The sequence below is a fragment of the Sminthopsis crassicaudata genome, chromosome 3 (assembly GCF_048593235.1).
Source record: "Sminthopsis crassicaudata isolate SCR6 chromosome 3, ASM4859323v1, whole genome shotgun sequence".
Taxonomy (NCBI): Eukaryota; Metazoa; Chordata; class Mammalia; order Dasyuromorphia; family Dasyuridae; genus Sminthopsis; species Sminthopsis crassicaudata.
The window spans coordinates 622424309-622536155 of record NC_133619.1 but is presented as its reverse complement, the minus strand read 5'-3'; the positions used below and the strand labels follow the sequence as shown (position 1 = coordinate 622536155).

At 43.7% G+C, this 111847-nt stretch overlaps 1 protein-coding gene across 1 annotated transcript; it reads left to right on the top strand.

Moving 5' to 3' along the window:
• The first annotated feature begins 61680 nt into the window (after positions 1–61680).
• On the top strand, positions 61681–105187 carry H6PD (hexose-6-phosphate dehydrogenase/glucose 1-dehydrogenase). Its single transcript, XM_074306349.1, has 6 exons — positions 61681–61787; positions 71691–71792; positions 81114–81750; positions 83438–83555; positions 100879–101148; positions 103578–105187. The coding sequence occupies exons 3-6, from the start codon at positions 81130–81132 to the stop codon at positions 104939–104941; spliced, it is 2373 nt and encodes a 790-aa protein (XP_074162450.1). The 5' UTR covers positions 61681–61787; positions 71691–71792; positions 81114–81129; the 3' UTR covers positions 104942–105187.
• Positions 105188–111847: the final 6660 nt, after the last annotated feature.

The following is a 111847-nucleotide window of genomic DNA, read 5'->3' as shown; positions in this document are numbered from 1 at the left end:
GAGCGAGCATCTGCTAAGTCATGTCCTTATGAAAGGAATTAGGGATACAGACAGAACAGGCCCTGCCCTCAGTGGACTTCAATTCTACTGAGGAAAAGTCCAATATGTATAAAAAGAATTAAATGCAAAGTATATAGAAAGAAATCCAGTCATGTCGAGAGGAAGAGTGTTTGTAACTGGGCGAAATAAGAAAAGCTTTCTGTTGGAAATGGTTCCTAGAGGAAGGGAATTGGGGGAGAGGAGAGTATGAGGGGGCTTCAAGGAGGAAGTAACATTTCCTGGAGGGAGAGGAATTCATCAGCAATTCCATCTTCTCTATAAGGAGGCCCCTCTTCATCAACCAGAAGCTAATGGCATCCCAATATTCGATGTTTATTTCATACTTATTTATGTGTGTTTATACTGTCTCTGCCAACAGAATGTATGCTTATTGAGGACAGAGATTGTTTCATTTTTGCCTTTGTAGGCCCAGGGAGGTGCAAATAAATATGTAACAACTAATTAGTTTAATATACATTTTCCTCATCACTTTCTTGAGGCAGCTAGGGGATCTGCGTAGAGTGTGGGCCTGGAGTCAGGAAGACTCCATTTCTTGCATTCAAATCTAGTCTCAGACATTTACTCGTTTTGCCTCAGTTTCCTTATATGTAAAACGAGTTAAATGACAAACTACTCCAGTATCCTTGCTAGGAAAACTCCAAAATGGCATCCCAATGAATCAGGCCTGCCTGAACAACAACCATCATCCCTTTCTTTAGTCTAGATTAGGGGTTCTCAAACTAGGGCCTGAGGGCCACATGCCACCTGCTGAGGACATTTATGCTGCCAGCTGGGTTATAGCAAATGGTCTGAGGGGCGGAGACAGTGTGAGCTTTTGTTTTTACTATAGTCCAGCCCTCCAACTGTCTGAGGGACAGTGAACTGGCCCCCTAGTTAAAAAGTTTCAGGACCACTGGTAATCAACAATCAATCAAGCCCTGATTTTGTATCCCATGTGGATTTCCAAAGATTTGCTCACACCCAAAATTGAAGTTTGCCCAGCTAGAACTATTTAGCACATCCCTCATTTAACCCGTCCATCCAAACCTCATTTGTACACCTTGCAACTGGAAAGGTATCTGGTACATGGCAAGTATTTTAGAAATTTTTCTTGGCTAATTAAGCAAGCAAGATCAGAAAGGAAGGAGAATGAAACTCTAGTTTTATTTTATTTGGAAATATCTAAGTGTGGTGTTGAGTATTTGTCCCTGACCCTAAATATGGGTGGACTGGATGGGCACACTCATAGGACAGAAATAACAGACTCCCTAGGGTCAGCTGATAGGGGAGGAAAGATGGGTCTCACCTCATTTAACCAGTCCATCCCAACTTCAACCATGTATGTGGAATATCTCAGGCACCCTACTCTAACATGTGGATACCCAGAACCACCCTAGATTCCAGGCCCTCTGTAGGTCTATTTCCACTGAAAGCAAGAGCTCATGAGCCCCCACCCACTGTGTTCTAGTCAGCTAGAGAACTCAATTCATTCAAAGGAAAGGCATTTCATGAAATAGCACAGTTAAGATTTTCAATAAAATATTTCTTCCACCCACATAAACCTCAGGCAAATATGTCATTGACAATCTTGACTTGAAATTTATCATACAAGCTAAAGCTCAGAAGAGGTAATTTGGCCTGAATGTTATTTTTAAAGGATTGTTCACACACACACACACATACGTACCTGCAGATATAATATATATGAACAAGTATAGGTAGAATGTGTGTATATAGAAATATATACATACATATGTAATTATAAAGTACTTAGCACAGTGCCTAGCACATAACACATGTTATATAAATGTTATAATATATAGATGTTAATTGATATGTTTAGAAAAATGGAAGCTCAGAGAGGCCAAATAATGCACCCACAGCCACAAAGGAGCAGTCACGTAGTAGAGTTTGAATGTGAATTCTGTTCTAACTCCAAATCCTCCCCTCTTTCTCTTATAATTCCCTACTTTTCTACATCAACTGATAGGGACTCCCTAATCTAAATGACTGAATGGCCATCCCAACATGGAAGTCACAATGTACCTTTTAACTAGAACAACAGCCTCTACTCATCATCTTCCCCTTTCTCTTTGGCACAAAGAGGCCTGAAATAAACTTTTGCTGCCTCCTCCTCTTCATTTTCCTCCTCCTCCTCTTTCTCCCACTCATTTTCCTCTCCTTTCTCTCCTCTTCCCCTTTTTGATGCAGTTTTATCTCTTCTTCCTTATCTAATTCTCTCTCCTCTCTTCTTTCTTCCACTCACTCTTTCTTTTTTTAATTAATTAATTAATTTTTACAAAAAAATTTATGCATAGGTAATTTTCCAGCATTGACAATTGCAAAACCTTCTGTTCCAACTTTTCCACTCCTTCCCCCCACCCCCTCCCCCAGATGGCAGGTTGATCAATACATATTAAATATGTTAAAGTATAAGTTAAATACAATATATGTATACATGTCCAAACAGTTATTTTGCTGTACAAAAAGAATCGGACTTTGAAACCCAATCACTCTTTCTTATCTTCTTCCTCCTTTATTCCCTCCTTTTCTTCTTCCTCATTCCTTTCTTCTTTCTTTACCTCCTTCTCCCTCTCTCCACCCTAAACTTATTTTTTCTCCAAGCATTCTTGCAAAATAAACTTTTTTTTTTTTTTCACTAAAAGCCAACCCTGTCTCCTTCCCCTAAGAATGCCAAGAAAAGGAAAAGAAAAGACAAAGAAAACCGCACACGTGACTATGGAAGACCATGGAAGCTTTGGTTATTTGACTTAGTCCCTTGGCATAACTGGATAGAGGTCCAGGCTACAGACAAGACGAATTCCCTCCCTAGACTAATTGCAATCCCAGATCCATAGGAAAGGCCCAGAAAAGGAAAGAGATTTAAGGGAAACAGAGGCAAGATAATAGGAAAAAGGCAGATAAGTGGAGGAAGAGTAGGGCAAGGAGATTCTCTGAAGACAGCACCTCAAGACTAAATGGGACCTCCAACCCAGACTCAAAACAAGTAAAGACTCTTTCCCAGTCTCAGAAGACAATGGAATAAGTGACCATTTGGTCCAACCCTCTTCCTTTAAAGTGGGAAAGACTGCAGTTTGATACAAAAAAGGATAAAATTTGTTGTCAGGAAGTCTAGGATAAAGCTTTGGCTCCCAGAGGCAATGGTACAGTGAAAGCCACGCTGGGAGTCAGAGGACCGAATTCAAAATCTGCCTTTAGAACTTCCTACCTGGATGTCCTTGAAAAAGTCACTGTATCTCTCCCTCTCTGTAAAAGGATGCAATATGATAGTAATAGCATCTAAAAGTGCTTTGTAGAGATTATTTCAATGTCCTCATAAAGATCCTAAGAGACATCAAATGACTTGCCTAGAGTTACCCAGTTAGAAGGGTCTGGGGTCAGATTTGAACTCAGATCCTCCCCAGCTCTGTGCTATCTAGATATTATTATTAATTAATAATAACAATAATGATATTGTTGTTCAACCACCCCCCTGCCTCTCAATATCTCTGATCATTTTACAACAATCTGGGGGGAGACAGGACAGGTATGATCATCCCTATCTGATAAAGGAAAAAACTGAGTCATGGAAGGCTAAAATTGTTTGTAAATGGTAGCACCCCAGCTTCCTGACTCCTAGACCAACTCCCTTTCCACCAGACAATGTTTTCAGAAAAATCATGAATCGAAGATTGAGAGCTAAATGATATCTCCAAGCTGTCGTTTAACTTCTCTTTACAAATGAGAAATCTCTATGCAGGGTAAAGTGACTTGCCCAGGGTCACACAGCTACTAAGTGTCTGAGGCAGGATTTGAACTCAGGAAGATGAGTCTTCCTGACTCTAGGCCAATTACTCTATCCACCGTGCCCATCTCTGCCCCTAAGGAGCTCACATTCTAATGGATGAAACAAGTAAATAAATATGTGCATCCAGGGCATATAGTAAGCACTTAATAAATATTCATTGATTGATGAGATGGCAGCAGGTTTAGATCCTCATAAGAAAAACAAGTTAAGGAACAGAAGGGTAGCCGATCAAGACAGGGCATCTTTGGGCATGAGGAGAGACCACCCTTGGGACCACCCTTGGCTGCTGGAACCCTCGGCCTTCCCCAGATGGGGTTGGTTCTTGCAGTTGGGTGGCAGGTTTCCTTTTGAGAGCCCTCAACACCTGGCTGCCATTAACATCTGACTCATCACAATGCTGGGGAAACACAGAATGATAGGAAATCTATTTGCAGACCTCCAATTTTGACCCATTTCTTATCAAGAGAGGCCAATGTTGTGTTGTTGTTGTTGTTGTTGTTGTTTTTAATATATTTTATTGATGCTTTTTGGCTTTTCAGCACAGGCATTCTGGGAACATTTTCCTCCACCCCCTTCTAAATAAATACAATTAAGCCCAAACCCCTGATCTAGTGACAGGGAGTGTGCTATTTTGCTCTCCAACAGACTCAGCTTTCCTGCCATGAGGAAGGAGTTAGGCTTGATTATCCTCTCTCCCAAATCATCATTTGCTTCCATAGTTACCCAGGGGTCATCTGACTTTTAGACATCATTTCCTTTCTATCTTTGTACTCATCGTGAACATAATTCCCCTATTTTGGCTTGTTTATTTCTGTATCAGTTCACACAAAGCTTCCCATATTCTTCTGAATTCCCCCATTGGTCATTTTTCACTGAACAGTGACTATTCTGTGACCTCCACATACTAGAGTTTGTTCAGTCATTTCTTAATTGAAAGCACCCACGTCGTTTTCTAGTCTTTGCTCTCAGAGTGCTGGGATTTATTTGGTGAGCAAATCATTCTATGAACTTTCTCTATCATTTAATGAGCCAGAAACTGTGCTGGGGATTGGCGATAGGAAGAGAAAAATAAATTTTTTCCCCCTCAAGGAGCATACAGTCTACTGGGGGGACGTCCAAGGTGACACTGAAAACAGCTCCCTTTTAAAAAGGTCAGTCGTGCATTTTAAATGAAGCCTGTGTGAAATGTGCTCAGTTTCTCATCTCCTCCCTTTTCCCTTTTCCCTTTCTCCCCCTTCCCCTTAAAAGTTTTTGTGATGAGTCATTGACTATGAAGCCACATGAGGACACCTTCCCTTTGCTTTTGGACATCTGGGCTCCACCTCAGGTTTTTCCTCTGTAAAATTTATTCAATAATTTTGAAGGTCCCTCCCCTCTCTGACATCCTGGGTTCTAAGGGCCTTCCCAGCTTTGCCATCCTGGGTTCTAAGGGCCCTTCCAGCTCTGTCATGTTGTGTTCTCAGGGCCCTCCCAGCTCTGACATCCTGGGTTCTAAGGGCCCTCCCAGCTCTGACATCCTGGGTTCTAAGAACCCTCCCAGCTCTGGTATTCTGTGTTCTAAGAACCCTCCCAACTCTGGTATTCTGTGTTCTAAGGGCCCTCTTAGCTCTGATGTTTTATATTCTTAAGGCTCTCTCAGCTCTGACATTCTGTGTTCTAAGAGCCCTCCCAGCTCTGACCTCCTGGGTTCTAAGGCCTCTCTCAGCTCTGACATTCTGTGTTCTAAGGACCCTCCCAGATCTGACATCAGGGTTCTAAGGGCCTTCTCAGCTCTGACATCTTTGAATTCTATGGTCTTTCATTTCCAGCCTACACTAACATGTCCTGTGCCTCTAACTTATCTTCTGCTTGCCAGGTTAGTCTCTGCTCCGCTGCTGTCAGGCTTTTCAGCTAGCAAGACCTCCATGAGCTTCCTGTCCTCCCTCCTTAAATGTCTTGTGCTTCTTCCTCTAGCCCCCCTGACAACCCCCGACACCCACAGAGATGCTGAGGGCCTGGTGAGCTCACAGCTGGCACTCGTCCATTTGGGAGCCCAGGAAGTCTGGGGTTTAAACCACCAGAATCCAAGGAGTAGCAGGGTTATTGGCAGCTCCCATGAGTGAGTTCTCAGAATGTGTTGCAAATGTTCTTCATTATGCCTCACCCCTGAAGGGCGAGGGAAATTATCTTTGGGTTACAGATGAGAAAACTTAGAGGTAGTCTGGGAAAGGACTGAGAAGTCCTGACCTCTCCGCCTGTGTGAAGATCCAGCTATTCTAAAACAAGGCATTTGGTGCAGCTTTAATAAAAATTATTGTTGTTGCTAAGAAGAAGCAGATCTCCAACCCTCAGAGTCTTAAACAAACAAAAAAAAAAAAAAAAAAAAAAAAAAAAGTGAAAATGCTCTTCAAAAGGCGGATCAATTCAGCAATAACTCAGTCACCATTTGTGAAGGAAAAGCATGGAATAGTAGAATGTGCCAATGCTCAGTGTCATCGAAAGCTCTCTCCACTTACCCCTTGTGTGACTTTGGAAAACACTTGCTTTCTCTTTCCTCTGTGAAAACAGGTCTTTGGATCATTAGATGATTGCCAAGGTATTTTCTGGCATTAAATCCTACACAATCATTTCTGTACAGAGATGGAACTTCAGGTGAAAGGCTCTAGATCCTCCCTAAGCTTGAGGGAGAGAAAGATGAAGCAAAAGAGTCTGGCGCCAAGGAGAAAGAATGCTGGGTTTGGAGTCAGAGGCCGTGAGTTCAAAACTCAACTCTATCACTCTCAGGATAACATCAGCCAAGTCCCATGACCTGTGTCAGCCTCAGTTTTCTCATCTGTAAAATCAAGTTGGGCTTTGTAATCACTTCTGTCTCTATACTGGGAATCCTACCACCCCTACCCATTCGATGAGGGGAAGGAATAGGCCGTGAGCGCTGAGCATCATGGGAAGCAACATAGTAGAACAGAGAATCAAGTCAAAGAAGGGGAAATCTCCATTTCAAGCCTCAGCTCTGTTCCTTATATACTACAGACATTAGTGAAGCCAGGAAATTAACTGCCCTGCTTCCTTGTCTCCCCACGTGTAAAATGAAGGGGTCCTTGAGGTCTCATCCAGCTCTAAAGCTCCATTCATTTCTTCAGACTCAGTTTCCTCATTTGAAAGAATCCAGAGGTTGGGGATGATCACCGAAAACCTTTGCAGTTACGGTGCCAAAATGGGCAATTTTGAAAATGTATGCTGGGGTATGTAATTATTATTATTATTATTTGTTAACAGCTTTTGTTTTTATATTTTCATTTCCAAATATATCCCTCTTCCCTTCCTTATGCTATAACAAAGACTAAAAAAAGAAAGGAAAAAAAAGAAAGAAATCCAAGCAGTATGAGTATAAGAATAAAGTTTGCCTTCTTCCCCATAGAGAAAAGAAAACATACCTCCTTCTTTTCTTGGCAGAGGTGGGGGCCTATGGATATGGATCATTACATACATTATTAGGCCCAATTGGTTATTTTTCTGAACTGTTTTATCCTCCTTTCTCTTTCTTATTTTTCCTTATCTAATCAACCAAATGAAATAATATTTATTAATAAATATTGTTATTGAAGCTTTTTATTTTCAAAGCAAATGCAAGGATAATTTTTCACCTAAACCTTGTATTTTTCCTTCCCCTTTCCCTCCAGCCCCTCCCCTGATATATGTTAAACATAGTAAAATATATATGTAAAATCAATATAGACATACATAGTTATAGTTGCATAGTTGCAGTACAAGAAAAATCAGATCAAAAAGGAAAAAAATGAAAAAGAAAATAAAGAAATAATATTTATTAAACAAAGCACTTAGCCCAGGGACTGGCACATAGTAAGTGCTCTAGAGAAAAATCTTAGTCTTTCTTATTCTTTGTTATCTAAACAAACAAATGAGATAATACTTTAAAGCCCTTAGCACAGTGCTTGGCACATAGTAAGTGCTACAAAAATGCTCATTTCTTTTCCTTCCTTGACTTATTATAAAAAGCAACTCTCTGAGTAGGAGAATGAGAAAGAAACACTCCAAAATGAAGATGATGTAAAAAACCAAAGCAATCATTAAAAAGGAAAAAGAAAAAAATCCTTTGTTGAATTAAACCCAATCAAACTGAGCTTTGTGATAAAAGATCCAAATCAAATAAGGGCAAAGGGAAAGATCTAGACAGAAACTCTTTAAGGAAATCCAAGCGAGGTGAGATTTTGTTTATCAGAAACCTCCAGTCTCTCTTTACAAACTCCTATTTACACAGTTTGGGGTATCTGAAACTTGAGATTAGGTTGGAGGAGGCTGCACCAAGATCAGGCATTTTCACCATTCAAGCCTGTTCCCTGCAGGGAGACCTGGCTCATAGCCATCAAGGAGGGCGGCCATCCCTGGGGAACTTGACTCTGGGCCAAGAAACAGACAGGTAATGCCCCCTCTGAGGCTGTCCAGGCAGGAAAGTTGGAAGCTCCATCTCCCTGGGAGCACGGGGCCCAGATGGAGGCCTACAGGAGAAAGGCGAGCTCTCGGAATATTTTAAAGCTAGTGATTTTGTGGTTCAAATGTTTTGGGGTTTTCTTGGAGTGATTTGCCATTTTCTTCCCCAGCTCATTTTATAGATGGGGAAACTGACACAAACAGGGTTAAGTGACTTGCCCAGGATCACACAGTTAGCTGAAATCGGATTTGAACTCTAGTTTTCTTGATTCCAAGCATAGTACTCTACCTATTGCGCCACCTAGGGGCCCGGAAGACATTTTAGAGGTCATTTAGTCCCCATTACCTCTGTTTATAGTTGAGGATTTATTTTATTTTATTTTATTTTTTATGCTTTTTTAAAATTAAATTTTATTATATTTTGTCTAGCTACAAAATACATCTCAACAAATACATTTTAACAAAGTATATTATACAACAAATACCAGATATTACTGATTATTAACAGAAAAGAGGAATATGTTTTTAAAATTTAATAGCATGTTACTAAAGCTATCAACTTTTAGACAAAAAGGCCTCTCAGTGGTGAATTGATATAGTTGCTCTCATTGTTATTACTTTTTCTTTTCTTTTTTTTTTTTTTTATAAATGCAACCTTTATAATAATTATTAGTTGAGGCATATAGATGAGGATTTAGGGGGCCTTCAGAGGTGGCTGAAGTTAGCAGAGAGAGGAAGAACCCATCTCCACATCCCAAATCTCTGAAGATTCTCTCCCAGCCTGCCTCTGCCTTTTCTACTTCAGCTCAATTCAACAAGCATCTAATTAAGCACCTGCTGGTGTAAGAAAGAGAAAAATCAATAAATATGATTTTTTAAAATTAAGCACGTACACAATGGACCCCATCAGGGATTTGTTTTATTCACTACTGAGGGCCTCTTTGCCCTAGGCGCCTGGCACTGTGCCCTGTGCTGCAAGGCCAAGGCTAACCTGAAACAGTGCCAGACCTCAGGGAACGTACATCCCTATGGTACACACAGACAAGAAACACAAATAGGAAGAGGGTCCGGGCCTGGGATTTCTTTCTCTTAGGAAAATCCCTACACTAATACTGGTTGGCTCCTTCACTTAGAGAGCTGCCTAGAAGCCTGAGATATTTATGAGCTGCCCAATGTCAAAGGAAGGCTTGAACCATGAAGTACAAGGTCCAGGGCTCAGTGCTGGGAAATAGGCTCTTGGGAGATTTATACTATAACTTTTTTGCTATAACAGGGAACCAGACATCCATTTATCAACCAGACTTTCTGAAATAGGCATCTCAAGGGGCAGCTAGATGGCGCAGTGGAGAGAGCACCAGCCCTGAATTAAACTCAGGAGGACCTGAGTTCAAAACTCAGATTCTTAACACCTCCTAGCTGTGTGACCCTGGGCAAGTCACTTAACCCCAATTGCCTCAGAAAAGAAAAGAAATAAACATTTCTGTGCCAGTCATCATACCAGGAATGGAGGAAATGGAGACTAAATTTTAAAAGTACTTGTCTTCAAGGAGGTTGCATTCTAATAGGAAATAAATAAATACATAAATGAACGAATGAGTGACAGCAGCTTACATTTCTTTCTTTCTTTTTTTTTTCTGAGGCAATTGGGGTTAAGTGACTTGCCCAGGGTCACACAGCTAGGAAGGGTTAAGTGTCTGAGGTCAGCTTTGAACTTGCAACCTCCTGACTTCAAGGTTGGTTCTCTATCCACTATACCAACTAGCTGCCCCAGTTGCTCACATTTCTAAAAAGATTTAAGGTTAATTCATTTGATCCTCACAGTAATCCTAGGAGATAGATACTGTTATTATCCCCATTTTGCAGATGAAGAAACAGGCAGATAAAAGTTAAATGGCTTATCCAGGATAACATAAGTTTCTGAAACTGGATTTGGACTCAGATTTTCCTGACTCCATGGACAGCTACATGGCAGAGTGAATAGATTGCTGGGTTTGGAATAAAAGATTCATCTTTTGGCCTCAAAGACTTAGCTGTGTGTCCCTGGGAAAGATACTTAACTTTATGTGCTTCAGTTTCCTCATATGTCAAATGAATTAGAGAAGGAAATGGCAAACTGCTCCAATATCCTGGATGAGTCATTTTACCCTGTTTGCCTCAGTTTCCTTATCTGTAAAATGATCTGGACAAGGAAGTGGCAAATCATTTTAGTATCTATGTTAAAAAACAAACAATCCAAATGGGGTTGCAAAGAGCCAGATACGACTGAATAACAACAAATGTATTTCATACTGCTTGTCCTGGGGATAAAAAGTTCTAGTGCCAGCCCTGGGAACACACAGTACCTCAGTTTGCTGGCACACAGGGTGCCTAAGGGAGAAAGAGGTGAAACAAAGATAGAAAGGGAGGAGGGAGGGTCTTAAGTATCATTTTTGTGTTTTATTTCATGGACTACTCACTGGTTGATTCTTTGACCCCCACTTCTGCGTGCAGAACTTCTTGTTATTGTCCTTCATTTTCAAAGAGGGTCAAAGTGACATCACTGTGTTAGAACTGAGGTACAGTGTGTCCGACTGTGGCTAATCAGACCCAGCTTGAAATGCTCTGTCACAGGTTGGACACAAATAGTCCATATAAACATTCGGGGCAGCTTCTCTACTTTGGGGTATTTTGTGTTTCCTTTGGGCTAATTCATTCTGTTTTTGCTCATAGAGAACAGCACCTTCTCTGACTAGGGCACCCTGTGCCGGGCAATGCCGTGCCCGCGTCTCCCAAGTCATATAACTGACTCTAAAGCTCCTAAGAGAGACCTTGAGAATGTCCTTGTATCACTTCTTGTGACCACCTGGTGAGCATTTGCCCAGTGTGAGTTCTTCGTAAAGTAATGTTTTTGGCGAGCATACATTTGAACAATGTGGCCAAGCCAATGGAGTTACAGCCTCTATAGTAGAGTCTGAATGTGCGGCAGTTTAGTCCAGGAAAGGACCTCAGGGTCTGGTACCTGATCCTGCCAGGTGATCTTCAGAATCTCCCTAAGACAATTCAGATGGAAGCCATTTGGTTTCCTGCCATGGTGCTGGTACACTGTCCAAGGCTCACAGGTATATAATGAGGTCAGCACAATGGCTGCGTAGGCCTTCAGTTTGGTAGTCAGTCTAATCCCTCTCCTCTCCCACACTTTCCCTCAGAGCCTCCCAAACCCTGAGCTAGCTCTGACAGTGCATGCATCGAGCTCATTATCAATGTTGACATCCTGGAAAGTGTACTGCCAAGGTAAGAGAACTTCTCCACAGCATCCAGAACGTCACCATTCACTATGACTGATGGTTCCACATGTGGACGGTGTGGTTCTGGCTGATGGTGGACCTGTGCTTTCTTGGTGTTAACTGTTAGGCCAGAATTAGCACAAGCAGCGGAGAATCAATCTCTCCTTTGTTGCATCCCACAATCATCTGCAAACAAAAAAATCATGTACCAATACTGCCTCCACTTTAGTTTTGGCTTGTAGCCTTGTCAAGTTAAAGAATTTACCATCAAAAGGCAGCTAGGTGGCGCAGTGGATAGAGCACCAGCCCTGCAGTCAGGAGCACCTGAGGTCAAATGTGACCTCAGACACTTCACAAGTCCTAGCTGTGTGACCCTGGTCAGGTCACTTAATCCCAACTGTCTCAGGGGGAAAAAAAAGGATTTACCAAGAGTGTGGTAGCTGATTTTTGACTCCATGTTTGTTCTGCAGAACTAAGACCAGAGGAAGAGATATATAGATGGGGCTTGTGGGAGAAGGGAGCCCCTGAAGGTTTTTGAGCAGGAGAGGGATATGGTCAGAGCATAATGTGCTGAAGGAAAACTTTGAGGTCATCCAGCCCTGACCACCTTCACTTACAGAAAAGGAAGAGGAGGCTCCCGGAGTGACTAGTCATCCAGTATCTTCTCCCTGTAGACCCACTAGCCTTCCCATCATGATGATGTCCATCGGGCATTTAGAAATGAAGCACGATAGACAGTGGAACAAATGGGAGAAGTTGAAATAAACTCATAAATTTAATGCATTGTCCATGGCATAAGTGACGATGCCAAGAGAGGTCTCTAAACTGAGAGATAGGCTACATAGACCAAACCATTCATTTTACAGCTGAGGAAACTGATTCCCAATTACAGCTCATAAGGACCCAAGGTGGGATTTGAACCCAGTTCTTCTTTTTTGGAAATAACTGTTAGTAAGTGTCTGAAGCTAAGTTTGAGCTCAGGTCCTCCTGACTCCAGGATGCTGCTTTATTCACTGAGCCGCCTAGCTGCCCCCAACTCAGTCCTTCTTAACCAGCACCACAGGACACCATTGCCTCTCATTAGAACAGATTTCTCTTTGAACAGAATAATGAGGGCCAACTCAGACTAGTGACTGACTGTCCCAAAAGAAAGATTTCATATAACATACCTGCAGGGAACCATACACTTCAACGACTAATCTCTGACTGGCCAAATGTCAAAAAGGGGGGCTGAAACTGTCACTTGCCTTGGCATCTACTTGGGGATGTGCAGTAGGAGAAGATTAAGGCCTCAATGGCCCTGGTTTTATATTTTCTTCCTTTTTTTCTTTTTCTTTCTTTCTTTCTTTCTTTCTTTCTTTCTTTCTTTCTTTCTTTCTTTCTTTCTTTCTTTCTTTCTTTCTTTTTTTTTTTTTAATTTTTTTGACAAAGCAAATGCGGATAAGTGACTTGCCCAGGGTCACACAGCTAGGACGTGTTAAGTGTCTTAGGCTGGATTTAACAGGTCCTCCTGACTCCAGGGCCAGTGCTCTATCCACTGTACCACCTAGCTGCCCCAGTGGCCTTGGTTTTAAATCCCTTCTCTGGCACCAGTTCTAGGACCATGAGGTCCTTTCCTCATTTGAAACTCGATTTTCTCATCTGTCAAATGAGAATAGACAGACTCATTCACTCTGCCTGCCTCTAAGGATACTAGAAAGGTAGAGCACTTCAAAGCTCTAACATGCTACTGAAATGTGAATTCTCTTGACTCTGGCCAGCCACTGCTTTCTGATTACTCAAAGGGCTCTTCACATATCTATAGCATGGTGAAGGGGGAAGTAAGAAGGGGTAGCCATGGACTGCTCAATTGGAGAATGTGTAGAGGAGACCCATCAAGATCGTTAGCAGACGTTTATGATGACCTACTGTGTGCCAGGAATCATGCTAAGTGCTGGAAATCCAAAGAAAGGCAAAACAAATAAAAACAAAAACAAAAATCTTAGCCTCTGTTCTTGAGCTCATATTCTAATGGAAGAAAAAAACAAGAAAATAAGCATATATTGAGCACCTACTGTATGCTAGACATTGTGCTAAGTGCTGAAAATACAAAGAAAGGCAAAGCAAAAAACACAAATCAAAAAACCCCAGCCCCTCTTCTTAAGATTAAGCACCTACTATGTGCAAGGCTAAATGCTACGAATGAAAAAAAAAATTTTTTAAAAAGTCTCTGTTCGAGGTTTTTCAGTCTAGTCAAGGAGATATTTGTGTATGTTCGAGGGGATGGTGAAGGGGTGTCCCATGAGGAACAGCCGTGGGTGTTTGCCTGATGGAAAGAAAGCTCAGATGTAGACAAGGCCCTAAATTTCACATCTGAAAAATGGTGGCAGGGGTTTGATTGGGTGATCTCGGAGATGCAGGAGGACTGAGTCATCTAGCTGCCCCCCCCCCCAGGACAAAGTTAAGGGACACAGAAAAAATAGAGGAAATATATATCTAGTATCCCTAGCCAGTCAAAATTAGTCTTGAGGGCAGGGCCTGGTATTTTATGTTTCCCCTCACACTGTGAGCAATCTAAAAATTAAGGATCCCAAGCTGAAAGTCCCTCAGAGACCAGTGAGCCTAATCCCCCTCATTTTGCAAATTTGGAAACTGAGGCACAGAGATATTTAGAATGCCATTCAAGGTCACACGGTAGTAAGATTATCCCATCTTCTTCAGTTATCTCATCTATAAAATTTACAGGCAAAGGAGCTGGATTAGAACCCTAGCTTTGTTCTTTACTTTTTGTAGGACATAGAGTTATCACTTCTCCTTCTTGGGGCCCATATCCCTTCTCTCTACGAAGAGGTAGTTGAACTGGGCCCACTAACCTTTATAAAAGTACCTACAAGGTAGTGGAAGGAACTCTGGGCTTGGGAGCTAGAAGGCTTGGGTTCAAATCAAAGTTCTATCACTAATCATGTCATTTAATTTCTCTGGGCCTCAATTTCCTGTTTTGTAAAATGAGATTAAACATAAATTCAAAGTTCCTTTTAAATCCTAAACCCTATAAATTTGTCTGAAATTAAATCTCCTTCCTTTCAGACCAACCACAGGCCATAGCTACAATTGACTTTTGTACTTTGTAAATCACTTTACAGTAGTGACTCAGTTTCTTCTTCTGTGAAATAGAGATAATAATAACCTCTCCTGGCTAGGGGGTTATGAAGCTTGAATGAGATAACACATGAATGATACTTTACAAGCATTAAAGTACTTATTATTTAAAACTAATAATAATTATTAAATGCTAGCTGTTATTATTATCTCATTCCAGCAATCTGGGGAGGGAGGTGCTGTAATTATACCCATTTTACAGCTGGGGAAATTGAGACTCAGAAACTCTCAGAAAAAGATGCCGAGAATCACATAACTAGTAAATCTCTAGGAGTGACATTCAATCCTCAGACCAGGGACAAGTTCTTTTAATGCTCTATTTCTTGCTTTCTTTTTCTGGAAAAGGGGGTTTTGATTAAATGGCCTCAAAGATCCCTAGCAATTCAGGATGCAATGATTTTATTGGTTCTGAGTCCAGTTCTCTATTTACTATCCCACCTTTTCAGCATCAACTTATACTGATGATGTAATAACTATCCATAATAATAATTATATATATTGTAATATATATTATATATAAATAATTATAGCTAACCCTTATATAAAATTACTAAATGCTAGGTACTCTCATTTTATAATTGTTATCTCATTTGATTCTTACAATTTTACAAATAGGTGCCATTATTATCTCCATTTCACAGATGAGGTAACTGAGGCAAACAGAACTTAAGTGACTTGCCCAGGATCACACATATTTGAATTCAGGCCTTCCTGACTCCATGTCCAGGAGCTCTATCCACTGTGGGCTTTGCACAAATGAAATACCAGCCAATCAATACTAAAAAGCATTTATTAAGCACTTACTGTATAGAGTACAAAGAACCAGAACAATCTAAATAGAGGGAGATAACATACAAATAAACACGCAAGATGGAGTGCAATGGAAGATAATCTGAAAAGGGAAGGGTCAATCACATCTTCAGTCATGTTCACACCCTAGTCTCTACTAAAGCTTCCTAACCAGGAGGGAAACAAAATTCTAGCTAAATGAGGATGTAAATATAGCATGAGGTCTGCAAACCATATTTGACCATCATGCAGAGAGAAGATCCTCTGAGCTCACATGGAAATGGCCAAGCTCCTCTAATTACAGTAATTTATTCCCATTCACGGAGGAGTAATTAAAGCTCATTAATATGCAAATGCTCATCTTCCAAGCTATTCAGATTGGGCCTCAAGGACTTCCTCATTAGGAAAGGGGACACCTCTGGGATGCACAAGTTGGTTGGTGATATTCTTGGGAAGGGAGGGAGGTTGGGGAGAGGCAGTCCCCAATGGCCAAGGCCTGATGGTCTCTGTTTTCTTAGCAGCACATAGGAGGGAAACTCAGATTGCACCTAGGGTGCTAGCAAAGGCATCAAAATGACCACCAAAAAAAGACCTTTGGTTCTCAACTCTGAGGGACAATTTCTCTGGGTTTTCTACTGGGGACAAGTCATAGGCAACATGGTGCAATGGCTGGTGAGACAGCTAGGAGTCAGGGGGAACTGTCATGTGTGACCCTGGACAAGTCACTTAGACCTCTCAGTGTCCTCCAGTTGCAAGAATATGTTGGTGGAGCTTCCTCAGTAGGAGCTCCCTAGATGAGGAATATGAGTTTATTAAGCATTTACTATGATACTGTTCTAAGCACCTTGCAAATATTATCTCATTTGATCTTTACAACAACTCTGGGAGGTGGATGCTAATCATCCCTATTTTACAAATGAGGAAACTGAGGTAAACAGGTTAAGTGACTTATCCAAAGTCATACAGCTAATGTCTAAGGCTAGATTCGAACTCTGGTCTCCTTGATTCTGGGGTAGTTAGATGGCTCAGTAGATAGAGGAATTCAAGTCCAGCCTCAGATACTTCCTGAGCAAGCCGCCTAATCTCTGCCTTAAAACAGTGACAAACCACTCCAGTATCATTGCCAAAAAGACTCCCACGGATGGTGTTTGCATCCAGTGGTCTATGGGAATCACAGTCAGAAATGATTGGAAGACTAAACAGTTTCCTGATACTGGTGCTCGCTTTGCAGCGCCATCTAGCTGTCTGATGGAATCACAAGGCTGGGCTCCTAAAAAAAACGTTGCCTTTGAAATGTAGGGGGGGGGGGGAGAGAAGGGAGGCGGGAGGCAGCTAGATGGATAGAGCAGTGGTCCTGGAGTAAGGAGGACCTGAGTTCAAATCCATCCTTGGACATTTAACACTAACTGTGTGATCCTGGATAAGTCGCTTAACCCCAACTGCCTCACCCAAAAAAAGAAAGAGAGAAAGGAAGGAAGGAAGGAAGGAAGGAAGGAAGGAAGGAAGGAAGGAAGGAAGGAAGGAAGGAAGGAAGGAAGGAAGGAAGGAAGGAAGGAAGGAAGGAAGGAAGGAAGGAAGGAAGGAAGGAAGGAAGGAAGGAAGGAAGGAAGGAAGGAAGGAAGGAAGGAAGGGAGGGAGGGAGAAAGGAAGGGAGGGAGGAAGGGAGGGAGGGAGGGAGGAAGGAAGGAAGGAAGGAAGGAAGGAAAGGAGAGAGAGAGAAAGAATTAGAGTTAGAGAGAAAGAAAGAAAGGGAGGGAGAGAGGGAAGGAAGAAAGGAAAGAACGAAGAAAGAAAAGAAAAGAAAAGGTAGAAAGAAGGAAAGAAATGCAGCCTGGAGTAGTACATGAAGTCTGGACATGGATTCAAATGCTTCTTTAAACTCTCACTAATTAAATAACTCTGAAGCCTATACCATGGAAAGAGGCCTGAAGCTGGACTCAGAGATCCTGCATTTAAATCCCAGCTTTGTCACTTACTCCTTGCACAAACTTGGGTAAGTCATAGTCCCCCTGTGCCTCTGTTTCCTCATGCAAAAAAAGAGGGCCCTTCTCTTTGTAAGTCTATGAACCTGAGGTATAGATTGTATATTTTTGTTTATTGCTTCTGAGCATCCAGAAATGCATTTGATCTTACTTAGATCAAAGAGGAAGCAATTAATTGATGCAGTGGGGTTTGGGGAAAAAAAAAAAAAAAGACATCTTCCTGAGGTCAAATCCAGCTGGGTGAGCCTAAATAAGTTACTTAATCCTGATTACCTCAGTTTCCTCATCTGTAAAGTAGACTGGAGAAAGACAAATGACTCTAGTATCTCTGCCAAGAAAACCTCAAATGGGGTCATGAATAGTTGGACATGAATGAAACAACTTAAAGATCACAGAAGACAAGTGGAAAGATCAGTGTTCCTCACTGACTTTCATTTCTTCTTCCCAAGGGATCATTTCCTAGAGGACAGAGCTGGACCTGGAGAAAGGAAAGTTTGGATTCGAGTATAGTAACTTGGACTTATTAACAATGTGACTTCAGGCAAGCTGATTGCCCTCGCCGTTTCTATTTTTCCTTGTGTAGGCATCCTATACCATGCATCCCCTACCAGGAAGCTGGGTTCCCAGGCAGGGGTGAGTCGGGGTCTTCCTCAGGGGTTCGAAGGTAATTCTGAGAAATTAGGAGGAGCTTGGTAATAACATAGCTGATCCATCAGTCAATTTGCTTTTTAGAAATGGTCAGTGTCAATATGGAAATATGTTTAGAAGAACTGTTTAACCTATATCAGACTGCTTGTTGCCTTGAAGAGAGAGAGAGAGAGAGAGAGAGAGAGAGAGAGAGAGAGAGAGAGAGAGAGAGAGAGAGAGAGAGAGAGAGGAGAGAGAAAAAAAGTGGAACATAAAGTTTTGCAAAAATGGATGTTGAAAACTATTTTTGCACACATTGGGGAAAATAAAATACTATTAAAAAATAAATGGTGATGCAATTGGGTACAGCACCAGCCCTGAAGTCAGAGGATCTGAGTTCAAATTTGGCTTCAGACACTTAACACTGCTTAGCTATGTGACCCTGGGCAAGTCACTTAACCCCAATTGCCTCAGCAAAAAAAAAAAAAAAAAAAAAAAAGAGTCAGTATTTAGCAAGGTGATGCAGTTTATACTAAATCTACCCTAGAGTCTGGGGGTGCTTTCCCACTGGCATGTATAGAGTCAAGGGAAATTGATCTCAAGCTTCAGGCACCCATGTAGTGAAGAGGTAACACATCTGGGCAGCCTGGAGGCCTTTCTCCTCCTTTGTGAGATGCTCGTGTAGTTCTCCTTGGGTACACATGGGGGCTAAGTTTCCTGGCTTGCCACTTAATCAGGTCTCCAGCCTTAATTAGCTCCCAGAGGCCTTTGACCAAGCCCCTTGTGTGGTCTGTACAGAAAGATCCAGATCACACCTGGTAAACACTTCAAAGGTGCACCCCTTTTCTCACTGACTTAAGTTAAGATGGGGTAATTTAGCTGCTTACCTACTCAATCAACCCTTCCCACCCTTACTTGTAAAAGGGATACAATAGTCTGAAACAGCTACTTAAAGGGTTGTCTGAGATTTTAAGGGGATCCTGAACATCAAGTCCTTTGTAAACCAAAAGGGCCATGTAAATGTCAGCTCTGGTTATTTAGAAGATAAAAGGAAAATTCCAAGAGGAATCCCTCATTCTGGGGATAAGAAGATCCACATACATGATGAGCCCAACCTAGTACAGTTCAGGAGGACTAGAAAACAGGATTCGAATCCAAGTTCTCAGATTATAACTCCATGAAAACCATTAACATCCCCAATCTCCAGCACCATATAAAATATATAGTATGAGCTTAATAAATTATCATTAAAAGCAATTCCCCATCAATAAAATGAAGGGGTTGGGCTAGTTGAACTACAAGGCCTCTTCTAACTGGATTCTGAGGCTCAAAATCAAGAGATCTTCCCATGTTATGACACAACCTTTCTCTTCCAGAATCAACTACTTATCAGCTAAACCTGCCCTAGTGGAGTGAGCATGAGACCTTGGATCCTGGTTCTGGCATAGCTGGGTGATCAGGGATGTGTGTCCCTTTGATATCTGAGTATCAGTTTTCCCATCCCAGAGAAGAATATTGGTGATACTTTCCCTTTGGGATTAAGAAAGATGCTTTGTCAACTGTTTGGACATGTATACATATATTGTATTTAATTTATACTCTAACATATTTAACATGTATTGGTCAACCTGCCATCTGGGGGGGGGGGAGGAGGGGAAAAGTTGGAAAAAAAGGTTTGGCAATTGTCAATGCTGTAAAATTACCCATGCATATATCTGGTAAATAAAAACTATTAAAAAAAGAAAGAAAGAAAGAAAGATGCTTTGTAAATTGAAAAGTGCTATATCAATATGAGCTATGCTGAAAAAATGCCGTATTTGTAGTCAATGGACCTAGGTCCAAAGCCTGGGATGCATTACCTTGTGACAAGTGATCGAGTCAATTTTTTGGATCACAATTGCTTCTTCCATAAAATGAGTCACCTCTCAGACTTTAAGGTACTAGTCACTTTAGCAAAGGGAGTTTTTACAATCAAGTAATCTTGGAACTGCCAAACTGGAAGGAATCCCAGGGACTACTGGATTCAAGCCATGCCCCCCCAAAGAATCACCTCAATGATGTCCCCACAGGTGGTCACCCAGTTGCCTGTACTTGAAATGCTCCAGGGAGAGGGACTCACAGCATCTTGAGGCAGCTTTGGAATAGCTTCAAATGTTGGGAAAGTTTTCCTGACCCTAAACCTAAATGAGCTTTCTCTGTATCTTTGTGCTCTGGGGCCAATCGAGAAGAATGAAGCACATCTCTCCTTCAGGAGTCACTCTGCTTTCTCTTCTCTAGGAAGAGGACCTTGGAGCCCCCTATCTATATAATCTAGCTGAGCCTTAGTTTCTTCTTCTGTAAAATGACAATGCTGGAGAGGTATAAAGAGCTACCAGTGGTCCTCAAACTTTACATAGGGGCCAGTTCACTGTCCCTCAGACTGTTGGAGGGCCAGACTATGATAAAAACAAAAGCTCACACTCTGTCTCCTTCCCTCAGCCCATTTGTCATAACCCGGCGGACCGCATAAACATCCTCAGTGGGCCGCAGTTTGAGAACCCCTGCACTAGATTATGGTACTCTGAGAAAGCCATTTAATCCCTAACCTCAAAAAGCAACTTAGATTATATATTACAGAAAAGGTGTCCATCTGCACTGGAAAGCCCTTACCCAGAACTTCCTACACTGATAATATCATAGAACTGGTCTAAATTAAAATCAAAGGACTGAAAAGGATGGTTTGTAAAGTCCCTACAGCTGGAAGACACTGGTAATATCGTAGAATTGGTCTAAGTTAAAATAAAAGGGCCGAAAAGGATGGCCTGTGAAGTCCCTTCCAGTTGTAGGTTACATGGAGAAAGATTTGGGGTCAGAAAAGATGGGAAAGGTCATCAACTGCAACCTTCTCAGGTAAGGAAACTGAAACCCAGAGGAGTTAAGTGGTTCCCAAAGGTCACACAGCCAGTAACTGTGTGAGGCAGGTGGTTAACCAAAGACTTTCTCTCTTCATACCACAGCTCTTGTTGCTATATGATACTGCCTCCCATGATCCTGGTCGCCCTCCTGCCACATAGGATGGAACCACCAAGCTCTTCCTCCCTCCAAACCATCATGTCAATATCAGTTATCATCATCCTACCTGGGTGTTAAGAGCACAGGATGTTTGTTCTGAGCCTGGAAGACTTTACAAAGCAAGAAAGTGAGCTGTGGGGACAGCTCAATAGATGGTTTGGACCCTGACCTCCCAGGAGAACCCTAATCTATTGTCAGGAAAGGCAGATGACTATAATTTTGCCCTCTTAGGATCTTAGAAGAAAGCAGAAAAGCCATTTCTACACAGGCCTTCCTGGGGATAGATGCTATTGCCCGTTTCTAATTCTGCATCCTGGGGAGACCTCTGCTGGATGAAGTCTAAACTGCATCCATGCTTCAACTGGCCTTTGCTACCTGGAGTTCTGCTCAGTGAGAGCCTTTGCTCCCATGGCAGACAATATCTGATATCCCGCATCTGACATCTGTCCTCTTTGTCTGTTTACGCCGGGGTCAGTCAGGAGGTGGGACAGGGCCAGACAGTGTGGTTCGTTTATTGAGGGTGCTGGCTTTATAGCCACAGAGCACTTACCGCATGTGACCTTGACCATGGAACAAGCCTGGCTCTGGAAGCTGAGGACCTGGCTTCCAGCCTCTGAGGCTTATTGCCTGTGTGACCTTGGGAAAGTATCTGATCCTCAGTTTTCTTATCTGCAAAATGAGGCAGTTGGATTTGATGACTTTGGATGTCCTTTCCCAGTCCAAACTACATCTAAGGTCCTAAAGGTATAAGGCATCTCTGAGGCCTTCTACTTCAGCTCTCTTATTTTATTACAGTTTAGGGTCTTTATGGAGTTGCCCAGAGCAATGAGATATTAAGTCAGTGGTCCTCAAACTTTTTAAACAGGGGGCCAGTTCACTGTCCCTCAGACTGTGGAGGGCCGGGCTATAGTAAAAACAAAAACTCACACTCTGTCTCTGCCCCTCAGCCCATTTGCCATAACCTGGCGGGCGCATAAATGTCCTCAGCAGCCGCATCTGGCTGGTGGGCCTTAGTCTGAGAACCCCTGTATTAAGTGATGTGGCCAAAAATCACACAGCCAGGATGGGTCAGAGATAGGATCTCAGTTCTGGCTTCAAAGCTCATCCTCTACCCACTACTTCATAATCTCATTAATGCTCTCATATAAGGAGCATAATTAATTAACCAACTGATTAATCAAGGAACAGTGGGAAAAGTGCCAGACCTGGAGTTCGATCACCTGAGTTTGAAATTTGTGTGTTGTTAGGGACCATGTGTAAGTGTGGAGGGGCAGGTCCACTCTCCAAAAGCCCCCACAGATGTGAATCATAACCCCCCTGAAGGAATGGCAAATCAGCCTTTCCTGACTCAGCTGTTGCTTGTGAATTGGGAATGAAATAAATCGGAGGCAAGGGGGAAGAGGAGAGAAGTCAGAGAATGCACCTGCCCCAGTCTCCTTGTTTCCTTATCCTTTCACATGAAGGGCTCTGTTCTTTTGGTCAGAATTAGATTCCCCGTAGCCACTAGCAGATTGCGCCCATAACAGTGTATCTCTAGGTAAGTCACAGAATCTCAGAGTGAGCAGAAATTCAGCCTGCTTTTTAATCTCTCTGGGCCTCAGTTTACTGATCTAGAAAATGAGAAGCTCCAACTAGGTGATCTTGAAGGTCATTTCCAGCTCTCACTCCTCCTATGTGATGTGAGGGACTTTAAAGGGGACGGGAGCTCAGCCCTGAGTGTGAGTGTTCTAAATTTTGCTGTCTGATCCTAGAATTGGAATCGATTAATCATTCAATCAATTGGGAATATATTAGGCGCCTCCATCATGCCAGGGTTCAGAATCAGAAAAAGTAGGTTTAAATTCAAGCTCTGCTATTTGAGTGACCTTAGGCAAATCCTCTGTCCAGTCTGGTCTTAGTTTCCTTATCTGTTAAATGAGGAAATTGTCCTAGCAGGCCTCTGGGGTTCCTTCCAGATTCCTGGGCCTAAGTTACATCAGCTCTCTAGGTCTATAAAATGAGGGGGTTAAGTTAGGGGATCTCTAAGGTCTCCTTTAGGGTCTAAATCTTTGATTCCTGCTCCCATGTATCCTCAGATGTGAACAGCAGTGTCCCTGACTGATCTCTTTCCCTATTTAACTGTGCTTCCACATACTCATCTTCCTGAAACTTGTCCCCTTGGGAAGGCTCATGATTCATTAGCCTTACACAGCCTTGATCCAATGAGGGGGTTGCTGCCGGCATGGGCAGGAGGAGGGAGTGAGGCTTGGGGGAGCTGGCTCTTCCCCTGGGTCCCAAGAGCTCTTTTGTGAAGCTAGGCTCCCTCTCCCCTCAGCCTTAACTCCCTGGAGAAGCTGCAGTCTGGGAAGGTGTGGGGACCATTCCCCGGAGGGTAGACAGTCTCCCTCTGGTCCAAGCTCAGAAGGAGCCCTCCTGCTTCCAGCCTGCCTGGGGCAGCCACAATCCTAAGCATATTACAGGAGCTGATGACATCAGCAAGGAGCAGGGGCTACAGACTCTATTTCCCCCTGGCATTTCTTCCTCCTCCCTTTCTCCTCCTCCTTCCCTCTTCTCCTCCCCATCCCTCCCCCTTCCCCCAGCGCAATGCAGGACTCCAAGGGCAGGCTCCAAGGTGGAGAACACTCAGCTAAAAAGACAGGAAGGGGGCAGAGCTAAGCAGAGGACAGGGATGGGACCCACCAGGCCTCAGAACCCTGAAGCCAGAGTGCTAGGGCACAGATGGACATTAGTCTCTGGTGCCAGAATGCAGTGTGACATCATTGTCCCATCTTTCTCAGAGATAGGGCTTTTCGCCAAGGAGGCCCATGGAGACAGGTTAGTCTTGCTGGCCAAAAGGCCCTTTAGAAGCTATTTTAAGGGGAGCTACCCCCCATCTCCCCAGTCCCCTTAGGGCCAATTTAAAGTCATTGCTAGGGTTCCCCTTCTCTCCAGGCTCTGAAACCTTCACTCTCCATCCCAGCAAGGGACACACTGGATCCTTGCTGATTCATCAACTCCTCTGGGCTCCTCATTTTTCCTCTGTGGGGGAACAACTTCTCCCCCATGAACCCCTTCCTGCTGTTCCACCTCAGGAAGAAATTCCTAATTTGTTTCTCCCACAGCCCTTGACTTCAAACTGTCTCCTTGGAAGACCCCAGATAATGAGGATAAAAGTCTCAAGAGTATCACCTCTTCCATATGCCCCCAAAAACAGTCCTTCTGAACTGGTCCAGAGATAACCCCTCACCTCCTGATAGACTCACAACCAATAAAAGATGATTTTCATTTCCAACCGCCTTCACTCTGGTCAGTGGAGGAAATTCAATGACAATAATACTGGGATAAGATTTCCCCTGGCTGATCTCAAAGTACTTTGAGAATTCGAACTCTTCTGGCTTTATATGATTGGGGCAAACATTACTCTTTTAGGAGATCTAAATTTAAGGCAGAAGAGGGAGGCACCATGAAAGAGGTGGTGTAGTAAGGTTATCAGAGGACCAGATTTAGAGGGCCAGAAAATCTGACTTGTACTCATTTGCTATCAAGTGTGACCTTGAGTAAGCCATTTAGTGAGTATCAGAACCTCAGTTTCCTCCTCTGCAAAATGAGGGTGTCCATAGGATCACAGATTGAGATGCCAACTAGAATAATCATTCCCTCTTGTTTCAAAAGTGGAAAACTGAGGCCCAGAACTTGCATACCCCAAGGTCACACAGCTTCTGCAGATTTCAAATCTAACACTTTCTCCCACAACACCAATCTAGAGCATCTTCTAGCTTTAAATGTATGAGCCCATGAAATATTGACGAAAATGATGGTGAACAGGAAGCCACATCCAAGGTCACATGCGATGAGAAGGGCCTGGAACACAATTTCCTGTCTTACCGCTCTCCCCACCACCTTGTCCCTAGTTTACCGCCAGAACACCCTGGGCTGGCAAAGGAAGAAACGAAAACCAAAAAACTTCAACTCAACTCTACACCAATCCAGGGCACTTGCCTCCTTCTTCAGCATCAGGCTGCATGAAGCCCCTGGGGATGGAACCAATGGGACTAGAGTAGCAGCTGGCAGCAGAAACGCCAAGGGGAGCATTGGTGCAGGGCCTCTGCATTACTAGCTTACTGCTGCAGTCCAGAGGCTGGCGGCGCCCACTGCTGAGCCTGTCAGAGATGGCAGTTAGGGGTCCAAGCTGAGCCCAGAGAGCCCGAAGCAGGGGGAAAGAGATCTGAGACATACTGGAACGAAGAGAAGGGTGGAGAGGAAAACAGAGAAAATGGCACCTATAATCTCCATTAGCAATGACAGCCAGGCCCATTATCTAGTTCCTACCAGGACCCCAAAGTCAAACACATATACCCTTTTCCTCAATTCCCATTAATGATACTTATACAGGTTCCCAGAGACCTTCTATTTTTATAGAAGCCCAAATATTTTGTGCACACACTTATTATGTGCCAAACACTATGACAACACTAGAGGGATTTCTAGGGAGGCAAAGACATTAATTATGGGGGGTTTATATTCTGTAACAAAAAAAATCATAATTTACTCTAAAATTTGTGCAACCGTTGAATATGATGATCTTTTCATAGTGCCTTAAAGTTTGCAAAATGCTAGCCAGACATTATTTCCTTTAACTTCCCTAAGCCTAATTTTGTGATTATCATAATCTCCATTTTTCCAAAAAGGAAACTAGAATTCAGAGTCATGGTCACAAAGCTAGTAAATGTGGGATGCAGAAGTCAAGGCCGTACTACCGATGTGTCCACTGCCATGCTATCAGCTTAAAAAGTTATTTTCTCATAGGAGCAAGGTCAGGAGGGCAAATATTAGAATAACAATATTTTACTTTAAAATTTATTAACAATGCCATTTGCCAACAGTAGCCCTTTTATCAAGTTTTATTATTAATATTTTGTCAACACACTAATTTTAACATCAGAAAATGTTATTTTTTATATTAGAAAAATCAAAATAGGGAAAACAGATATTTACACAATGTGAACAACAGATGGAGGATTATATATTAAGCCCAGGTCCTATGGTCTCTAGATATTAAGGAACACATTTTTTGTGTATCAAGGTTTGCAGACATTTTACAAATCTTAATCTTATTTAATCTCACAGCTACCCTGATGCTATCAAAGCCATTCTTCAACACTATCCTTTTATCATCAATAGTTTTATTAACAATATTTTGTCAACACACTAGTTTTAACCTTAGAAAATATTATTTTTAACATTAGAGAAATCAAGGAAACGAAATCTCTATTTTAAAAGTGAGGAAACTGAGGCAGGAAGAGATGAAATGACCTCTCTACTATACCACAAATGGAGTATTATGTTTTAAATCCAGCCTAGGCGCTATGGTCTCTAGATATTAGGAACCACATTTTTAATGTATTAAGGTTTGCAATCATTTTATAAATCTTAATCTTGTTTTATCCTCACAACGACTCTGATGCTGTTATTATTCCCATTTTAGAGATACGGAAACAAAGCATTGGCATTCGAACTCTGGTCTTTCTGATTCTAAGGGCCTGTGGTCTCTCCACTGAGCCACCCAGCTGTCTTGGATTATATCTCCACTAAACAATTACCAGGCAGTATTGTGGAGGAAGGAAGGGACATTAATAGAGGAGAGGACTGAATCTAACTTAAACTATTCCCTCTACTGTGGAGCAGGGTTGGAGGACTTAGGATGGACAGCTACCTTAGCGATCACCTGGTGAAATGTCCTCAGTCCAGAGAAGGACCAGAAAAATGGCGGATTTGTCCAAGGTCACCCAACTAGTAATGTCAGAGGCAGAATGTGGTTCTCCGAAAACCAAATAACAGAGATCTTTACACCTCTGCTTCTTTCCCGTGTGTGAGATTCTTGGAACTTTGTGTCCAAGGGGGGGAAATGGCTTTCATAATTTCCAGTCTAGTTACACTGGTGATTTGTTTCTCAACTCATCTTTGTGATGTGGAAGGGCTGGGCCTCCTCTCCTGGAAGGGTAGCCCCCCTGCTTAATTCTGCAGTGGCTGGCACTCCTCCCTCCAGAACCACTTTGTCTTCAGGAATGCAGTTATTTGAGCTCCCTGGCAGGAAGAATGGAGCCCCTTCTAAATTATGGAGGAATCGAGCAAAGGGAGCCCAGAGACAAGCCCACTGCTTCATGCTCTGCACAGCCAGGTGTAATCACTCATTTCACCAGCTTTCAGTCCTCCCAAGTGCGGGAGCCTGAGCTCAGGAATCACTTCTCCCATCAACACACTAGCATAAGCTTTGCATCCCCTGCAGAAGGGAGAGTGGTTGCAGAGCCAAGGGGAGCCCTCTCTAGGGGCACTCCTAGACCATTTGCTCTGCACTGTTTTAGCCAGAGAACACTGGCTGATGACAGAAATGAGGAGTGCTACACTTCCATGCTAGCCAGGTAGACACTGAACATCCTTTGTCCCCAGCAGGACAGCAGCTAGTTGGGACCCCAGATTGGATCAGCTCCTAACACAGATTTGGGCACATCTGATGGAGGAGCCTGCCTCTACTTCTCAGTTCAGATTTTTCTCTCCCTCCCAAGGATTTCTCCAGTAGTGGATTAAGACTTGGAATTCTCAAGTGAAAAAGGGGTCTGGGGAAATATACTCCAGGCAATGCCAGAAGAGACACCCCCCTTTCACAAATTTGTCCTCAGAGGACATTTGGGGGCTTAGACATCCCCCCAATGATATGCCTGGGAGCCCTCGATTCATAAACTGAGCAGATCCAGAAAAAGTCTGGAAAAATGCAAGGCAAGTCGCATGTTAATCAGGTAGAGCTAGAGTTCTGCACCATAGATTTATGAGCATGGTGTAGAGTAAAAAGAGCTCTGCATTGGCAATCAGATGTCTGTGACCTGAGCCAAGCTATCTTTTTTCTCTGGGCCACAGTTTTCTCTTTAAAAAAAAAAAAAATGAGGTGAGGGCTTAGTCTCTGCCTCTAAATCTATGGTCTTCTGGCTAGATACAAGGGTCTTCAAGATATGATTAAAAGTGGGAACAATCGAGGGAAAATGTTAGGAATATGGCGGGAGAGCTGCTGACTGCAAACTTGGGATATGACCTCTATCAGGTCATCCTCTCCTTACTCTGTGTTGTTATTCTGAAAGATGGGCAAAAATGGGCTCCTGTCACTTCCTTTAGTGCCCACAGAGTAGGGATGTGAATTTACTTTTGCTTACCAAGGGACCCATTACCAGGGTGTATGGCTATTTCCCTAAGGGTGGGCAGCTGAGATCTGCCCTTATGTACAAGGCCACAGTCTAATATAGGAAACTAAGAAGGCAACTCATGCCATCAGCCCTGGAGGATCTGGGCATTTTACTAGCCAGTTGCAGATTCAGTTGATTTGTGACCTTGAGGCTCATTACTTGTCTTTTTTTTTTTTTTTTTTTAAACCTGATTCATGGAGACCCCTAAATAACTTCTTTTAAAAAAATAGAGATTTCCCCCTCCCATCCCCCCAGAGTACAGTTGTTCCTTTGGAAGAACCATCAGAAGTCTGAGAATTCCAGTTGGCCCTAGGACCACATGACATCACTCACAGTGCAGACCCCAGACTGGGCATTCTGTCCCCCAAATTGCTTGTCCAGAGATCTCAGACAGCAAGCACCCCTAGCCAGACGTGGCAAGACAATCCAATTTCTGGCTCTGGGGCAGCCCTTTGCCCTGCTAGGAATGGGGCTTACAGAACATGAAATATGGAGCCAGGGAGGCCAAGGAGCTGACTTTTAGTTGCTAGCCTTTCACCAGGGTGAATGCGGGCTCCGAGTCAACCCCCCCTTCCCCCTTTTCTTGTGAAAGTCCCACAGAGACAGATCTTTCTCACAGTGAGCCCTCAGAACCCAAAATGGGCACACCATGGGCCACTGGTCAGGATCACTGCTGCAGCAGCACGAGCTGATGGCAGAAACAGTTTCCCGAAACGCAAACTGTTCTCATTCTCTCAGCCACTGCAGGCTACAAATCACTCCATTAAAACGTTCCCTTCCCCAGTCCCCGTCAGGGGGATCTCTCTGTAAGACCCCCTAGAACCAAGATTATGTAAAGTGAGGGCCCTTGAAGACCTTGCGGGAGCCCCCTTAATGCCGGGCTCGAGAGATCCCATTAGAAATCAAGCTTCCTTATCTCCCTCCTCTCTGCATCTCCAGTGTCTGGCGCATAGTAGGCCTTCAGAAATGCCTGTTGATTGATAGACTGACTGATTAGAAGCACGTGTTCCCCTTTTAAACCAGCTTCAAACAGTTGGTAAAATGCTGGCTACGAAGAAACCTAAACCGGCCATTTGGTGAAACTGACAAAGGCGACCAAGGCAGAGTGGCTGCAACTGACCCTGAAACTGACCCTGAAACTGACCCGAAAGCCCACCCCGGAGGCCCGCGCGGGGCTGCAAACTTCTCCATCTCCCGATTGAGTTCCCAGCAGCCAGGGAGTCTGGGGAAGGGGGGACCCGCAGGGTGAGACTGCCGAGTGCTAACTCGGCGTAGCCCTGCCATTCTGCAGCTATGTCCCCGCTCTGAAGAGCCGCCGGGAAAAGCGGGGATTCCCCTAATCTCATTAGCTCTCTCCCGGGTTACTGTTTCTGTTTGCGCTGTTACTGTTACCGTTGCCGCCGCCGCCGCCGCCGCCGCTGCTTTTGCTGCTGCTGTTGCTGCTGCTGCTGCGGCCGCCGCCGCTGTTACTGTTGCTGCTGCTGCTGCTGCTGCTGCTGCTGCTGCTCTGCAGATCACTTGAAGGAGAAAGATTTCGCAGTACGGCACTCTTAAAGCTGCAGTGTCCATTTTCTCCTTCAGCCCCCCTAGCCTCCCCTGCCAAGGAGCCCACCTGCTCGGGCAAGCTTCTCTGGGTGGGTGGGTGAGGGAGAAGGCCGAAGAGAAGGGGGGAGGAGAGGAAGGAAAGAGGAGAACGGAGGGCTCGTTCTGCCAAAGGGAGAGAGAAGCTTAACTACACCGTGGCCGCCTCTGCAGTTAGAAAGCAAGGGAGCCAGGACGACTGCAGAGCTGCCATTAGCTGCATTTTTCCAACGAGCCCCCGGCCCCCCGCCCCAGAATCCCCCAGCAAAGTTACTGCTCCTCGGGCATCTTCAGCGAGGGACACGGCATAAACCCGAGGCCCACAGAGCAATCACGTTAATTTTTTAAGGTAATAGACCGTAGCTGAGTATATAAATATAATATTCACAGTACCCAGATATGTACACACACACACACACACACACACACACACACACACACACACACACACACACACACAAACTCCGGAGAGAAACGGACTCAGATTTCCAGGTGGAGACCACAGCAGACAGAAATGGAGAAACGGAGCCGGGCTGAGTGGATTACAAGATTGAATGCCGAGTTTAAATGACAAACTTCAAAATAGATTAATTTGACAAATGACAGGAGAGGCTTCGGGTCTTTAGCAGACTTAATTTTTTTTTTTTTTTTTTTTGAGAGACAGAAAGAAATCTCTTGAAATTCTTTCCCAGAAAAGTATCAGAAAAAGAATCTCCCTGAATGATTTCTCAGAAAAGTAGCCATCCATCCGTTTCCCTGATAAGAAGCAATTCATTTATTCGAGAAGCCTTCCTTTCTCCCCCCCCCCCAAGCTTCCCCTCTCCCCAGAAAGTTACCTCTGTCCTTGGGCTCTGCTCAGTGTGGCTGCTGGGTCCCAGACTCTTCTCTGGAGCTGGCCAACTTGCAGACTGCTGCTGAGGAGGCAGGCGCTGAAATGAGAAATGTCAGCTGGGTCCCTGCACTGAGATGTTGCCAGGGGAGTCCAGAGCCGCAGGCAGCCAGAACTGTCTGCCTTTTTTTTTTTTTTTTTTTTTTCTTCTTTTAATTGAAAGCCCTGACATTGCAAGATCACTCCTCCTATAGAAATGCACCTTAAGAGCAGCAATTTGGCCTCCCCCCACTTTCCCTCTCACCCCAGCTAGTGAGAACTTCAAGTGCCCAAACCCCATCCCCTGAAGGGGGTTATCCACTTGAGGGGGGGAAAGTAGGGGTGCAAAGGTGGGGGAATAAATGGGGCTCCTGCAGAGTTCTGGAGAGCTTTTTATTTCCTCTTTCTTGGGGCCACTTTTTGGGGCAAGTTGGAACTTGTTCTGGGGTTTAGAATTGCAGAGGATAGGCCAGGATGGGGGGGGTGCGGTTAATGCAAAAAGAATCTGCTTTGTTTTAGAGGCATGAAGACAATAATAACAATAATTTAAAAAAATAAGAGGTAGACAGAGGATATGAAGAATAGGAAAATGCTACTCAGTCTTCTGGCAAATTGTCAACAGCCCTATGAATCATGATTTTTTTTTTTTTTTTGCCCCTCTGAGAACATTACATGGGAGAAGGAGGGAACCCACACATATGAATGCAAAGGACGCCTGCAAAGGATAACTGTGACATGCCTTCCTTCGATGTGGCAAGTTTGGGGTCCCACTGCCAAGTACCATGATGCAAACTGAGGCAGAAAGTCAATGGAGGAAAATTGTGGGTGGAAGGGCTAGGGAAAGGCCGAATCTAAGGTCTTGAAAATGACTTGGAATATTCATTCTAACTAAGGGTCATGGAGGAAGATGGGGAAGGAAAGACAGGCGTTCCCTAGTTTGACAGAACCAGGGATAGGACAATGTCTAGGGCAAAGGGAGGGAAGAGAAGGTTGACCATGTCTCCCTCTATAAATAAATCATGTGGGGAGGTCCCCTTGTATGGTTTCCATTTATATGTCATAAATGAAATGGGATTTGATTTATCTGCCTTCCTGTTAAAATAAGTTAGGAGAAAAGGCTCCATCTGTAAAGTGAATTTCATTCAGACTGGATGTGCCCCCTAGGACGTTGGTGCCCTGGGGGAAAGTTCTTATCACCCTTGCCTAGTGATGGCTCAGTCTTGTTGTGGAAAATGCCATATAAAGAAATGGGGGCAGTGTGTTATCCCGTTTAACCCAAGTGCTTGAAATTATAGCAAAGCTATGTGGTGCAATAAATAGACAGAACACCAGCCCTGGAGCCTGAGTTCAAATCCAGCCTCAGACATTAAGTAACTATATGACTCTGGACAGATTATCATTTTGCCTAACTTTCTTCATCTATAAAATGGCGATAATAACAGCACCTGTAAGTGGGATGAAGTGGATAAAGACCTGGGCCTTGAGTCAGGAAAACCTGAGTTCAAGTCCAGCCTCGGACACCTCTAGCCATGAGACCCTGAAGTCAACTTCTGTTTATCTTTATCTACTACAGAAGGAAATGGCAAACCACTCCAGTATCTTTGCCAAGAAAACCCCGTGGCCAGTTTGGTTTATAATCATGAAGAGTTAGACTCGATTGAACAACAGAATCTCTCTCCCAGAGTTGTTGTGAGGGTCAGATGATATCATAATTATAAAGCATTTAGCACAGAGCCTGGCACATACTGAGAACTATAGAAATGTTTGCTGTTATCCTGGGACCTGGATTTGAATGAAATCTCTTCTGTTGGTGTAAATTTAGGCAAATCATTTTCCTTCCCCAGGCCTCAGTTTCCTTCTCTATAGAATAAAAAGGTTATTAAATACTCTTCCAGCTCCCTTCCAGCTGTGTGTCCCTTTTAAAATGCATTGCCCTGATGACAATTACTATGAATTCTGGGAACCCCAAAAGGGAGAGAACAGGGCTCTAATGCAGAGGCCCGTTCAATGTAACCTTGGATAAAATTGCTTCTCAGCTCCACCCCAGAGTTTGCTCTTCTATAAAGTTGATTTAAAAACATGCCTGATCTCTGCAGAGGTGGGGACGATGAAGGTGGAAACCGGTCTATATTGCCAGACAGAGTTCTGCTGAACTGTGATTTCTTTTTTCTTGTTCCTATAAATTCTTAGTACAAGAGATGGCTCTCTGGTTACAGGAGGGAAAGGAATCAATTTGGAAATGGTGATGCACTAATCAAAAATATTAACAGATTTTTTTTTAAATCACTCACCCGATGAGTTCATATATTTTTGCCAAGGAAGAAGGAGAACAAATGTTTTTCTTAGGATCATAATGAAGATCTTATCCAAGACCCAGAGAGAATCAGCAGTATCATCATGGCGGGGACCCAGCTGTGGCTCTGGGCTCAGGGGATCTGGATTCTAATCTAGACTCGGCCATTACCACTGGGGAAAACTAAGCATTTATATTTCTTTGCCCCTTGGTTTCATCATCTGTAAAATGGTATGTTTTGAAGAGGTAAAAAAGTGATCTTTTCTAAGGTTTCTTCCAGCTTTAAATCTTATGATTTTGTGAAATCTTTTCATTGCCCCCATTTTTGTTGTTGTTGCTGTTGTTTTGTTTGTTTTTTGAAAATTACTATTATAATCACAGATTTAGAATAGTCCATCCAGTTAGGGGTTCCCATTTTACAGATGAGAAAACTGAGGCAAAGTGATATATCCAATATTACACAAGAAGAAAGGGGCGGAGCCAGGATTGGAACTCTGACCATTTGCTTTTAAACCAGTGCCCTTTTCAGGAGGTCACACTTAATGAACCTTTCAGTGGAGGGTTTTTTATTTTATTTTATTATTATTATTATCATTTTTTTTTTACCATCCAAGAGTTGTTTTCTATCAAACAGCTTTCTAATTCTGTTCATCCCATCTCTATCTCTGCAGACGTTATGATGTGAATTTCCCGACTTGGAAAGACAGCCTTGCTTGGCTATAAGATCCGAGTTCAAATGACCATCTCAGACTTTATTAGCTGTGTCTTTGTCTTGGGAACCTGCTGGACTCTGGCCATGATATATTCTCTATGCCTTGCTTCCTGGTACAAAGCAGAATGACAGGCAGCTAATAAATTTCATTCACGGGAACCTTCTTGAGGGTGCTGAAGAATGCTCCTTAGGCAGAACAAGGGGTCTCCGTGTCCCACATTTTACCCACAGAGGCAGCTTGGTTGAATACCTATTGCCGGAGGCAGGCACACTGCAGATTCTAATTGTGGCTCACATTTACATTTGGCCTTAAAGTTTCCAAAGCTTTGTGCACATTACTTTATTTGATCCTCATAACTACCCTACAGGGTGGATGATATTATTGTCCTATTTCACAGATGAGCAAACTGTGACCCAGTAAGAGTTGAGTGGCTCAAAGTCCCATAGCCAGTAGATGGATTCATTCCCAGGCCTTCCAGCACTCTCTCTACAGCACCACACTCCCTCACTCATTATGTGTGGTATAATGGGCAGAATGCTGAACGCCCTGGTTTAAATCTTCCTTATGATTGTCACGCCATGGACAGGTAACATCCCCTCTCCCCAGCCTCAATTTGCTTATCTGTAAAATGAGGGAATCATACCTCTGGGCTTTACTGTCACAGGTCATCCTAAAATTCAAACGAATTAATGGATGTAAGGATAGGATGGAACCTGTGATTTTAGTGGCCAAAGAAATTCTCAGAGAAGGAAACTCCCTCTATTCAAATAGATGGGCACTTTTTGGTTTTAGAGGATTTCCTTGGTCCCTCAGAAGTTACTTGGTTTGCCCGGAGTCATACATCTATCATCTAAGGGAAACTTGAACTTAGGTTTTCCTGGCTCTAAGGTTAACCTTCTATGAACCTGACTCCAAGGCGCTCTCTCTCTCTCTCTCTCTCTCTCTCTCTCTCTCTCTCTCTCTCTCTCTCTCTCTGGCAATTGGGGTTAAGTGACTTGCCCAGAGTCACACAGCTAAGAAGTGTTAAATGTCTGAAGGCCAAATTTGAACTCAGGTCCTCCTGACTTCAGGGCTGGTATTCTATCCACTGCGCCACCTAGCTGCCCCAGCTAGCTCTCTGTGGACCTGACTCTGAGGCTAGCTTTCTATGAACCACATGCCAATTCCTCTCTGTGAATATATCTGAAAATCTAGATAAGTGCCAGCTATTCTGACCACTATTATGATCAGAAAACATTCATTCCCCCACTAAAAATCAATGAACAGGGAGGAATCTGGGGATAAAGATGGCTCATGTTCATAGGGTCATAAAGCTGGAAGCTGGGGTGTGCTGGTCCCTGATTAATAACCATCTTTGAGGAGGAGAGAGGGAGATATATTCATGGCACACTTTTAAGTTTAATCAGCATCATAAACATTTTCTCCATCACTTTTTTAAAGTCTAGATAATCAATAGAACAATAAATGAAGTTATTTGTAGCACTTGCTGATTTCTAAGACATAAAGGCTCACACTGAAATTTTAATGATCAGCTGGCTTCCACATCCTCCTGACTGAGAGGGAAGTTAAAAAGCATCAGGGTGGGGTAGTAGTTATAGCACTGGGCCTCGGAGACTGGAAAATCTGGAAAACCTAACTCAGATCCTGATTAGCTGTATAAATCAGCTCATGCCATTTAACCTCTGATGCATTTCTGCAACTGAAAATGGGGGAAATAATGATCCCTACCTCTCAGAGTTATTGTGAGGATGAAATGAGATAATATTAGTAGTAAATACAATATATATATATATATATGTATATGATTATCTCTGTCCTTATTATATCCACTTGAAGAATGAAAGTTCCTAGAGAAAACTTCCCTATAAACTTCACTTTTATGTTCATCTATATTTGTTATATTTATATTTATTATTTTGTTATATTTTATATTCTTCTATTTGTTATATTCCAACAAAGTGCCTGATGCATAGAAGGTATCATTAATAAGAGGCATGTTAATAAATATTGGTTGATGGGGTTCCTCTAGCCCACAGTTCTTCATCTTCCCTTACTGATAGTTTGAGGAAGTCTATGGCTTCCTTCTTAGAATCAGGTTTTTAAATGCATAAAATAAAATGCATCAGAGTGCAAAGGAGACCCATGATGCTGAAATAAAGGCGGAATTTTCCCCCTTCAAGTTGAGGGAGCTCTTAAAAGCTAAGAAGTTATTGATCTAATTGGCAGCCCCTCAACTCCAGGATAAGAACTACCAATTGAGCTAATGGGACAGCTATCCTTAGTTCTCACTCATCGGAAATACAACAGCAAAAGAGAGGGTGGGGTGGGGTTTAATTGCCTAAAAATGACTGTGATATAAAAACAAAGTTTGCAATAAAACAATTTTTTTTTTTGAGAAAAAGAAATCATAAGTGATTTTTTTTTTTTTTTTTTTTTTTTAGCTCCCAAATTTGCCTTGGTTCTGACATGCCTTGTACAGCTCTGACAAACCTTACCCAGACATATGTGGGCGGGCTGGCTCCCAAATCTCCATCCCAAAGCTGGCCTATAAGCAAGGCAGATGTGAATCAGACATTTTCCTCTGTTAGCTTCTGATGGTAAGTCAGTCGGAAAGTAAACATTTATTAGGCACCTACTATGTGCCAGGCACTGGGAATACAAGGAAAAGCAAAAGATAGCCTCTCTCCTGAAAGAGTTCATAATCTAAATGGGTGAAAATAACACAGAAGAAAAAACTGGAAAGGGGGTGGGTGGGTGCTGGATGGGTTCCAAACCACACAGTCATCCCTTTCTACCCTTCTCCTCCCATTCCCTCCTCTTTCATTGAAAGTTGTTGGAAAAATCTCAATTAATCCAAAAGAAAATGTCCTAACCAAAGGTTTGTTAAATATCGCCAGTTACCCTCCTTTTGGTTCCGGACTCTCATCACCACTTAAAAGCAGGGCCGACACCTTTTGGATGACAAGGCCCAGACCTTCCTGGAGCCAGAGGGATGGCCTAAATAATTTCTAGTAAACCCTCTTAGCTATGAAATTTCATGTCTCTTTCACACACACACACACACACACGTGTTTATGTATGTGAGTGTGTATTTGAAAATCTTTAAAAAGCAAAACATCTGGATTATTAACCCTCTCTCCTTCTCCCCCCACCCCCCTCCCCCATTCACAAAGGATTGTAGAAAGTTATAGACATCATGGGTGGCTTTTCTCTCAAGATGAGTAAAGCAGCCTGTGATGACCAAACCCTTTTCTCCACCCACAGAAAACCACAGACACCCAGGAGAGGGGCAGAGGCCTGCAGGCTCCAGCCTTGAATAGATCTCAACCACAAAGGCTCCCCCCAAAAGTCTTGGTTTACCCCAGTTTCGGCTCTGGGCCCCTCAGGCTGTTCTTCTCTGCTAATTAGGGATGTAGTGATCCTGGTACCCATGACTTCACAGCTGGTTCATCAGATACCATTGGAAGATGGGGCGCTAAATGACTTAGATATCACTTGTATAATTGAAAAAAAACCCCTGGATTCACAGCATTTGCAACGCTTCTCCTGCCTAGCCTGAAAGCCTGCCTCTATTGCCTTGCACTCTCCAAAGCAGACTTTTTCCATTTGGAAAATAGTTTATCTGCCGTGAGATCTGCCAGCTACCTATTTATGTGACTCCTCCATCCGTTTATTTACTCGCTGAATCTATTTACTTCTGTACTGCTAACACATTCCACTTCTCTTGCTTCTTCCTTCTCCCTCACTTCTCACGTTTGATCAATTACCAGATTCTGTCGATTTCATTTCTTGAATTTCAATCGGATCGTTCCCTAATTCCATTGTTACTCCCTTATTAATAGGCTGGAATTGCCACCCACATGAGCCAGTTCAGCAACCAGGCTGACATGATGGGAAGAACATTGATTCTGACAGCAGAGATCTTGAGCTCAATCCCATCTCTGCATGGCACTGGGCAGGCCATTTCATCTCTAGGGGCCTCGGTTTCCTCATCTATAGCATGGAAGTTGGATAAGATGGCTTCTGAGGTCCCTTTCTGCTCCAGCTCTACAACTGTTCTAATGCATCTTCTTGTGTGCTTTAGTTTCCTGAGATAATATTTGTAATGGGCTTGCACAGTGTCTGGCACATTGTTGCTGTTCAATCAATTTGATCATGTCTAACTTTTTGTGATTCTACTTTTGTTGTTGGTGTTTATTTGTTTGTTTGCTTGTTTGTGTTTTTTTTGGGGTTTTTTTTTTGTTGTTGTTTGTTTGTTTTTTGCTGAGACAATTGGAGTTAAGTGACTTGCCCAGAGTCACACAGCTAAGTGTATCTGAATCCAAATTTGAACTCAGGAAGAGGAATCTTTCTTATTTAAGGTACTATAGCGCCATCTAGCTGTCTGACACATAGTAGGCACTTAATAAATGTCTCCTTTTCTGTCCTTTCCAAAATCCATCTATCTTGGGCTACCAGACACCATAGATTAGAGGCCTTTAATTCCACCTCTCTCATTTTGTGGATTAGGCTTGCCCAGGGTCACACAGTAGGGGTCTAAGGTAAGATTCGAATTTTTTTCTGACTCTAAAGTCGATACATATTTAGTCACTGGATGATACTGCTATTTCTTTCTTCTTTGGTGAGGGTCAGAGAATGGCAGAATCAAACTCCCCCATTATAATATATTTCATCCAAACCTTAAGGGAAAGATTCAAAATGGGACTGCCAATCTCTCGGAGGCTTTCAGAGAGCTGGCTACCTCTACTTGACCATTTTGTGCCCTGAAAGTCTCTCCTTCTGATTGGCTTTTTCTCCCTTCATTTTTTTTTTTTTTGGGGGGGGTGGAGTCCCAGGTCAACTATTCCTCTCCAGGTTAAACAGTAGACTTTCTTTATTATGTCCTCAGTTTCATTTCCCTGTCTCCCCACCCCCTACTTTTCAATTTTCTTTTATGTACTCTCTTTTCCCATTAGGAAAGGATACTTCCAAGTGAGAAGTCTATGAGTAAATTGAGTTTAAATGATTTACTCACTGTCACATAATATTTAGAGGTGTTGGGATTCAATCTTGGTTCTTCTTAAGTCTAAGTCCTGTAGTTTATCACTTATATTAGAGATTCTTAAATTTGTTGATCCCAGGACCCTTTCATACTCTTAAAAATTACTGAGGACCTTCTCCCCAAAGAGCTTTTGTTTATGTAGAATAATCGACATTTACCATATTAGAAATGAAAACATCTTAGTATTATTATAAACATATTTTTGATCTCCTGGACCCTTTTCCCCTCTTCCTCCATGCCCACCTGGAAAGAGTATTGGGATTACTTCAAAGCTTCAGCACATTTGTGAGAATCCATATCCTCTACTCTCTACCCCCTCTAAATCAAAATTATAACTAAGGAAATTGGTTTTGTTTTTGTTTTATCTGAAAACATAATCAACAGAACTATTATGTTCATAGGATTGGAAGAAAAATTAGAAGCCATTTGGTCCAGCCTCCTCACTTTATAAAGCAGGAAACTTACCCGGAAGGGTTAAGTCACTTTGTCCAAAATCATATAGATAATAAATGGTATGGGTAGAATTTGAACTGAGATCCTCAGAGGCCAATTCCAATTAGCATTGCACTGAGTGTTTCTCTTCTCTCAATCTTTTAGATAAAAACAAATTGAATCCTTAGCACTGATTGTAGAGGAGGAAAAAAGAAAAGTCCAATTTGTATATTTGTGATGAATCTAACAAGTAAAAGGACAGGTATGAGTGAGATTCTTTCTTTGTTTTATTTTTCCCCCTTAAAAAAGAGGGCATGCTAGATGGTACAATGGATAGAACACCAATCCTGAAGTCAGGAGAATCTGAGTTAAAATCAGACCTCAGACAGTTAATACTTCCTAGCTGTGTGACCCTGGGCAAGTCACTTAACCCAAATTACTCCAGCAGAAAAAAAGAAAGCACAGACATTTTTCAATGATTCTGTCATCCTGCCATAAAATCCTCCCTTGTAACAATAAATGCCATACCAAAAATATCAACACATTAATCATGACTGAAAATGTATGTCTGATTCTGGTTAATATTGGCGAATATTTAACAATCAGCTCTCGAGGGGAAAATGTAGACAGGATACACTTCTAAGTTCAATTTGTGTCATTAACATTTTTTTCTTCCACTTTATTAAATTTAGACAATCAACAAAAGAATCAATCAATCCCTGGTTTGCTGATTTCTGAATTGTAAAAATTGACAATCCAATTGTCAGCTCTCCTCAGTCTAACTTTTCTGCTGAAAGGTAGGATGGATGCCTCTAAAAATCACAAGTGGTCACTGAATTGGAAAGGGGTCTGAGGTCCTTCAGTACTGAACTCAGATTTCTCAGTCATGCAGTGCTCAGCGACTATGCTTCTTATCTAGCCCCTGTGTTACTCAGTAGTTCCCTGGGACTCCCCCATGAGTCTGTTGTGCCACAGTTCTCTTTAATTGTCCTGACTCAGTTTCCCTAAATTGCTCTGCCTCAGTTTCCTTAATTGTTTTGCCTCAATCCCTTTAGTTGCAAAACTTTCCTGTAGTTCATTAAGACTGAGGACCATTTGCTCTAAGGTTATAAATGGTCAATGTGAAACTCAAGATAAGGGGGAGTTCAGACTTCCTGGCTCCTAACTCCTTCTGTCATCAAGAATTTATGGTCCTACCCCCTATCCTGTCATTGTAATTCTTTATCCCAATTTATCAAAATGTCTGGTGTCTCCCACCACCCTGTCAGAACCAGATTGATAGTCCGTTCCCACTCTCAATGTTCTGACTCCACCCCTGCCTTGGTTTACCCCTGTAGTTGAGCCATGTGTGTATATATGTCATTGAGAATTCATATTCGCCACTGGATACTTTGAGATGAGAGTCCTGTCCATTCAATCAATTAAACTCTCCAATTAATAAAATATTAAAAACTCTCTAATCTCTATCTTGCTTCAGTTTCTCCAGCATTACAAATCATCTATTTCATTTTCCTCTGGACTTAAACTCTTTGAGCCCCAGGAACCTTGTCATTCTGCAAGATCCCATCAGCCCCTGACCTCCTCGGTAGCCTGTGCTCCTGGAGTCCTTCTTCCTTCTAAGAGGAGGGCAGAGAGCTCTCCTTACAGAATCTCCCTAAGGAGGAAGTCCAGGTCAGCCATCTCTACATGTGCAGCCATCCTTAGCTGCATCTCTGGATTTCTCCAACATGGCTCTCCTTTTCTGTACCATATTCCCTCATTAGATTGGAAACTTCTGGAGGGCAGAGATTGCCTCTTGCGTTTCTTTGTATCTCAGTACTTAGTACAATGCCTGGCACATAGTAGGTTTTTAATTTTGACTGACTGAGCAGGACCTCCTGTATTCTGCTGGATAATTCCAGCTGTTCCAGGAGCCAAGTGAGATACAATCAATACTGCTTTCCTCCTCCCCCCTCTCCACACTTTGAATCACCTTTAACAATTAACCTATAGAAGGAGCCCTTTAAAAAAGTCTGAATGCAGGGAGAACAATTAGCACATTCTTTAATTAGGACCTTGTTTACACTTTCTTGTCACCTCGAAATGCATCTTTATTTGAATCTAGCTCCAGGCTTTTTTGCAGTCTTTAGGGCCTGATTAGAAAGAATGAATTTCCACAATGGCACATCGGAAGAAAGACTAGATTTGGGAGATAAGGGGGAGGGTCTAAGGACCTGAGTTCTGATCCTGACTTATTTCTGTAGACAAATTACTTTTCTCTGAAGGTCTCTAAAAAATGTGCTGATGACTACTAAGTTCATTTCCAATTCCAAATCTATGATCCTTTAATAAATGTCAGAGGCAGGATTATAACTCATTTTTCCTTGGGTCCCAAGTCTAGAACTTGAACTAGACAATCACCATGGGTGTTCTGGAGGCAGCTTCAAGGGGAGCTGCTAGTTAAATGCACTGTGGAAATCAGTAATGGGCAGAAATAAGAGTCATTATTTTGTTGATTGTTTGGACTTAAGAAAGTGATGGATAAACTGTAAACAACTCGAATTAAACTTAAAATCGTGTCAGGTTTTTTGGGGAGTGGGGGAAGGTGGACTCTATTGTTAAACTAGTTGTTTATCTCAGGGATCTATGATCCTCTAAGATCCCATATGCTGATAACAGCTTATGTACACTGAATAATATTATTAGTACATTGGGACATCCATTGCCCAGCCCAGTGAAATTGAATATGTATATACAGGTCCTTGTTGGATTCCCTCCAATTGGGAAATGAAGGAGGAAGAAGAAAAGGTCACTCATGACTAAGGGATTAGAAAAGGTTTCTTTTGGATGTGACACAGGAGCTGAGCCTTAAGGGAAGGTAGGGCTTCCAAGAGGCAGAAGGGAAGGGAGAGTGCATTCTAGGCATCTGCAAAGGCACAGGGATGAGGACGCTGAGGCTGGAAATGGGAAATTATCTACCCAAAGCTACCCAAATGGAACCAACAGGGATTCCAAATCCAGTTACTTGCCATGGTTTTTTGCCTGACATTTGCATTTTGGTATAGTGACAGCATGTTGGGGCTGATTGTAGGAAGAAACCGTGACTATTTCTGATATTGTCTAGCTGAAGCTGAAGATTCTTTGAACCTCAGATGACTGACCATCTACAGCTAAGAGTTATGGATACTTTACCATCTGCCTGTGGTCTTTGAAAAGCATGAGAAACAATCTTGCAATGAGATTTGGAACTTCTTTGGGTCTTCCCTCCCCACTTAAGCAAAGCCAGCGTTTGGTTTCTAAACCAAATCTAAAGTTTAAATCAAAATTTAAAATAATAAATTAAATACATTAAAATTTAAAAATAAATTCAATAAATAAACAAAAACAAAAATTAATAAATGAAAACAAATAATAAAAAACAAGATTAATAAAATTAAATTTAAAAGTTTCAAATAAAATTTAAAGATTAAATAAGAAATAAATTAATAAAATAAATTAAATTTTTAAATTCTTTTAAGAGAATTAAACCCACACCTTTCTCATGCTTCCAAGACTTAAAAGCGGGTCACTGACCCGTATAGGTTAGGCTCCCTGCAAGACACTGAGGGCAGTTGGATAGCAGGGGGGTGCCCACAAGAGTAATCCTTTGTATCCTAATGTTGCCCATTCCACTCTGACACAGCTCTAGTTTCCTTAAATCAGTTAATTGGCTTAATGCCTTATACATGTACATATTGTTTCTCCAGCTAGATTGTAAGCTTCTTGAGGGCTGGTATACTTTGCAACTTTGTTTCTATCTCCCTGATATGGTGGAGAGTACCAAGCAAAGAGGAGGCTTTTAAATGATTGTTGAATGATCTAGGGACATCAGAGGATACCTGAATGAGAATTACCTCTACAACACATCCAGCCAATGGTTATTCAGCCTCTGCTTAAAGACTTCTAGTGAGGGGGAGCTCACTACCTCCTGATAGAGCTATCAATAGAAACATTTTTAGCCAGGAAAAAACAGTTGAGTGAAGGTAAGGGCAGCTGGAGTGAGCTTGTTAAATTTTCAGTGTGAGAATTTACACCTCAGAAATTGGCACAAATAGGATTTGACTTTTTGTTTTGTTGAGGGTTTAGAGTTAAAGTGAGGGAGAAGAAAGCTAATAATTCAGAGTAAATTTAAAAAGTATATGTGTGTATGTGTATATATATATATATATATATATATATATATATATATATATGCACGAATGTATATCTTTATGTACATTTGTACATGTGTAGACACAAATAGATATATAGGAATATAAAGGGCTGAAGTACACTGAGTACTTAAGGCTAATTACTGATTGGACAATACTCTATTAGCATATGCTTGGAGAATGGCTCTGCCCACTATACTGTGCTGGCTTGATCTGTTGGTGTATGCAGAGAATTGTAAGAGAATTGGAGGGGGGAGTAACCTTTGGGTGGTGGGGAGAGAGAAGGAAGGGGTGGAGATTCCTGTGTCCATTCTCCTGACTTCTACCGCAAAAGACCAAGAATAAAGATCAAGGACTTTTGCTTATCCTGACTCTGGCTGATTCTAAGGTATCCAGAGTGCTAACTCGGTCTTCACATTTTGGCGCCCAACGTGGGGCTGGGAATGGGGGAGAATCTTTTCCTAATATTGGAATATAACATATATATACCACACACCAGCACACACACATGTGAATATGTTACTAGGGGGTCGTTAGAATGTATGGGCCCAGTGGGGCTAGAGAAGAGGTTTGCCTCTCACTGCCTACAGATTGGGGAAATGAGAAAGAGGTGATAGGACCCTGGGTCAGCCGTCCCTGGGAAGGCAGTCTCTACAAGAACAATGGATGCCCTAGGATAGGATTAATTCTGAGGAATCCACACATTCCATGAAACACACACTTTTCATGGTAGAACACAGCTAAGAAGTATTAAGAGTCTGAGGTCAGATTTGAATTCAGAACCCCTGACTTCAGAGCTGGTACTCTATCCACTACACCAACTAGCTGTCCTCTTCTTGCCCTTTTCTAGTTAAAGTTTTGAATCCTAAGGTTGAACATTCCACTCTGACACATCTCTAATAGGAAGTTTCCTTAGATCAAGCCTCATTTTCCCTTCTGTAACTTCTGCCTACTGCTCAACTGGATGCCATCTTGTTTCCTACTACTCTAGTTGCAGATGCAAATTCTTCTATATAAGTACAAAGTGAATAGATAAAAGCACTGAGGGACAAGAGAGAAGACCAAAAACAGTGAGCAGGTAGAGTGAGCCAGGGGAGACCATGACATCCACACTCAACACCTCAAAGGCCAGAATTCTTTCCCTCCCCTCATACTTCACATTTTATTGGTAAAAATAAGAGTTCCAATATCCTCTTTCCCCAGTGCTGGCTGGAATCCTATTCTTTAGCCACTTCTTTCTATGTTCACCAAACAAAAGAAGTTCATTTTCTTTTTTCTTTTTTTAGCTTTTTATTTTCAAAATACATGCACAAATAATTTCCAATATTCATCCATGTAAAACCTTGTGTTCCAAATTTTTTCCCTCCATTTTTCCACCCCTTCCTTAGACAGCAAATAATCTAATACATGTTAAACATATGCAATTCATTTATACAGATTTCAATAACTATTATGCTGTATTAAAACAATCAATCAAAAAGGGAGAAATGAGAAAGAAAACAAAATGCAAACAACAATAACAAAAAGGTGAAAATGCTATGTTGTGGTCCACACTCAGTTCCCACAGTCCTCTCTCTCTGGGTACAAGACCATTGGAACTGGTCTGAATTGTCTCATTGTTGAAAGAGCCACATCCATCAGAGCTGATCATCACATAACTTTCTTGTTGTTCTATACAATGATTTCCTGGTTCTGCTCATTTCACTCAGCATCAGTTTCTGTAAGTCTCTCCAGGCCTCTCTGATATCATCCTGCCTATTGTTTCTTACAGAAGAATATTTCATAACATTTCATATATCATGATTTATTCAGCCATTCTCCAATTGATGGACATCCATTAAGTTTCCAGTTTCTTGCCACTACAAAAAGGTCTGCCACAAACATTTTGCACACGTGAATCCTTTTCCCTCTTTTATAATCTCTTTGGGATACAGGCCCAGTATCCATCACTTCTGGATGGAAGGGTATACAAAATTTGATAGCCCTTTGGGCATAATTCCAAATTGCTCTGTAGAATGGTTCCTTCTGTTCACAACTCCAGCAACAATGTATTAGTGTCCTGATTTTCCCATATTCCCTCCAACATTCATCACTATCTTTTCCTGTCATCTTAGCCAATCTCAGAGGTGTGTAGTAGTACCTCAGAGTTGTCTTAATTTGTATTTCTCTGATGTAGAACATTTTTTCATATGACTAGAAATGGTTGTAATTTTTTCATCTAAAAATTCTCTGTTCATATCCTTTGATCATTTATCAACTGGGGAATGACTTTAAGGAAATTCATTTTCCTGGTTCATCTAATGACATGGAGCAAACAAAGAAGGCTTGAGATATCACTGGAAAAGTATATACTTCTTAAGTCATGTAAAAGAGTGAACATGAAGCATTCTCTCATTTTCAAATTATTTTCCATATGGAAGGGGAGGCACAATGCATATTGATATCACTGTTCAATAGTATTATCATCTTAGGGCAGATTTGCACTGGGAAGTACCAGAGAGCTGCCAGCCACTGGATTAAATTTATAGATAGCCGTTTGTGGAATTTGTAAATGACAAGGCTGGGAGGGAGAGATGCTTCCCTCAATTCAGTGCTCTTTTAAGAACCAGAATTCTTGCCATCAGTCAATCCTGAGCATGTGTAATAAGTGTCTCCTGAAATCTAAATGAGGGACCACAGGTGTTATTGCCTGAACTTTCCCCGTTTGTAGTACTCGGTTCTAGGGAGAAATACAGAGACATTTCACTATCCTGAATCTCAATTTCCTCATTTGTAAAATGCAGGTCCCCAATGGTTGCATGAGTGTGAAATTGGGGGCCAAATCACATGAGACTTAATTGGAAGCATTGGAGAAGAGATAACTTGGGAGTGGGGGGGGAAGATGGGGGACATGGTAATGTCTTCGAATATTTCAAGGACTATGATATGGAGGAGGGATTACTTTGTTCTGCCTGACTCTACAAGGCAGAACCAAGAGCCAAGGATGAAAGTCACAAAAGGTGTGAATGAAATGAGCATCTGGTAAGCACCTACTTTGTGCCAAGCAATGTGTCAAGCTCTTTATTTTTGATTCTCACAACAACCCTATGAGGTAAGTGCTATTATTATCTCAATTATTTACAATTGGGGAAACTAAGGCTGAGAAAGGGTAAGTCATTTACCCAAGGTCACACAGCTATTTGATGTTTGAGGCAAGGTTTGAAAGATCTTCTTGACTCAACTGTGCCATTTAGCTATCTCAAATATTTCAACTTGATATCAAGAAAAGTCTCCTAACAATTAGAATCATCCCAATGTGTAATGAGATGCTTTCTGAAGGATCAAAATTTATATTATCTATCATACCTGGAACAAGTGGCATAAAACACTGTAGGGGCTGAAAATGGGCGCAAATGAAGAAGATCACTTAAGGCATGGCCTGTCCTATAGCTTTCTGTTTTGATGAATTATTGTTGCCAATTGGATGTTAAGCTCAGTTGCTTCCACACTGTTGAAGACATGAAAGCTCTATCAAAACCCTTTAAATTTCACTGCCCTGGAGAAAAGCCTCAGTTGCCTTACCCCAGTTGTAGCTCTGGGAAGTAGAAGGTTCCCCAACATTGGAGTTTTTTAAACAGATTTTGTGAAGTTTTCTTCCAGTCCTAAATTGAATCTTTTGACCTTATAAAGAGTCAAAATGGACTGGGGACACCAGAGTACAGTGAAAGAAGGGAGACATCAGGGTGGATGTTTTAGAATAGATCGTTAGCTGGAGAGTGGTCAGAGATTGAATTGTGAATACCCACGCCAGGATCTAGGTACTAGATGGAGTAGTAGATAGTCCCTTCATGTCCATGATTTATCTCCTGTGATATCATTATAGCTCTGCAGAGAGGACAAGTCTGTTCTTCCCTGCAGGCTACACAGTCAAGAAAGAATAGACCCAAATTAAGTTTAAAAATCTACCAAATGCCAACTGTGTGGGAGTTTTCAGTCTACCAAGTGACATCATTTTCTTAACCCTGATAATATAGAATTACAACTTCAGAAATGAAAGGGTCCCAGAAATCTCCTGATTTGTCATTTTTACAGATGAAGAAACTGAGGCCCCAAAGGGTAAAGGTCATCCAGCTCCTCTGGCTCTAAATTATATCATTGGGGAAAAGTGCAGGACTTGAAGAGCCAGATTTAATATCCTGGAAGCTGAATTCAAATTCAGATTTTGCCACTTACTATCTATGTAATCTTGGCACTTAATCCCTCCTTAGGACTCAAGAAAACACAGTTCACAATGATAGACATTCTTTAAGAACAATAATAATGTCAATCAGTTAATCAACCAACAAAATAAGTATTTATTATATAAGGCACAATGCTAAATACTAAAGATACAGAGAAATAAATTAAATAATCTCTGAACTCAAGGATCTTGCTGTCTACTGGGGGAAGAGAAGGCATTAATATTTAAATATGTGCATGATATGAATAAATAAATGAAAAAATATTGCAAAAATACATATTCAGAATATAAAAACAAAAAAAGTTAAATACAAGGTACTTTGGGAAGGATGGTACTGGCCGTTGAAAGGAACAGGAAAACTAGAAGTATGTGTTGAAGAAAGAGAGGGAGGAAGTATATGAGTCAAAGGGAGTATTTTAGGCAGGGGATACAGCCAAGGCAAAGGTTTGGCTGTGGGAGATGAATTCTGATACATAAGGAATAGTAAATAGAATTCCAGGGCTAGATTGTTCACTTTGGGGTAAGGACTAATATAAAAGAAAACTAGAGCTGGAGGAAGGATCCTGGCTGTGAAGAGTTTTAAATTTCCAATAGAGATATTTATATTAGATGCTAGAGGTACTAGAGAGCTCCTGGAGTATTTAGGAATTCACTTGGTCAAACCTGCATTTTAAGAAAATCCCCTGGGCAGCATTGTAGAGAATGGACTGGGAAGACCCGAGGCATTCTGGGAAATTGTTCCTAGACCATAATCAGTGAGAGCCTGAACTAGTCCCATATGGCTAATCAGAAATTAGGGGAAGATACTACTCCAGATAATATGTAACTCATCTGAAAGTCTAGAATTTTTAATAAACTAATGAGTTAATGATAATGAGCATCAGGAAATTTGCTTTTCTCTTCTTTCTTTCTTTCTTTTTTTTTTTTCCCTGAGGCTGGGGTTAAGTGACTTGCCCAGGGTCACACAGCTAGGAAGTGTTAAGTGTCTGAGACAGATTTGAACTCGGGTCCTCCTGAATTCAGGGCTGGTGCTCTATCCACTGCACCAACTAGCTGCCCCCCGAAATCTGCTTTTCAGTAGCCCTTTTCAAGAACACATCCAGTTTGTAAAGTAAAGTGCAGTAATAACACCCCTGCCTCACATATATAGCACCCCTCTGCTACCACTCCCCTAGCCAGACACAGATTTGCATCCCTAGAGCAGAGGTTGACTACTGATCACAAGCTGATTCTAGGAGACTGTGGTTTTTGTACTTTTATTAACAAGTCCCCAGTGGTGTGCTCTCCATCAACAATCAGCCAGCTATCCTCAGTAGCTTCTAGAAAAGGGCTTTAATGGCTAATACAGAAATAGTTTTTGCATGACTGCACATGTATAATCTAAATTTCCAGATGATTTACATATACCTTATCCTAATTTTTGATTGAGCATATGAGTCTAGTTCAGGCTCGCATTGATTTTCTAGAAACTCAAGTTTCTCCAATCTATCCTGCCAAGGTGATTTTCCTAAAAATGCAGCTTTGACCACGTGAATCCCTTTGCATTACTCCAGGTGCTCTTAATGAACTCTGGGATCCAATATGAATGCTTCTATTGAACATTTAAAAGTCTTCATGACCAAGCCCCTCTAATCTTTTTCTAAATGTTCTTTAAATCTTGCTTTCTCAAGGAAGGGATGAGGGCAGAAGGAAGGGAGAAAATATGAACTTAGATTAAAAAAAGTTATAAATTTTTGTTTATATGTAATTGAGAATAATGATAATTAAATATAAAAAACAAAGGTACTATAACATTTCAAAAAGGAAAGGGATTTACTGGGAATCTCACTGGGAAAGCGATAACAGTTTTTACAAGACATTGCCCCCAAACCTGGAGTACGGTTGCCCTTATTACACACACATACACACACACACACACACACACACACACACACACACACACACACACACACACTGTCCCTGGGGAGAGTGGACTCAAGCTTAAAGTCCAAACATGATGAGCTACATAAGTAGTGAAGATGTGGGTCAGAGAGTTACCTTACAGCTCCAGTCTCCTTCCAGGGAATACTTTTTAAAAATTTATTTGTATTTTTAATTATAGCTTTTTATTTACAAGATATATGCATGAGTAATTTTTCAGCATTGACAATTGCAAAACCTTTTGTTCCAATTTTTCCCCTCCTTCTCCCCACCATTATAGACCAATACATGCTAAATATATTAAATGAATACTTTTTAAAATAACTTTTTATTTACAAAGCATATGCATGGGTAATTTTTCCAACACTGACCCTTGCAAAACCTTGTGTTCCAACTTTTCCCCTCTTCGCCACCCCTTCCCCTAGATGGCAAGGAGTCCAATACATGTTAAATATGTTAAAATATATGTTAAATTAAATATATGTACACATGTTTATACAGTTATCTTGCTGTGCAAAAAAAATCGGATCTAGAAAGAAAAAACCCTGAGAACGAAAACAAAAAGGCAAGCAAGCAATAGCAGAAAGAGTGGAAATGCGATGCTGTGTTCCACCTTCTGTTCCCATGGTTCTCTCTCTGGGTGTAGATGGCTCTTTTCATCATTGAACAAGTGGAACTGGTTTGAATCATCTCATTGCTGAAGAGAGCCACTTCCGGGAATATTAACTAGTTCCCCTTTTGGGTGGACAGCTCCTATGGACTCTGACAGTCATTGCCTGGGTTGAGTCCATAGCCAGTACCTCTCCAAGGATCACTGGATGTCCCTGAAGCTGCCTCTGTCCTCGATGTCTCCCTCTAAGTGAGACCCCTTTGGATAGCTTCCTGCCATTTGGCCAGTGACTGCCATGTCACCATTTAGCTCTGGTTACCTCTGGGATCTAGGGCCTCAGGGATTTCTGATGGGACCATTGGGTTCTCTGCCTCAACAAGGTCAACTGACACTTTCCTCTTCAAATACTCACCCTCCTAATATCAGGGGGAAAATAGACTCAAAGAAATGCAAGCTGCTGTGCGCTCATAGCCGTTAGGTCCAGGTAGGAGAAGGGCAGGTGCCCTTCCCCCTAGCCTGGTCTCAGGGGGACAGTCCTGCCTCCTCCTGGAAACTGCCAAGGAAAAAGACAAAAGACAAAGGACGGGTCTTCCATCCTGTATGCTTACTCAGCAAGCTCTGAGTCATCATTTTTCTGGCTCAGAGGCCAATTAGAAGACGTTTCTTTATCCTATAATACCAACCCCTGAGTCATCCGTTTGGTTGTTTGGACCGAAACCAGGCAGGGAATATTCTGCATGCTGCAAGGACTGGCCTTCAGAGGCTATTCCACCCAAGGTGCAGATTACAAATGAACTTTTGACATATGTACACTCCATCTTATCTTCCCGGATCCTGGAGTACAACTTCTTAGGGACAGAGATTATATCTTATTTGCCTTCGCATCCCCTAGATACCTATATATCTACAATAGTGCCAGAGCAGTGGAAACAGATAATGTTCCCCAAATCATAGATCTAGAACCGGAAAATACCTCAGGTTCTCAAATGTGGGGATGATTCTTTTATCACTACTATGGCTCAAGGAAGGCTGCAGCTTCCCTCAGGGATCTAGGCGTGACCCTGGAGAGGTAGGGGAATCTCTTCAGTGTTTTTGACTTGACCTCCCATTCTGGCACGTTCCTACCCATAGTACCAGTGTGTGATGCCAGTGATTAATGCCTTAATTCAGTTTAACCAATTAACATCCATTAGCTTTTCCAAAGGAATATTTAATTCCAAGATATGGCAAAAAGGGCAAACATTTCTTCCCATCACATGAGTGTGGGGGGCGCATTCTCCCTTAGGGTGCCTCATTCTCTAGGGAAAATGGGCTCATTTTTCCTGTACAAAAATACAGAAAAGGAAACTGAGACCCGGAGGAATGAGTCAATTTGGAAATCTTTGGCTTTTCCACCATGTTTCCAATAACCTCATCACTGGGAAATCATCATTTTGCAAAAGCCAATCAGCCTTGGTCTGTACAGTTCATCAGTGCCCTCTGCCCCTCCAGTTAGAGGTGGGTGGAACTATAAAATCCTCAATCTCCTTTTAAGGAGGGGAACCAAGAAAGAAGTCTCCTCATTTCCCTCTGAGATGCATTCATTTTTGGATTCTTTTTCTACTTCTCTACCAAGTCCCCAATCCTTCCACACCCCAACAACCCACCTCCCACCCCTTTTCAGCTTTCTTTAACATTAAAGAAAATTATAAGCTCCTTGAGGGTAATTCCTGTCTTTCTTTTTCATGTTTATATCCCCAATGCTTAGCACAATGCCTGGTACATTGTAAATGCTAAATAAATGATTATCAGCTACTGAATTGACTTAATCAAGAACAAATGGACAGCTAGAGAGTGCAGTGGATAGAGTGCACCAGGCTTGGAATCAGGAAAACCTCAGTTCAAATCCAATCTCATATACTGAGTGGCTGTATGACTCTGGACAAGTCACTTAATGAAGTTTGCCTCAGTTTCCTCATCTGTAAAATGAGCTGGAGAAGAAAATGGCAAAGCTCAGAAAGCTCCAAATGGGAGTCAGACACAACTGAGTTACAACAAAATTTCACGCTGGCAGAAGGTAGATGTGAGATACAAACCCAGACCTCTGACCCCTATATCTGAGGTCATTCTACTCCCTTGATATTGCTTGGACAAGAACAGGGGAGCCCCAGAGAGGAAAGTGGGGAGAAGTTGAAGCAGCTGATGTAAGCCATGTAGCCTGTCCTTCCCGGCCCGGGGATGGCGCTGGTTGGGGAGAGGTCCCTTGCACTGAGGTCTTGGCTCCTAACCAGGGGACTGCAGTTTTCCTGCTCTGAATAATCCCATGGAGTTTGGGAGAGGGGAAGAACTCTGCCCTCTATCTTCAGCCGAGAGGAGAGGGGCGCAGAGGCGGGTGTGCTGCCCCCCAGATGCTCTGCCAGGCTTGCTGCGCCCACTTCTCCAAACGCCCCGTCCTTGCTGCTGACTCTGCATCACCTGCCCTGGGTGCTGTGAGGCCATCCCTCTCCCTCTCAGGCTGCATGTGCCTCCTCCATTTGGCCTGAAGGAGAGAATGCGGCTTTTTCTTTTGCCAGTGCAGGGATTTCTGGGGTGACTGCCAATGCTTTTATCTGCTTGTTTCATCTGCAAGCCAAGAGCTTTTGCTAGCTCCTTCAGCTTGAAACTTAAGGCAAGGGATGTAGGGTCCAGGTGCATCTGCCGGGGTTAGCTGGTGGGCCCTTCCCCGTGTTCCGCTCCCCATTCCTCCTCACCCCACCAACCAGCTCGGGCCCCCTTTCAGCTTTCTTATATTATATATATTATAAGCTCCTTGAGGGTAAGTGGCCTTTCATATTTATATCCCCATTGCATAGCATGATGTAAGTACATAGTAAGTGCTTAATAAATGATTATCAACTATTGAATTGACTTACTCAAGAACAAATGGACAACTAGGTGGTGCAATGGATAGCATGCTCCATATTGATGATATTCTTCCTTCTCACATTGGTGATAATCTTCCCTCTCCTTCCCCTCTCATTCCCCAAGCACATTCATTGTCACTTCCTGAGCAACACTTCCTCTAGTACCGATGAGACCTTTGCCTCCTTTATCTGAGGGTGTCAAAGTACCCCCCATCCACCGCCTCTCAAAACTGAGGGGATGCTGTGATCGCTCCATCCAATGTAGGAAATTGATGGACCCATCTACTCCGAGCCCCCAAGTGAGCAATATAGCCCAGTTCTAATCATGACAGTCCCTTACTTAAGGGAGGTGCTTTTTTTTTTTTTTATCACTGTTAATATAAAATACAGACTTCTTAGCCTGGCATTTAAAGCTTTTCAGAGCCTGATATCAGCCCATCTTTGTAGGTTCTTTCTTTTAATGCACTCTATATTCTGGTCAGTGACTCTCAAACTCACTATTCCATTTCCTTAAAGTTTAAAGCACTAAATAAATGCTATTGATGATTGATGATGATGATGTCTGGGTGGAAGGACACCAGCATCTGGCAGTTCAGGAAAGAATTGGTCAGACAATAGTGTCTAAACTGCCTCTCATAGAAAGAAATGAGGTAAGGCAAGCAGGGAAGGCACTTCAGGCATGAGGCACAGCCAGTGCAAAAGCCTAGAGGTAGAACTGTAATGTTTTTGGAGAAGGACAATTCTGCTTGATTGAAGAGTTTGGGAGGCAGAGAAGAGAGGGGAGCAGGCCTGAAAAAACTTTAAAAGCTAAACAGGTTTGTGTTTTAGTCTTAAGGCAGCAGAACATTAATTGAGTTGGGGAGTTAGATGGTCAGATTTGTGGTTAAGGAAAATCACTTCAGCAGAGGGACTGAAGGGGACAGAGACTTGAGGAAGAGAAGGCTACTTAGGAGATGGTTAGAACAGCCTTGTTGTGTGGTCCACCTTGTGTTCTCAAAAAGACTAATGGCATCACAGGCTAATGTCTTGATATTTTAGTGGATTCTATTTAAGTGAGGGAAAGTCATTAGTTTCCCTCTCTCCTCCAGGGACATTGGAATGGCAGGACAATGTCAAGATGACTAAATTAAGGCCTCTCATAGGCCTCGTTTTGTCGGAGGCAATACCCATTCAATGACTAAGGGTGAGGTAAGAATAATCTAGGTAAGAAGGGAAAAAGGCCTGTGGGAGCCAAGTGAGTGGAAGAAGGAGGTGGGGTAAGAGAACTGTGGAGGTAGAAATGGCAAGATTTGGCAACTGAGGAGATGTGTGAGCTGAGGGAAGGGGAAAATTCAGTCCAAGAAAATATCAAGATCAGGGGCCCAAGACACCGGAAGGATGGTGAGACTCTGACAGAAACAGGGAAGTCTGGAAGAGGGGAGGCTTTAGGGGGGAAAATGGTGACGTCAGTTTTAGAGCTATTGAGTGAAATCATTTCTGGGGCATCCAGTTTAAAATGTCCTATAGGCAACTTTCCCTATGGGAAAGGAGCCAGGACTGAAACTTGGGGCAGTGTGTGTGTGTGTGTGTGTGTGTGTGTGTGTGTGTGTGTGTGTGAGATATCTGCATAGAGATGATAGTTAACCTCATGGGAACTAATGAAGTTACAGAGACACAGAAAAGAGAGGCAGAGAGAAGCAGAGGAAGATAGAAGGAGAGAGAGAAGAAACATATACACAAAGAGAAAGAGAGAGAAAAGAGAAAGGAGAAGAGAAACAGAGGAGAGACAGACAAGAACAGAGAGAGAAGAGAGAGAAAGAGAGGAAAAGAAAGAAAGGAAAGAAAGGAAGGAAGAAAGAAACAAAGAAAGAAAGAAGGAAGGAAGGAAATGAGGAAAGAAAGAATGAAGGAAAGAAAAGAAAAATGAAAGGAGAGAGGGACATAGAGAAGGAGAAAGAAAGAAAAGAGAAAGGAGAGGACTGAGATTGAGAGAGAGGAAGAGAAGGAGGAGAAGAAGAAAAAAGAATAGGAAGAAGAAGAAGAAGAAGAAGAAGAAGAAGAAGAAGAAGAAGAAGAAGAAGAAGAAGAAGAAGAAGAAGAAGAAGAAGAAGAAGAAGAAGAAGAAAAATATGAACAAGAAGAAAGGAAAGAAAGAAACAAGAAAGAAAGAAAGAAAGAAAGGAGGGAAGAAAGAAAGAAAAAAGAAAAACAAAGGAAGAAAAAGAAAAGAAAAAAAAGAAAAGAAAGGAGAGGAAAGGGAAAAGAGGAGGTGGGGGAAGAGTGGGGCAAGAGAGAGAGAGTAAAAAAGAGATAAAGAGAAATGAGATGACCTGTGCTAGAACTTTGGGAAATCCTCACAGCCAGGGAGCATAATGCTAATTCAATTAGTGTCTTAGCCAAGTTCATTCAGGTAAATAGGGGCAGATTGGGGATTTCTGTGGCTCCTCATACAGACTGATCTCAGGGCAGTCTGAATCCCCTGGTTTCCTCAATGGCAGTGTCACATTCAAATTTCAGATGGAACCAGGAAAGGAAATCGGAGCTAGTCCAGAAGTCAGCCATGAGTCTGAGATGAGCACAGAGATAAGGAGGAAATCCTAGTTGAACAGGAGGAAGAAAGAGATTCAGTGAGATAAAAACAGAACCTGGGCCAAGCTGCCATGTTGGGGGAATCAGGATGCTAGGCTTCCATTGGAACTTTGGGATTTACAGAGTCTGAACCCTAAGGGCTTTGTCTAAAAGCACACAAATAGTGGCAAAGGTAGAATTTGAACTCAGATCCTCTGACTCCATAACCAGCTCTTTCCAGTGCCTCCAAACTATTTTAAGCACTATGTAGATTATTTTAAGAAGAAGACCTAGTTTCATTTCATGGGACTTCCTTACTCCTGAAAAAAACTGTTGAGGCATGAGTTTCTTTTATTTATCTTTCAATGATGAGTAATTTCATCAATGTGGGTGGGTATTTCCTGCCCTGATGCAAATGATGACTCTCTCCATGACTGAGCAGAGGGTCCTCACGAATTGCTGTGGTTGAAAATTTCATTGCCCTCGGATGAACTTGATAATGTGCCTTTTCAGACTAGAACTGGGCTGGGGTAACTGAGGCTCTGACCCAGATTTCCAAAATTTAGAGGGGGCATTTTTTATTTCCAAGGGGTTTTCCAGTTTGCCATCCTCATACCTCATGGCCCTCCCCCAATCCTGTGGCATGGTCTGTCATATTCAAAAGACAACTTCCCAGGATCCCTATGTGAGCCCACCCCTTCTCCCACCCAGAACCCAATGGACCAGACGCCACCATTGCTTTTTCACAGAATCCCAGAATGTTGACTTAAAAGGACCTTCAGGAGCTCTTTCATTTAATGGATGCTGGAAAAGGAATCCCCATGATAACATACTTTATGAATATGCACCGGATCTTTCTTTGAAGACCTCCCATAAGGGGGAAGCCATCCATCACTTCCTGGGGCAGCCCATTCTAGTTGAGACAGTGGTCATTTGGAAGTTTTTCCTGAAGTGAAACCTCAATTTCCCTCTTTGAGCATCCTCCATTGCTCCTAGTTCCACCCTCTGGAACCCAATGGAGCAATGTCTTCTTTATGATGGCCCTTCGGAGTCTTCTATTCTCCAGGGAAAACCTTCTCAGTTCCTTCAGATCCTCATGCCTGAAAGAACCCAATCTAAGAGACTGATTAGGAGAAATGGTCCCTGGAGGGGATGATGGTCAGAGGTTGCCCCGAGATTTAAATGCCAAATGGAGGAGTTTCCAAGCTCTGCTTTGGTAGAACTAATTAAAGCTTAGTTTCCTCCCACAGAACCTTTAGGACCCTCGGGTCTTCTTCATTCTACAGCATTAATGCTGGCTGTCTTTTGGCTAAGAGAATTTCCTTTATTTATTTTTAATCATAGCCAATTAAGGCTCTAATGAAAGTAGCCCTGGGTTCTGCTGAGCCCTGCAGAGAGAGAGAAGAGAGGGCTTATGACCTCTGCCAGCCAGGACTGACATTCAGCTTGGCATCCAGGAACACTCAGGCTGGCCTGCCCCATCCACCTGACCCCTGCTCCAGGCCCTCCCTTGGCTGTGGCTGCAGGAGCTGTGTGTGGACAGAAAGACCTCCTGGGGGGCGGTGTTAGGAAATCCGAGAAGGCTCCCAGAATTCAGAGTCCTTGGCTGCCCGTAGCCTGACTCTCCTCCCCCCCTTTCAATCTCCTACCAGCTCTCCTGCTCCAATCTGAGGGTGCGGCTGGCAAATGAGTCCCATGACATATTTGTCCAGTTATGGGGCACCTGCTCAACTCGGTCCTGAGTAATTTCTCAGAAGGGAACATCCCATGTGGGAGACCCCTCTGCCGTCCCTGTTGCCTCTGTGTGTGTGTTTGTGTGAGAGTGTGTGTGTGTGTTATGTGTGATTGTGTGTGTGTGTGTGTGTGTGTGTGTGTGTGTGTGTGTGTGTGTGTAGGGGGCAAATCAGCCTGGTACCAGCAGCTCCAGGGATCAGAGCCTTCCTGGAAACCCCTTGCTTAATCTCCTGGCTGGTAACAGCCCTTGGTGAGAGAAGCAGGCAGGAGGTGAGCACAGGGAAGGGAGCAAGCGTGGAAGAGGTGACTTCATCCCCCCCTCTTGGCTAAAACTGCTGATTTTCTTGGACTCCTAACCCCCACCTTCTGTTCCCTTCCCTTTTGCCTCCTTCAAGTGGGGAGGGCAGGGAAAGCCTCCAGCTATCCCATCTTCACTCAGGACTTGTGGGAAGGCCATGGGAGGAGGCCAGAATTTTAAGGCAAGGGTAGATTCTCATTGGCTTCAAGTAGTAGTCTCAGAGCTGGGGTGAATCTGAAGGCCATGTTATTGAACTTGAACCTGGGAAAGTTCATCGTCCCGAGCAAATGGACAGTACAGCTTCTACTTGTATACATCTGGTAATGGGGAGCTCACTATCTCTTGGGGCAGCCCATTCTACTCTTCAGCAAATTTAAATGTTAGGGAATTTTTCTCTACGTGGACCATATAAAGGACATCATGGAACCAGGGAAAGAACTTTTCATCATCTGAAATCAGAGGACCCAGGTTCGGATTCTGACAAAGCATTTGAGCAAATTTCAACCCCCTACACCTGAGTTTACTTGGAAATTAGACTCAATGACCTCTTAGGATTTTTTTGTTTTGTTGTGTTTTTTGGCTCTAACAATTTTAAATACAAAAAAAAGGCCTAGTTTGAGGTTAGTATCTGGCACTTTAGGGAAAAGCCTATAAATGAATCTCATTAATTCAGAATATACTTTATTGATTGATTAATTGATTTTATGAATATGCACTGGATCTTTCTTTGTTTATTTTTCAGGCAATGGAGTTAAGTGACTTGCCCAGGATCACACAATAAGCCTCCGAGGTTGGATTTACACTCAGATTTTCCCCACTCCAGGGCCATTGGTTCACCTAGGTGTCCATGACTTCATTTATTTATTAAATAAAACTTTATTCCCAAATAATTTCATTTTTCAGGAAATGGGCCCAGAGGAGACCTATGCCCTGGCCAGTCACATAGTGAGTTAGTAGCAGAGGCAGGGATTAAACCCAAGTCTCCTGACCTGCAGTCCAATGTGCTTTCCTCTATATCACGCATCTGACTCCCTTTTGCCAACTTTGAAGTCACTAAGTCCAAGCAGAGAAAAGAGTGGGTACTTGACCTCTCTGGAAAATGGTCCTTTCTTTCCACTATTTCACACCCTTATCTTTTATCCTGCCAATTGCAAATCTCCTAATTATTTTCTCTCCTTCAAGTTTCTACTTTCTCCAAGCCACCTTCCACACAGCTAATAAAATGATCCTCAAAGATACAGTACCACTTAGTTTCCTCTTATTTAATATTTTTTAAAAAATATTTTATTCCTCCCCCCAATTAAATGTGGAAATAATTTGAAGGCTTTTTTTTTTTTTTTTAAATTTTGAAGTCCAAATTCTGTCCTTATTCTCCTTCCCTCCCTATTCCCTAAGCCAGTAAACAATCATATGGTTATACATGTACAATAGAACATATTTACATATTAGTCATTTTGTAGAAGAAAACTCAAACTAAAAAAAAAAAAAAGAAAGAAGGAAAGTGAAAAATAGTATGACTTGTTCTGTATTTAAATATCATCAGATCTTTCTCTGGAGGCGGATAGCATTTTTTATCATGAATCCTTTGGGATAGTCTTGAATCACTGTGTGGCTGAGAATAGCTAAGTCATTCACCGTTCCTCATATACATTATTGCTATTATTGTACAATGTTCTCCTGGTCCTGCTCATTTCACTCTGCATCAGTTCATGAAAGTCTTTCCAGGCTTTTCTGAAATCAGCCTGCTCGTCATTTCTTATGGCACAGTAGTATGCTATAAAAATCATATACCATAACTTGTTCAATCATTCCCCAACTGATAGAATTCCCTCAATATCCAATTCTTAGTTGCCACACAAAGAGATGCTATACAAGATTATGGTATAACTATGTATGTATATATTGGATTTGACATATTTTAACATGTTTAACATATATTGCATTACTTGCCATCTAGGGGAGGAGGGGAGGAGGAAGGGGGGGAAATTTGGAACACAAAATTTGAAAATAAAAGGCTTTAATAAAAATTTTTAAAAAGAGAGAGATGCTATAAATAGTTTTGTACATATAGGTCTCCCCCTCTTTTTTGGTAATTTCTTGGGGATACAGTTATGGTCTTGCTATGCAGAGTTCACTTGCCCTTTGAATATAGCTCCCAAGTACTCTTCAAAATGGTTGGGTCACTTCATGACTTCACCAACAAATACATTAGCATCCCAGTTTTCTACATCCCCTCCCAGAAATTATTGGTTTTTTTTTCTGGCACAGTTGGCCCCATTCCTTCACATTTTTTTGATTAATTCCTTTGATAGTTTTGACCTTTTGTTCTTCCAGGTGTTTTATTTTTAGCTCTATAAAATAATTTCTTTTGGTAATTTGATTGGCATAGCATTGAATAAGTAGATTAATTTAAGTAGAATTGTAATTTTTAGTAAATTGGTTCAGCCCATCCATGAACAATTAATTTTTCCCGTTGTTTAGATTTGACTTTATTTGTGTGAGAAATATTTTATCATAGGTCCTGGTTTATCTTGGCAAATAGACTCCGAAGTATTTTAAACCATCTACAATTCTTTCGACTGGAATTTCTTTTTCTATCTATTGTCTCCGGGCTTTGTTGGTAATATACAGAAATGCTGATGATTATTGTGCGTTTACTTTATATCCTACAACTTTGTTAAGCTTGTTAATTATTTCAAATAGCTTTTTGGTGGATTCTCTAAGTATGCCATCATCTCACATCTCTAGAGAGTGATAGTTTTGTCTCCTCATTGCCTATTCTAATTCCTTCAATTTCTTTTTCTTCTCTTGTTGCTACAGCTAGCAATTCTAGTACGATATTAAAAAATAGTGGGGATAATGGGCATCTGTGTTTCACTCTGATCTTATAATTGGGAAGGCTTCTAGCTGATTTTCACTGCAGGAAATCTTTATTGATGAGTCCTTATTGATGATTTTAAATAGATACTGCTATTATGTTAAGGAAAATGCTATTGATTCCTCCGCTCTCCAGTGTTTTTAATAGGAATGGGAGCCGTACTTTGTCAAAAGCTTTTTCTACATCTATTGAGATAATCAGATTACTGATGGTTTTGTTACTGATGTGGCCGATTATGCTGATAGTGTTCCTACTATTGAAGCAGTCCTGCATTCCTGGCATAAACCCCACGTAGTCATAGTGCGTAATCCTGGTGATATTTTATTGTAATCTCCTCGCTAGTATTTAATTTTGATTTTTGCAATAATATTCATTAGGGAAATTGCTTTACAATTTTTTCCCTCTCTATTTTGGCTCTTTCTGGTTTAGGGATCAGCTCCATATTTGTGTCATAAAAGGCATTTGGTAAGACTCCTTCACCTATTTTTCCATACAGTTTATATAGTATGGCATTAATTGTTCTTTAAATGTTTGGTACACAATTAGGAATATATATATATATATATATATATATATATATATATATATATATATATATATATATATATATATATATATAAACATCATACCTCTACAAGGGATGGGTTACTGGATAGGGGGGAGAAGTAATTCTATTTGGAAACGATTTAGGGCATCTTTTCATGTGACTACAGATAGCGTAGATTTCTTTATCTTCAAACTGCGTGTTCATCTCCTTGGCCCGTTTGTCATTTGGGGAATGATTCCCATTCTCCTGCATTTGACAAAGCTCTCCATCCCCTCCCCCACGGGCCTGGACACACAGAAGGCCGTGACCTTAGAGGGCCCTCGCGGGTAGAGATGTCACCTAGAGAACAGTGCGACTTGTCCAGCTGGGAGAGCCGATCAATCACTGCAGAGATGAGGCGCCACAAAGTTGTCCGAGGCGAGGCTCAGACCCACGTTCCTCCGGCTTGGAGGCCTGCTCGCCTTTTCGCTCCACGGCAGGGGGTGGGGCCGGGGGTGGGAGAGTTCTCGGCCTCTCCCGGCTCCTGCCCGCCCGCCCGCGCGGACTAGGAGAGGTAAGGGAGCCCCAAACCAGAGATTTTCCTCGCAGGGCCCGCCCCCTTCTCCGGGGCCGCCCGCGAATGGGCGGGGACAGCCCTCCCGGCTGCGGCGGCCGCCTCCGGCCCGGGCCCCCCAGTGCGCGCCTTGGCCCGGGTTCCCCGGTGCTTCCGCACCCCCAGGGTGAGTACGGTCCGGGCTGAGCGCTGCCTCCTCCTGCGCGGCGGAGCCCGAAGACGAGCGCATCCTGTGGGGGGAGAGGCGCCTGGAGCGGTGTGGGGGGAGGCAGGAAGTGGGGGGGGAGCCCTGCGCTGACTTGTGGCCCTCCCGATTTCCCTCCTCCCCGCGCGTTTGCAGAACGAAATTGCGCCGGGAGACTCTGCACCTGTTGTGCCCAGGAGCTGGCGCACTGCGCCACAGGCGTGCGGGCGTCCTCGGACCGACCTCGCCCCGGGGCGGGCTCAGAGCCCGGGGGGGGGGAGTAGCCCCCCCCAGGCACGGCGGGAGTGAGGGCGGGGCGCGTTTCCAGAGCTGCCCGGGGCCCAGCCTCCGCACCGCGAGTCCCGTTATCCTGGAAATGGAAGCGCCGGGCTCCCCTCTCCGGGACATCCCGGCCGTTCTCTGATGCCTTCCGTGAAATTCGCGTCAGTCAGTGCGCCCAGGCTGGGGTCGGAGACCCTCCGCGAGAGGCTCTCAGCTCTGAACTGAAGGGGGGAGGGGAGCAGGGGGCAGTCACGTGGAGAGGGGGGCGGCGGGGACAGTGCTCTCCATTCGTGCCCCCGTCCCTTTCCCCCGGGGCCCGGGACTGAAGAAACCTCTCCCCTCCCCCACCGCACTGAATCAGCAGAATCTTCGCTTTAAGCTTTGAAATTTCCCGAAACCCGCCGGGCCTGGCACCGGGCTGACGGTCCTCGCCGCAGGGCTGCAGTCTGCCGCGTCCCGCTGTCCCCTCGCCCGCTCCCCCGCCGAAGGCTTTATTTATGGGCTGACTGCTCGGGTGGGCGGGGGCGGCTCCCAGTGGCACGCGAGCCTCCGCACTCCCGGGATTAAAACGCTCCCGGCAGGTCTGGAGACCCGGCCTGTCCTGCCCCCCGGCTGCCTCCTGCCAACCGGCTTCGCTTCCTTCCTGTGGCGCGAACCTGGGCCGCAGAGTAGCGCGCTTCGGTGGAGGTGAAACGGGCCTCCCATTGGCGGGGACCGAGGGGCCGCCCCGGGGCTTCTGCCAATCCAATCGCATCTACATTTATTGACCGCCTACTGTATACCGACACACACAAAAACCACCTTGATGCCACAGAGGAACTCACGTTTTGTGGAGCCAAATTCAAATCGTTGCCAAGCCGTTTAGTGCTAGCTTGACCTTGGAGCCACTCGCTTAACCTCCAAGCAGCTCAGTTTCCTCATGGGCAAAATGAAGGTTCTGGAACAGACGACCTTCAAAGTCCCTTCCCGCTGGAAATCTGTGATCCTGAGGGATCTAAAGGATTTACTGGCTTCCCCAAGGTTGTAGAGTGTTCAAAGTCAGGCCCTTCCCTCCAAAAAGCACTTCCCAGGCTGTGAGGAATCGGAGCGGCCATAAAGTCCAGTCTCTTCGTCATAGAGATCGTTTTGTCTTTCGTTCTACAAGGACCATGACGTCAGGGACGTGACGCCATGACGTGTAGATGAGGCCGGAGGCTCAGGGGTCACCTAGCTGCCTGTGGTAGAATTTGAACCCAGGTCCTCAGTCTCAGTCAACCAACTTTCCAAGACTTTAGATACCAGAGCTTCCCTTTGGCCCCGCCCTCTGAATTCAGGGTTCTCCCCCTCCCCCATGGCTAGCATCTCCCTGGTGTTGTCTATTTCTGTAATTCTTGCACCCAGCATGGATAGCCACGCGCCCATCTGTCCGTGCATGTGTGAGTATGCAGCCTGGGGTTCTCTGGTCCGCGGAACTCCATCAGTGCAGACCTTTGGATCATCGACCTCGGGGGCCAGTGGTGATCTAGAGCAGCCTTTCCTTTTTGTGATGGAGGAAACCGAGTACCCGGCAGGGCCTTTTTCAAGGCCCCACGGGCGTCAGTAGCAGGTTTTTGAACCCAGGTCTTCTGATAACAGAACCCTTCCTCCTTTACCTGTACCAAGCTGCCTCCATGAGCAACTGCTATTTTTTAAAATTCTAATTAATTATTTTATAATATTCATTTTAAAATGTTAAGTTCCAAATTCTCCCTCACCCATAGAGAAGACAGACAATATGATATCCACTACACAGATAATGGCGACGATTCTGCAACTCTCTGTCTCTCTGTCTCTCTCTGTCTCCCTCTGTCTCTCTCTCTCTGTCTCTCTGTGTATCTTTGTCTCTGTCTCTTTCTCTCTGTCTCTCTCTGTCTCTGTCTCCCTCTGTCTCTCTCTCTTTAACATGGTAGGAGTTTAACATCCATTGCTTTAATTGAATTGAATGCCTGGCAGGGCTCGTATAATTTTCTGCTTTGCTGTTGGCAGCTGAAGCTCCATTTTCCACCATTTTAAGTGCCCCCCTGGCAGTCAGCCGGGGGTGAAGTGTCCTCTACCAGGGTAAAGGCTGCTGCGGCTTCGAGAGCCCCATCAGTCACTGAATGGGTGCCCAGATGCCTCTGCAGAGTTGGGGGGGGGGGAGGAGAGCTGCAGTGTTAGCACATGGAAGGATGCCACCTTGTGGCTCGGGGCCTTCTCAGGTCCTAGAACTAGTTAGGGCTTAAGGTCTCCTCCTGAGTGTGTGGAGGAGGGGAAGGTGATGGGTCTGGTGGACCACCCCAGAGCATCATCTGTAATAGTTGCCCATGAAGACATATTCTAGCCATCCCAGAAACTATTATTGGCACTCTCTCTTTTTGTCTTTCAATTTCCAGGGCCTAGAATGTGCACATTGAATTAAATTTAAAATCTTAAGGTGTAGGTCAGGACACCGTGATTCATTTACGGTCACACATTTTAACGTGTTTGTCCAGGCTGGGACAGGATTTGAACTCTAACCATGAACCCAAGGCCGACATTCTAGTGTTTCCGATTTTTTGGTTGCACGATTTTTTTCAATAACAACAACAACAACAAAGCCCCCCCTCAGAGATTTGTTCAGGCATTTCCCTCACGTCTAATTCTTTGTGACCCCATTTGGGGTTTTCCTGGCAGAGATCCTGGGTTGGTTTGTCATTTCCTTCTGCAGCTCATTTTATAGATGAGAAAACTGAGACAAAGAGGGTTAAGGTCACACCACTAGTGTCTGAATTCGGATTTGTTCTCAGGAAAATGCCTTTCTGGTGCTCTCTGCACTATGGCACCCCCTAGCTGCCATACTATTCCTAATATTCTGTAATTACTCTTTAAAGTTCTACTGAATTTTTATTTTTTATATTTCTTTTTTAAAATGAAAACTTTGTATTTTCAAAATCTATGCATGGATAAATTTCATTTATTTATTAAAGCTTTTTATTTTTCAAAACAGTGGCAGTAGGTGGCGTCGTGGATAGAGCACGTAGGTTCAAATCTGGCCTCAGACACTTCGCACTTCCTAGCTATGTGACCTTGGGCAAGTCCCTTAACTCCAACTGCCTCAGCAAAAAACAAAACAAAAACAAAAAACAGTGGACAATTCTTCCACATTAGCCCTTGCAAAACTCTGTGTTCCAATCTCCCTCCTTACCCCATGCCCTCCCCTAGTTGGCAAGTAGTCCAATATATGTTAATACAATGGTAGAACTATTGCATGGATAATTTTCAACATTCACCCTTACAGAATCTTGTGTTCTAAATTTTTCCCCTCCCTCTTCCCTAGATGGCACATAATCCAATATATGTTAAACACATGCTTTTTTTCCCCTCTCTCTTTCTCTCTCTCTATATTTATATCTATATCTATATATACATATATATCTATATTTCTATATATATTTCCACAAATATCACAAGTAAAGAGAGAAAGAAAACAATTCCACTGAATTTTTAGCAGGAGTTTGGGAACCGCCAGTTGGGGACCACCATGTTGCTTCTTGTTGGAATCTCTTAGGGTAGATTTAAATCTGAAAGGGGTTTTTGAGCTCATGTAGTCTTCCCCTCATTGTATAGATGACTAAATCAAGAATCCTGAGGGAGGGAAGGAAAGGACTAACATCAGTAGTTAGAAGCTCACTTCTTACATCTTCCACCTCCAAACTCGCAACTTATTCCACAGATTCAGGCTTGTTATATTTCTAATTCAATGGAGCAAACATTTGTTAGTTCAGCACCTGTTCTGTGCTGAGAGAGACACATCGGGACATATGTTATAGACTCAAATCCTGCTTCTCAGCACCACGGGGGAATTATTTAACTTGTCTCTGCCTGAGCCACTCCCTAGGACTTGAAACCTAGAACTGATGCTTCTCTGCTTGGGGAGAGGGAGCTCCTGATACAGCCCCCTGCCAAAAGTCCAAGGTGCTGTGAGGGTCGGGGTATATAGAGACAAAGAGGCCTTGGTCCTCGGGTGTCTACTGGGGCCAGATGTGCATAGATACAAAGTATTTTTAGAGCTTCTGTACAGACAAAAATAATGCACCTAAGAGAAGAAAGTTGATAGGGAAAATTCTTTTATATCATATTTCTTTGATGACAGTTTGGTTTCCAAGAGATAGAAAAATAAATACACACACGTGTGTGTATTTATTTTTTAAGAAGTATTTTAAGGAGAGATAGTGAGAGCTGATAACTGAGGGGAAGAGGAGAAAGGAGGGAATCTGAAAGAGATCATTTTGGGAGGGGGCCAGTTGAGCTTTTAAAAGGAAGCTGAGGGGAGGAGAAGAGTGGGATGGAAGAGGGCATTCTAGGCTTGGGAAAGCTAGTTTACTAAAGCTTGAAGGTGGGGTTGGGAGGACCGAGTTTGCAGAACAAACAGGCTAGTTTATGGTTGTTTGTGTTTGACATTCAATATCTATTATCCTTTAAAGACCAAGATCACTTCCTGAAGATTTCTAATTCTCCCCACCCCTCCAAATTGAACCTAATCTTGTAAGGAGCAAGTGGAGTTTAAGCAAAGCATTGATCGAGGTGTACGTGGCTTTCTATACCTGTGGTCCACCCTCCATCTGCTGGACTCTGAGACAGGCCAGTTGGACTAGACTGGGGAACAGGGAAGGGGAGGAATGGGAAATAATGGAAAGGCAAATGGGAGCCAGTGACTGAGGACTTTAAATGCCAGCCTGGTGACTGTGTCATTCACAAGGAAATAGGGAGCTGCTGATGATATGGATCAAAGGAGGGACATGTCAGTCATATGTTTTAGGAATATCACTTTGGCAGCTGAGTAGAGAATTGGATTAGGGAGACTGGGATGGTAAAAGCTGGAAATTATGATGGTAAGGCAAGAAAAAGGTAAGGAACCAACCTGGTTCAGGTGTGTAAGTTTGTGGAGAGAGACAGAGACATACATAGAGAGAGAGACAGAATCAGAGACAGATAGACATACCCAGAGAGACAGAGACACTCAGAGACAGATATATCCAGAGAGACAGAGACAGACAGACATACACAGAGAGACAGAGACAGACTCAGAGACAGATAGATATACCCAGAGAAACAGAGACAGACTCAGAGACAGATAGACATACCCAGAGAGACAGAGACACTCAGAGACAGATATACCCAGAGAGACAGAGACAGACAGACATACACAGAGAGACAGAGACAGACTCAGAGACAGATAGATATACCCAGAGAAACAGAGACAGACTCAGAGACAGATAGACATACCCAGAGAGACAGAGACACTCAGAGACAGATATACCCAGAGAGACAGAGACAGACAGACATACACAGAGAGACAGAGACAGACTCAGAGACAGATAGATATACGCAGAGAAACAGAGACAGACTCAGAGACAGATAGACATACCCAGAGAGACAGAGACAGACAGACATACCCAGAGAGACAGAGACAGACAGTCATACACAGAGAGACAAAGACAGACTCAGAGACAGACATATCCACAGAGACAGACTGACACACAGAGAGACAGAGACAGAACTTAGAGACAGATAGATATGCCTAGAGAGACAAAGACAGACAGACATACACAGAGAGACAGAGAGAAAGGCAAGAATTTGTAGTGGTGGGGCAACTAGGTGGCCCAGTGGATAGAGCACAGCCCTGAAGTCAGGAGGACCTGAGTTCAAATCCGGTCTCAGACCATATTTCCTACCTAGGCAGGAATCACCTCAATTAAAAAAAAAAAAAAAAGAATTTGTAGTGGCAGGTTTGACAAAATCCCTATTTTCTATATATGTGAGTGCTTATACTTAATAAGCACTTACTATATGCCAAACACTGTGCTAAATGCTAGGTCTACAAAAAAGGGGCAGAAGCCAGCCCCTGCCTCAAGAAGCATGCCATCTGACAGAGGAGACAGCATGCAAACAAATGTGCAACACAAGCTAGAGACAGGATAAATGAGATAAGAGAGGAAAGTCACTGAAATGGAGAAGCTTTGGAAAAGGCTTTCTGGAGAAGGTGGCATTTTAGTTGGGATTTAAAGGAAGTCAAGGAGATCAGTAGGTGGAGAAGGGGAGGGTGGGAAGTGTTCCAAGCAACTGTTTGGAAATGGGAGTTTAAGGAAAGGAAAGAGGCAAAGATGGGTGACCCTAATGTGACGAACTTGGGTGACTGGAAGGATGAGAGTCCCTCAACAGGGATGTAGGATATGGGGATTTGGGGGGGGGGTATACTCTGTATGCTGATAATGGCACAAATATAACCCATATCAAAGTTCTTGCCTTCTCAAGGAGAGAGGAGGAGGGAGAGAATTTGGAACTCAAAATTAAAAAAAAAAAAAAAGAATGTTCAGAGTTTTTGTTTACATAAACTTGAGAACAAGTAAGATACTAAATATAAAAAAATAAAATGCATACTTTGCAGAATATGCTTAGAATATTCCCCTTTGAGTATGTGTAAGGGGAAGGGGAGAAGTCTGTAGGCATGGGGATGATCCAGGGTTTGGCTCCTGTTCAGATCCGGCCTGAGCAGCCGGGACAGCTTTGGGAAGATGATGAGCTGGGAGAAGGCATTCAGGCCGGCCGTTCTGAGGACATGATGTACCAGGGTGGGGCTGACAACAAGGAGGGAGACCTGGTGCTAGGACTTTTTTAATAGATGGGTTATATTTAACATCAGAAAATTCCCCTCTCCATGGTCGAGGAGTGTTTGTTTGGGGGTAAGCTGAGTCCTGGGTATTTTAGGGAGCTTTGGGTCACACATTTTTCAGTGGAAGGGAGCTGTCCCTGCTTTCAGATGTTGCCCAGTGCCTCTGGGTAAATGACCCTTTGGACAAAGGATCTCACTCGAACAGACTCCGTCTAAGGCAATTTGGCCAAGTCCTGCATCATCACTACCCAAATAGAAATGGCTGACAACTCTCCTCCCCCACTACCCCCTTCCCTCTTACTCCTGTTTGTAGGTCACCATGGGAGGAAGCACACAGGCCTGGGATTCTTGGGCCTGGTCCTCTTTAGCTTCCTCATGAGCCTCCCCTGAGGATCTGATAGGCTGTCATCAAGTGAGAATGGGAAGGGACTTTGGGTAATAACCAATCCCAATCTTTTATTTAACTAACTCCAAGCCAGGCTTGGTCATTTACCAGATGGGATACCTTGGTCAGACAAGCATTTATTAAGTGCCTTCTGATACACAGTAGAGACCATGTGACTTGCTCAGAGTCACAGGAGATTATAAGAATCAGAGTTAGATTTGAATCCATAACCTACGATTCCATCTCTGTCTTTCCCCCGTACCAGTCTGATTGACTCCCTTTTTTGATGTAGGTGTACTGGAGAAAAAGCCCTGGACCTCTAGTCAGCTAAGGCCTGGTTTTGAATTCTGTCTCTGATACTTATTGACAGATCAGGAAATTGAGACTCAGAGGCATAAAGTTAGTAAGTGGCCCAGGGTGACTTGCAAACGGACAGGTGTTGTTGTCCAGGTGTTTGGTGACCCCATTTGAGTTTCCACTGATGTGGTTTACCATTTCCTTGTCCAGATTAATTTTACAAATGAGGAAACTGAGGTAGACAGGGTTAAGTGACTTGTCCAGAGTCACACAGCTACTGGATTTGAACTCAGGAGGATGAATCTTCCTGACTTCTGTCCACTATGGACCATCAAGCTGCCTAATGGTCACATAGTCATACTCTACACTGTCAAAGACAAGAAAAGTAGCTGGTAGCCATGGTGGCAAGGACTATAAATGGCAGGCAGAGGACTTTTATATTTGATCCTTGCAGCTATAAGGAACCATTGATCATTTTCAAGTAGAATGACATGGTCAGATTAATTTGGCAGCTGAGCGGATGATAGAAATGAAATGAAAGGCTGATCCTACTTTAGACCTCACTGAGCAAGAGCTTCAGTTTCCTTATCTGTAAAATTACCTGGACACTCGATCTCCCTCCATTTCAGTTCATTTGAAGAGAGCAAATCACTGAATCATCAAGAGATTATTAATCACCTATTGTGTGGCAAGCATCCAGAATGTGAAGTTAAAATGCTGAAGAAATGGGAATTATCCCCATTCTCAACCTGCAAAACTACATCTTCATTGCTCTTTGTACAGTGTGTCCTTGGGGGCCTTCAGAGCCATGGTTTGGGCTTTCTCCGCTGACGCAGACTGGAACCTTTCGATGCTTCAGCAGAGTTTTTGAAGCCAAAAGCTCCATCAGGCCACATCCAATCTCCCGGTGACCAGTGTCTCCAGACAGAGCTTTGCTGCTCCTTGCCAGGCCTTTGCCCAAAGCCTTTCTGGTCTGCGGGACTTGGCTAGAACTAGGGCTCTGCTGGCATAGTGTTGGAGAGTCCAGGTTCACTTCCACTGCTGGGGCATGGTCAGGCAGGAAGACCCTTTGGGAGAGGAGTACAGGGCAAGGTCTGGGTTCTAATCCAGGCTCTGCCACTTGTCAAACATGGTACCCCGGACTGTCATTCGATAAGCATTTATTAAGTGCCTACTGACACAGTAAGTGTTTAATAAATGTTGGTGACTAAGTGCTATTCTCACTTGTGTTCAGTTTCTCCATTCGAAAAAGGAGAGTTAACTGGGCCTGTACCCCCAAAAAGAAGGGAAAGGGACCCACATGTGCAAGAACGTTTGTGGCAGCTCTTTTTGGAGTGGCCAGAAACTGGACACTGAGTGGATGCCCATCAGCTGGAGAATGGCTGAATAAGTCCTGGTATATGAATGTTATTGTTCTATATTATTGTTCTATAAGAAATGACCAGCAGGATGAATACAGAAAGGCCTGGAGAGACTTACAGGAACTGATGCTGAGTGAAATGAGCAGGACCAGGAGAACATTGTACACAGCAACAATAAGATTATGCCATGATAAGTTCTAACAATGTGTCTCTCTCTCTTTTTTTTCTTTGCTGAGGCAATTGGGGTTAAGTAACTTGTCCAGAGAACAAGGAGAGACCTCTTGTCTGTATTTGAGATCAGATTTCCTGACTTCAGGGCTGGTGCCCTACTCACTGAGCCACCTCGCTGCCCTACATCATAGGCTGTTAATAAAGCTCTTGTTGACAGAGAGAACTTCCTCTTCTGAGAGCAACTTGGACCAGAGACATCACTGGTTTAGAAGTCCTGTCTCCTATTGTTATAGATGAGAAACTGAGGCTCCAGCAATTCTTGTCAGAGGCAGGACCTTAGCCCACATGCCCATGCTGCTCTCTCAAAGTTTATCTTTTTTCTCCCCCAAAGGAAGAAAACACTTGGTATTTCATTCCTGTGCACACTTTTAAAAGTTCCAGGGCAGATGAGGATTCAACAGAAAACGGCCCTCCCTCCCTTCTACTCCCAGCATCCTCCCTGCTTGGGCAGGGTACAAGGAGCAGTGAGGGAGAGTTGGGAGGAGGGTCAGGTGGGACCCTCCCCCTTTTGGCCCCTCCCATGCTGGGAATGGAGTCAGAGATCTGTTTCCTCCTCCAAGTTTACCAGAAACCACCCTGTTAACTAACTGGGCTGAGCCCCAGGCTTCTGTTTGGTCAGTAAGGCTGATCAAAAAAACTTTCACTTCTGGTAACCTTTTGCCCTCTGCTTTTCTCACTAGGGAGAGCTGAGGAGAGGAGAGCCGGACCCCACCGGGAGCTTCTGGAGGGGCCAGCACCCCCACAGATCCTTCGGGAGCCTGGCAGTCCTCATTTTTGCAAAGGTGAGTCTGATTGCCAAAAATTTGGATGGGTTTTCTCAAGCCCAAGGTAGAGCGGCAGAGGAAACTTCCCAGGATCCTCTGGAGAAACAGGAATCAACTGTATTATTAACTGTATTATTACTACAATGAATCATTGTATTAGAGAGATAAGGATTCTGAGACCTGGGTTCAAATGCCACTGTGTTTATAACCTCAGTGAGCTTTGGTGTTCTTACCTGAAAAGTAAGGGGGTTGAGCTTGTTCCAGATCTTGGCCAATGATTTTATGATTTAGAGATGAAAAGGCTCAGATATCCTCTTCTTCAGTTGCTTTACAATGGCTTGTCCAAGGTCACATAGCGAGTGCAGAATCCTCCCCTAGTCCAGCATTCTCATATATAACTCCTTTTATGACTTTGGGCAATAATAATTAATAATAATACTAGCTAATATTTTTTGTTGCTGTTGTTGGGCTTTTTGTGTCTGGGGATATTTGTTGTTCAGTCATAACTCCATTTGGACAAAGATACTGGAATGATTTCCTTTTTTAGTTTATTTTACAGATGAGGAAATTGAGGCAAACAGAAGTGAAATGACTTGCCCAGGATCATCCAGTTAGAAAGTGTCTGAGGTCACATTTGAACTTGGGTTTCTGGACTCTAGACTTAGTCCTATTTGGGCTTCAGTTTCCTCATCTGTTAATTGAGGAATAATGGCTATTTTCCATCCCTTTTCACCTTTACCTCCAGAATCCCCAGTTTCAGTAAAAACTGAGCTTAAATTCTATCATTTCCTGAGGGCTTTCCTGTTTCCTTTCCTTCCCCACCCAAGTTCTTAGTGTCTCTCTGTAGAGGGCTGAAGAGAGTGGGGGAATTCTGGGTAAGGTATAAGCCCCTTCAGCCCAGAGGGAACCTGCTGACAAGGTCTGGTTCGGCTCCCCATGTTCCCTTTGGTGTTCCCATCTTTCCTGAGAAGTCATGGAGGACGGGACCACTTGTGTTCTACTTGAAACAAGGATACTTACAACAAGGTGTTAACTCAGTGTGATTGATGAGATGATGGCTCTCTAGTTTATGTATACTTAGTACTTAGCATGGGGATGTAATCCTTTTCTAGTTCAGTCTATTCAGTATGCTGTAATGATGTAATTATAATAGGGTATTTAAACTGGGGACAGACAGAAGTCAGTCTCAACCAGTCTCAGTTTCCTCTGGGCTGAAGGGTCTTATACCTTCCCCAGCGTTCCCCCACTATCTGCAGCCCCCTACATCTCTCCCCTTAAATATGTTTTTATCTTTTATCTATATTATATCGATATTATCTTTTATCTATCCATATTATATAAACATTTATATATATATATATATATATATATATATAATATATCTATATTATCTTTTACCTATATCTATCTAGTTATCTGTGTTTGTGTCATTTTCCCCTATGTGATATAAGTTCTCTGAGGGCAGGAATTATTTTATTTATGTCATTATATCCTGAGAGCAAAGCTTCTTAACCACTGTTTTGTGCCCTGGGTTCCCTATGGATCTCTTTTTAGAATCTAGTTTTTAAATGTATAAAGGAAAATATAGAGTATATAAAATAGAGAGCCGCTAGGTGGCCCATAGTGGATAGAGTATTGAGCTTAGACTCCTGAGTTCAAATCCAGCCTCAGACACTTTCTAGCTGAGTGACCCTCAGCAAGTCACTTAACCCGGTTTGCCTCAGTTTCTTCATCTGTAAAATGAACTGGGCAAGGAAATGGCAAACCGCTCCAGAGTTTTTGCCAAGAAAACCCCAAACGAGGGCATGGAGAGTGAGAGACAAGTGAAACAACTCAACAATAACCACAACCCCAAAATATATACAGTTGTAAAGGAAATATAAACCAACTATATATAAATAATGAAATAACCTTTTCCCTATCCAAGCCCTTAGACCCCCTGAACTCTATCTATCCATGTTCTTCTCCATTAGATTGTAAGCTCCCTAAGGGAAGGCAATCTTTTGCCTTTTTTGGCCAGTGCAGCACATTGCACCTAGTTATCAGTAGTAAGTGATTAACAAACTCTTAGTGATTGATTGATTGGCTTGTTAATTGATTAATCCCCTCTGAGTCCTTTTCAGCCTTAAATCTGTAGTGTTCTGTTGCTCCTTGAAAGTGATACTCAGAAATGGGAAGTATCTTGTCCAGGGTCCCTTCTTCATAGCAGAACGAGATGCCCCAATAATTCCTCTTGGATGAGTTGTCTCCACTGACCTGCAGGCTTTCTGGCAGAGAAGCTTCTGTAAAGTGAGCCACGACTATGTCATGATTTCTGGTGCACCTACAGCATCCCTTTGGTATAATCTTTTATTTCCAGCCTCTTTTCCCAGATTTTATTTAGATTTTTTTTTTTTTTTCACCATTGGGTAGGTAATGAGGGGGATTAAATACTCCTTTTACTAGGGGAATTTTTAAAGGGATTTTTGGACAGGGAAAGTTCTTCTGAAATATGAATAGTGAAAGCTTTATCATAGAAATCATGGGACCTCAGAGCTGGGAGGGTCCTTAGAGCACAGGATGTTGGAGATGGGAGGGTCCTTAGAACATAGGATGTCAGAGCTGGGAGGGTCCTTAGAACCCAGGTTGTCAGGGCTGGGAGGGCCCTTAGAACACAGGATGTCAGGGCTGGGAGGGCCCTTAGAACCCAGGAGGTCAGAGCTGGGAGGGCCCTTAGAACACAGGATGTCAGGGCTGGGAGGGCCCTTAGAACCCAGGAGGTCAGAGCTGGGAGGGCCCTTAGAACACAGGATGTCAGGGCTGGGAGGGCCCTTAGAACCCAGGAGGTCAGAGCTGGGAGGGCCCTTAGAACCCAGGAGGTCAGAGCTGGGAGGGCCCTTAGAACCCAGGAGGTCAGAGCTGGGAGGGCCCTTAGAACACAGGAGATCAGAGCTGGGAGACCTTGCCAAAGAGATCATCATTATGTCTAGCCCCCTTCATTCTGGATAGAAGGACACCAAAACCCAAATCAAGACATTGATTTTGCCCATGGTCCCTCTGGTCACTGGCAGACCTCACAGTACCTGGGCACTGCTTTGTTGCATTTCCCTTGGCAGACTTTGAAAAGGTTTTTGTATGTGGGTATGAGGGATGATTTCTCTTTTAGGGTGAGTACAAGGCCTGGAAATTCAGAGATTTAGCTGTAGCCCGAAGCATGCCTCCCGCTTCACCTATCCAGTAGTTGTCCAGGTGGGGCCAGAAGGGTGGGGAAGTCTGTGCTTCAGAAAGGGAACCTGGGAGCTTGACTGTGTCAGGGGATTAGACCAGAGATCTGAGTGACAGAGAGCTTGTAAATGTCCTAAACACTTGCCCATTAGCTCTCTCCCTTCCGGTTTCCCTGGCTTAGTACTCACCCTAGAGCTCACTTCTCTGCCTTCTTTTCCTGATTCTGCCTTAATCTTGCTATATGACTTCATGCAAATCTTAGTGCCTCAGTTTATTTTCCCTATACTAAATAATACTAAATATACTAAATTAATAAATGCTTGTTAATTTACCAACTTATTATAGTTGGAGGACCTCATGATTCTTCCATTTGCTTGGCTTCCCTTTTGTCGGTTAAAAATAAAGCTTTAAGAGCAGCTAGGTGGTACAACAGATAGAGCAGTCCTGAAGTCCAAAGGATATGAGTTCAAACTCAGTCTCAGACATTCATTAGTAATGGACAAATCATTTAACCCTGATTGCCTGGAGAAAAAAAACAACACAACTTATTGCTATATTTTGTTTTGAGCTCATCAACAATGTCCAATGTGTCTCCCCTGATCTCTCCATCTTCGGTCTCGCAGAGAGTCATCTCTTAAAACAAAGGGGGAAAAAAGAAGGGAAAAAACTAGTTCATCAAAGCTAACCTACATTTGTAAAATTCTGATATCATCTTCAGTGTTCCATAACACAGCCCCCCCACTTGTACAAAGCACTGAGGGGTAGGCAGGTGGGCAGGGAAGGGAGGTGTGTGGCTCTGTCTATACCAGTGGTCCTCAGACTTTTTAACTAGGAGGCCAGTTTACTGTCCCTCAGACTGTTGGAGGGCCAGACTATAGTAAAAACAAAAGCTCACACTCTGTCTCGGCCCCTCAGCCCATTTGCCATAACCTGGTGGGCCGCATAAACGTCCTCAGCAGGTGGCATCTGGCCCATGGGCTGTAGTTTGAGAACCCCTGGTCTATACCATCTTCTAGGACTGTGAAACGTTATTTGCAGACCAAAAGGCCTTTCCCCTTATAAAATAATTTATTGATCTCAGAAAAATGATAACATTTAGACTTGAAAGACTTGGATAGATTTTAGGGGATTTCTGAACTTGGGTAGGGAAAAAGTAATTTTCAGTAATGTCTGGCATTTGGAATTTCCTTTAATTATTTCTAAACATTATTCTGAGAGCCCCACATATAGCATATTAGCCAAACTGTCAAAGGGTTCCATGACACAAAGATGGTTAAGAACTGCTTTAGAGGTCGCCAAGTTAATTTAATTCCAACTGATGTGCATTTATTAGGTGTCTACTGTGGGCTAGGATCTTTTTGTTAAATACTATTACTCAAGGGTTGAGCTCCTCTCTGTATTTCAGAAGGTTTAAGCCCTCTCTTTTCTTCTTTCATCTTTGGCTAGTGTTCAAGAAACAAGGGAAAGGAGAGTGTGGGGGATCAGAGGGGACAATGTGACAGTGCCCTTCCAGCCTCTTCCTCTATCCCCTTCTCTTTTCTTTCCACCACTTCAGTAGACGAATGGGGTTGCCAGGTCTGCCTGCATCCCATTCCTTGGTCCTCTGCAGCTTTCTCCCCTAGAGATCTCTCTGTCTTGGAGAGAAGGAAAAACCTGCAAGGTCAGTGAGGAGAGAAGCAGAGAGGGGAAAGGAAAAAAAAAAAAAAACCCAACCACTCTCAGAATAGCCAGGAGAAACAACAGCAGCAGCTCTGCCAGATGGCAGACGCAGGGTACACTTCACTGCACATTCCCTAGGCTGCTTGGTCACTGGGGGCTGCAGGGACCTGGTTCTTGGCCAGGACTCCAGTACCTTGGAGAGAGGAAATTGGGTGCTACAGTTTCAGGGCTATGGGGTCCCCAGAGGCTCATCAGCAATGGAGCTGTCCAGCCAAAGCTGGTCCTGCTTGGGTTTTCCTTTCATTGATGTATCTTTATTGTTAATAATCACCTGCATTTTAAATTTTAGTCTTTGGCATCCTCCAGCATCTCTTATGGGCTAGGGATTGGATTTGTGATTTCATTGATGTCAGGGACTCCTGGAGAAAAATCACTCTACCAAGGAAGGTAGCATCTTCTAGGGCAGGGGTCCTCAAACTTTTTAAATAGGGGCAAGTTCACTGTCCCTCAGACTGTGGGAGGGCCGGACTACAGTAAAAACAAAAGCTCACTGTAAGGGGCCTTTAAATGGGTGCCACAGTGCATCGGGAGATTGAGGCCCGGAAGTAATTTCTGTGGATATTAGGACTGCCCCTGGGCGGGATCCTGGCCATAATGGGTAACTCTCTCGCTGATTGGCTGTGTGTGTGTGACCTCACAGGCCCTATATAAGCCCACTGCAGGCAGCAAGCGCTCTCTTTAACCTCGTGCTCTTCACCCTGGCTCCCCAGCCTGGGTGGCCAAGCCAAGATGGATAGCCAAAAGAGGTAAGGGTTTTGGTAGTGAACACATGGGTCTTCTGACCAGGTGTTCACTAGGGAACCAACAAGTCAGGGCATCAGTTAGGGCATTATGTGAGTAGGTATAATAAAGGCTTTTAAGATTACACGTGGCTGTTCTTGAGTGCGCTACCGGTTACTAAGCTATAGATTCAAGAGATTGTGGCCAGAGACCTTTGAAGGCCTCAGAGGAGGCGAGCCGGGTAGAGTTCACACTGCAGAGAACAGTGGTCAAAGGTACTCTGGTGGGTCTAGGACAGAGTAGTAATTGTAACTGCCAGGAGAGCACGTTACAGCTCACACTCTGTCTCCGTCCCTCAGCCCATTTGCCATAACCCGGCAGGCCGCATAAACGTCCTCAGCGGTGGCATCTGGCCCATGGGCCGTAGTTTGAGAACCTCTGTTCTAGGGCAACTTATCATCTCAGAGAGAGTTGCCTAAAAGGATTGAGAACTTAGTGATTTTCCCAGGATTATTTAGGTGACAGAATTTGAACTCAAGTCAAGGTTTCAAGATCACATCACATATTAAAGAATAACTCAGGAATAAAAAGAAAAAGAATAATTCAGAGACAGCTAGGTGGTTTCAATGAATAAAGCACCAGGAGGACCTGAATTCAGATCTGGCTTCAGATACTTACTAACAGTGTGATCATGGGTAAGTCACTTAAATCTAATTATCTTTAAAAAAAAAAAAGGTAACTCAGCAAAATTAACACTCCCCCCCACATACTCTTCAATACAGTAACATGGGCCTTCTTAATGTTCCTAGAACAAGATAGTCCGTGGGACCTTCTGTCTCCAACTCTGGCTGCCCCCCCCCCCCCCATCTCCCATCCCTGTGTCTTTGCACCCACAGTCCCCCATGCCTGGAATACTTTTCTTCCCCATTTCCAGCTAAAATTCCAGCTTCTACAGGAAGTTTTTCCCAGTCCCCCTTAATGTTAGTGCCTTCCCTTTCTTGAATATCTCTCATTAATTTTGTATATATCTTTTTTATACACAGTTGTTTCCATTAGCCCATGAACTCCTTGCATGCTGGGACTACTTTTTGCCTTTCTCTTTATCCCCTACACTTAGTACAGTGCCTGGCACATAGTAGGTACTTCATAAATGTTGAATGACCAGAATTAGACAATATATGCATCATTTCACATCCAGAGCCCACAGCCTCCTGAAAGAAAGAAAGGAGGTCCTATATTTCGAGGCCCCATTTTAAAATTTCATTTCCAATGACTTCTCAAGGATATTGCAGGAAGAATCCTTGCTCAGGAGACGGAAGAGTACAGTAGAGAGTGGGAGGAATTTGGAGTTAGTGGATGTGGACTTAAGTCCCAACTTTGCTGTTTATTTAGTATGACTCTGATAAGTCATTTCTCGAGACCTCAGTTTCCTTCTTTGTAAAAGTGAGATGGTGGGTAAATGACCTCTAAAATTCCTACTAGTTTAAGATCTGTGTGAAATAGGCAACGGTCCCAGCTTTGAGAAGCTGCAATGTCCCTTCCTGGTCTGGTACAGCTCTGGACCCCTGAACCTGGCCATCCACTCACCTCAGTTATTGAGGTCTTTCCCTTACCCTCCTTGTCCTATCCGTAACCTTCTTCTCTGCATCGCACAAAATGAAGATGGATAACAAATCAAAGAGATTTGAAAAGGGTAAAGTTATCATGAGGTCACTAAGAATGAGATATACCTTGAGAAGCTTAATTTGGAGTCAATCAAGAAGCATTTATTAAGCACCAACTAGAGGCCAGGCACGCGATAAGTGTTGGGGATGCCTTTCATGTTTTCCTTTGACAAGCATTTATTAAGCATCTACTAGATGTCAGTTTCTTTGTTGTGTTGGGGATCCCATTCATGCATTTCTTTAACAAGCATTTATTGAACACTTACTAGATGCCAGGCAGTGTGCCAAGTATTAGGAGCACCTTTCATGCATTTCTTTGAACAAACATTTATTAGGCACCTACCAAAGGCAGGTACTGTGCTAAGTGTTGGGGATATTTTTTCATTCATTTCTTTAACAAGGATTTATTAGTTATCTACCCTATGGCAGGACACTTACTGTATGCTAAGTACTAGAGATACTTTCATTCCTTTGTTGAAGCATTTATTAAGCATTTATTGTATACCACTTGTTCTTATGGATCCAGGAAGAGAAATTAGAACCCAGGAGATCAGAACTGGGAGGGCCCTTAGAACCCAGGAGATCAGAGCTGGGAGGGCCCTTAGAACCCAGGAGGTCAGAGCTGGGAGGGCCCTTAGAACCCAGGAGGTCAGAGCTGGGAGGCCCTTAGAACCCAGGATGTCAGAGCTGGGAGGACCCTTAGAACCCTGGATGTCAGAGCTGGGAGGGCCCTCAGAACCCAGGAGATCAGAGCTGGGAGGGCCCTTAGAACCCAGGAGGTCAGAGCTGGGAGGGCCCTTAGAACCCAGGAGGGCCCTTAGAACCCAGGAGGTCACAGCTGGGAGGGCCCTTAGAACCCAGGAGGTCAGAGCTGGGAGGACCCTTAGAACCCTGGATGTCAGAGCTGGGAGGGCCCTCAGAACCCAGGAGATCAGAGCTGGGAGGGCCCTTAGAACCGAGGAGGTCAGAGCTGGGAGGGCCCTTAGAACCCAGGAGGTCAGAGCTGGGAGGGCCCTTAGAACCCAGGAGGGCCCTTAGAACCCAGGAGGTCAGAGCTGGGAGGGCCCTTAGAACCCAGGAGGTCAGAGCTGGGAGGGCCCTTAGAACCCAGGAAGTCAGAGCTGGGAGGGGCCTTAGAACCCAGGAGGTCAGAGCTGGGAGGGCCCTTAGAACCGAGGAGGTCAGAGCTGGGAGGGCCCTTAGAACCCAGGAGGTCAGAGCTGGGAGGGCCCTTAGAACCCAGGAGGTCAGAGCTGGGAGGGCCCTTAGAACCGAGGAGGTCAGAGCTGGGAGGGCCCTTAGAACCCAGGAGGTCAGAGCTGGGAGGGCCCTTAGAACCGAGGAGGTCAGAGCTGGGAGGTCCCTTAGAACCGAGGAGGTCAGAGCTGGGAGGGCCCTTAGAACCCAGGAGGTCAGGGCTGGGAAGTGTCTGGAAGGTCAGAACTAGAAGGGTTCTCAGAACCGGAACTCTCCAAGTTGTGAGTCCTTTCCTCTGGATGATGCTTGGTCTCAGCAGCCCGTTTTCCCTGCCCTGATTCCTCTCTTTTTGCCTTGGCGTCTGGGTTGGTGCATTGTGTCCTGATACAGGTCACTGTGTAGCTGGGCAGAGCCGAGCCCTGACTTTGGAGCTGGGATTTGGATGGATTCTGTCTCTCCTTTTACCTACCAGGAACCCCTGAATGAATAACTGCACCCCTGGGATTCTGTCCCATGTGCACCGACGGGTCGGGCCCTGTGGTGGTGGCTGCTGGCCTGCCTCTTCCTCTTGCCTGGCACAGCCTCTGCCAGGGGCAGCACCCAGCCTGAGGCCCCTGAAAGGTTCCCTTCTCTGCCTTCTGCAAACATGGGCTTGGCCCCAGGCTGAGCCAGAGCCACGCTTTCTGAGAAAGGACAAAATCTAGAGGGATTTCCCAGGTAAAAAAGTGCTTATAAAAGATACCTGGAAGTTCCTCACCAGGCAGGAAAGGCTTGGACGGCTTTCACTCACCACTCTCCAGCCCCTGACCTTCTCTCGTGTCCCCTTGCTCCCTAGGGCTCTGGGTCTCGCCATGCTGAGGGTCATCATCTGCGCCGCCTCCATCCTGGGGTCTGTCTTAGCACAGGAGCCCCAGGGCCACGTCTCCATCATCCTCCTGGGAGCCACGGGGGACCTGGCCAAGAAGTACCTGTGGCAGGGGCTGTTCCAGCTCTACCTGGATGAGGCGGGCAACGGCCACAGCTTTAGCTTCCACGGGGCGGCCCTGACTCGGCCCGAGCAGGGCCAGCGGCTCATGGCCCAGGCTCTGGAGACTCTCTCCTGCCCCTCAGACGTGCAGCCCGAGCGCTGCGCCCAGCTCAGGGAGCAGTTCCTGCAGCTGAGCCGCTACTGGCAGCTGAAAACAGCGGAGGATTACGTGGCCCTAAATGAGGACATCAAGACCCGACTGCAGCAGGAAGGGCTTCGAGAGGCCGGGAGGATCTTCTACTTTTCCGTACCTGCCTTTGCCTACGCGGAAATCGCCCAGCATATCAACAGCAGCTGCCGGCCGGGCCCGGGAGCCTGGCTGCGCGTGGTCCTCGAGAAGCCCTTTGGACACGACCGCCGCTCGGCCCAGGAGCTCTCCAAGGAGCTAGGGACCTTCTTCCGAGAGGAGGAGATGTATCGCGTGGACCACTACCTCGGCAAGCAGGTAAGGGCCGGAACGGCGACCTCCCCTCTGTAGTCTCTCTGTACCCACTCAGGTTGTGTGTGACTTTGAACAAATTTCTTCACCCTTCCAGGCCTCCAACCTTTAAAATTATGTGATACCCGCTGTTTGCCTCCTGCATGAGTGGAGAGAGGGCAGCAGGGAGAGAATTAGGTGCTCAAAATTTTTAGAAAGTTACTGTATAAATATGTAAATATTTGTATTTATTTATAATATAGATACAATATATCATACATGTCTGGGGCCATGTATAAGAGTGATATTTATCATATGTATATAACAATTTATCATTTAATATTTGTATTTTATTAATATTTATTATTTATGTGGTTTATCATATGTATATAACATATTACTTATGTTGAATACATAGTATATATATTATAACATATGTGCATTACATTATAATATAATACTTATGTATATTATATATTTGTGTGTATATATATATGTGTGTGTGTGTGTGTGTGTGTGTGTGTGTGTGTGTGTGTGTATATATATATGTATATACATATTATGCATTATATGGACAGCCAGGTGGTGTGGTGGATAGAGCACCCAGCCTGGAGAGTGGGGAGTTCAAATATGACCTCAGACACTTACCAGCTGTGTGATTCTGGGCAAGTTACCTCACCCTGCTCGCCTCAGTTTCCTCATATGTAAAATGAGCTGGACTAGGAAATGATAAACCATCCTGATAGCTTTGCCAGAAAACCTGAAATGGGATCATGAATAGTTGGACACAACTGAAGAAGAAAATGTATTATATCTATAATATAATAAATTAATATAATATAATATAATATAATATAATATAATATAATATAATATAATATAATATAATACAGTATAATATAATATAATACAGTATAATATAATATAATACAGTATAATATAATATAATACAGTATAATATAATATAATACAGTATAATAAGTGTGTGTGAAAAAAAAGGAGAAATCTCAAAGGGAGATTGTAACAGAGAGGAAGGGCTAGCCTGGGGAAGGTATGTGGTACCAAGGAGAAAGGCTGACTGGAGGCAGAGGAGCGGGTTCAGATTCCATCTCAGCTCTTTGCTACCTGGGCCATCTTGGATCCATCCCTTGATTTCCCGGGGTCTCATCTTTCTGTTTGTTCAGTGAGGAGCTCAGTTTGGCTGCACTCGGGCTCTTCCAAACTTTGAGGTGCTGGTACAAAGGAAAGAGCAGATTTGGGAATCTGAGGCCTTGGATTGTGTCCTGCCTCTGACACTATCTGGGTCCATCTGACATCTGGGAAAGGGAGGGGTTGGATAGATGACCCCTGAGGTTCCTTTGAAGTGTTAATTTGGGGCCCATGTCCCTAAGAAGCAGAGTCTTACAGTTTAACACTGGCTGTGTGAGCTCTTAATTTGTCAGCCCCATTCTTTGTACCTCAAGGATCTATAAATGTCAAATGGCTAATCTGTATTGGTAAAGGGAATTTCCATGGGAGTTCCCTCAACCAAGTCCATCATCGGACCAGACCAAAAGAACAAGGTAGCATTATTAGTGAGGGGTTAGTCCTGCCCTTCTCCCAATGCCAGTGACCAGTGATCATCCCCAGATGGGAATCGGGAGCATTTGGGGGCTTTCCCTTGGTTTCCTCCTCATGGGTGCGGCGAGCTCAAGCCCCTCTTCTTTCCTGACAGACAGTGGCGCAGATCCTGCCCTTCCGAGAACGGAACGGGAAAGCCCTGGATCGACTGTGGAGCCGGCACCACGTGGACAGGGTGGAGATTGTCATGAAGGAGACGGTGGATGCCGAGGGTGAGTGAGGGATGGAAGGAGAGAAGGAAGGAGGAGGGAGAGGCCTTCCCTGGGTCTTCCCTGTTTCTGGCCCTCCTCCTTAATCCGAGTCTCCCACTGTGGGGGGGTGTAGGTGCCAGGAGCCTGGAGAGCTGACTTTGCTAAGAGCACCACAGGCTGGGAAGATCCTTCCAGTCTTCTCTTGTATTTTCAATCTGTCAACAATCAGAAGCTGGCATCCGTGGTTGTCTGAAGGTCTAGAAGGAGGCCTCCCAGAGAGTTGGAGGGCAAAGCAGGTCTCTCCCAGTGCTTTATGGGAAGATCTCAAGTATAGGGAGAAAGCTGCGTGGATTTGGAGTCAAATAGGTTGAATCTCCTCTCCTCTCTTTGCTAGTTTGAACCAAAGAACCACTGAATTAGATGTTGTCGGGGGTTCAGCAGTCATCCATATGCTTTAATCCTCCCCAGCGATGCAGGAGCCCCCATCGCCCCACACAGACTGTTCTGTTTTGGGACAGCTGGAACTGTTAGGAAGTCTGTCCTGACGCCAAGCCTACACTGGCAGCTTTGCCACTGCCCCTCGTCTTTCTCCTGGGGTTAGCAAAAGAACAAGGCTGCTCCCTCTTCTGTAGTCCTGCCTTTCAATTCAGTTCAATCATTTATCACCACTTTCTATGTGTCAGGCACTGTGCTAAGTGCTGGGGAAACAGTTCAATAGACATTTATTAAATGCCTACTATGTGCCAGGCAGAGTGCCAAGAATTATAGAAGCAAATAATTCAATTCAATATACTTTAAATGCTTACTATGTGCCAGGCAGAGTGCCAGGAACTATAGAGGCAAATAATTCAATTCAATATACATTAAATGCCTACTATGTACTATGCTAAGAGCTCGATACAAATAAGAAAAAGAGATAGCCCCTTACTTCAAGGAGCTTGCCATCTAATGGGGAAGACAGTATACCAGAATAACCCCAAAAAACCCCAAACCCCCCAAAAACAAAAAACAAAAACATCAAACAAATCTAAAAAGGGTGAGGGAAACGGACCCCTATTTATTGGAAAATGAAGCTACCAGGAAGGCTGGAAGCCCTCTCCTCCAGCCCTCCCATCAGAAGGGAGAATGCATTGGTCCATCTGGGTGGTGATGAGATCGGAGGTGATGCACCAAGGGTGGAGACACAGAGATGGGGAATGGTGTTCTTGGAGTCTAAGTCAAGCTAAGGACACCTAACAAATCTCTGAGCTTTTTTGTCACTTCTCAGAATCCTCAGTTCCTTTCAACCAAAGCTCATGCGGTCTGGACTCATGGTATCCGCCCCCCTCCTTGTGCCTCTGTTTCCCCAGCTGTCCTAAGCTCAGCTCAGGTCCCACCTTCTGTAGGAGGCCTGTTCTCTGCTCCCCAGGGCCTAATTCCCCCCGTGCATTTACCTTCATCTACTTTCCCTTCTCCCTGTACCTACTCATTAACATGCTGTCTCTTGTATTAGACTGTTCATTCTTAAAAGTGGGAGTCACTTTTGGTTTTCCTCAGTATCCTCAGCACTTAGTATAACGTCAGGAACATTTGTTATTTAGTCTGTCTGATTTTTCGGTGACCCCGTGGGCTGTTCTATCCATTTTCTTGGCAAAGATACTGGAGTGTTTTACCATTTCCTTCCAGTGCATTAAAGCCAACAAGGCGACGTGACTTTTCCAGGATCATACAGCTAGTTTGTTTCTGAGGTCACATTTGAACTCAGGGCTTCCCAACTTCAAGTCCAATATTCTATCCACTATTCTGTCCGCTGCCTCTGACTGACACTTAGTAAGTACTTAACAGATTCATGTTGATTGATCAATGCTATCTAACCTGTCGTGCCCCATCCTCCCCTTGGGAAATTGAATTTTTGAACCTAAATGTGAGACTTTACATTTATTTCTCTTGAATTTCATCTCAGTAGACATATCCCAGAGCCTTAGAAAGTTCCTAGATTTGAGCAGAGAAATCACCAAGGTCACTAAGTTCCTTAGTTAGCCCTCTATGGACTTGTGTTATTTCTTGATTTCTGGAAAGTCCCTGCTGTTCCTAGCTCCTCACCCTGTCTCTTGCCATAGCCTTAGCCGGTCTAGTTCTTGCTCACCATTTCCAAAGTCTGGTTGCCCATAAAAGGCCCGGGTGTGGGAGCTGGGAACTGCCATCCCCTTCCTTCCACCAAGAGCAGGGACGAGTGAGCAAGTGCCAGGAGTGTGGGCGCTGCTGCTGCTGCTGCTGCTGCTGCGGAATGGTAAGCATGGCTGCTCCCCCTGCAGTGATGCTGCAGATTTAGTCTGCAGTGCTCAGCAGACAGTGAGGTATTCCTGGCCCGCATGCTAAGGAAGCCCTCTTGGCTCAGCCTCCCTCCCTGGGTGTGTGCTGGAGGGGAGGAGCAGGGGTCCCGGGCGCTGCCCTCCATCAGGAGCCGGCTTTGCATTCTCCATCCTCTGTCTGGCTCCCTCCTTCTCCTCCCCCTCCTCTTCCTTCTCTTCCTCCTCCTCTCTCTTCTCTTCCCCTGCTTTCCTCCTTCTCTCTCTCACTTTTGTAATCTTTCATTAAGGGTCTCTGTACAGGACCCCTGGGAGCCCTTGTCTGCAGAGACCGTTTGTAAATATGCTTTGGGATCATGGGAAAAGAGGAAGAGAGCCAGGAGACCTAGTTTGGGGACTCTGGGATCAGAATAACAATTCATGTCTTTCAATAGTTCTTGAAGGTTTTATAACACTGTTTTATATTTTATTTATATTTTTATAACTATGACAATTTTTGAGTGTTTTCTGGCTTACAAAAAGTTTTTTCCTCCCTTTTTTTTCCTCCTAATTTCCTTTTTTTTCTCTCCTAAACTCTTACTGCATTAAGGACCATGTGGCAGAGTAAAAGTCAGTGGACATGTGTGTATCTGTGTATGTGTGTGTGTGTGTATTTTTGTGTGTCTGTGTGTACACACACAAATATATATATATATGTTTGGTCATTCATTCATCTAATTATTTTGTTACTTGCTCATTAATCTATTTATCTGTTTGTCTATCAGTGTATTTATTTATTAGTTAAGCCAGTGTTTTCAGCAGTGTGGGGCTCCATCAGTAAGTACAGCTGATCAATCCCTTCTCGGTAACTTAGAGAGATGCTTGGGGACCTGAGACATAAGGTAGTTAGTCCAAGGTCACACAGCCATGTGTTAGAAATGAAACTTGAACTCCAGTCTTTTTGCCTCCAAGATTCACCCTATATTCATTACTCCATGTGCCTGTTACAGCACAAAAGGCATGATGATCAATGAGGATGATTGTGAGATTTGTCCATTGTGGTGAGACCTTGAGACTGGGAGCAGATGTCAGTCAGTCAGTCAGCAAGCATTTATTAAATGCTTACTTTGTGCCAGGAACTGGCTCTGAAGAAAGGCAGAGATACCCAAAAGGTCCCTGAACAGCTCACGCAATAGTGGGGGGACAGTAGGGAGCCATAGGCAGTTATTGAAATCAGGAGATCATTTTGGCAGCTGATCGATGATGAGTGGACATCATTTTCAAGCTTTTTATTTGAAAAGCTGATGGAACTGAGATGCAGGGAATGATGGGGCCAGAAGAGGCTGCTGCACAAAGTGCTTCTGTAGGCTTAGAAGGCAACTAGGAGCCAGGAGTTTGAGGCAAGCAGAAGAAAAACTGCCCAATTCGGGAGGGAAGGAAACTGGCAGCTTGGCCCATGTATGCGGTAGGTAGTTAAGTGTTGCATTAAGCTTAGAGGCAATAAAGACTGGAAGTCAAATACTACCTCTGACACTCGCTATTGGGTAAGTTATGTAATTTCCCTAAGATTCCTCATTTGTTGGACTTTTATTTTGTTGTTCAGTCACATCTGATTCATCATGACCCCGTTTTGGGTTTTTGTGGCAAAGATTCTGCAGTGACTTGCCAGTTTCTTCTCCAGCTCATTTTATGGATGAGGAAACTGAGGCAGGCCGAGACTTGCCTAGGAAGCATCTGGGACCAGACTAGATGACCTCCAAGCATTCTTCTAGCTCTTGACTTGGATCCTGTGGACCAAATGAATCATCCTCGTTACTGTGCTCCCTCTGCCTAATTATGTCTCTTGGCTGTTCTGCACCCTAGCAAACTCTCAAGCTCTCTGGAGAGGAGCTGGGCTTTCCCTGGCACCTGGTGTCTCCTGAGAACTTGCCTGAGGGAGAGCATGGGGGGTGATGCTATGCAGGAGCTCCTGCAGGGAGGTATCTGGGAAAGGTGGAGGCTGCTCCCCTTCACATCCCTCTGCCGAAGTCTGTAGTAGGCTGAAATGCACAGAGGAAGCATTGTGGCTCAGGGGAAGGAACGGAGAACCTGAAAACTAGCCCCTGGATTCGAATCCCTGTGGAACTCTGGGTGACCTTGTGCAAGTTCTTGCCCCCATCTATCATTTATAGAAAAATGGGGTTGGACCAAAGATGTCTGTGGTCTACAAATGAGAGAATATTTGGGGAGCGCTCTGCAAACCTTAACTCTCTGTATTGGTGATAGCACTGAGAATGGGGGTGAGGATGAGGATGCTGGTTCTGGGAGCCATGAGGTGCGGAGGAGACATCCCTGCACTAAGACATCCCACTTCTGATACTTTATGGCTATGTGACCAGGGACAAGCCTCCATTTCCTTGTGTAAAAATGGGGATGGTAATATATATCACTCAAGGTGGAGGGCTATTGGCCATAGAATCAGGAAGTTCCAGGTTCCAGGCCTGCCTCCCACGTAATTTGACCGTGTAGTCCTGGACAAGTCACTTAACTTCCCAATGCCCTGGGCAGCTCTCGAAGACTATAACCAGTTGGTACAGGAAATTTTCATACAGGAAGCTCCCTTGACTTAGAAAATCATTGATCCAGACTAGAAAAACAAACATAGATCTATCCCGGCACTTAGCCCCATGGCTGCTCATACTAAGCTTAATAAATGTTGACTGACTGCCCAATGAGACTGCAAACTTGCATGCGCTGTTTTGTCACATTGTAGGTGTGGGCTGTTCCATTTCTGACTTCAGGTATTTTCATCAACTATTCCCCGGACTTGGAATTCCTCCCTCCCCACCTCTACCTCCTGGCTCCACATCTCTGTCTTCCTAGACAAAACCTTACATTCTGCAGGAAGCTTTTTCCCATCTCCCTCCATTCTAGTGGTTTCCTTTTGTGTTGATTACTTCCCATTTCTCCTATTTCTTATTTGAATACACTTGTTTGTCTGTATTCCTCCATTAGATTGCAGTCAGAAAGACCTGATTCCGAATTCTCAAACTCTTACTAGTTATATGACAATGAGCAATTCACTTAACCTGTGTTTGCCTCAGTTTCCTCATCTATAAAATGGGAAAAGGACCCACTTTCCCAGGTTGTTGTGAGGATCAAATAAAATAAGATAAACTTTAAAATGCTATATAAATCTCAATATTAACATTACTATAGATCCAGAGCTAGAAGGTCATCTGAGTTCCCTAAACTTTTTACTGGGCCCTGACCTCATGTCGCCTCTATCGATGCAGTTGGCACTTTCTCCAAAACTCAGAAGGCTTCATGGTTCTAGTATTGCCAAAAGCGTAATGAGGGGCGATGGTCCAGAGTCACACAGCCAGTTGGCGGCAGAAATGGGATTTGAATTCATGACTTCGTAACTTCAAGTTTGACTTTTTTTTTCTTTTTATGCTATACTTTGCCTATAATTATTGTTATTTTTCATTAAGAGATGGGTTTTACTTTGATAGCCACAGGTGGGCCCCATTCAGGTCAGCATGTTTCCTATTGACCTCAGAGCTGGCTGCCATTGGGAAAAGTCCTGAATCACAGATCCTTCCTTAGCAGATGCTCCCTAAGGGCCATCCTCCCTCCTAGAGTTCAGCCTTGTGCCTTAAGCTGGCCTTACAATGGCCCCAGGCAGTGCTTCTGGGACATAGCAGTCTTAGTGACTTAAGTACTGGCTTGAAATCAGGAGACCTGGATTATTTTTTATCAAAAAGTCTCATCATTTATCTATTTATTTTTTTGTTTATTATGCCTTTTGTTTCTATAGCATAGTCATCTCTGGATATATGTGATCAATTATCACCCTGACCAAATGAACTCTCTCTTGTAACAAAGAGCGATTAACAAAACTTAACAGAGGACTCTCCACCATTCCTCTCCCCAACTCCCTATGGGAAGGAAGGAGGTGCCCTTTCATGCCTTCTCAGGGACTCAGACTGAGCTCCACAGTTAACTCTTCATTTGGCTTTGATTTTGAGTTTTCTTTGTTTACATTGTAGTAGTTATTGCATGGGAATAATTTAACAGATTCTGCTCACTTCTCTTTGCATCAGCTCATACAGGTCTTCTCATGCTTCTCTGAATTCCTTGTATTTGTTATTTCATCACATTATACATCTGATTTAACTCCCTCATTTTATAAATGGATGGAAGGAAAGAAGAAAGAATTGAGGAAGGGAGGAGAAAAGGAAGGAAGGAAAACAGAAAGGAAGAAAGGAATAAGGAAAGAAAGAAGGATTGGGGGAGAGAGAATAAAAGGAAGGAAAGGAGGGGAAGAAGGAAATAAAGAAGGAAAAGAGGGAGGAAGGAAAGAAGGAAATGAGATAAGGAATGTAGAAAGGAAGGTAGAAAAAAAAGAAAAAAGGGAGGAAAAAAAGAAGGAAGGGAGAGAGGGAAGAAGGAAGGAAAAATAAGTATCTATTATGTTCTAGGTACGATACACTTTACAGATAATATCTTAGTTGATTTTAATTGCTTTTTGTAACAACTCTGGGAAGTAGGTGCTAGTATTATCCCCATTTTAGGAAACTGAGGCAGATAGAAGCAAAGCAATTTGCTCAAGATTGCAAAGCTATTAAATATCTGAGAGTGGATGTGAATATAAGAGGAGGAAAATAAGACCCCCAATTTGTTGAAGGCCCCATAGTTGCTTGAACTCAAATCCTTTGATTCAAAATTGGCTCTTTTTTTCATTGATCCATCTTTCCGATGAGATAATAATATTCCATTATATTTACATATCACACTTTGTTCAGCTGTTGTTCAATCAATAGATTCCCAGTTTGTTTCCAGAGCTTAGTTAGCACAAAAAGTGCTGCAGAATATTTTGGCAAATATAGGGTCTGGCTTTGCTCTCTCTGGGCATATGCCCAGTGGTAGAATTTCTGGGTAACAAACTTCTTTTTTTTTTCTCTCTCCCTGCTGCTCTGTGACCGCCAGTGCCCTATTGTGCCTGTTTGAAAAGTAGAGATGGCAAGAGTTAGTTCCTGCCTTTCTGAGCCAAGATGGCGGAATACCTCCATACTTCTATGAAGTTAAACAACCTGGGTATTCCTTCCACTGGTACGGATTGAAACCCAATCATGTCTCTTCTATCTTGGATGGGTCTTGTCTATTTTCTCCCATAAATCCTTTCTAGGGATCCTTCCCACATGCTCACAGCCTTCTCACTCTCTTGTCCTTACGTGGGTGCACAATTATTGATCCTTAATTTATCCCTCATTCTTCCTGTGGGATTAGACTACTTCCTTTCCTGAACTGACATTTTGTCTTCTGGTTTTATTTATAGCACACTCACCCACCTAATCACCAGGACTGATAGGATTGAGGTCATTAGATTCTGGAGCTGAGAGTGATCTTGAAGACTGACCCTTTCAATTTACAAATTGAGACCCAGAGAGGAAGCCTCATTTGCTACAGGTCACACTAGTTAGTATGTAGCAGAACTGGAATTTCAACCTAGGGGACTCCAAATTCAATGTTCTTTCCATTTCCTGACCATTACCAAACCTTCCTCTTTCTAATATTTTCTTTGTATTTTTTCTTTCCCTATTAGAGTGAACTCTCCTTGAGGGCAGGGGCCGTCTTGTTTGCTTGTTTTTGTAAACCTAGTTGTTTTCATTCTTGTGCAATGCTCTGTGATTCCATACTGAGATACTGAATGGTTTGGCAAACAGGGTAAAATGACTTGCCCAGTTTCTTATAACTAGTATGTGTCTGAGGTCAGATTGACTCAGGAAGATGAGTCTTCCTGACTCTTATCTTGTCACCGTGTTGGTCAAAGGACAATGATCTCACATTTCCAGTTCTGTTAGTTAAATTCTTGCTTATAGATGATCTTAAAAAAAAATTATATAAAATGACCCCTCTCCTGAGTGATTCCCTTCCATTCCTGCAGTGATGATAACCAACTTACAGGTAAAGGAGCTAAGGGCAAATGCCAAAAATCATGCAGCTTTTAGACCATCTGTAAGCAAGAACTTAACTCTTTAAGGGATTGCTTTTAATCAGTGTTTTTTCTTTCCAATTACATGAAAAGATATCTATAATATTGATTTTTAAAAAAAATTTGAACGCCAAATTTTATCCTTCTCTGTCTCTTTTCCCTCCTTCCTAAGATATTTGATATGCCTTATATATGTGCAATCCATATAAAACATATTTCATATTAGTCATATTTTAAAAGAAGATACAGATTAAGAAAAAAAGTGAAAATAATCTGCTTAAATCTACATTTAGACTCCATCAGTTCTTTCTCTGAAGGTGGATAACACTTTTCATCATGGGTCCTTTGAAATTGTCTTCAGTCATTGTATTTCTGAGAAGAGCTAAGTCTGTCATAGTTGATCATTGCACAGCATTGCTGTTACTGTGCACAATGTTCTGTTGGTTCAGTTTGCATCAGTTCGTGCAAGTCTTTCCAGGCTTTTCTGAAAACATCCTACTCATCATTTCTTGTAGCATAATAGTATTCCATTATATTGATATAATACAACTTGTTCAGCCATTCTCCAATTAACGAATATATAAGGAATTTTCTTAAAACACAATTTGACCAAGTCCCCTCATGCCCGCAAAGAACTCCAGTGACTTCCTCTTCAACCTAGGATCCATCCTCAATTTGGCATTTAAAATGCTTCCTGGCTTCTTTTAAGTCCTAACAAAACTTTCATTTTCTACAGGAAGCTTCATGCAACCCATCTCAATTCTGGTGCCTTCCCCCTCCTAACTCCTATTTATCTTGTATTTAGCTTATTTGCACATATTTGTTTGTTTGTAATGTCTCTCATTAAACTATAAACTTTTTGAGGTCAGGGACTGTGGTTTTATTTTTTTATTTTTAGTTTTCAATATTCATTTTTTGTAAAACTAGGGTTCCCTCCCTCCGTTACCTCCTCCTTCCCCAAGACAGCAAGCCATCTGGTATAGATTAAATATATGCCATTCTTTTAAACGTATTCCCATATTTGTCATGCTGTGCAAGAAAAATCAGATCAAAAAGGGGAAAAAAAGCACAAGAAAGAAAAAACATATAAGCAAGCAAATAAAAAAAAGGTGAAAATACTCTGCTTTGATCCACATTTAGGCTCCATGATTCTCTCTCTGGATGTAGATGATATTTTCCATCCCAAATATGTTAGAATTTCCTTGTGTCGCTACATTGTTAAGAAGAGAAATACATCAAGTTGCTTCTTGTAACTGTGTATAATCCCTTGGTTCTGCTTATTTTACCTAGCATTAGTTCATGTAATTCTTTCCAGTTTTTCTGAAATCAACCTGCTCATAATTTCTTATAAAACAATAATCCATTAGACTCATATGGCATAACTTATTCCTCTACTGATGGGCACCTACCCAATTTCCAATTCCTTGCTATTGCAAAGAGGGCTGCTACAAACATTTTTGCACATGTGGATCTTTTTTTCCTCTTTTATGATCTCTTTGAGATACAGACCCAGTAGTGAGACTGCTGGATTAAAGGGTATGCACAATTTAATAGTCAAGGGACAGTTCCAAATTGCTCTTCAGAATGGTTGGATCATTTCACAACTTCACCAACAATGTATTAGTGTCCCATTTTTCCCACATCCCCTCCAACACTCGTCATTATCTTTTCCTGTCATCCTAGTCAATCTGAGAAGTGTATAGTGGTACCCCAGAGTTGTCTTAATTTGCATTTCTCTAATCAATAGTGATTTAGAGTATTTTTTCATATGACTAGAAATAATTGTAATTTATCAATCTGAAAATTGTTCATATCATTTGACCATTTATTAATTGAGGAATGGCTTTGTGTGTAGTTCTCTATGTATTTTAGAAATGAGACCTTTATCAGAAATACTGTTTCCCAGCTTTCTGCTTCCCTTCTAATGTTGGCTGCATTGGTTTTGTTTGTGCAAAACCTTTTTAAATTTAATGTAATCAAATACAATACAATAATGTAATCAAAATATATAATGTTCTCCAGTTCTTCTTTGGTCATAACTTTCTCCCTTCTCTGGCATGTAGACTATCCCTTTGCTCTCCTAATTTGCTTATATCACCCTTTATGTCTAAATCTTGAACCCATTTCTACCTTATCTTGATATTGAGTGTTAGATGTTGGTCAATGGTGTTAGATGTTGGTCAGTGCCCAGTTTCTATGACACTATTTTCCAATTTTCTCAGAATTTTTTGTCAAATAGTTCTTATCCCTTCAAAGCTGGAGTTTTGGGATATATCAAACACTAGGTTACCGTAATCACTGACTATTTTATTTTGTGAACCAAAACTATTCCACTAATCTACTATTTTATTTCTTAGCAAATACCAGATTGTTTTGATGACTGACAGGAACTCTCTTTTGCCTCTTTCTGTATCCCTAAAGTGCACAATAGCACATAGTAGATGTGTAATAAAAATTTATCAATCGACTCTTCACCACCTGACTTCATTCTTCCTTTCTAGCTTTATTAGGCTTTATTCTCTTACATGTTCTCTCTGGTCCAATCCAAATAGCCTTCTTGAAATTCTTCATCTCCCACCTCCCTGCCTTTGCATTGGGTGTCCCCAATGCTTGGTTGTTCCCTCATCATCTCTGCCTCTTCGAGTCATTGGTTTCCTTTAAGACCCAGCTTAAGCACAACCTTCTGCATGAGGTTATTACTGGTTTCCTAGACCTTTTTCTCCTCTCCAAAAACTCCCTACCTCTTATCTGCTTTGTATGTTTTATAAATATTGAGTTAAGTATGTGAGGCACCTGGGGGCACCATAGTGAACAGAGCATTTGGTCTGAAGATCAAGAAGACTCATCTCCCTGAGTTCACTCCAGCCTCAGATACTTCCTGGCTGTGTGACCCTAGGCAAGTCACTTTACCCCGTTTGCCTCCATTTTCTCATCTGTAAAATGAGCTGAAGGGAGAAATGGCAAACCCCCTCAGTACCTTTGCCAAGAATACTTCAAATAGGGCCACAAAGAGTCAGACATGGCTGAAATGACTAAACAATTTAGGTGCATGTTGTCTTCCTTATTAAAATGTAAGCTTCTGGAGGGCAGGGACGTGTTTTACTTTTGTCTTTGTATCTTCCGGACCTAGCACCTAGTGAGTGAATATTTAATAATTGTTTACTTATTGAGCAATGAATTGGTGACCACTAGAAACCCCTTTATGATGCACCCAACAAATGGCCATCCAGCCTTTACTTTAGGCTCTCTGCTGAGGAGGAGCTCACTCCCCAAGCCAGCTCCTTCCAATTTGGGGCAGTTCAAGTTGGAACATTTTTCCTTGCATCATGCTTAAATTTGCCTTTTTGCAGCTTCTTGTCCCTTTGCTCTGGCAACTTTGTCTTCTGGGACCAAACAGAATAACACTCCGCCCTCAACTTTCAGACACATGATGACAGCTTGGCTCAATCTTCTCCTCTTTGGGCTGAATCTCCCCACTTCCATCCTCATATGGCATGGATTTGAGGCCCTTCCACATTCTGGTTGCTCTCCCTCCTCCCAAGCTTATCATTGTTCTTCCTAAAATGTCATACCCAGACCTGACTGAACTATTCCAGCTGTCATCTGAGCAGAGTGGATGACAGAGGCTCGGTCACTTCTTTATTCCTGGAAATTGTGCTTCTCTGTCTCAATCCTGATTCTGGCACTTGTGGCCATGGATAAGTTCATTATCCTCATCAGCTTTCAATTTCTTCATCCATAAAATGGGGATAAGAAATACACATGGGATAATGCATACTTCACAGGATCATTGTGAGGGTCTCATGACCCTCCATTAGTGTGAAGTACTTTGCAGAGCGTGGTACAATGACTAGCATGCCACATTGGAAAGCCAAGGTCCTGGGTTTGACACTCACTGGCTTCACTTTAGACAAATCACTCAAAGCTCTCTTAGTCGATGAGGATGTTGGGCTGGGATTCTGAGACCTCATTTCCATGGGCCTCAGTTTCCTCATCTATGAAATGAGCATAATGATATTTCAGATGCCTCATGATTAGGGTCATTCTGAAATCTAGCTCTTCAGGTACTCTAGAATCCTTAAGGCACTCTAGAAATGTGAGTTTTTGTTATTATTGCCAGCGTGCCTAAAGAACTGGCATCTCTTATCAGGGAAGTGTATGTGGAGACTAATGTTACTTTTGCCCTTGTCTCCCCTTTTGGAGGGCTTCCTTTGGTAAGGAAGGGGAGGGAGGAAGAATTTCCTAGAATGGAGGAGGTCTGCACTGTCCATACAGGAAGGTCACTGGTTCGAGGGCCTGGTGCTGAATGATGTCAGCATCCCAGATGTGGAGCAGCTGTGCCATCTGCTCTCAGCATGGCTTTGTGAATAGGGTGGTATCAGAGTGGGAAGGGTCAGGAGATCTAGCTCCCCCCACCCTCACCCCCATCTGCTCTGCCTCCTGCAGGTGAGGGAGCATCAGTCAGCCAAGACCAGCTGCCAGATCTGAATGGCTGGTGGGGCAGTAGGAGAGCCCAGCCCCTTCCTGCAGGAGGGATTTTCTCCTTTCTGCCTGGCTTTTCTCTATTTTTAAAGATCCCAGTAGGTGACTGACTGCAGGGAGAGCAGATGGAACTTGTTTTGAAACCTCTTCCCGATGCAAGACCAGACGTGTCTGAGGCAGAAAAGGAGGGAAAGTGACAGAATTATCAATCTAGACCTGAAAGGGACTTAAAAGGCCATGGGGGCCAATCCACTTATTTGATAGACAGCTACAGAGACTAAGCAACTTGCCAAAGTCACCAAGACAGCAGATTGTAGAAATGGGGTTTGAACATACATTCCCTGGCTACAGAACAGGTGGTTTCCTGCTGTGAGGTCCTAGATTAGAATGATGGATAATCAACAAATCAATCAACAAACATTTATGAAGTACCATTATACAAACCCCAGGGCAGCTAGGGGGTGCTATAGTGCATCAAGACTCATCTTCGTGAGTTCAAATCCTGCCTCAGACACTTATTAGCTGTGTGATTCTGGACAAAGCCTCTTAATCCCATTTGCCTCAATTTCCTAATCTGTAAAATTAGCTAGAGAGGGACATGGCCAACCACTCTAGTATCTTTGTCAAAAAACAAAACCAAACCCAAAATGGGGTCACAAACTAAACCCCTAAACAAAAAAATTAAAAATACTAAAACAAAAAAACCCTAAATTAAACAGCTATAAAAACTAAACTAAAAAAAAAACAAAACAAAAAAAAAAACCCAACATGAAACTAAACTAAACTAAAAAAATAAAACTAAAAACAACCTGAAAAACAACACAATAAAAATACACTCTTGATCTCTTAGCTCTTGGCATTTTCTCTGCTGAAGGTTAGCACAGTGCCTGCATTGTAGGAGGCACTTAATAAATGCTTATTCATTGATGTCCCCAGTGCCTAGAATGCTCTTCCTCCTCATCTCTGACTACTGACTTCCCAAAAGATACTCTTAAATGCTGCTTTTTTTTCCTTCTGGATTGCTGAACCCTTCCCCAAGATGCTATGGGGTTTTAGGGCAAGATTTATTTTTAAGGACCATGACTTAAACCAAAACCATTCTGATTCTCATTGATTGGCCACTATTAGGTTCTAGGCCAAGCCTCATTTGGTCATTGCTTGGGTCTCGATGATTCAGATTGAGTGTAAATATTAATCATTTCTGCTTTGGCCAGAAACCCTGAGGGTCTTCCCCTCCTAGGTTTACTTGAACTTTTTATTTTGGACTAAGTGAAAGAGGAGATTCTTTCCTTTCATTGCTACCTGAATGGGTGCAGCCTCAGTCAAATTGAGACCTTGAGACTTAATAGAGACTTAAATTGAGACTTAAGACTTTGGCTTAAAAAGGTCAAGGTCTCATCCAGAAACTCTGAGGTTTACTGGTTCTCTACCTGGAGGTAAGCGGCACGTTTTATGATGAATCCTTTGGAATCACAGTTGGTCATTGTATTGACCAGAATTTCTTGGTCTTTTAAAGTTGATTCTGTTTTCTTATGGTTCTATGATATAAATTGTTCCCTGGTTCTTCCCATTTCACTTTGCATCAGTTCATATAAGGCTTCTCAGGTTTTTGAAAACCATTTATTTCATCATTTCTTATGGTATAATAATATTACTTTCATATTACCACAACTTGTTCAGTTGTTACTCCATTGATCGGTTTTATAACTGCTATAAATACTGTAATGCCAGAGAAACTGAGGCAAGACAGAGATTATGTTTTAATCTTTTAATTGTGGAGATTTTAGCTAGCTGACTGGGATGGGACTCATGTCCGAAAATCATTCCGGCCCTGAGCTTCTGAAGCTGGGAACCTTTAGGGTTTGCAAACAGCTTATAGGGGAAACAAAGGCAGATAAAGGGGGTGAGGACATTGGGTGAATGGACAAGCCATAATTCCAGAAAAGGATCATCATTTAGTCCTGATAGGATTAGGGTCAAGATAAGAAGGTCCAAAGCTGGAGACAGCCCAGCCAGGGGCAATACTCAAAGGGAGGGGGAATTATCCTAGCAAAGATCCAGATAATTCACCTGTATTTTATGATACAGGGGAATGTAAAGTAGACAAAGCTTAAGGGCTTTTCCTGACGTAATTCTCCCGGTCTTACTGACAAGGAAAAAAATGAGGAGCTATAATAACTTTACTCAGGGTATAGCAATTCAGGGCATAACAATACTTTTGTACATATGGATCCTTTTCCTTTTTCTCTGATCATTTAGGGGTATAAACCTAGCTGGGTCAAAGGATAAGCAATGTTTTAATATCTTACTTTCTAGAAGGTTTGGACTAGTTCACAATACGATGGAATTATTTTTGTCATTTCCATTTTCTGTCCTCTTCACTAATCTGATTGACATGAGATGGTACCTCAGGGTTGTTTTTAATAGGACTGCTTATATTCAATCCAGAAAATTAACCTCAAAGGTATTTCTTAATCATCTACTATGTTCCAGGCAGAAGACTAGGAAGGGGAGCGAAAGACAAAGGAGGAAACAAACAGTGACCGCTCTCAAAGAGCTTATGGTCTACGTGGGAAATAACATATACAGTCACGGATACAATGTATAGACTAAGAAATTTTAATAGGGAAAGATGCAATCGTGAGAAGCCCTGGGTAAGAGGGAGCCAGGAAACCCTACACGGTGAATGTGAAGAGTGCCTTGGTCCAGCAGACCAGTTTTGGGGGGATGGAAAGTGGGATAATAGGAACTGAGGTTAGAAGGGCAGGTGGGAGCCAGAATGCAGAGGGATTTCAATGCCAGGCTGAGGATTTTGTATTCCATTCTGTAAGTCATAGGCAAGCAGTGAAGATTTTTGATTAGAGATGGGGGGGGGGGGGGCGTACTAGAACACACCTGTGTTTTAGGAATGGTGGATGGATTAGAGAGGGGAGGAACAAGACCAGTTGGGACCAATTAGGAGGCTATTATAGCAATCCTGGTAAACCAGGATGAATCCCTGACTCAGCTTCCAGGCTCTGGGAATGGAGAGGAGGGGACCACTGGGAGAGTGGTCCGCTGGTGAGTAGAGCTTCTTAACTTTTTGATATCATGGACTTTTGGTATCTGGTGAGCCAGAACTGTGTTTTTATAGCAGTGGTCTTCAAACTTATTAAATAGGGGCCAGGTCACTGTCCCTCAGACCGTGGGAGGCCGGACTATAGTAAAAACAAAAGCTCCCACTCTGTCTCTGCCCCTCAGCCCAGTTGCCATAACCCGGCGGGCCCATAAACGTCCTCAGCGGGCGCATCCGGCCCAAGGCCGTAGTTTGAGAACCCCTGTTTTGTGGCATTGAAGGACATGCCCAATTTAGAGAACAGTGAAAATATAGATGGAATATATTTATCCCTCCAAGTTCAAGGACTTCTGAACTCCACCATGGATCCAGATTAAGATCTCTGCTAGAAAGACTACCCGATTTAGGAGATGATTGGATTGGCTGTTAAAGGAGAGGATGATTCCAGTATGGGTCTGACAGGAAGAAAATGCCCTTGAGAAAAATGGGAGCGTTTGCAGTTGATTTCCAGATGCCTCTAATAGAAGGGAGGGCCTTGGAGGGTGGATGGACAAGGTGAGGTTACTCTTACCAAAAGCTCTTCACTCATTAGCCAGTGGGCACCAGGATCCTTTACAGCACAATGAATCAACCTCTGGGGCTGCTAGGAGACACCTTAGTGCACAGAGTGGCAGACCTAGAATGGGGTCTGCTCATCTTCCCGAATTCAGATGTGCCCTCAGACCCTTCTAGCTGCGTGACCCAAGTCACTTACCCCTGTTTGCCTCAGTTTCCCGAAGTGAGCTGGAGAAGGAAAGGGCCAATTACTCCAACATCTTTGCCCAGAAGACCCCAAATTGCAGTCGTGGAGAGAAGTTCCTTGTAGTGACATTCACCTGTTGCCTGTAACACTTCGTATCTCTCATCATCTGACTTCATCTTCCCATTGCACTCTTTGCGACTCTCTGACTCAGTGTGTCTATAGAAAGAAGTACAGGGTCCCGAGCCTGGCATTCGCGGTCCTTTGTACTGAACCTCATGGCTCTGTACCCCCGCCCATTCACTCCTTCCTCCCTCCCCGCTATCCCCTGGGCTTCTCATGCTCACCGGTACCTCCGGGACTCGGCTTCAGCCTTTCTCCCATCTTCAGTAACAATAATGATAACAGTTCTATCTATAACAGTAGTTTCTATATAGTTTTGAGGCACTTTTGTTTATATGATTTCATCTGAGCCTCATGAAAACTCTGTGAGGATAGTTATGCCCACTTTACAGATGTGGAGACTGAGGCTCCTCCACCTGGAGGAGCTGTATGTGTTGGAAGAGTTTCAGATCAGGTCTCTCCTGATTCCGGATCTTACTCGTTTCTACTATTGTACATTAGCCCCGGGCCAGCACTAGTGGTTGTTGTTCAGTTATTTTCAGTCGAGCCCAGCTCTTTGGGGCCCCATTTGGGAAGCAGATTTAGGAGTTGGAACTTGGCTGCGTGGGGGCTGTTGAGAGGCCCTGGAGGCTTGACCAGCTCCCTCCCCATCCTTGCCCGGCCCAGTCTGACTCCCTCTCCATCCCCTTTGCTTCTCCCAGGCCGCATCAGCTTTTATGAAGAATATGGAGTGGTCCGCGACGTCATCCAGAACCACCTGACCGAGATCCTGATGTACGTGGCCATGGAGCTGCCCCGGAACCTCAGCGACCCGGAGGAGCTGCTCCGCCGCAAGCTTCAGACCTTCCGGGCCCTTCGGAGCCTGGAAAAGGGGAGCGCCGTCCTGGGCCAGTACCAGGCGTACGGCGGGCAGGTCCAGAAGGAGCTGCAGAAGCCTGCCGGCTATGTGAGCCTGACCCCAACCTTCGCAGGTAGGGACTGGAGTCGGGAGGAACTTACCTGACTCTGAGGTCAAGAGGCCTGGGTTTGAATGCTGCCTCTGCTACTGTAAGTCATTGGACAAGTCCTAGATAGCACCCTGATGTCCAGGTGGAGGGACTATCTCACTTTAGAGACTCAGGTGATTTTTCTCAAGGCCACAGCGGTAGGAATAATAAGAATTTGAACCCAGTTGGCACAGTGGTTAAAGTGCTGGGCCTAGAGTCAGAAAGGCAGATCTTCATGAGCCTCAGACACTTACTAGCTGTGTGACCCTGGTCAGGTCATTTCCCCCTGTTTCCCTCAGTTTCCCCATCTGTTAGATGAGCTGGAGAAGCAAATGGCGAATCACTCTAGTATCTTTACCAAGAAAACCCCAAACAAGGTCACAAAAAACAACTTAACGACCACTTCCAAGTCCAAAGTTTTTTTTTTTTCTTTGTATTCTGCTGCCTCTCACTCAACACCTCTGAGTTCCATCTGAAAAATACAGTGATTTCACTGGATGAACAAGAAGATATTTTCTGTTTTTTCCTTTTTTTTCCTTTAAAGCATGGCAAGGCTTATTTTTCTAATTTTTAAAATTAACAAGCATTTATTTTTCTCTCTCTTCCATCTTTTCCCACCCAGTGGAGCAGCTGGCGGCTCTGGGTGGTAGAACCTTCTCGGCCCCGTCTGGTCAGACTGTGGCTGGTCACTGGGGAGTGAGCTGGCCGGGCAGACCGGGCCACCCTCCTGGACCTAGTGCCCAGCCCTCCCTCACTTAAACCCAATTCACTTGCATGTCATAGCATCCCCTCCCTGGTGTCACGGTGCTCTTTGAGAAAAAGGACAAACAATAACAGTTTCCAGCTTACTGGCTAGTGACCTTCTTCTCTGGGGGACCAAGAAGACTCTCAGGGACCCCACTCTGCCCCGGCTGAAGGAACTCCCTCACTGGGAATTCTCCACAAACCACAAGTCCAGTTCAAATGCAAAGTCCCCCAGCTCTCTGAATTATGGGTTTTATTTTCCCCATTCTACAGATGACAAAAACAAGTTCTAGAGAAGTTAATTAGCTGCCAAGGGTCCCACGGCCAGTCAGTGAAAGAGCTGAGATTTTAATCCAGGCCTTCTGGTTTCCAAGTTCAATGTGCTGTCCACCAAAGGATTCTTCACTGCAATATTGTTGCCATGTCCTACTCTTTGTGACCCCAGTTGAGGTTTTTTGGATAAAGATGCTGCAGTGTTTTGCCATTTCTTTCTCCATCTTGACAGATGAGGAAATGGAGGTAAACAGGGTGAAGTGACGTGCCCAGGGTCACACAGCTAGTATCTGAACTTTCTTACTCCGGTCTGGTGCTCTATCCACTGAGCCACCCAGCTGCCCCTCCTTAGTACGGTGCCTGCCCAGCAGTTAGTAAGTGCTTAATAAATGATGTCTGATTGATAGGAAAAGGACGAGTTAACACGAACCACTCTCTGTTCCCTGCAGAGGTGGGGAACGTGTCATAGACTTCCAGAATTAACTGATGTCTTGATTCTTTTTGTTGAACTGTCCTCCCTTTCTTATTTTTTTTCCCCAAGAGACAACTTGGATAAGGCAAGAGAGAGGGATACACTTGGAAATGGGGTGCTCTAAATACAAAAGAGAAGAACTGTAAGATTGTTTACATAGGAAGTGCTGAGAGGGGAGAACTTGCAAGGGGAATGAGAAAGTTACATGGGGCAGAAAAAAGTGCCCTTAAAATGAGCCTTGTGTTGTCTCCCTGACTGCAGGGGGCAGAATTAGGGATTATGGGTAAAAGTTAGACAAAGACCAATAGAGGTTTGATGATAAAAAGCACTTCCCAGCTCTTAGTTCTCCTAAAGAGAAGTGAACTTCCTTGGGAGGTCGGTCAGCTTACATTTTGCAGGCACTGGGCTGACCTCTGGGATACAGAGAAGGCATATTGCCTACTATGTGCCAGGAGCTGAGCTGAGTTCTGGGATTCAGAGAAAGACAGAGTGCCTACTATGTGCCAGGAGCTGAGCTGAGTTCTGGGATTCAGAGAAAGACAGAGTGCCTACTATGTGCCAGGCGCTGGACTGAGCTCTGGGATAGAGAAAAGCATAGAAAATCCCTGCCCTCAAGGAGCTTACAGTCTAGAGAAGACTCAGGCTTATCTGTAGGATAAGCTACCGAGGTAGCGTTGGGTGCAGAAGATGCGGGCAGCTGGGATTTGAAGGAGCCGGGGGCAAGAGGTGAGGAGGAAGACTTTTTCAGTGACTGGAGGCTTTGAGCACAGTTTCGTGGCCCCTCATTCGGCGTGTGGTCAAGGGCATCCCTCTCTCTCCCCGTGCGGGTTGGACTAGCTGGTCCCCAAGACCCCAGCCCGATCCCGAGGCAGTTCCATTGTGCCGGGTACCTCTCTGAATTTGCTGCCTCCCCCTTGGTTTTTAGGAGTCCTCCTTCAAATCGACAACTTGCGCTGGGAGGGTGTCCCCTTCATCCTGATGTCTGGTAAAGCCCTGGACGAGCGAGTGGGCTACGTCCGGATCGTATTCAAAAACCGGGCGTACTGTACCCAGAGCGAGAGCCACCGGGATTCTGGGAAGAGCCAGTGCCAGCCCAGACAGATCGTTTTCTATATTGGGCACGGAGTGCTGGGCAGCCCTGCGGTGCTGGTCAGCAGGAACCTGTTTAAGCCCTCCCTGCCCCCCGGGAGCTGGCAGGAGATCCAGGAGATGCCCGACCTTCACCTCTTTGGACAACAGCTGGCTGATTTTCATGCCTACCGCCCCCGCCAGGAGAGGGACGCCTACTCCATTCTGATCTCCCACATCTTCCACCGGCGGAAGAATTCGTTCATCACCACAGAGAACCTGCTGGCCTCCTGGGACGTGTGGACCCCGCTGCTGGACAGCATCGCCCAGGAGGTGCCCCGGCTGTACCCCGGGGGGGCCGGCAATCAGCACCTGCTGGATTTTGAGCAGGAGGGCAGCCAGGTGGTCTTTGTGCAGCGGGAGGTGGAACAGCTGCTGCCCGGCCCCGGCCCGGGCCCAGTGCCTAAAGATTTCAGCATCCTCAGGTCCAAGTACCGTGACAACTCTCTCGTCTCAGCCTGGCCCGAGGAGCTGATTGCCCGGTTGGCGTCTGACATTGAGGGGGCCGCCGAGCGGGCCGTGAAACATCACGGGGAGTTCCACCTGGCCCTCTCGGGGGGCGCTAGCCCCATGGCCCTCTTTCAGAGGCTGGCCACGAGACACTACAGCTTCCCGTGGGGCCACACCCACCTGTGGCTGGTGGATGAGCGCTGTGTCCCCTTGACTGACCCCGAGTCCAACTTCCAGGGTCTGCACGTCCACCTGCTCCAGCACATCCGCGTGCCTTACTGCAACATCCACCCCATGCCCGTCCACCTGCACCGCAGGCTGTGTGTGGAGGAGGACCGGGGCGCCGAGCTCTACGCCAAGGAGATCTCGGCCCTCGTGAGCAACAGCAGCTTTGACCTGGTGCTCCTGGGTGTCGGCACCGATGGGCACACGGCCTCGCTCTTCCCTCACTCTTCCACTGGCCTAGAAGGGGACAAGCTGGTGGTGCTCACCGAGAGTCCCGCCAAGCCCCACCAGCGCATGAGCCTCAGCCTCCCCCTCATTAACCGGGCCAAGAAGGTGGCCGTCCTCGTGATGGGCAAAAGGAAGAGGGACATCGCCCTTCTGGTGAGCCGGGTGGGCCACGAGCCCCAGAAGTGGCCCATCTCCGGGGTCCTCCCTGCCTCTGGCCAGCTCATCTGGTACATGGACTATGACGCCTTTCTGGGCTGATGGTGCTCATGGGCTCCCCTGCCCTCCCACCCTCCCCACTCACCAAAGAACTGGGTGCCCGATGGCCATACATTCCGACAGCCCCCAAAGGGTGGGGAGAGGAGTGGGCAATAGCTATGGACTGCACAAGATGAGGAGCAATCCAAAAAAAAAAAAAAAAAAAAAGCTGGATTTAAAATCAGGAGTTCAAATCCCAGCACTGATCTACTAACTGTGTGACCTTGAAGAAATCATTAATCTTCTGGGTCTCGGTTTCCTCATGTGTAAATGAGGGGGTTGGATTAACTGTTCTCTCAGGTGCCCTCCAGCTTAAATCTGTGATGTGTAACTACTGTGGTCCCTTCCAACTCTGAGATTCTGTGAAACTGGGATTCAAAGGGTTAATTCAATGACTGCTATGAAGAGGAAAGTACCCAGCACTTCTAGGACCATTCCTTCTGTACCTCAAAGGAGCTTTTCTTCCCTTTGGGGAGAGACGATGCCTTACGTGAAAAGAATGAACTGCCACATCCAGAAGTGCCGGGATGATGTGGTGCCAACTGAGCCAGCGGGATGCCAAGGAAAGCGGTGATTAGGTGGGATGGGGCTAATCGGGGTGGCTTCCTGGAGGAGGTGAGTTTTTGATGTTGGCTTTGGGAAAACTGATAGGGAAGAGGATGTTAAGATTGAGAAATGTTGAGAATCAGAACCCAGAAGTGAGCTCTTTGTCCTTGGGAAGGGGGCATTTGAGTCCATTGCCTTGGCTAGAGCAGAATTCTTACTGTGAAATGCTGAAACAGGGATGGAGAAAGATGGGAGGCCGCTGGTGGTCAGCCGGACAGTACCTTCTGTTTCCATAGACCTTTCAAGGTCTACAAAGTACTTTACAGGAGCCTTGTGAAGTAGGTGCTATTATTATTCCCACTTTACAGACAAGGAAACTGAGTCTTACTAGTTGAGTAACCAGTAAGTGTCTCAAGCTGGTTAGGTCCAAGCAGATTAGGCTCCACCCCATGGCCAAGAGGCATGAACACCAGGCTCAAAAACTAGGAATTGATGCTATAAGCCATGTGTTTCCAGGAGCTCTTGGCCGGGGTGGTCTCCCTCTGATCTGAAAGGAGCAGCCACGTTCCTTTCTGCCTTAACCTGGATCATGTGGACCAGGGGAAGACTGTGGGACAACAGCCGGACTACCCGCTGCCACTCAACCTCGCGATATCACTCTCTAAGTGCCTCTTCCTAGCGAATATGTCCATTTGTGGGCGGGGGGGGACGGTCCGGGATCCTCCTAGCAGACCAGAAATTCTGGGCTGTGGTTTCATAAAATCTCAGGATTGACTCCAGTCATCTCCAAGGGAGTCTAAACCTTTTTTTAACACATTTTTAATCCTCTTTTCTTCACATAGAGGTAGCGGGCCATAATAGGTAGACTTTCAATCAACAAGCATAGATGCACACCAAGAAAGAGAGGAATAATAACATACTGTATGTACACCCACAAATGTGAATCATAACCATAAAGTGCTTGGTTAGCCGTATCATCTAAATGTGAACGTATATGTATATATGCATGTGTGTACATCTATCTATATATGTACCCATATATTTCTGTATACACGTATGTATGGATATATACATATGCCCATATAGATACACCTATCTATATATACATCAAGTATATGTATCTCTCTCTGTGTTGCACATGTGTGTAAATATATATATGTATACATACACATATATAATGTATATATACATACATATATATACACACATATATATTTATACATACACATATACACACATATATATATTTATACACACACATATGGGTATATACAATTCCACATGCATATCTCCATATACCTACATTTAGAATTCCTTTCTGAGCATTATGACACCAGAGAAGCTCTGAGGTAGCCGGGGGAGAGAATCCGACATACACACTCACACTTAATATAGCCCTTTTAGGGAGAGGAGCCCTGGGGATGATGTCACAGCCACATTAATAGCTGATATTGTTTTACTTCCACCCAGGCTAATTATTCATAAGACCCTGATTAAGGCTTGAAAGAGTTGGCTGAGACAGGTATTCTGGTGTGATAAATGGCTTCCTCTTTTTGCAATTCCCCACCCACCCTTCTCCAGTGGACCCAATGAGATCAGACTCTCTTATTTCAAATCAACAGATAAACAGCCTTGACACAGAATCTCATCTTCTAAGTTTGCTAATTGTTCTTCCCCGTTCTGTTCTGTGCTTTTTAATTTTAGCTAGCTGTGATCGGAAGGAGGTTCAAATAATCTTTTGTGGTTGTTATAGACTTTATTTAAAAATAGACTTAGTGAGGAAAAGTCTTATTAATTTTCAAAACACATGAATAGTTTTCAACATTCACCCTCGCAAAATCTTGTGTCCAATATTTTTCTCCCTTCCTTCCCTCCTCTCTGAAACACTGAGTAATCCAATATATGTTAAACATGTGTAATTCTTCTGTACCTGTTTCCACAATGATCACACTGCACAAGAAAAATGAGATCAAAAAAGAAAAAAAAATGAGAAGGAACAAAACAAGCCCCCAAACCGCAACAATAAAGGTGAAAATACTAAGTTGTGATCCACGTTCAGTCCCAAGAGCCTTCTTTCTGGGTGCAGATGGCCCTCTTCATTACAATCTATTGGAAATGGCCTGAATCATCTCATTGTCCATCAGAATTGATCGTTGTATAATCTTGTTGTTGCCGTGTACAACGATCTCCTGGTCCTGCTCATTTCACTCAGCATCGGTTCATGTAAGTCTCCCAGCCCTCTCTGACATCATCCTGCAGATCATTTTTTATAGAACAATAATATTCCATAGCCTTCATAGACCATAACTTATTCAGCCATTCTCCAAGTGATGGGCATCCCCTTCGTTTCCAGGGAGGATTCAGTACTCTTAAAACTTCCTTCGGACCTCAGTGTTCTAGGACGCCGGGATTACAGGCGCAGACCCTCAGATCTGAAGTCCCTCCAGTCCTGTAGCTGACCAGGAGGACCTCTTGAGGGCTGCCCTTCCTTCCACTTAGAGACAGCCCTCAATAGGATTTTTTTTCTGATGTCAATTTCTATAGTGACCGCTTGGTGGCATTAGTGCCCCACAACTTATGTTCAGACTTTTTAGCTGCAATCTGAAGCTGCTGTGAGTGTGGCTCACTCTGTCCCCCTCACAGGTGGGTGCATTCCCAGAAACCACCTATTTGGGGTCAGAAGTAACTCGGGGGTCACGGGTCTAATCTGCTCATTTTTCAGATCAAGAAACTGAGGCCCCTAGGAGGTGAGATCGCCAGGTAGTGAGCGGTCCAAATCTAGAGTTCCTTTGTCCGGTGCTGATTTTTCTTTCCCCACTGGGGGAAACCAGTTTGTTCAGCCCCTTGGCCTGGAGCAGGCGTAGTACGGTCCAGAATTCCTTTCTGAGCATTGCAACACCAGAAAAGCTTTGAAATGCCTGGGAGAGAGAGCCCCGGCTCCGGGGCGAGCTTGCTGTTGATGTCAGCATGTCAAAGGGCTCGTGAGTCACCACCAGTGGAGCCCAGCCTCTCATTGCCCCATTCTCATTCAGCCATAGACTTTCTTGTCTTGAGACACATCTCATGATGTGTCAGAGGTTATGTATTGTACGTCTGTGGGAGTAGGGGGAGAACGAAAAACCCCAAACTCTCTGTATCCTTCATTCCTGGAACTGAGCAGCTTCAGACTTCCAAGCTGAAACTTCTTTGAAGGAAACTTTCTCCCACATGTGACCATTCTCTGTCCCTCAGTTTCCTTATCCATAAAAATGAGGGAGTTGGAGTTAAAATGGGAAGGACTCTTTTTCCTTTTATTAATTGCATCTCCAGTGCTTAGCTTGGTACTTAATAAAAGCTTATTGGATTGGATTAACATTGTGCACGTTTCCTCAGCAGAAAGGTCAAGGGGCCTGAGGTTCAGATTATGTTTGTGTGACCTTGGGCAAACCACCTCAACCTCTCCCTGGGGCTCATTCCTTATCTGTAAAATGAGGGAGGGGCAGCTAGGTGGTGAAGTGGGTAGAGCACCAGCCCTGAAGTCAGGAGGACCTGAGTTCCGACCTCAGACACTTAACACTTCCTGGCTGTGGGACCCTGGGCAAGTCACTTAACCCCAATTGCCTCAGCAAAATAAACAAATAAAATGAAGAGGGGCTTCACAGATGCAGGGAAAGAAGGCAGAACCCCTCAAGGCCACACAGATAGATTTGAACCCAGAGTTTCCACCTCTGGTATAGAAGAACACTACCTCTGTGGGTCTGTTTTGGTAGAGGAAGTTACTTCACCAAGAGCACTCCACTTTAATGAAATCACAGAGAGACAGAGACTCAGAGACAGAGAAAGGGAGAAAGAGACATACACACAGACAAAGAGAGGGAGAGAGAGAAAAAGAGATAGAGACAGAGAGAGGGAGACACACACAAAGACAGAGAGAAACACAGAGAGACATTGAGAGAGAGAGAGAACTGAGAGAAATTGGAGGGGTTTAGATCAGCACTTCTTAAAATTTTTTCCATTTAAAATCCCTTTTTGCTGAAGAAATGTTTATGTGATCCCAGGTTTATCGGTATATAAAGTAGGTATACAAATCAAACATTTATTATAATAAATCATAATTTCATGACCCCCACATTCAATTATGCACCTATATGGGTTTGAGAAACACAATTTAAGAAGCTTTGGAGGGGCAGCTAGATGGTTCAGTGGACAGAGCACCGGTCCTGAAGTCGGGAGGACCTGAGTTCAAATCCAGACTCAGACACTTAATACTTACTAGCTATGTCACCCTGGGTAAGTCACTTAACCCCAGTTGCCTCTCAAAAAAAAAAATAAATAAAACAAAAAACAGTTTTGGATTAGACTACCTCTTAGGTTCCATAACTAGATGATGAATAAGGTCTCTTTCTGCCAGAAATTCTACATTTTTGCTTTTAATTTTCACAATTCACTCTCCTTTTCCTTTCTCACTCCTCAGTTATAAAAATCCAAACAGGGAACTGGGTGGGGGGGGACTCGGAGGAAGGGACGGGAAGGGGGGGGCACAGTGGATGAGTTAACCTCTGAGATCCCTTCCAATTAAAATCTACCATCTGTCCAGTAGAATGTAAGCTCCATGAGGGCAAGGTGTGTGTCAGCCCCTGTGCCTAGCAGAGTTCCTGGATCTGAATTCTGCCCAAATCTATGTCCTGTCAGAAAACAAATGGAGATTCTGTTTCCAGGCTTCCACCACCTCCTGACTGGGTGAATGATTAGCACTTGCAAGGCTGAGCCAGATTGCCATTTGCTGCTATGTGGCAAGAACAGAGGGACTTTCCAGACTGCTGCAAGCTGCGTTCTGATTTTGGGTCTGGGAGTAGATTCCTAGGTGACCACAAATGGAAATTTAGGGAGGCTCACATGGGTGAGATAGCATTGGAGCCAGATGGAGGTAGATATGGCAAACCTCTCCAAAACTCAGCTTTTTCTTTTAGGTCTTTGAATTCCCTGTCCTTGGCACCCAGGAGATACTACATGCTTGTTGGTCGACTAATTGATGGACTCCTAGTGTCTGGGTCAGGGAGGGAGGCAGTCAGCCAACTAGCATTTAAGTGTCTACTATATGTCAGATACTATGCTAAGTAGTGGATTTCTTCTTTTTTTTTCACTTTCTTTTTAAAAAAAATAATATTTTATTTTTTCCAAATACATGTAAAGAGGGGCAGCTAGATGGCACAGTGGATAGAGCACCAGCTGAATTCAGGAGGACCTGAGTTCAAATCTGGTCTCAGACACTTAACATTTCCTAACTGTGTGACCCTGGGCAAGTCACTTAACCCCAGCCTCAGGGGGGGAAAAAAAAGACCAAATACATGTAAAGATAGTTTTCAGTATTCCCTTTGCAAAACCTTATGTTCCAATTTTTTCTCCCTCTTTCCTCCCTTCCCCCCTCCCCAAGACAGCAAGCCATCCAATATAGGTTAAACATGTGCAATTCATCTAAACATATTTCTATATTCATTATTCTGTGCAAGAAAAATCAGATCAAAAGGGGGAAAAATATGAGAAAGAAAAAAATTGACAAAAAGGTGGAAATACTCTGCTTTGATTCACATTCAGTCTCCATAGTTCTCTCTCTGGATGCAGATGGCATTTTTCATCCCAAGTCTATTGGAATTACCTTGAATCATCTCATTGCTGAAAAGATCCAATTCCATTGATCATAAGTGATGGATTTCTAAGGAAAGGGAATAGCATTCCCTATCTATGAGGAGCTCATGGTCTAATTAATGGGAGGAACCACATGCAAATAAATACCTACAAACAACATGGAAACAGGAAATATTAGAAACAATCAACAGAGGAAAGGCATGAAAATCAATAGGAATTAGGGAAGGCTTCCTGTAGAAGGTAGGATAACGTTCCCTTCTCTTTTTTCTCCATAGTATTTTTTCCAATTACGTGTAAAGATAGTTTTTAGCATTCAATTTTGTAAGATTTTGAGTGCCAGTTTTTTTCTCCTTCCCTCCCTTGCCTCCCTCCTCCTCGAGACAGCACGCAATCTGATATGGTTTATACATTAGCATCCCCTTCTGCTCTGAATCTGTGATCCTATGTAAGTTGAAACCATCTTGTAGACAAATATAAAAAGTGGAAAACGATTGCATATATTACCTTAAGAGGGTAACCCATTGAATGGAAACAGCAAGGTACATAGTGGAAGTATTGCCTTTAGGTTTTCCCAGCACAGTGCCTGGTTCATGGTTAAACTATTTAATAAATGCTTGTTAATGAGAGGGGAGTTATGGGTATCTTTTCATAGGGTCCCTGGTTTAGAATGAGAAAGGCGTAGCCATTCCATTAAAGAAAAAATTTGAGCTAAGAGATGACTTTGAGAATCCTGGTGAG

Excerpts from the sequence above, each read along its gene's own strand:
- H6PD (XM_074306349.1), top strand. The coding sequence starts at position 81,130 with ATGCTGAGGGTCATCATCTGCGCCGCCTCCATCCTGGGGTCTGTCTTA. Across the intron at positions 81,751-83,437 it reads ACCACTACCTCGGCAAGCAG|ACAGTGGCGCAGATCCTGCC; the intron begins GTAAGGGCCGGA and ends CTTTCCTGACAG. Across the intron at positions 101,149-103,577 it reads CCTGACCCCAACCTTCGCAG|GAGTCCTCCTTCAAATCGAC; the intron begins GTAGGGACTGGA and ends CTTGGTTTTTAG.